This window comes from Capricornis sumatraensis, chromosome 20 (genome assembly GCF_032405125.1).
Source record: "Capricornis sumatraensis isolate serow.1 chromosome 20, serow.2, whole genome shotgun sequence".
NCBI classification, from domain to species: Eukaryota; Metazoa; Chordata; class Mammalia; order Artiodactyla; family Bovidae; genus Capricornis; species Capricornis sumatraensis.
The window spans coordinates 42,272,341-42,394,236 of record NC_091088.1 but is presented as its reverse complement, the minus strand read 5'-3'; the positions used below and the strand labels follow the sequence as shown (position 1 = coordinate 42,394,236).

Sequence of the window (121,896 nt, the reverse complement as noted above, 5' to 3'; positions counted from 1 at the left end):
CTAATGAATTCTTCACTTTAAGTCAATGATATGACCCTGTAAAGCCTAAGGCTTGTGGGAACCATCAGGTAAACGACCACTTCGAACTGTAAAGCACTGAGGTGACAAGTGCATCACACTTACTACAGCTCAGGCAGAAGCAATGTTTCAAGAAATTTTAGTTTCTCTCTCTTTTTTAAATTAACATTTACACTGCTTCCTATGAGAGGGAAAAATTTGAAGACTTCAGAACAGCACCGTTCATGGGGAAAAAATGCATTGTTTCTTATTTCTCAGGAGTCAGTTCCCCTCATTCCCAAAAGGGTACCCCCCTGCCTGTGCTGCAGGAGTTGTTGGGTAACCCTAGATCAACATGGTCTTTTTATTCAAGTTACTACAGGGTCACAAAGCTAGTAGCATATTACTAGTTGTCTGAAATAAAAGGAAGAGGGGAAGGATAACATAGATAAACATAAAAAGAGAATACCAGTCCAAGACTGGGATAAGAAGAAAACAGACTCAAATTACTGTCAGTTTTAACTACTGTAGGAGGCTATCAGAACATAATTTACCATATATCATCCCCTTCATTTTTTTAATATAGCAAGATATTTCTTTTTTATGCACAGTTATGGCTAAAACCCTTAACAGAAACATAGAGAATTGACGACTCTCTGAAAAATAAAATCAATAGCATTCCAGCTGTTCCATTTGTAAGTGTGTTGTCTGTGATAAATAGAGGCCTCTTATCCGTGCAGAGCTCTTAATACAGCCTACCTGTCAGAATGTTATCCCTTCAGTTTCTCCATAAAAACTGAGAAAAGATTCCTTCACTATAGCCAACAGCTGTGCTTTTTATACTGAAAAATCACAGCCTTAGTTATTATTTGAACTCTTTTTCATAAGCCACTACTTGACTAAACAATGCAGAAAAGAAAATACAAATGAACAAAAGTAAACATGAAACATGAATTATTTTCTAATAGCAATAATAACTGAGTGATCCAGCTTGTCAATTTAAACTGTACTTTTAAAGAAAGAGTGCCTACAAAAATAGCAATAATTAATTCTGTCAGCTGGAAACTCAAATAGATTCTCAGTCATCACTGTTATTAGGAACATAAAATATAAAGATGTTAACAATGGTGGTTAATCACTGCAATAGGTAGCCAAGGTGTGCTCTTTTGCAGCCAGAGTAAAATCTATCCATTTACTCAATCACAGTTTTTCATATTTTGTTTTCTTTTTAAAGTAACAGTTCGATAATCCTCATGGAATCACAAGATCTTAGGATATCTTGAAATCAGGATTTTCTTCATGGAATTTCTAAAAAAAAAAAAGACGTTTAATTTAACTCACTATGGAGGGAAAGCATTTACAAAGTTGCTGTTGCCCTGAATGATCCCAAAGTATATTACAGTACTACAAATGATACTTTACCACCTTTATACTGTCATATTTTTTCAGATTCAAGGTTTACTTCTTGAGGAAGTGAAATGAGATGTAATTATATCCAACATATAATAGAAGGAATGCCCAGTATTAACAATATGACTGTAAGTTACCATTCAGAGCAATCAATTCAGGGTAAAAAAGGTACCATTTTGTGAGAAAGCCATATTTTAAAAGATCAGAGTCTAAACAGTGTTATTACTTAACCCAAATATGCTAAGAATAATAAAATTTATTGATGCTTTTCAATAAGAAAGAAGCCAAAATGCATTACTTACATATCCAGTTAAAAGGAGCCAGTTAAGTTGTTCCCTTGGTTTTGCAATGAAACAAGCAAATCAATCTTTTCAATGTTCTGGTTGGTGTTTATAGAGGATGCCATTGGAGAATTCTCTGGCATTTGCTGAGAAAGAAGTGTTGTCACAGGTGGTTGGCCCTCGTTTTGTGGCTGGCCTGGTGGACTTATGGCCATCAACTGATCTGGCAATGTAGCTGGTCCAGAAGTTAAAAGCTGACTACAGTCTGCAGAGACATTGAAAACAGAGAAGCTACCTGATTAGTTATTTTCTGTTAAGATTCGTAAGAAGGTAATTACTAGGGGCTGGGGTATACAAATGCATTATTTTGTTCACTTGTTAGAGACTTAAAAGTGAGGAACCTGACAGCCTCCAAAAAGGTTTCCATCAAACAGTAGTAGAATTCATCCTCGGTTTTCTCTAAGCAGTATAAAAATACAACACTGCTTAGTTATCAACATAAATCCTATATAATTTCCTTGGTACATAAGCATTAAAGAAACATAGGTTTCTATCTCCTTGGAAACTACTTGCTTTAACAGGCTGAAAAATTTTCTGTCATTTGTATTTCATCTTCCTTTCAAAGTTATATCTCAAAATGGCAGACACATATATTTATATATATATCACCACCTTTAATTCTCCCAATATCCTTGTCAAGTTTGTAATACTGCCACCATTTTAGATGTGGAAATTGAGGCTCATGCATGTCAAATAACCTGTCCAAGGTCTCAGTCTATAAGTGGTACAGCTGGGACTCGAACTCAGTTCTGTCCAACTGCAATCTATGCTCTTAAAACCACTGTGTTGTGCTTTCTCTGGTAACAATAAAGTGACCATTTCAACCAATAACATTTAAGAAATGGGAAATTAGAAAGAGTTTCTTACTATTCTGAATGCCAAATAAGAACATTCCAGATGTCTGTTGAGAAGAGCCAGGAGAATTCTGTAGCTGGTTCATTGTACCTCCTGTAGTGTTGTGAAATAAAGTAGCCTGTGGTTGAGGTGAAGATGTGGCTCCCTGGATTCCAGGCATGTTGTTCTGAGGGGAATAAAGGGGAGACTGTTGCATGTCTTGTTGGTTTATACTGGTCTGCAATGCAGACATGGATGCTGGAGAGAGGAAGAGTGTTACTTGCTGCTCTTGAGAACTGGGTGACCCTTGGACCAACTGAATCTGAGGCGAGCTATGGAACAAGGAGGTCTGTGATGATTCGGGTTGGGCAGGGCCTGGGTTCTGAAGTGAGGAAACTGTGGTCTGGTTCTGAAATTGCATGGGCTGCTGCTCTTGATTCATTGTGGCCATATTACTTTGCTGATGGAAAATTGATTGGTTCTGCTGCTCCTGATTAGCTACTGGATTTTGACTTGGATTGAATATCATGTTTGGTGGTGGCTGCTTTTGAGATGCCATCGGTGCCATGGCGTTCTGGTTACTGAATAAAATGCTCTGTTGTTGCTGCTGCTGTTGCTGCTGCTGCTGCTCCTGGGATGGAGAGTTACCCTGGATGGCAACTATTGAGTGCTGTGACTGAAAGATTGTTCCTTGTTGGTTTTGAGGCATTGGGTTAGGAGGAAGGGAGCCCAAGGAAACCTGAGGCTGAAATAGACCTTGCTGGGAGGGTTGTGCCTGTTCCTGGGAAAGCATAGGGGTCTGAATGTGTGATATTGGAGCCTGCTGCTGGAAAGCAGCTTGCTGCTCAGTGTTTGATGTTGACTGAAGCGGAGAAATTGAATTCTGAGCTGCAAAAAATGAAATCTGTTCTTCTTGGGCCACTGTGTTAGTTTGGAGATTATTCATTGGACTTTGGGAAAGAAATATGTTGGCTGACTGTTGGTCTTGAGGAACAGAAGAGCCCTGCAGCACAGCCATGGTATTTTGAGAGTGAAACATTGGAGGCTGCATTTGTTCAGAAGAGGCTGTAGAAGTCTGACTGTGGACAATAGGACTTGGACTATGAAAAATAGAACCTTGAGTTTCCTGGGAAAGGTTCTGAGCATCAGCAATAGGATTCTGAGGATGAAAAAGCTGGGCCTGTGAATGAGAAGACTGCTGCAAAAAATTCCCTGATTGAAGTGACATCATCTCATTACCTTGCTGGAATAAACCATTGCCTTGCTGCTGGGTACCACTATTTTGAACACTTATCATACTTTTTGTAGATGAAAAAAGGCCAACTTGAGGCTGACTGTCCCCACTATGTTGCATTTGGACCATGGTCTGAAAGACACTGTTCTGAATCTGTTTTGCTTGTGCTCCAGTCTCTTCTCCATCTCCTGAATTTGATGTCTGAAACAGGGTAGTGCCAGAAGTTGCAACCTGCTGTGTGGTAGTTGTAGTAGTTTCATTTCCAGAAACTGCCGGAGGAGAAAACAATTCACATTGCATTTGCATGTCCTCATTGGCTGATAATGCGCTCATCATATGAGAAGTCTGCTGGTAAACTGAAGACTGTTGAAGGTTTCCATTTGCTGAAGCAGATGAAGGAAACAGCTCTGACTGAATCTGGGCAGCTGCCTGGCAGATACTCTGTTGCATCTCTATCACCATTGCAGCTGAGGATTCCATCACTTGCTGTTGCTGCTGTTGCTGTTGCTGATTAGACAAAGTGTTTTCATTCTGTGGGTGAACACTTTCAGCTCTTCCAGCTATTAAATTATCTGGCCTGGTATGGACTGCTGGTTCTGTTGAGGAAAACATTCCAGGGCTTACGCTATTTTGAATTTGACTGACTTGTTGAAAAATGCCTGCACTAAGCTGTTCTTCAACATTCTCGTTACCATCTGGAGCAGAAAATAAAACTGAAGATAACTGTTGTTGTGCCTCTAAAACTTGTTGGACCAAGTCAACATTTCCATTGCTGCCACTGGCAGTACTACCTGTAAAACTCCCTGCCTGCAAGTGTTGTATCGTATTTTGTAGTTGCTGACTCACACTATTTGGTGATGGGAAAATATTCGATGAAATCTGCTGCTGTAAAGTCTGTGCTTGTTCTTGCAGTGGAGACTGCTGCTGTTGCTGTGCTGTCTCAGTCAGGTGTGACAAGTTAACCACTGTACCATCTGACTGTAACACCTCTCTAGACTGAGTTTCTCTTGCTGGAAACTGTGTAGCCTGCTGTAGTAGTGCATCACTGCTGGGCAGCTGACTAGATGCAGAAACTGCTGGAAAAGTACCAGGCTGTGAAATGTCCTGTGTTTGGATAGTTGTCAGGGTCTCTGGGTTGTATGCCTTGGGCTGAATCTGTTGTTGCTTTTCATTTTCAGAAGTTAAGTGGGAAGATGATGATGAAAAAGACCCATTTCCTGCTATGTGAGAGATATTTTCTAACGTTTGTTGAGTTGATCCAACTGTCTTTGTAGTCTAAAAAATAAAAGCCAAATAATATGTATATGTATAAATGAGCTCATACGATTCTTCAAAAATTATTATAAAAACATACGCAGGACCAATTTCCCAGTCTATATTATTATTCAGAAAACAAGTGTAAGACTATGATTATCAGTGATAACATTATATCTTACCATCATCAGGATTTTTAAAGAAGCATATAAGCAAAGACAGTCAAACAACAGAAGTAGACACAGAAGAATAATCAGCTATTGATATGCTTAGGACAGTAAGTACACATTAATTTTATGGTTCACGAATTACTAGCAAATTTTAAAATATCTCCATTGGTGCATCACTTATAACATTATTGGGAAGGAGAAATAAGAGAAAAATGGAAAAGGAAAGAAGAATCTTTCTTGGAAAAAGGAAAAAAGAAATAAGAAAAAAAGGAAAAAAGGAAAGAAGAAAAAGGAAATAAAATGTCTCTAGTTTTGAAAATGTTAAACCTGTACTTTCATTATACCAAAAATCACAAAGGTCCAGCTAATGCATTAATTCTTCTCTTCAAAAATGTATATTGACACACACATACACACACACACACACACACAAAATGTATATTGGAAGTTCCTCTGAAGGCTATTTTATTTGAATATAAAATCATTTACTCTACAAAGCAAAATTCATTAAGTGCATCCAAAGAGAAACAGCTATAAAAACAGGAAGAGTAAAAAGCATAATCAGGGAAATCAAACTACTCAAAATATAACTATTTTTATATTTGAGGTTAAGATGTGACAGGGCACTCACTAGTCACTGTAGCTCACCTTAAAAATAGAAGGCGATCTTTTCTCTGCTGTTACTTCCATTGGAGTAATGTCTTCACTCTTAATCATAGTGCTTGATATGAGCGGAGTGATCAGAGCATTAGGAAGCATATTTACCTTATCTAAGTTACATCCAGTAGTTTTCATTGCTGCACACACACCAAAAAAAAAAAAAAAAAAAAGTTGAAACTCACTGAAATCAACTATATTATTCTACTGTGTGTTGATACCTTAGTCATGATTCAAAACATTAATTTTTTGATGCTCTGACAGTAGCATGAGATACAAAATGTGCCCAAAGTGTGTCCTCCCTCTTTTAAGTAGCAGTGCCTTGAGGACTCCTGGCAGTAGCCTGAGACTATGAGTTAAATATCAACAAGCTTGAGCACTCAGTTAGCAAGCTGTACCTCTCAGCACTCTTCAAAAGGCCCTGAATTACACTGCTTAACAGGACCATGCAGCCTGGTAATCTCCAGGAGGTTAAAACTGCTCAGTTACAACTGTAATATTCTCCTCTTAGTATCTGGCTGCTGGGAAATTACAAAGTCAAACTTTAAGGGGTTATAGGATTGCTCGAATATTTCTCTCCTCAACAAAACTCAAGCTTCTCATTATAATGCCATCAACTGATCAAATAGATTCACTTTTCTAAATTAATGTCTCAGAAAACTTGAATTTGCCTAGCTGACATATGAACACATTTTTCAAGACAGGACTTAATTTTTTTTCTTTTCAGAAATTTAAGTATGACTGATATTTTAGGTTTACCAATTAAATTTCCAAAGCAAAACCAGCAAGTATTTTTCTACTTCCACCTACTTCCATTTTCAGAAGTAGCTACAGATTAGAAACCAAGCAGAGGCAATATGTAGCAGATAGGTAGGTTCTACCACTTCATTCTATCTACTTTTCCCCCTTGATTCTCTTTCTCCTTTTTTGTCTGTTTAAGCCTGCCACTGGCACTTAGTGGAGCACACTGATGAAGCATCACTGATGGCAGGCTTCTGAATTGAACACATAGCCGAATTCTGAGCTAAGGTTTACCACTACTTTGAGACCCTGTGTAAAGAAATACAGATTCCTTAGAAAGCTTAGCTGTTAAACTTTTTTTTTAGTTGCAAAACTAACACAGTATTTTATTAGCTTCAGGTGTACAACAAGGTGATTCAATATTTTAATACACAGATTTCTTAGTTTGATATTGAAAAAGAAATCCTGGCTACAAAGAGGGTTTTAAAATAGAATATGGTATATAAGCAGGATAGTTATTTTTGTAAATATTTTGACTTAAAAATATTAGAAATCTTCTGGTCTTTATTCAACATTTCTCACAGCCAATTGGCTAGAAACAATCACTATGAAAAATGATTATACTGGGGGAGGAAAAAGTGCCCATTTTTTATATTCTCCTTTCATTACTCTAAGAAATCAATCATTTACACATGAGTTCTCTGGATCTATTTTCACCTAGATTCTATCAATACCAACACAATTCAACTTCAATTCTGTCTGAGTCAAAGCTTCAGATAATTTTAAAGACAATTAGTATTGTCTTACATTGATCCTGTAACATCAAGTGCTATTCTTGCTTTTGGATTCTATTAGAATGTGAGTTTCATGAAGACGAGAGATTTTGTTGTTGCCTGGCGCATACTAGGGAATAAATAAATATTGCTGAATGAATGAAGAAACGAATGCTTTCCATGTCTGTACGTAAGGTCACATTTGTATATCAAGTTCTAAATCTTATTGTAATTGATGGCTATTTTAAAGGATGTTATATGGAGGATTATGCCACAACACAAATTTAAGTCATTTATGTTGCTAAGACTTCATCATTAAAGCATAATTAATTAAATCTCTAAGAAGGACACCTGGGTGTTATACTAAAGCTCTGATTCCAAGGAATCACAAAAATAAGCCATTTGTCAAGGGAAATTCCCTCTTGAAAGTGACTGTCTTTTTAAAACTGATCAGGAATCTCCAATTAATGATGTTGTATTTAAAAATGACAAATGAAAAATTTAAACTGATAAATAGTTTGAAAGTGAAAGTCACTCAGTTGTGTCAGACTCTTTGTGACGCCACGGACTATACAGTCCATGGAATTCTCCAGGCCAGAATACTGGAGTGGGTAAGCCTTTCCCTTCTCCAGGGGATGGTCCCAACCCAGGGATCAAACCCAGGTCTCCGACATTGCAGGTGGATTCTTTACCAGCGGAGCCACCAGGGAAGCCCAAGAATACTGGTGTGGGTAGCCTACCCCTTCTCCAGCAGAATTTCCTGACTCAGTAATCGAACCGGGGCCTCCTGCAGTGCAGGCAGATTCTTTACCAACTGAGCTACCAGGGAAGCTTGATAAATAGTTTAGTATTCAATTTAATTTTATATCTTCATAAAATTATTTTACATGATTTCAGCTGATAAAATTGTCAAAATAAGGTCTGAATTGTGAAAAAGAATAATATGTGTCTGTTTCTTATTCATTTTTTAATCTTTAAGATTTTGATTAAATGACTATCATTTTATTACCAAAAATTAAACATAGTGTTTAACACCTTTTAACCTTCAATCTGTAATCCTGTATGAGAAATTTCACACTGGATGAGATTAGCCTCCCTGATACTCTAGGAAAAAAGCATCTAGGCATTTTTGGAGAAAAGCATGAACCCATCAAAGCTGCCAAAGGAAAGATCACAAATGTCCCTAACTTTCTTTAATGATTGATTAATTATGCTATTATTAACCTAATGAACATGGTTTGAATTATTATTGCTTAGATGTTACCTTACACACTAAAACTTGATCTATCTTTTAAAATCCTAGGTAAGTGACCTTCAGCAAATTATAGAACCTCTCAGGAATCTTGATTTCCTCATCTGTGAAATGAGAATCATAAATTATCCACCTCAGAGTTTGGCTAAACAAGATAATGCTGGTAAAGAGTGTGGCATGCTGACTAGCACTTAATATATGTTGAAGAAATGTTAGCCATGGTTATCCAAAGCAGAGACTTGTAAATTGTCCTGTAGTTAAATCAGATAATTATGCACTTCAGTTCAAGTCCAACTCTTTGCAACCTCATGAACCGCAGCACATCAGGCCTCCCTGTCCATCACCAACTCCCGGAGTTTACCCAAACTCATGTCCGTTGAGTTGGTGATGTCATCCAACCATCTCATCCTCTGTCATCCCCTTCTCCTCCTGCTCTCAATTTTTCCCAGCATCAGGGTCTTTTCAAATGAGTCAGTTCTTCGCATCAGGTGGCCAAAGTATTAGAGTTTCAGCTTCAACATCAGACCTTCCAAATGAACACCCGGACTGATCTCCTTTAGGATGGACTGGTTGGATCTTGTTGCAGTCCAAGGGACTCTCAAGAGTCTTCTCCAACGCCACAGTTCAAAAGCATCAATTTTTTGGCACTCAGCTTTCTGTATAGTCCAACTCTCACATCCATATATTACTACTGGAAAAACCCATAGCTTTGACTAGATGGACCTTTGTTGACAAAGTAATGTCTCTGCTTTTTAATATGCTGTCTAGGTTCATCATAACTTTTCTTCCAAGGAGTAAGCGTCTTTTAATTTCATGGCTGCAGTCACCATCTGCAGTGATTTTGGAGCCCAGAAAAATAAAGTCAGCCACTGTTTCCACATCTATTTGCCATGAAGTGATGGGACCGGATGCCACGATCTTAGTTTTCTGAATGTTGAGCTTTAAGCCAACTTTTTCACTCTCCTCTTTCATCAAGAGGCTCTTTAGTTCTTCTTCACTTTCTGTCATAAGGGTGGTGTCATCTGCATATCTGATATTTCTCCCAGCAATCTTGATTTCAGCTTGTGCTTCATCCAGCCCAGTGTGTCTCATGATGTACTCTACATATAAAATTAAATAACCAGGGTGACAACATACAGCCTTGACGTACTCCTTTTCCTATTTGGAACCAGTCTGTTGTTCCATGTCCCAGTTCTAACTGTTGCTTCCTGACCTGCATACAGGTTTCTCAAGAGGCAGGTCAGCTGGTCTGGTATTCCCATCTCTTGAAGAATTTTCCACAGTTTGTTGTGATTCACAGTCAAAGGCTTTGGCACAGTCAGTAAAACAGAAGTAGATGTTTTTCTGGAACTCTGTCACTTTTTCAATGATCCAGCGGATGTTGGCAATTTGATCTCTGGTTCCTCTGCCTTTTCTAAAACCAGGTTGAACATCTGGAAGTTCATGGTTTACATATTGCTGAAGCCTGGCTTGGAGAATTTTAAACATTACTTTGCTAGTGTGTGAGATGAGTGCAATTGTGTGGTAGTTTGAGCATTCTTTGGCATTGCCTCTCTCTGGGACTGGAATGAAAACTGACCTTTTCCAGTCCTGTGACCACTACTGAATTTTCCAAAGTTGCTGGCATATTAAGTGCAGCACTTTCACAGTATCATCTTTTAGGATTTGAAATAGCTCAACTTGAATTCTATCACCTCCACTAGCTTTGTTCATAGAGACGCTTCCTAAGGCCCACTTGACTTCACATTCCAGGATGTCTGGCTCTAGGTGAGTGATCACACCATCGTGATTATCTGGGTCGTGAAGATCTTTTTTGAACAGTTCTTCTGTGTATTCTTGCCACCTCTTCTTAATATCTTCTGCTTCTGTTAAGTCCATACCATTTCTGTCCTTTATTGAGCCCATCTTTGCATGAAATGGTCCCTTGGTATCTCTAATTTTCTTGAAGAAATCGCTAGTCTTTCCCATTCTATTGTTTTCCTCTATTTCTCTGCACTGATCACTGAGGAAAGCTCTCTTATCTCTCCTTGCTATTCTTTAGAACTCTGCATTCAAATGGGTATATCTTTCCTTTTCTCCTTTGCTTTTCACTTTTCTTCTTTTCACACTAGTGCATAATTCCTAATTAATCTATTTTGGAAGTGTTGATGGTCAGAAATTATAATGGCAAGCCATACTGAACTGTACATGTGAATGCTGAATTTTACTATGACACAGGGAAAAATTCCATGGAATTTGATAAAATGTATTAAGGATATTATGCCCCTTAAAAATGAAAGTATATAAAAATTTTTAACTCATGAATTTAATGGCAAAAGTGTAAGAAAAAGCTAGAATTATAGAGTAAATCAATGACCATTATGTAATTGACATCTTAACATATAATGGCACAAAAGCATCATAATTGAGCGTCACAGATGTGTTAGAAATCTGCTAAGAAAAGAGTCTACTCTAACACATTATAACAAACTGAAGATATTGTCATTGTCTGCTTGGAAATAATGATGTCAGAAGAAAGAATGGTACCTAAAGCAACTTTTTCAAATGCCAATAGTTCTTATTTTGGTTCTTCAGCCTCAATGTTAAGTCCTACTCACTGGCAGCAAGAAGCTTTATACAGCTATTTTTCATATCTTATCGTACTCTATTATACTTTTAAAATTTTTAATATTAGGGAATAAAAAACAAAACAAAAACTCCTTATCTGTAACATGTTTTTTAAAAAGTTGTTTATATGGCAAATGAAGGGAAATATCAAATTAGGAAGCAAGTCTCTGCATTCAGTGAAGTTAAACAAGTATTTATTTTACAATATCAAAGATAACCTGCTAACTGTTTCAAGTACACAACAGTAAATAAAATAGTAAGGTTTGTTAGTGAAAATATATAGCATCACTGATTTACAGTTTTTGAGAATAATTAACTTGGTACCTTTCATGGCTTCTTCGAAAGAGCAAGGTCTTGCCGGACTAGATATTTCCTTCTTTACATTCACATTCAAAGCAACAGCTGCTGTTATTAAAAAAGATTAATGTATTTATTTAAACTTATCCTGAAAAATACATATCTTAAAATTCTTTAACAGGAGTATTTTCTCACAAAGCATTATTAAATTATTTGTTCAGCAGAAATTCTAGGTTCAGATGAGTTTTTATAATCTATAACCACCAGTTTACCCTCTAAAATGTACCACTCTCCAAGTGGGCAGAAGCATATGCTGCTTATTAAAACAAAATAAAAATAACAGCAACTTTTAAAACTCTTTCTTGTAACAGTACAAATGAGTAGAAGACTGACATGAGATCTTTAAAAAGTATTAACACTAATAAATATACTGTAACACTAGCACGAAAAAAATTCACCATTCACCTATGTAAATGATTTAAAAATTCTGATTCAGAAACATAATTGAGAATTTTATTTAAAAAACTGTGCTGAATATACAAAATATATAGTATTACTTTTTTATAAAGCCTTAGAAATAATAATCTTTGCTGTTATTAATGAAGAATTGCTACATTATTATATCTACACATATCAAGTACACCTACTATGAAAATTTTAAATTTAATGAGCATTAAGAGTAGTGATCAGTTCTGAATGGTAAAGTTAAATTCCAACCAAAAAGGTTTTCTTAAAATGACTGTATAATAATTTTATTTAAATAGATACTAATTTCTATTTTTCAATATACTTATATTCCCTAACTTATTCAAAATAAGAACTGAGCCAATTTATTATCAATTTATTCTTGACATCATAATACAAAATGATGAGAATATTAAGGTAATTAACTGTGAACAAAGAGACAAAATGTACATGTCTCCTAAGAATGAGGTTAAAACATTTATCTAAGCATGCTGTATGTAAGGGCCAACAAATGATAATCTGAACAAACTGTTTAATTGAATGAAATTATCAAACTGAAAAGAACTGACTGGAAAAGAAATTCATAGACAATTTTAAAGCATAACATTTATTCTAACAATTACAGATTTAAGAACGGAAGCTAATCTTCAAAAATTTTTTAAATTTCTACTTTAAACACAAGTTTTAGTCATTTGTTTTTAAAGCAACAAAAAATTATGAATGAGTATTTTATCCTCCGTTTCTTATAGCAATTACCACTGCAGAGTCACTACAAAAAACAACTAATATGATTTCTGTGTCTTAAAAGATGGAAGTAAAACAAATTAATGGTCAAGCAATGGTTCAGTGACTAGCAATGAAACACAGGTTTTTTAAGTCTGCAAAGTAATGGTCTAAAAGGATGCACATGTAATGTATTTTTGGCAGTATAGACTCAGAGGGCTTTAGAGGGGCTTGTGTCTGGCAAAGCATGCAGAGCCAGTTTACATTCACTTGAGCCCTTGCTCCAATCCTTTTAGACTACGTACCCAAGTACATAAGATACCAAAATTTTCTGCACAGCTACTCTATAGACTATGTGTGCCATCTTAAGCCTATAGGCTAAACAGAGCTGGTGCATCAAGGCCCTCCAGGTGGAGGATGGAGCCAGGAGAGGGAAAAGAAGGGTGGCAGGCTGGGAAATCCTTTTTCTTCGTGTTGCCATATTCCAGTTTGGACCGCCAAGCAGTCTGAAAATCCTAAATTCAAAACTGGCCTTCCAGGTTATTATGAAGGTATCTAGGTCAAATTAGGATAAAATATATTTATTTGTTATTTTTTTGTCTGTAACTTAAATATTTAGACAAAATGCTGTAGCAGTCACCATTTCTACTCTTAACTCACAAAAATGAGGATGGGTCTTATTTTAGCTGTTATAATTACTATGTGCTAACTGCTAAATCTCATCAGTCACGTCCAACTCTGTGTGACCCCATGGACTGTAGCCCACAAGGTTCCTCTGTCCATGGAATTCTCCAGGCAAGAATCCTGGAGTGGATTCCCATTCCCTTCTCCAGAGGATCTTCCTGACCCAGGGATTGAACCCGCCATCTCTCACATTTCCTGCATTGGCAGGCGGGTTCTTTACCACTAGCGCCATCTGGGAAGCCCTATAATTATAATTATTATATACCACTGAATATGCAAATCTTTAACCACAGTCCCCAGCTGAGTCAAAACAGCAGTTTATCATAATGAGACAGTGCAAATTATCATAACCAAGTTTTCCTGAAATATTCTCTCATGTGCACACCTAAAAAGACATTCACATTTTATAAAATATAAAAAAGTGAAATTATGGGAGATTCTTTAATTAGCTATATCATAAAGGCAGAAACTGAAGCATTAGATCTCACTATAAAATCTGCACAAAATATATTTATTCAAATAAGAGTTTCTGAGAGCAACTGCTATCTAGTATATATAAAATACAAGGGGAAAAAAAATAAAATAAAATAAAATACAAGGGGGAAAAACATAAAAGAATAAACATATGTCATTGATGGTCTAAATGTGGCCAAATATAGCCAATTAGTGTAGGCTTTATATTTGGCAATTTATCAAAGGAAAAATTTTAATAATGAGCATTCATCACTAAGAAATGAAGATTCATAGTGCTGATGCTAAGCACTTCAAAGTCCTGAAGTTCTTTATTATTGATCAATAAAAAGAAATAAAGACAACAAAATCTCAGTATTTTAAGGATGGTAGAACTTTAAAGCTATTCCCCCTCCCCCCCCCACTTCCTTCTCCCCTTCCCATATGAATGTATTAATTACTGTATGCCATTTTTCTCCCTCTATGAGCAAGCTTCTCTTCACATAAAATGCTAAATATTCTAGCAATTACTAAAATGCTTTAACTACCATTAGTTTAAAATCAAGTTTTCTTGGATTTTTGAGACTTTCCTAAAAAGAAAACAATCAACTGTTTGATTTTTAAGTATAAACCAGTATCCTCTTGGAGAAGGCAACGGCGCCCCACTCTAGTACTCTTGCCTGGAAAATCCCATGGATGGAGGAGCCTGGTAGGCTGCAGTCCATGGGGTCGCTGAGAGTTGGACACAACTCAGTGACTTCACTTTCACTTTTCACTTTCATGCATTGGAGAAGGAAATGGCAACCCACTCCAGTGTTCTTGCCGGGAGAATCCCAGGGACAGCGGAGCCTGGTGGGCTGCCATTTATGGGGTCGCACAGAGTCGGACACAACTGACGCGACTTAGCAGCAGCAGCAGCAGCAGTATCCTCTTTCCTAGTTTTGTTGAAGCCAGTATATTATTTCCAAACTTTGTCTTCTTCTGTCTGAAATTTCTACATGTGATCTTTTATTCTGAGAGAAATACTAAATAATTTCATAAGGGCTATATTATGGCACACTTTTGTAACAAACTGGTGGGAAATAACCAACGTTGTGAAAGTTGGACATGATTTACAAAAGAAAAAGGGAACAGATAACATTAAGTGATAGAGAATAATTATCAAAACTAATTATAACTCTGTCATAGCTACTGTGTTCATCACTTCTGTTACCACGGCTTTCTTTCCTTGCTACCATTTTCCACTTTGCACCTCACTGGATTCTGAACAATTTGGGAAAAATTTTATCAGTAAACTTGGAGATATGGAAGAACTTCTAATTCTGGAGCATGCCTGAAATATGAATGGAGTAAATCAATGGCAGCATGGCAGCAGCCAAGTCTACATCAACAAAACATCTGAAGCGTTTCCATTTCCAAAATGTTTTCTCTACTTTTCCAGGAAAAGGCTTCTCCAGGCAATTAAATGAATGTAGGTAAAAATCTCTTAAGATACTTCTTACCCAGAGATATAAATTTTTAAACAACTGCTCTGGTTTCTAAAGCACCTGTTTCACCTAAATGCCAAAAATTATTTTTAAAATACTTATTCACCAGAAGTCTTTGATATTTTTGACTACACAAATTAGAAAATGTCACAGGCATATGACTCTATTTGTGATATTATCACTTATCTCTCTGAGATTCTCTTTCACCTCTCCCAAAATGCATCCTGTAAGACAGCCAGACTGAAAACTACTAGCAGTTTCCTAAAGTAGTCACTTTCACCTTTCTGTACATAAGAGGTATTCAATGAATGGTAATTCTTACCTTATCATACAAGGAGTACTTGTATGATAACTCTGGAGAGCCTGACTTCAGAGAATTCCTAACTTTTCTTTTATTACTAGAGCCTAAGGCAGAAACGGTTCCCTTAACTAACAGTAAAAGCAGAGTTTGGTGGCCATCTTCTTGGGAAATAATGACATCTCCAAAAAATACTGGTATCAATTTACCTTTGCACACTACTTCCTCTTTTAAGTTGGCTGATCTTCATATTCTTCTGAAGAAGCAGAAATGGATTACTCCTTTTGATTCAGAACTTTTTATTTTGACATACCTGGGTCTGGAGTGTAAGTGAATGGCTGAACATCATGAGATCTTCCAGCATTGGTTACTACATATATTCCCACTGCTACTGGCAAAGTTATATGTTGATCATGATATGGGGGAACCTTCACAATAAGATGATTCTAATTGAAAGAAAATTACAAGAGGCAGAAACAAAGCAATATGTAAATTAAAAATTTGAAATAAAATATAATTAAGTACTTTCCTGTTAGCTGTAAAGTTTAAAATGTTTGACTAGGGGGGAAAAGTATTATTTAAAAGTTCGGGTCCATGGGCATCATGACATTAATCTTAAAATTGCTTTTAAGGTAAAACACCAATATTTTGCAATGGCATAAAAGGTCCCTGTCCTATCAACTTTATCTCATTCCCAATCTCCTCTAGCTTGTTACACTCCAGTCACACTGACCTTCTTACACTAACACACTAAATTCATTTTTACCTCAGAGCCTTTACAATTTTGCTATTCTTTTTCACTGGAATACTATTCTCCTTTATCTCTTGAAATATCCAGTTCCTTACCCATTTCCAGGTCTCATTCAAATGTCATCTCCTCAGAGAAGCCTTCTCTGACCATCCTCTTTAAAGTGGCACCCCTCTCCAATCTGATCAGAGAATTCTGTTTATTTCTTACACCACCTAAAATTACTGTGATTATCTGCTTGTTTTTGGTCCCCTCTACAACCACAAGAAAGCAAGTTCCAAGAAAAGCTAGGATGTTCTGTTCTTCATCCTATCTCCACTATTCAGCACCTCACACAGAATATACTCAAATAGATTTCTTGAAAAAAAGAATGAATATATTTTCAAGAAAAAAAAAATGCCCACCAAGCACAATGTCAGTTACCATATGCTTTGTAAACCTTAACGGTGATATGTACTTTGCAGTGCAGTTCACTGCTTTCTAACCACTAACAACTAATTCTCATTTAGTCTATTTAAATTTAAAATATTTCAATTGTATTTAAAACTAGTAACTAATTCTCATTTAAAGTCTGTAACAGAGTTCAGTTTACCCAAAACCTAGTAAATCAAGGTCATTTTTTTGTGTGTGAAAATAGTGGTAGAAGCATCCTTTTAAAAGAAGGGAAGAATTTCATAACTGCTTCAGCAGCACTTATTTAAGGGGACTACATCTTCTTAGAAGATATCATGAACTGCATCTGACTTATTCTCTTCTTCTCTGCTACGTTATAGTACTGGAAAAGAACAGCAAAAGGTAGTGACTGTGCTTTTGTATTCAGTATGTGATATGCAGGAGGCCAATGGTGACAGCTGAGGATGAAATGAGTTTAATGTCATTTTTCACTTAGTCAGACTCTGGAAGTTGGCTGACTCACTTGAACAGAACATGACAAATGAAACCAAGATTTCGATTTTTGAGTACCTAATTTGTTTCTAAGCCATCTTAAAACATGCTCCGAAATAGTCACAAATTTTAAAATAGCTTTTTATTTATGGCAATAGTAGAATGCTTTCTGAGTCCAGTTAGCTATCTCAAAAAAATCACATTTCTAATTCAGGTGGAAAAACATATAAATGTATACATCCACAGGAATTAGGGGGCAAAAATCTGAAAGCACATACTCAATTGTATATGAAGTCATCAAAAAATGTATCTGCATTGACTCAAATTCTAAGAAATAAGAATTTAAAAATCTTGCCCACCTTCATTTTTCCTCCTTTGTTTAAACACTGCAACTACATCAAAAGCAGTTCTACCTACAGTTAAGGAGATGGCTGAATGGATGGACTTCTGAAGTATCTTCTCAGTCTTAAGATTACTTGACCAACTCAATAACTGAAATTATTCTTCCAAATAAAAATTTGTTCTTGGTAATTAGTAACAGAATTAGTATCTAAAAGTCAGATGAATATATATATATATATGTATTTTAATCTTTTACTCCACTTGTTTTAGAGAGTGTAGTTAAACTTAATTTGAAACTTCTTAAAAACCAAATGAACTTAAAAATCAAATGAACAAATTATTCACACATCCTCAATCTGAAATCATGAAATTCTACAAATGATTTGAATTAAAAACTAAGTAAACTGTGAATACTGACAGTAAATTAAAAAAAAAACTAATCTCAAAAATTAAGAGCAATTAACTACCACTGAACTAGGATTACAATACACACAAAACATACAAAGGGCTGGGAGGCCTGTGGAGCAGGTAGAATGTTTCCTGAGGTAAAAAGGGAAGAATATCTAAATTTTAATTTCTTAGAAAAATCTGGTTGGATTCAAAATAACAATTTTCTTTATCCCAGCATAAAATCTTTTTTCAGAATTTATAAGCAATGGTGCTAGATATTTTTCACTTTCCTAAGGAATTTATCATTGTCAAAATTGTCATTTTGCAGTTGGGGATATATACATAAAAATAACTGGAGACACAAAACAAATTCCTAAGAAAACCACTTTGAAAACATATAACTTCAAAACTCTCAAGTCTTTGTTTAGCCTAGTTGTTCCCCAAAATTTTGAGCATCTTTTGGGCATTTCTTCTAAGAATTTTCTTTACATATTTCTACTGAAAATTCCATCTTCTTCAAAGCTCCACCTTATTTTTTTTATTCTTACTCTCTAAAAAATACAATATAAAGAACCCAGAAGACTAGAAGTTGAGAAATTATAATCTATACATTTTTCTATTTTTAATAGGCTATTTCATGTTCTGTAAAACAAGTTATACTTACTCAAATTATAGACCTCTGATACAAATGAACTTATTCACAAAATATAAACAGATTCACAGACTTTGAAAATAAACTTATAAAAAAATAAATAAATAAACTTATGCTTACCAAAGGGGAAAGGTGGGAGGGAGGGATAAATTAGAAGTTTGGGAACTTACATATACGCATTACTATATATAAAATAGATAATCAACAAGAACCTACTGTACAGCACAGGAAACTCTACTCAATCTTCTGGAATAACATATACCCATGTAATTACCTATATGGGAAAAGAATCTGAAAAAAGAATGGATATATGTATACCTGAATCACTTTGCTGTACACTGGAAACTAACATAACATTGTAAATCAACTATACTCCAATATAAAGTAAATAATTAAATGAAAAAAACAAAAGAAGCTTAAAAAAAAAAATTGAGCTCTCCTAGGCTCTAAAATACTTGCTTCTAGTTTCCATTTAAAATCACCTCCACATTCAAGCTGCTAAACTCTCCTTCTTTTACAACCAACTTATCTTTCAAAATAATACATATATATATGTAGAGAAGAGATCTATCTTTAAGATATGTATCTTATAAATACATTTAATAGGCAATTAAGGCCCTACAGAATTCATCTGAAGTTGTTAAAATGGGAGTAGATATAATGACCATGTGCCTATTGCTCTTGGTATACATGAGTATGAGATATATTATGGCATTGACTAGAAGAGCCAAATATTAACAAAGAATTATTTTCCCAGACTTTCTTAGCCTCAATTTTCAAATAATAAAAAAGTTTAATACCTGATGAGTTGATTTTTGGAGTTTCAAATGAATAGCTATCACAATTATATTTGCAATTTGCAAAGCCATCATTAAATGGTTTTTTCTACTGTACCATCTTCTGGTCATTTTTTGTTATTGTAGAGGCTCTTTTAACTTTTCATTATATGCCTGTTATTTCTTTATTGACCACACTCAAAGTTTCTTACTTTTAATGTATTTTCTGATCATACTTTCTTCTAAATGTTTAATTATTGTTTTTTTCTTTAATATAATATAATCTTTAGGATTTATTTTGTATATCTCAGCTCTGATTCCACTCAAACACACTTCCTAGAAAGCCCTTTAGAAAGAAAGTAAAAAAGAATGTTTTCTCTGAAAAAGATCAAAAAATTTTAATAAATAGCAGAACCACAGAATTAATGAAAGATCATATTATGATTTAGCCTGTTTACATTCTTGCTTGCAAAAACCCCAGGGCCTCTATATACAGCCACCAAATGAGGATATAATTCCTTTCCATTCCACCAAATTTTTATGATTATTCTGCATTAATCCACTGTATAACTTGTTTTACAGAGCATGAAATAAACATTAGCCTATTAAAAATAGAAAATTCCATCTTCTTCAAAGCTCCATCTTATTTTGTTTTTATTCTCTCTAAAAAATACAATATAAAGAACCCAGAAGGCTAGAAGTTGAGAAATTATAATCTGATTTGTGTTCTTTTGCTATAATAAAACTGAAATTGTTAAGCACAGTGCTTTCCTGAGTTCTTGTGAGTTCTACTAGCATTTTTTGGGGGGTAGTGGAAATCCTTGAATTTGAAGCCAACTGTTCAGAAGTGAGACCTGTTCAGGGGACCCCTGAACTTGCAGCTGGTGTCTGAAGTGAGGGTACCCTTAGGCAGCACTGTACCTTTAGCTTTGAGTTTGGCAATATATTGGATATATAATGTTAAATTTCTTTATTTTTTCAGAACACAAAGGAATTTTTAAAAATTTTAAACCAAAAATGAATATACACCAAGGTCCTACAAATACAGACTCTAAGTGTAATAAGTAGTGCTTCTGAGTGCAAAAGGTAAGGAACAAATATAAAACACCTGGCACATAGCAGGTACTCAATAAATAAGTTTCTCTTATTAAAAAGTACGCGACGATAATCCAAAGATAATCCAAAGCAGGTAAAGATAGCAAATAAATATTAGGAAAGACATGTTTCGTTTATTAATAATGGTGATTTTCTCATGCTTTTAACTTTTCAAATACAGAACTGTCATTTCTAGCATCAGTGGAATAAATCTATTTCAGTTAAAGAAACTCAAGAAAGAAACTTTAAATGATTTACATCAATTCCATATAAATAAGAAATTTAATCTGTTGATTTAGGAAAATCTTGGAGCAAAACTCAGTTTCTCAAAGAATAAACAATCAAACTATAAAAAGTTTAAATTATACCTGATGAAATAATTCCATATCAATTTCAGCTTCTGATTTCCAAGAGTTTTCATCTGATTGAAATAAAAAACAGTGACTTACTAAAATTATGAAAAATTTTTTACTTTGTAGCTACAACTGTATCTTTATAACAAAATGAAACACCCAACAATTTCTAAGGCAGTGTTATGCCTACTTACCAGAAACATTTTCTTGGAAAATAACTTTAGTTCCTTTCAGAAAGTTCTTGCCAATTAAAAATACTTCTTCCTCTCCTTTCACTGAACAGCTATGCAAGCTCTTCTTTAAGATTTCTGGCACTCCTGCTGGTTGAGCTGTAGGTATATATAAGCATTCCATAAGAAGAACCACCAATACAGTTCTTACCTAAAATCAACTCTCAATTATTCAGTTCTGTAAGTTGTCTTTGTTGACCCTTGAATTTGCCTTCTTTTATTCTACAATGCAGGAGACCCCGGTTTGATTCCTGGGTTGGGATAGCCTACCCTCTCCAGTATTCTTGGGCATCCCTGGTGGGTCAGAGGGTTTAAGAACACACCTGCAACGCGGGAGACCTGGGTTCAATTCCTGGGTAAAGATCCCCTGGAGAAGAGAATGCCTACCCACTCCAATATTCTGGCCTGGAGAGTTCCATGGACAGAGGAGCCTGGCAGGCTATAGCTCTTGGGATTGCAAAGAGTTGGACACAACTGAGCAACTTTCACTTTCATTCTGCAAATTAAAATTTACCATAACAGAAAGCAAAGTTACATGTCATCTTTGTTTTCTCATTACATGAAAAAAAAAAGGTGTAAAATATGCACTTGGTCATGTTTTTGTTTTAACATTCAAAAAAAAAATCAATTTAATAATAGACATCTCACAATCCTAACCTTAAAAATGTTAGCTGTGCTACACCTTCACAAGACTTCTGAGGCAAAGTGAGCCTCTGGGTGGTATTAAGAGTATCTTTAAGGATCCAGATCTAGGACTTAGAGGCTCTAAATGAAAAGAACACCTGAAAACAGACTGAATCCATTTCAGAATAATTCTTTCTACCAGAGGATCTCCCTGAATTAGCATACCTTGAGGATAAAAATAAAACACACTAGTTTTTCAATTATAAAGACTAACTAACCACTAGTAAATTAACAAAGAGATGGAGAAGTACTGAAGAGGAGCCAGATCTAATAAACTATAACTGGCTTACTAATCTTCCTGATTTTCTTAAGAAAATTTAATATGTACTGTTTAGTAAAATAGGTTCCAAAATTTCCCCAAACATTTCACATTCTGATGTACACTATAAATATCCAAGAACTGGGTGTAGTACACAGTTTTCTCAATATTTCTGACCCCAGAAACATTCTTTCATACTGACACCCAAGGACTAGGTTTCTACCAGATTACTCCCTGGAATACTGGTTAATGCAAATACATACCTTTTAGGTACTCATAAAACTACTCCTTTAAGATTAAGCACTTTGGAACAGATTACACTATTTGTTGTTTTAGTAAATCCTAGTAACATACTAATTATATAATATATATATTATATATATAACATATAACAACATACCTAATAACATACTGCAGAAGTAATTTTAAACATGGCTGTATAACTCATCAACTTCTAAATTAATGAGATAGTCTAATACATGTTGAATGTTACAAACTTCTGTCCATAGTTCTTCAGGCATTCTGTCTACCAGATCTAATCCCTTGAATCTATTCATCACTTCCACTGTATAATCATAAGGGATTTGATTTAGGTCATACCTGAATGGCCTACTGGTTTTCCCTACTTTTTTCAATTTAAGCCTGAATTTTACAATAAGGAGCTCATGATCTGAGCCACAGTCAGCCCCAGGTCTTGTTTTTGCTCACTGTATAGAGCTTCCCCATCTTTGGCTGTAAGAATATCATCAATGTGATTTCGGTATTGACCATCTGGTGATGTCCATGTGTAGACTCATCTCTTGAGTTGCTGGAAGAAGGGTGTTTGTTATGACTAATGTGTTCTCTTGACAAAACGCTGTTAGCCTTTGCCCTGCTTCATTTTGTACTCCAAGGCCAAACCTGTCTGTTACTCCAGGTCTGACTTCTTACTTTTGCATTACAATCCCCTGTGATGCAAAATCTTTTTTAGGTGTTAGTTCTAGAAGTCTTGTAGGTTTACATAGAACTGGTCAACTTCAGCTTCTTTGGCATCAGTGGTTGGCGCACAGATTTGGATTACTGTGATGTTGAATGGTTTGCCTTGGAAACGAACTGAGATCATTCAGTTGTTTCTGAGATTGTACCCAAGTACTGCATTTCGGACTCTCTTGTTGATTATGAGGGCTATTCCATTTCTTGTAAGGGGTTCTTGCCCACAGTAATAGACATAATGGTCATGTGAATTAAATTCACCCATTCCCATTCATTTTAGCTCACTGATTCTTAAAACACCAATGTTCACTCTTGCCATCTCCTGCTTGATCTTATCCAATTTTCCTTGATTCATGGACCTAACATTCCAGGTTCCTTTACAGCATCAGATTTTACTTTCACCACCAGACACATCTACAACTCAGCAATGTTTCTGCTTTGGCCTAGCCTCTTCATTCTTTCTGGAGCTATTTTTCTGCTATTCCCCAGTAGCATGTCGGACAGCTACCGACCTGGGGGACTCATCTTCTGGTGTCATATCTTCTTGCCTTTTCATACTGTTCATGGGGTTCTTGAGCAAGAATACTGGAGGGGTCTGCCATTTCCTTCTCCAGTGGACCACATTTTGTCAGAACTCTCCACCATGACCCATCCATCTCGAGTGACCCTGTACAGCATAGCTCATAGCTTCGAGTTACACAAAGCTCTGATTCAGTGATGATTTTGGTTACCTTTCTGGGATTGTGGTTTTCATTCTGGAGGTTGTGGGACTGTAGCTCTTGCTTCTTCTGTTTGCCCTTTGATGGATGAGGCTAAGAGGCTAGTGCAAGCTTCCTGATGGGAGAGACTGGCTGTGGGGAAAGCTGGGTCTTGCTTTGGTGGGCAGGGCCATGCTCAGTAAATCAAATCACTTACAATTATACACTGGAGGTGACAAGTAGATTCAAGGGATTAGATCTGATAGAGTGCCTAAAGAACTATGGATGGAGTTTTTCTAACACTATAGAAAGCAGTGACTAAAACCATCCCAAAGAAAAAGAAATGCTAGAAGGCAAAGTGGTTGTCTGAGGAGGCCTTACACACTGAGAAAGAAAGAGAAGTTAAAGGTGAAAGGGAAAGATATAACCAACTGAATGTAGAGTTCCAGAGAATAGTGAGGAGAGATGAGAAAGCCTTCTTAAATGAACAATGCAAAGAAACAGAGGAAAAACAACAAAATGGGAAAGACTAAAGACCTCTTCAAAAAAACTGGAGATACCAAGGGAACATTTCATGCAAAGACGGGCACAATAAAGGACAGAAACAGCAAGCACCTAACAGAAGCAGAACAGTTTAAGAAGAATCGGCAAAAATACACAGAAGAGCTATACAAAAAAGGTCTTAATGATCCAGATAACCATGATGGTGTGGACACTCACCTAGAGGTGGACATTCTGAAGTGTGAAGTCAAGTGGCCTTTAGGAAGCATTACTATGAACAAAGCTAGTGGAGTTGATAGAATTCCAGCTGAGCTATTTAAAATTCTAAAAGATGATGCTGTTAAAGTGCTGTACTCAATATGTCAGCGTATTTGGAACACTCAGCAGTGGTCACAGTACTGGAAAAGGTCAGTTTTCATCCAATCTCAAATAAAGGCAATGCCAAAGACTGTTCAAACTACTATACAATTTCACAGGCTAGCAATACTCAAAATCCTTCAAGCTAGGCTTCAGTAGTATGTGAACTGAGAACTTCCAGATATACAAGCTGGACTTAGAAAAGGCAGAAGAACCAGAGATCAAATTGCCAACATCTGTCGGATCATAAAAAAAGCAAGAGAATTGCAGAAAAACATCTACTTCTGCTTCACTGACTATATACTAAAGCCTTTGACTGTGTGGATTACAACTGTGGAAAATTCTTAGAGAGATGGGAGGACCAGACTACTTTACTTTACCTGCCTTCTGAGAAACCTGCATGCGTGTCAAGAAGCAACAGGTAGAACCAGACATGGAACAATGGACTGGTTCAAATTAGCAAAGGAGTATGACAAGGCTGTATGTTGTTATCCTGCTTATTTAACTTCTATGCCGAGTACATCATGCGAAATGCCAGGCTGGATGAATCACAAGCTGGAATCAAGACTTCCAGGAGAATTAAACAACAACTTCAGATTTGCAGATGATACTATTTTAATGGAAGGAAACAAGAGGAACTAAAGAGCCTCTTGATGAAGGTAAAAGAAGAGAGTGAAAAAGCTGGCTTAAAACACAACATTCAAAAAACTAAGGTCATAGCATCTGGTCCCATCACTTCATGGCAAATAGAGGGGGAAAAAATGGAAACAGTGACAGACTGTATTTTCTTGGGCTCCAAAATCACTATGGACAGAGACTGCAGCCACAAAATTAAGACACTTTCTCCTTGGAAGAAAAGCTATGACAAACCTAGACAGCATTTTAAAAAGAAGGGATATCACTTTGCCAGCAAAGATCTGTATAGTCAAAGCTATAGTTTTTCCAGTAGTCATGTATGGATGTGAGAGTTGGACCATAAAGAAGGTTGAGCACCAAAGAATGGATGCTTTTGAAATGTTTTGCTGGAGAAGACTCCTGAGAATTCCCTGGACAGCAAGGTGATCAAATCAGTCAATCCTAAAGGAAATTAACCCTGAATATTCATTGGAAAGCCTGAGGCTGAAGCTGAAGCTCCAATACTGTGGCCACCTGATGCAAAGAGCCGACTCATTTAAAAAGACGCTGATGCTGGGAAAGACTGAAGGAAGGAGGAGAAGGGGGCGAAAGAGGATGAGATGGTTGGATGGCATCACTGACTAAATGGACAAGAGTTTGAGCAAACTTTGGGAGAAAGTTAAGGACAGAGAAGCCTGGCATGCTGCAGTCCTCAGGATCACAAACAGTCGGACACAACTTAGCAACTAAACAACAATAACTAAACTTTAACCAAAGTTTTAAAGTTTTTTCTCCTTAGGTACTTATATATTTGATAATCAATTTTATCTTTACAAGAAAGTAATGTGGGAAATTACTATTGTCAAAGTATCTATTGCCCTGTTTTCCCTAGGCCTGCTCTTTCTGTCAGAAGACTCTTGCTCCACACAAAGTCATTCTTGCTGCACTCATTTAAGGATTGGCCACATGACTTGTTTATATAATGAAATGTGAACCAAAGTAATGTGCCACTTCCAGGCTTTACCATTTCCACATGGTTGCACCACCTTTTTTTCCTCCACTAAAAAAATAGCAATATCCCAGAAAAAGGCAGCTTCTAAAGCCTGGTTCCCACAGTAAAGAAAGTGGAGCTGTTCCTCAACTGCAACCAATATTATCATAAAATGAGGGAAAAGTAAAACTGCATTGTATAAGCACTTAGATTTCTTTTGGTTGTTTATTTATTACTTTTAGCATCATTTATTTTCATTTATTGATACAAACAAGTATCTTATCCTAATTAAATGCCAAATAATATTTTCAGCAATGCCTAAGAGTTTAAAAAAATTGTGATTGTATATACATATATACTGTCTAGAAACACAGAGTTAATGTATGAACAGATGGAAACAGTTATCAGTCATACACTGGTAATCATATACCCTTTTAAAACAAAGAACTAACTGAATTAATTTATAACTTTTTGGAGTAACAATGGAACTAAATACTTGTTTTTAAATGACATTCAAGAAAAATATGATAAGTATTATTTTGATTAGAAAACAGTAAGAGGTGCAAAATTATATGAATATATTATAGTAACAAAATGAATGGAAAGTCTATAATCTCCCCTCTACCCACTTATAAAATACTATATGGAAACTCCACTTTGCTCATGATTATCAAAACTTTTTCCTATCTCCTTTTTCCCTTTTATGCATTAAAAGGCATAAGATGGCCAAATGAGGCCCCTCTGAAGGTACAATGTTTATTTTATATATTTGTATTTACATTACACAAAGAACTAGTCTCCTCAAGATAATTTAACTTTGACCTTAAAAAGTCTTATCTGTTAAAAAAATTTGGTGGTTACCTAATAGGACATACTCTACCAAATGGAACTGAAGTCAGAATCATTTAAGCATTAGCTGTTTTATTTTTACCTTTAAGAAATTAGTAAGCTGCCTCTTGAAAGGGATCACATTGCTTTAAAAAATTATAACAGAAAAAAGCAGCCACTTTTCTGGTATTATAAAAAACAATGTGCTTTTAGATGTTGTTCAAATAGGAGCCTCAAAAACAAAGCTAAACAAAATGAACATTTGAATACTGAAAAATAACAAAGCAAATATTTCAACCTGTCAAAAGAATTAGAAAGCCTTTTTAAAGTCTGTGAAGAAGAGCTGTATATTGTCACCCTGCTTATTTAACTTATATGCAGAGTACATCATGAGAAACGCTGGGCTGGAAGAAGCACAAGCATCAAAATTGCCGGGAGAAATATCAATAACCTCAGATATGCAGATGACACCACCCTTATGGCAGAAAGTGAAAAAGAACTAAAAAGCCTCTTGATGAAAGTGAAAGAGGAAGAGTGAAAAAGTTGGCTTAAAGCTCAACATTCAGAAAACGAAGATCATGGCATCTGGTCCCATCACTTCATGGGAAACAGATGGGGAAACAGTGGAAACAGTGTCAGACTTTATTTTTGGGGGCTCCAAAATCACTGCAGATGGTGACTACAGCCATGAAATTAAAAGACACATACTCCTTGGAAGAAAAGTTATGACCAACCTAGAGAGTATATTAAAAAGCAGAGACATTACTTTGCCGACTAAGGTCTGTCTAGTCAAGGCTATGGTTTTTCCTGTGGTCATGTATGGATGTGAGAGTTGGACTGTGAAGAAGGCTCTTGAGAGTCCCTTGGACTGCAAGGAGATCCAACCAGTCCATTCTAAAGGAGATCAATCCTGAGTGTTCTTTGGAAGGAATGATGCTAAAGCTGAAACTCCAGTACTTTGGCCACCTCATGCGAAGAGTTGACTCATTGGAAAAGACTCTGATGCTGGGAGGGATTGGGGGCAGGAGGAGAAGGGGATGACAGAGGATGAGATGGCTGGATGGCATCACCGACTCGATGCACATGAGTGAACTCCAGGAGCTGGTGATGGACAGGGAGGCCTGGCGTGCTGCAATTCATGGGGTCGCAAAGAGTCAGACACGACTGAGCAACTGAACTGAACTGAACTGAACTGAACTGAAGAGAACAAAAGTTTACTGAATGATATTAGTCGTTCCCTAAAGTTGTGGAAGAGCCAGCAATAAGTAAAGGAAGAACTTGTTAATTTTAGCAAGACTTAATACAGTAAGTATTAGTAAGATAAAACATTATATTGAAGAAAGCTATGATTAATTTTGCCACATTAAAAATTATTATAGAAGGGTAGATACTAAAAAAGTATGAAAATTGATATTTTTACTTTGATCTAGTATATATATATTTTCTGGAGAAATCTAAAGGTGTGAAAGGAGAGGATTCTTCTATCCCCTTAAAAATAAACGAACTAAAAGAAAATGGATCCAATGGCCACTGTTAAACCAACAAGTAGAAGCAGGATTGTTTTTCTAAGGTCACAAGGCACAGCATGAATTCTGGCATTAGGCCTTTCCACTGAGTGCCTCTAGAGGGAAGATCAATTATCTGTTTCCTCTCCTCTCTTTCACTTCTAGCACCTTCTGGCCCCTCTTCCTTTCTATTTACCTCTCATCTTCCTGTTTCCTTCTACCTCCCATTCCATTTCTAACGAATTATTATTGCAAAGTTTAAAAGGAAGTATTGCTCAAGTTTATCTAATTCAATTTCACCAAGCAGATGGCAATATAAATGCCAAATAGTCAACTAAAGGAGTAAAAATATATATCCTACACCTCCATAATAAATGACGTTTACAAAAGCAAATGGAAGGGATAATATAGGTATTCAAGCAAAATCCTCTAATATAAATTGAGATCTATTTTCTAAATTCATAAAAAATCTATAAATTACACAACACAAATCTCATAGGTAGAGTAAATAGTTTTCTAACTTAATTTCATACTGTAACTATAGTCCTAACCATCCAGAGGCTATAGCTGGGGTAAAATGAATCATTCAAATTTTGTTTTAGCACTGCTAAATTTTAAGTGACTGTGGTGGCAACACAGCACAATGGCTAAAAAGGAGGCTTTTAATCCTGATCTTACTATATACTAGCTATGTGACCTTGAGGAAGTTATTTAAGTCTCAGTTTCATCAACTGTAGAACAGAAACAATAAAAGGCAATGGTGAGGGTAAATGACATAATACTTATAAAATTGTTAATAAAATCTCTGGCATACTGTGAAGAGCTTAAAATATGGCAATTTTTATTATTAGCTCTATATGCCTTCCACTGTATGCTGCTGCTTCTTAGGACTATCATATTCACCCAGACACATCTTCCAAGGGAGATAACACTTTTTGCAACATGAACATATTAACATGTTACCATTAATGGTGATAATTAACAAATGAAAATTATAACTATAGATGAAAAATTTCAGAAAATCATGTTTTCTGTTTCTTTTATATTTTCTATCTTTGGCTGGATACATTTATATTTATATTTTAACAATACTTCAATTAAATAGGAAATAAAGAAATAAACTACTGAAAGAAGAAATAATTATTAATAAAATAAAGTTGAGGTGGGTTCGAGGTCGGGGGGAAACATGTACACCCGTGGCTGATTCATGTTGATGTACGGCACCATAGTATTGTAAAGTAATTAGCCTCCAATTAAAATAAATAATTTAAAAATAAAATAAAATAAAGTTGACAACCATCTCTCAGTTCCTGCTAAGGCAGTATGATCTGAATTATCTAGCATCTCCTGGATCTGGTCTTCAGAGAGTGGCTATGGTCATGCTCAAAGTATTAGATCACATGAAGGAAGAACTGCATGTACCCCACTAAAATTGAAATTCCATCCTTATAATATTCAAGTTGAGACATATTGTGATTTACAGTAAACTAGCACCCATATTAGAAAAACTTCAGAATTCAATAAACCATCTACAGATTATTTCTTCTGTCCCTATCTGAACACAACAGAATGGACATGGAATCTACAAACTTTAAAAGAAGCATATTTATAAGTGAACATTATCCAGAAATAGTCCAAGGAAACACTAATACCATAACAAAATTTTCATAATAATGAAAAACAGAAGTCTTCTGAGTTCTCCTGAGATCACAAATATATTTACTACTACTCTTTTAAAACAAGGGTGTTTGCCAAGCTAACGTATAGGCATTCACATCTGAAATGAATTAAAAGGAAGAGAAAAATAAGATTTACTGTAAGGGTGAATAAGCTGACAAAACTAAGCTACAATTAAATAACAAAGGCTTTGTCAGTGTCTGGGGGTACCAAGGTCATAATACTCATAACCATCCAATGGGAAATTCAAATAAATGGAATTCACTCAGTATCTTCTGCTCTTCTGAATTCAGAAGCAAGGCCAAAGAACATAATCCTTAATGAAAATCTTCTTAAGGGATGTACAAAGGAAAAAATTTTCCTATGTATTACTTGTACTTATACTCATTACAGGGAAACCAGACTATATGGTGAGGCACATACAACATGACTGAATTTAAATACACACATATACACATCATTTATTTTCTATGCCAAGGTCAGCAAAGTAAGAATTTAATTTCCCATTATACTACAGCACTTGAATTTGTAATCAGAACTCTCACTGCTATATATTTACAAAGTTCTGCTTACCTTTGTTTCCTTATGTTCTAACACAAAACACTTAGTATCACAGCAATTTACCACAAAATGAAGATGCTGTGAAAATCCTTCAGATTTGTAATTTACTTAGGCAAACTATTCAAATTACTTTTTATATCAGTATAAGATTAACAGGAAACTACAAAATGCTACATACTTCTGAATCTTATTAGAAATTACCCACCTTTAGTTTAGTCTAGAAAACTTGACTATAGCTTTTAAAACATTGCAAAGTTTTCATGACCATAAGCTAGAGTATGTAATACAACTGAAATTTAGAGATATCTGAACGATAAACAGAAAATGGAAAAAACCCCTCTATATATTTAATGTCTTCATATTTTCTTACTTACTACATAAAATTGGAGAAGAGGGTGTTTGCAGTGTCAAAGTGGAGCCATCTTTCCTTGTGATATTAACTCGAAAAACCAATCTGGCACGAGTGCTCTTTTTCTTGGAACCAGCAATTCCTATTCTGGCTTCAACATCAGCATTCCTCAATTTCAATATCCCTACGCAGTCAACCCTAATACAGAAAAAAATATATTAATTGATATTTTCTGCTGTATAAATAGTAATATATTCTTAAACATTTTCTTTTTAAGTATAATTTGCTTCTTTATTAATTTTTGAATATGTACTATAATTATTCCAAATTTTTTAAAATAGAGAAGTATAAATTCTAACTCTTCATAACTTCTCTGGTCAACTTTTTATTTATAATAGTAATGGGAAAAAATAGTACAGAAATCACTATTTTAAAATCTGAACATAAGTTATGGTTTATAAGAGACACTTTTGCTTTAAAAAATTAAATTTAATTTAATTTCCTCTTCCTTTTTGTACTTAATTCAGATATTAAAATAAGGAACAGATTTTACTTGGAAAAAAACTAGCAACTGTCTCCCCCCAAAATGAAACACTATACAGCCATTAAAATGTACACTTTAAATATTTAATGTTATGGAAAAATGCTCATAGTAAGTGAAGAGTAGGTTACAGAGCAGTGAGTAGATTATCATCTCATTTTATCAGAAAAAAGGATGAAAAAATAAATGTCAAATTGTATTTAGTTCTATTAAGTTGGAAGTTGGCATTTGAGGAGTATGTTTTTAGCTTTTTATTATTACTATTTTTACTAATTTTAAAAATTTATTGTTTTTAACTTATAAGGAATAAGTACTATTTTTATAATCAGTAACTATCTTCCACCATATACATTTACTTTTATAATCTCAAAAGTTAAAAAAAAAACTTTATTAAGTATGTTTCAAAATTTCCCTTTTCCAACTTATTATTTCCCTCTTACTTATTCAAAATAGCTTAAAAAAAAAAAACACCAAGTAAAGAAAAGTCTTTAGCTATCCAATACAAATAATTACAACAAGGTCTATCCCATATCAATATTTGCTGCTGTTAAGTTTATCTTTCAGATTAAAGGTTCTCAACAAAAGGGTTAAGGAAAAAATATTTTAAATCCTTAACACTTGTAATATATTTCAGGAAATGAAAATGCGTTAACATGAAAAATAGGTAATCGTAGGACATCATTTTTTTTTTAACATAGGAAAACAGAAGGTAAATTTAGACTAACAATATGCTTTTTCATTCCAAGACTGGTTAAAGATACCACGAATGATGTCTGTCAGTTTCTACTGCAACACTACAAAAGTGGAATTTAGGAAAGCAAATCAAATTGGTTGTAATTTTAGTTTTTAATGTTAATATTATAAAACCAACATATAAGTCTATATTATTTTGCAAAAAGCCAGCATTCCACCTTGCTTTTATATCCTTGCTTTTCACTACGGAATTCTCTAGCAAAGGGCAAGAATTCATTTCCCCCATTACAATTCTGCCATAATCTATTCTTTTTATTTGCAATGCTTAAAACTAAAAATCTTTTATATTTACATTACAAACTAAAAACTTTTCCTTCTATTGCACAAGTGTAATGAACTAACAAAAAAATTTTTAGTAAGTACTCACGCCAGTGTCATATTGTTGCTTGGATCAAGGCCAACTTCTATAACAGTAGTGCCTTCGATATCCACTTCTTTGCAGGGAGTTGTATTTCGCCCAGTTACCCTGCAGGCCTGATAAAATCCATGTGGTTTCACTCGACCAGAGTCATTGCCCACAAACACCTGCAACACCACTGGTTCATTATGGCCTTCCAGCTGGAATGAGATAACATGGAGCATAAATACTAATTAGCATTCCAAATAATCGAACTGTAAAAATCAAACACTTAAGGTCAAGTCTTATATCATTATATTTATAACTGGATTACAGTAAAGAAATAAGTCCTCCAGAAAAAGAGGAAAAATGTTTTCATAAAGGAGAATTAGCTATATTTTTCAAGAAAACTTTTAGTTCTGCAACAATCACATTTTAATTAAAATTTTAGATGTGTAATGAAAAATTATCATTTGTAATTAATTTTTACAACCAAATGAGAATGAATACACAATCCTTTGAAGTATTTATAAATTTGTGGACTGCCAAAGCCTGTGGGTTACTCAGGATTTACCACCACCACTAACAGAAAATTCACTGAGCTGTGTTAGTGGCATCATCATCAAGTAAGAGTACACCTATTAAATTTTTACTCTGTGAAAGTTATTGGGTAGGAAAGCATTTGACCTTCAGCTATATAAATAATAGAGGAACGGGGCTTATTTTCATAGACTAGATGCATATATGCAACATCATAAAATCATGGGCCAGAGCATTATGATACAAAAAACTGCTGGTTCAAACCAGGACCTATGGGTCATTTACAGGTCGCAATTAAATTACTGTTTGTATGCTGACAAATAAATAAATTGGGTTCTTGATAAGGTTTATAGTTAAACATTGAAGCTGCTAACAGAACATAGAAAATCACAAAATAACTTGTACAATGCACATCAAACTGCTTAAAAATAACTCATAAATGTTTTTTATTCAAGAATAGCTGTATCTCAGTATCTATGGTATCATAATGAGTCAAATAACCAGGCAAATAAGCAGTCTACCCAAGCTGTTAGTCAGCAGTACCACAGAACAGTGTCTGACACACAGAAGGGTACCATATCTGTTGAATGAGTGAATAAATAAACTTTTAATATCAGGCAATTCATCCCCTATTACAGGCAATTAATATAACAATACTTCTATAGACAAGTATTTAGATAAAACTTACTTAAAGCCAGAGCAGTTAGGTTAAAAATTTCAAACTATCAAAATGTCTGGCTAAACAAATATTTACATAAAGCGTAATTTAAATGTTTCACTTGCCTGTTACTTGTCCTAAGTTTGGGGGACTAAAGAAGGTCTGGTGTGGTGAGCAGTAGAGGGGTAGAAATGATACTGTACATGTAACTATTAACCAACCTTATAATGGTCATGAGTAAGTTTCTTGATTTCAAGTTTCTGCCATTATTTCTTTCATGTATAAAAAGAAAGGCAGTTCAATGAAATGATGTTCAACTAAAACATTTACACAAACTGTATTTACAAAAATCTACCCTGTGACTAGCCAAAATTCCTCCCTGTTTAGTATTTTGCAAGGGGTAGGAACACTTGTTAAATATTTCCTACCCACTTTTATTTTGGTTTGTCTTCAAAGAGAGAAAGTCTTTATAATAAGGTAAGCCAGGTGCTGAAATTTAACTGCTCCTTCTTTTTCCTTTTAGTCTAAGTTCTGAAAAGCTAAAGACTCAATTGATATAATGGTAACCCACTCCAGTATTCTTGCCTGGAGAATCCCATGGACAGAGGAGCCTGGGGGGCTACAGTCCACGGGGTCGCAAAGAGTCGGACACGACTGAGCGACTTCACTTCACTTCAAACTGAAAACTTAAGTTACCTATCAACCAACTCTTTTCAGAGCTGAGTAGACCTGATTGCTTTCGACACCTCAAAAACCTTATTTTCCAAGTCCACAATAATTTCTACAATATTTATTTGGATTTACTTTAAAATATTTTTAAAATATAGGTTTGGAAAGAATGTAAAAGAGTTGCTACCAATGTCAAACATAAAGGGAAGATAGTTCATGATAGCCATATATTTTACTTGTTAGAGCACATTCTGCTTCCATTTCAACTAAAATTCAAATGACATCAAAGTAATAATATTTGGCTTATGATTCAGACTTTTACTTTAATTTCTAATATATACAGTGATTAGTTTTATTTTAGACAGCTTTTATTGGTTAAAAACAAAATGACTAATGAATAAAAGTGGATACAATTCTTCATTTACTGCTACATAAAATAAGTACCTTCACTGTAGGAAAGCCTTGCTGTGTTCTGTCCTTTACTGAGCCACGACTACCCTCAGTCAGGTACCGAGCTCTGTGCTGGGTCTCAGGTTGTACAACTATCTTCAGCTCCTTTCCCTCACTTTTAACAGGATACTGTCCACATAACATAGGACTCTTCTTTACTCCAGTTCCTTTTTGGTTTTCCAATGTTCTGAGAAATCAAAGCACAAAGTGGAAAAAGTATCAAAAAGTTTTCTACAAAAGTCATCCAAGATAAAGGAAGAAAGAGAACAGGCAATAACATTAAAAGCAACTAATTACCTTACTGACAAAATGAATACAGCCTAAGGAATGATACATTCCATAAGCAAAGTATCTTTTAAAACTTTGTAATTAAAAAGAATATGTGTGTGTACATATATATATACACACACATTAAGTCACTTTGCTGTATAGCAGAGATTGGCACATTATAAATCAACTAAATACTTCAATTAAAAAAACTAAAAATTGAATGTTGTAATAAAGTTGGACAGGGAAGACAAAGAATGCATATGCGTGGCAAGAGGAAGGAAGACTGAATGCAATAAACCAAGCATAACAGGAAAGAGAATAGCTAATGTCACTGTAACCTTTCACATTGTACTTCAGTCAAAATAAAGTTTAAAAATTACATATATGTGTGAGTGTTATATAAAGTTACAAGATTATCATTATCTTCTAATAGGTCTTGCAATGCAAAAGTAGGGGTAGCAAAAAGAAAAAAAAAACATAAAAGGCCTTAATTTTTCAGAGTATTTTCATTTGTGATTAAATAAGTAAAGCCTTTAGCATATAAAAAATGTATAATCTGGGCTTTACAGATAGGCAATTTAACTTATTTTTTTAAGTTGGGTTTCCAGTGTTTACTGATGTATTGCAGAATGTATGGTCGAAGAAATATTTCAAGTGGTGGTTAGGACTTCAGGTCAATGCATTTAATCTGAAGTACTGTAAATATGTGATAAAAATAAACAGTAAACAATACTATAGTTTAAAAATTACCTATGTATATTTAAAAACAGAGTCAGGGCCTACAATGCTTTTGGCATGATTTTCCCAGTCCTAAAGTTTACACTCATATTGAAGATACAGGATCCAAGAGATGACTGTGGCCAAAATCCTGTCCAAAAGCAAACAGGTCCCAGGAGAAATATTATGACTTCAAACATAGGTGGCTAAGCAGCCTAAAACCTAGCTCCAATGTTTACCTCTCCATTTTCTTTCTTTTTTTTAATAAAATTTTTTAAATATGTGGACTATTTTTAAACTCTATTGAATTTGTTACAATATTGCTCTGTTTTATATTTTGGGTTTTTATTTTTTTGGCCTTGAGGCATGTGGGATCTTAGTTCCCTGACCAGGGATCAAACCTGTACTGCTTGCATTGTAAGGTGAAGTTTTAACCACTGGACTGTCAGGGAAGTCCCTACCTCTGTCATTTCTAATCAGATTGTTGCCTCAGTAGTCAATAATAAACAGGGAAATGCTACATTCTCAGTGGAATTTGGGACTGGGGTGAACGCACGGCTAGGAAAGGGATAGAAGAATGGAGGGAAGAAGGGATGCAAAGGAATGCAGTCAGACTGACTGAGAAAAAGGGTTCTGAGGGGGAAGTACTTTGCTCAGTCATCTTCATATTCCTTTAAACCTTGCACAGTTCCCAAAACAAAGGATGCTTAAAAAGTATTTGCTGATGAAGGCAAACTTGTTGATGGAAGTTTGACTTAATTAAGTCAAAGATTACCTGTATAAGTAATTTAAAAGGCCCTGGAAGAAAAAATTCTATGAACAAAAGTATGGATTCAAAGTCAAAACAAAGGGCAATAAATTCTATTTTTTCATTATTCTGGGTAGAAACTCAAATCTTTGCAGTGAATACAGTATTTTGCATATGAAATTCTATAGTGATACTATTTTTTAATCATTTGAAAAATCAAAGCAGGGACTCCTCTGGCAGTCCAGTGGTTAAGATTGTGCTCCCAGTGCAGGGGGTGAGGGTTTAATCCCTGGTTGGGGAACAAAGATCCCACAAGCTGCACAGTGTGGTCAAAAAAATTTTTTTTAATTTAAAAATCAAAGCAAAAATATTCACTCAAACCATATAAAAACATCCCCAAATATGCACTGAAAGGGACTAAAACAAATTAGTTGTATTGATTTACTAGATTATAGATTATTTCTTATCTATTTTTCTGCATTTTTCAAATGTTTGTACTAATATCTATTAACTTTACAATGAAAAGTAGAGACTTTTAGTCTGACATATAAGGAAACTGTAGCACATCATTAATTTGGCAAGATATGGCTTTTGTATTCACTTATGCTAGCCAAAGCAATATTTATGAGGATAAATAAGATACTAAGCTTATTTCACTAAAACATTTCATTTGGGATGAAAACTATTAAGTTAATGAAGTATACACATTATGGTTTAAAGAACAACACAGGTAATCCGTTTCTGAAATTATACTTTTAAAAGCCCTTAAAACTAACTTTATTCTCTAGGTTTAAATGTAAAAATGGAATGCACACATATTTAGATATCAAGCTGTGTAAAACAGAACATCAACTAATTATTAGAAAAGTATTCATTAAAATTACTAATTTTTACTGCATTATGGCTTAAGGAAAAAATAAGAAAATAGCAGCTATTTGTATGGGATTTTACTTTTAAATTAACTATCTAAAAAGAAAATCCACTATCTTGCCATATTCCATTCAGAAGTCTTAAAATGACACTTTAATTCCTTTGTGCTGCACATCGTTCTGGTTGCCTGTCACAAAAATAATTTTTACTACAAAATGCCTAAAACAGTTTCACATATATCATATCTTAATTTCTACGAATATCTAGAAGAGACCCTGGGCTACTGATTCTCAGGATATTTAGGTGAAGAATTTAAGGAAAATATGGAATGCTTAAATAACTGAGTAGTTTTTTAAAAATAGTTTTGTTTTCTTAGCAAATTCTTTCATTTAACATTTTAATTATACAAAATGCTATTTCTATCTTGAAGATAAATAAAAATTGCTGTACCAAAATATTTGAGAGTGTATTTTCTATAATGTAGCTTTATATAAATTGAAATTTTATGGCAAAATTTCTTTCATTTTCTAACATCTATGAACTTTTTTTGAGATTCTCTTAACAATTGTTTCCAAAGATCTAATTTTTTTATATTCACATATGGTTTTATCCTTTCCTCAATATAGTTCTTATAAATTCAAAGTTTAAACTTCTTCCATCATTTTCATAGGCTAGTGTCAAATGTTTTTCCATTACCTAAGAAGCTGGACATTTCTTCTGCTGCTTGATGAGTTTCTGTTCCATGAATTATTTCATGAGAGATTTTGTCTTGACAAATGTTATTATACTTTCCCTGGGTAACCTCAAATCATTTCTAAGATATATCTATCATACAAAAGCAGAAGCAGAAAAGATGTGTCAAGATATCTTTTTAACAGCAACTGCAAATCATGTGTGTTGACTAACTGTTAAGTCAAAATTTTATTTGTTCTTCATCTGAACTTTTAACATTTTTTCAGTATAAAAATGAAAATCTCTCTTATGGAACTTAAAAAAAAACCCCACTTCTCCACAGAAGCCCAAATAAACACATACCTGTATTTAACGATAGACACATATGTACCTTTTATATCTAAGCTACTATGTTTCAGAGCATTATTCTACAGGTAATAGTTCTACAAAATGTCCTACAATTGTTAGGACTCTGCTAACAGCAATACTTTTGGAAAGGGTATATAAACATTTTTTAGATAATTTCTTAACCTGAACTTTCTAAAAATGAAAAATATTTAAATGGGCATTTTTATTTAACTACGTCACCCCAAAGGAGTAATGGGCATTTTTTATTTAACTTCATCACCCCAAAGGAGTTTTAGATCAGAGAAGAGAAGAGAGTAGTATAGAATAAACATTGCTTAAATGGTAGGTATTACTTTTAAAATATACTGAGAAAATATTTAAGGACAAGTTTAAGAAACACTAAAGATATTCTCTGTAACTATCAATCAGATTTTTATCTAAAAATCCACCAATTATGTAATCAAATAATGAACCAATCAAAAGCATCTCCATCATATTCTGTGACAACCTAAACTTGTAGGAGATCCTGGTCAACTAAAAGACCATCCAAAAAAGTAATCTCTCAAGATCCAGTAAGTTAAACTTTATCAAACTACATTGAATATACTGTAGGAAAATGTAATCAGAAGTCTAGCAATTAAATGTTACAATGAAAGTATCAAAGGAATTAGAAAGTTAAGTCACAGGATTCTGTACTTTAAGAAGTGAACGTACTGTAATATAGCTACTGAAATATATTAAGTATGTGTTGTAAACTGGCAGAAATGAATGAAAACTCAAAATAGTTTTCTGATTCTGTTCTATTACCCTTTAAATACATAACCCAGAATCACAGAAAAAAAGTGATATATTTATTTATAAAGAAATCCTAAACTGGCAAAATATATTAAACAAAAAACTTAAAATAAATACATGAATCTAAATTGAGACTCAAACTATCAATTTAGTTTTTTGTTTTCATCAAATAAAAGGAAAATTATTTCATCAAATAAAAATGGAAATAAACTGAATTATATGGGGGAGACAATGTGAAAGATAAAACAAATTAGCCCTCTGTAAAAGTCTGTTTTAGCTAGGGCCATAACATTACTAGCTATCTCAATGAGTAAAAATATTTTAAAAATCTTTTAAAGTATAAATTCATCTGAAATTTAAGTTATTTCTTAAACAGATTATTTTCATTTTTTACTACTAATCATACCCTTACTAAGATACCTACTGGCAAAATCTGCTGGTATTTTATTATCTTCTTTTGTGAAACCTGATCATTTTAAGTTAAAATTTTCATGTTATATCAATGATAAAATTAGTATCTTTGCTTTAGATGCAAACTTGAGCTAAGCCTTTAAGAAAAATGAGGAATGACTTATTTTTTTGTTTTGCATAATGGTGAGAGAACTTTAAAAAAAATGTGAATACCAACCCATTTCCTGCTTTTGAGTTGCCTTTGTTGTCCGTGGTAAGCTGAGAAAGCACATAGTGAGGTGCTTTGGCACTGTCGGCATCAAATATATCCATATTAGATTCTTCACAATCTCGTCGTTTGACCCCCGGCCTCTGCTTTGGATTTCGTTTTCGTGATTTACGAGGTACCTCAGTGTTATCATTGTAGGAACTGGTGCTCATGTTACTGAAGTTGGAGGGGGAATCCTCCATCCACATACTGCAGCTCTGCTCAGATTCCAATCCACACCCCTCATCCTGGCAGGACATCCGACTGTTATCCAGCAAGTCCTCAGGTGGTGGTGAGATGTACAAGACTGTGTGCCTCTTCGGTGTTGATGGATGCTGCTGAACTGTGTTACTGGTTAACTGCTTTTCACTTACCCCTCGGTTACTTACCCCCAAGGCTGAGGAGCAGCTCTCGACTTGCATAGCCTTGCTGTCGGTGACTGAGGTAGAATAAATGGTAGGGCTGGAAGAGGTGGTAAAGGAGCTGCAAGCACCGCCCATGGAGGAAGAGGAGGGAGCTGAAGAAGCATCTGCAGTGTACAATTTAAGAGTAAATACACTATACATGTTTCAACCTACGCTGGCTAGCAGTCCCAATGAAAAGTGATTTGTGAACTGATTGTTTTCCCCACAATGAATAGTTGGAATTTGGTTAAGTTTTAGAATATAAATGCTTCAAGCAATACAAGGCCTAAAAAAGCACAATTTAAAAAAAATGCCAAAATAGCATTATTTTACTTGTTATAATTGATAGATTTTTAAAAATCTAATTTAATGTTTTAAGCTGTAAAGCAAGAATAAAGCTTTTATTGCCTCAGCTGGATATTTCTATTGAATTTTAATCATTTAAAATAATAAAAAAAAAAACCCCAATATGAAATATATGCTTGTGGTCCACATTCAATGCCAATTAAATAATTCATTATAGAATTTGAAAAGTGGGACTGTGCTTAGCCACAAAATATTAAAATAAGTTTCTAACCTATGAAGCAGAGAACTACAGGTCATTTTTAATGCAGACACTCCCTGCTTCAGAGGCAAATCCTGGAATAAAAATATGAGAAAATAAATGAGAAAAGAGCTGCTGATTATTCCAGATATCAATTATAAAATGAGAAATAAATAGAAAAAATATATAATCAACTGAATTGGAGGCAAAATGGAACTGGTACCGTAACTATGATTATTTTAAAATCTAGAAGAATAAAAATGAAAAAGGTTTGATTTGGAACAGGCTGGGCTGCAGAAGATAAGCAAGTTAACTACAGAGGGTCTCCAGAAGTTAGAAGTGGCAGTTCAAAACCATGATCTCTAATAATACCATCCTTTGTGGCAGAATGAAAAACAGAGGAAGGACTTATTTATGGATAGATTTTTCTTGTAAAGTACTTGATTAGACATTCAGCACTTGGTTACCACTGTCCATTTACTCTCTCTTTAAAAGGTCTACTTGATTTTAACTGCTAAGAGAATTTCTTCAAGTGAGTAAACAGTACATTTTATTGACTGAAGTCTAATGAAAAAGAGTTGAACAGAAAAAAAAAATCTCTGGAGAGAATCAGAATTATTAATAGTTCTTATAAGAAGGTTTTTCATAAAATCATTTCCCTTGCCTATGCCTAACCGAAAAAGTCGAAAGTAGATCTTTTCAAAATGTGTGGCCACTAGCACATCAGTTCATTGAAAAATACAACTACTAAACCCTTTAACAACATAATCTATGGAAGCACACTTATGTTACAGTTGGAAGTTATCAATCCTATACAATTTTATCTTGTATAAGATACAGAAGGGTTTATAATCATAAACATATACAAAAATGAAAATAGGCAACATGTGACAACTAAAAGTATTTAAATTGAAATTAATTTTTATCTATAGCATGTATGCTACTGTTTTAAAGTGGCATGATAAAATTTAAAACTGTGATGTGCAGTAGAATTGCAACATCCACATTAATTATGTAAAGAGTGAAATGTAAGAATGCCAATGTTTAGATAATCAAAAGCCAAGTGCCAAAGATCTACTTTTAAATTGAAAAAATGCACCAAAACACTAAAATCACTGAAAGAACTAAATTCACCCACAATTTTTCACTGCTGTCAAGGCTGAAGAATACTGTTACTAATATTAGCCATAAATAATGTAATCTACATAATGCCACATGGAAAGATTTTTCTCAACTACCATGAGTTAAGGCACTTAAAGCAATTAGATGATACCAGTTCCATTTTCCAGTTTGTATCCTTGTCAAATGCAGTAGTTGAAATTGGAAAAATTCAGTCACTTTAAACTGCATTCCAATTTAAAGAAAAAATTTATCAATTTTGTATCATGCATTAATGCAATGTTTTCTTAGTAAACAAATATTTTAAAAGATTTGTAAAAACTACAAAATTCTAGATACTAATGTCAGTGACAGTTTAGGAGCTGATTTGTAGCCACTTTGGGTTTAAATAACAAGGTTTTCCTTATTATTTTGAAAAATATGACAGAATTCATTTTAGAAAAGATAAAAAAAGGTATCATGTCTAACATTTCTCCATCTGTTCCAACTATTGGCAAAAAAGAAACTACATGTTGTATGTATGAGCCTGTGTTCATCATTTTCAGAGAAATACAAGTATGCAGCATGCAGTATTTGCAGCGGCACACACAAAGCACACAGCATGAATGCTGTGAACTTGTATTTCTAAGAAAATATTTTTTCCCACCCACTCTTTGAATCTAGGTACCACACAAATGAGAACGCAGAATATGAATATCTCAGGGATCCCTGTCCATGAAAGACGGAAAGTTAGGTAAAATGTAATCATGAACTCAAAAGTAAGTTATATGATATTTATGAATTTAATATGCAAGATATAATCTAGCATTGCTCTTTAAAAGCATGCGTGATTAAATCTTGTAAGTCTTATTTAAAAATCATGGTTATAAAACCCAATTGATATACCTGTACATAAATATCTGTTCTGGGACAGGTATGCCAAACTGTGATATCATACCCTACAGAAGTTAAAATATTCTCTATATTTTCCATGGACATCTAACACACATTTTGAATATTATACCTGCAGTTTGCTGGATATACTTATTAAATTAAAAAGTTCATGAGCACAATACTATTAAAGCTGAAAACATAAACTGTCAAAAGACAGTAGCAAGCATCCTTTAATTTTTTAAATTATTTTTTAAAGGTTACCTCAGTTCGATCCTAAATTACTAAAGTTCTACTTATTTTAAGAACATAATGAATATAAGACAATTTTTTGAACTATAAAACTCTTCACAATAGTATCATTGCTTCTCTGATGCTGATGAAGATGGTGTATAAAACCCTTCACAAAAGCATGTTACATTTTGGTTAGGAAAACATCATCTAAGTGCATTAATAATGCCAGGTGAGGTGGTAAAGTAAGGGATACGAACTGTGGGCCCCCAGAAAGCATGGACAACATCCTTCTCATCTTAGACTCCCCAGACACGTAACATACTATGACTTTCATGTAGTAAAAATTCTACTTTTTAATTAAATTGATTTATGGGAAGGTCAGTATTTCCTATGTACGCTGAGTTACATTAAACTGGTAAATAAATGTACTGATGTGTTAATAACAGACATATCAGGTTTAAAAAAAAAAGATTTAATACTCAAAATGCTTAGACTGTATCTTACTATAGCAACATTATCTGCTAGAGGGAAAGTTTGGAAGTAACTTAAAAGAGTTTAGAGGTAACTTACCTACTATTTCTACAAAAATGTGCTAAGAATCTTTTTTCTTAAAACTCAGATATAAGTCAAGTGACTTACTTCTGTGCATGCATGCTCAGTCATGTATGACTCTTTGCAACCCTATGGACTGTAGCCTGTCAGGGTCTCTGTCTATGGAATTTCTCAGGCAAGAATACTGGAGTGGGTTGCCATTTCCTCCTCCAGGGGCTCTTCCTGACCCAGGGAATGAACCCACATCTGCTGCAGGTGGATTCTTTACCACTGAGCCACCTGGGAAGCCCCTACATACTTGTGTATTAATCCATAAATTTACTAAAAAATTTAGCAAATTATTAATATTACCTATTAAAAATAAATGCATAAAATATAGCAAGAACATTTTAGATTTCAAATCTGTGGATGAAGAGCCAAGGATACAGAATGCCAACTGTAAAGTAACACATGGATTTTTGACTGTGCTAAGGGACAGCACCCCTACTCACTTCAACCCTCTGTCATTCAAGGGTCAACTGTATTATTAATTTGTTTGGAAAGATGAAAATGGAGTTTTAAATGATACTACATAGAGAAACCTATGTATATTTTACACAGTTTGCTTTAAATTACATTTTAAAATTGAGAACTATTAGTTCTAGATTTGTAAACAATAAATTAAATTATCACATCATTTCAGTGCTTTAAATACTATAAAAAAGAGATGATACTTTGTGGACCTAACTAAACTTTTTATAGAAAGCTATGAAACTAGAAACATTCTTTAAAGACCTCAAAAGAAATACCTTTCACTGATTTTAAAAAATATAACAGAAATGACATTTAACTAAGCTTCCAAGATAAAAATGTGGTCCCTAGGATTTAAATATGTACTTATATTTTATAACTTTTTAACATCAGTGCAAAATCAGTTGAGTTTCCTTAAAAAAAAAAAAAAGCCATAGAAATTTACAAGTGTGCTAAGTGAACCAATAGTGGAACGGGAAGGAGTAAACAAGACTCTTCAGAAAATAGTGATAAAAAACAACACAGGTTATCTGGAAACCACTTCTGGTCTAAAACACTTACTGTTCAGCCTAAGTTATTCTTTTTAAGTATTTCATTTTTCTTACTGGTAACAATGACTTCAAATCTAAACATTTTGTTTGATAAAAGTCACCAGATATAAGAACATATTTTCAGATCAAAGAAGAAAGATATTGACAGAAAAAATTTTATAAGGCCAACATTCATGTTGCCAAGGGACTGAAAAATCTAGAACACACAAAGTGGCTGCAAACCTGCTTTGTCAACACCTTACATGCCAACCTTCGTTTTCTACTTTTCTTCTTCTTCTTCTTAAAATATTAACGTAAAGTATAAAACTTTACATAAAGCTTTAGTTTCAATCAGTATCAATACACTATTTAGAAACAAAAAAAGAAAGGAAGGAAGGAAGAAAGAAAGAAAGAAAAAAAGGCTTATGAAGAAGTCTGAAAACGAGACCGACCTATACCCTGGGTGAGATTGGATGGGTTAAGTGTCTCTGGCACTATTTGTCTTCACTATTGACAGACACTGTCACACAACCCACCACACGATGCCTGTCTCTGAATGGCGAAGCTAGAATGCAAGTTAAGTGTATTAATAGAAAAAACAACTAGCATCCCAGCATATAAAATAAGCAATCCAGATTACTTTACCAAAAAACAAAAATAAAAACAAAACAGAAAAAAAAAACCAAAACCCCAAAATTGTAGTGTCTATCATTTAATTTACATGTTTAAAACAGTTTCAATTTCTCATTTGTACTTTTCCCACCCAACATAAATTTATATGTTACAATAAGCAATGTTTTAAAACAAACTTTAAAAATTTAAATTAACACCCAAATAAATGCATATGGGAAAATTTCTTATTCAAAATTTTTGTTAACTCATATTCACCAATTTGCTCTTGTTTACTAATGCAATCTAATCCATAAGCCAGAATGCTTTAAGTGTTTTTAAACAGTTCCCTTAACCAAATTTCCTTAAAGAGCAGAAAATGTTATGTTCTGACAAATACATAAAAGCAGAAAAAAAAAAAACTGCATTTTACAGCAAAAGAGTATTTTCATTACTCAGGCCAGCTTCCAAACACTTCTTCATACCCCTCCCCTACGAAGTTACTAATGTACATTAAAAAAAAATTTTTTTTTAATTAAAAAAAAATTTTGCTTGTGCCACACAGCATGTGGAATCTTAGTTCCAATCTAGGGATTGAACCCATGTCTCTGCATTGGAAGCTTGGCGTCTTACCACTGAACTGCCAGAGAAGTTCTAATTTATACTTTTAAATTAGATATGCTACTGTGCATAAAATGCTTTATCCCAGTGGCTCTATTTTTTAAAAAATTAGCTCTACTGCTGAAACTGAAAGGTTTGTTACTGATTTACTACAGATCATCCTTTTCTCCTCCAGTTCATCAAACTGCCAGTCAGAATTCTAATACTATACAATAACTACTCTCCCACTTTTAATCTAAATTCTCCTAAAATAATTATTTTTACCTTGTCTGAGTGCCATTAATAAATATATTCACATAATATTTATTAAATAATCTTTATTGAAAAATAAAATGCTTACAACATTTCCAAGTGTCCTGACACTTAGAGCAATGTTTTTAAAATATGTATTTTGTCCTATTCAATCCTAAGTATATAAGCACAGGGTAAAACAGGTACTAAGTACACATTATACAATTTGTTTTTTAAATCTTCTAGGAAGAGACAGATGCCTTCTGTCATCCAGTGATTTAAATACTACTAGGTTGGACACGACTGAGCGACTTCAGTTTCACTTTTCTCTTTCATGCATTGGAGAAGGCAATGGCACCCCACTCCAGTACTCTTGCCTGGAAAATCCCATGGACAGAGGAGCCTGGTGGGCTGCCGTCTCTGGGGTCGCACAGAGTCAGACACGACTGAAGTGACTTAGCAGTAGCAGGTAGCATCAATAGTTGATATTATCCTCACCCTCAAATAATTTAAACACAATAGGGAATAACTATACTAGCTGACAACTGTATTTGTTGTTGTCAAAGACCCCAGGAAGAATAGGTTTAAAAAAAATAGACAGCAATCATACTACCTGAAAGGTAATGTTTACTTGAAGACAAAAAGAGAGATTACCACCACATTAACTTAAGGACTGGAGAGAAAAAGCAGTTCTGAGGGATGCTATTTGAAGGTCACTTCAATGCTTTATCATATAATACATTTTAAAATAGTTTAGATTAAATAATAAAAGCACTCCTGCCAACACCAGTCCAATGTCTTTACACTTCTTTTTTTAGAAGTGACAAAAACAGGAAAAGAAACTCAAGTGTTTAGAATGGTTTTATACCTGGATCTGGATTAGAGTGTATATTAGATCCAACTGTAGATAAAACGTCTAGACAAAAACCAAAAGCAATAAATTGCTCTACTAAAAAGTTGTGGTAATCGATCACCCAACTTTATCATTTAATTTTTTAAAAAGTGGGAAAAGCATTCTAGGAAGAATATTTAATCAGTCAAATTTGCATAATCATCTCACTGGGAAATGTCTGTTCTCCCTATGATTCATCATCCTTCATCCATGTTTTTTGATTTACAAAGGTTCCTAGTGAGAGAGTGTCAACATTAAAGACTTGAGAGAGTGTCAACATTAAAGACTAACTCAGAGAGAAAATCCCACAGCCCATGTGTTGTCTGATACACAAAACTCCAAAATAATGTAAAAAACAGAGAATGGAAAGAAAGAAGCAAAATGCTTAAAAACTTCTTTTCATAAAAATAAGATCTATTTTTAAAAACCTTACTAACAAATGAAAGGAGAAATCCATGTGGGAGGGAAGTCAATGTTCATCTAAACATTATTAATCATCAAGCAACATTAAGTATCTATTTTCTTAATAGCCTTAAGAAAGTTGTCATTACTGTCCAGTTACAGGGGTAATATGAAAAATTTACTTAATTTCCACAAGATTCTGTCTATATGACAGAAATGATAAGATAGCAATCAGATTCATATTAGTTCTTTATGATTCCAAAGCTCAAGCTGATTTTACTGTACTTCACATATAGGAAAGAAAAATAATGTCACAAATAGGTGAAGTCTCTTGTTATCTTCTACCCTTATCAATTCCCCTCACTGTAGTACAGTTGGAGTGTCTTTATATAACTTAATTACTATTATTTATATAACTAATTATTATAAAACAGTTATGGTAATACCTTTTGCTTATTATCAATCTTATCGGTAACATAAAAAAGTAAGCTTACTTCTGTACATTAACTTATTAATGTGAAATTCTACAAAACACAGGGAAAAAAGAAACTGTGTCTATTTGATATATGTATTTTGTTTATGAATAGTTGAGGATCTGTGCAGTTTCAAAATGCTATTTCTAAAACTCGGATGACACAAAAATGTGCTTATTGTATCAGAAAATGAATAAATCACAATATTTATAAAAGCTGCTAAAAATTAAGAGGACAAAAAAGGTAAATATTTAGGGAATAAATCATTAATAAGCCATGTGTACTTTTTGTCAATGAAAATTTACAACATGGACAGTCTCCCAAATTGGTAATTGTTTCTGAATTAACCATTACGGTTCAAGTCTGCTGATGCTTTTTTCACTCTAATAATGCAGATGTTAGTAAACATCTAAACATAGGTCCATACACAGATATTTCTGTATGTATAAATGTATGTATTTATATGGAATTTTAAAAGACAGAATGAGGAGTAGTTTTAAAACCTACATGGCAACATGTTTGTAACTGACTTCCTTTTGGAAATGGCCCAGTTTTCTAAGAAAAGTAGGAATTGATCATATGGAATAACCAAGATCAATGCACCTTTCAGTTTACAACAATATCTAAATAAAGCTGTTATTTAAGAAAAATACCTGCCATATCTCTTTAAAACTCCTAAATTCTAATGTGACTGTTTTAGTTCTTCTTAGTAATTCTTACTAATATATTTTAGTGTCTTATAACCTACACTATGGGGAGCTTCCCTGGTGGCTCAGAGGTTAAAGCGTTTGCCTGCAATGCGGGAGACCAGGGTTCGATCCTTGGGTCGGGAAGATTCCCCTGGAGAAGGAAATGGAAACTCACTCCAGTATTCTTGCCTGGAGAATTCCATGGACGGAAGACTGTAGGCTACAGTCCATGGGGTCACAAAGAGTCGGACATGGCAAAGAAACAACAAAAAAAATCCTTTCACAACTTGCATTTTTTATCTACTCCTTGAACAACTCCTTATTTTGCCAAAATAATAATTTCATATGGATAACTTTCTGTTAGAAAAATGGCCTCTGTCTTAATTACCAAAAACCTACAATATCTTCAGGAAGTCTGTACTTTAAAACTTTTATATATTCACATATTGAATCTCAAACTACTAAGAAACTTTCTAGTGGGATAAAAACAGATGTTTTTAAAAAATGGTTTAAAATACAAATTCCAGACTGCTGATATTCAACTACACCTCCAGTCTGTGACACCTGGCCCTCTGGAGAGGGGAGACATTGTGAGGAAGGAAGCCCTCTTTCCCCTACTCCCAATCCAGGGTCTTACCAAACTAAAGATAATATAAATGACAGTATTAAAAGTGTGTATAGTGTAGAGACAGAAAAGGAGGTTTCAGAGACATTCTTTTCCCCAATATTCTGGATTGTGGATTAGCAGCATCATGTTTACTCAATCCTTCAGTAATACGTAAAGGGAAAAAATATAGCTTGGCGAATCTGAGAAACACATTTTTAATAATAATTTAAAATGTACATGAATATCTATATGCCCAGTCTCTAAATTTTAAAATTTAAATTGATTCAGAATTTGTGAAACACAAACCTTTATGGCAGAACTAGAAGTCTGTTCCCACCAGGCCCTCATATCTGATAGCAGCCAATCCAGCTCCTTCAAAACTCTGAAGAATTAACTACATCAAGAGTCATCATTTTTATGCATTTCATATTAAAACAGCAAATGCTATAGATTAAAAAATAAATCACAAAAGTCTAAATTAATGTTTCTTTCCCTAAATATCTAGTCTTTTGGCCAGGAAACACTGAGTAACTGGTTATTTACTCCAAAACTCTTTTTGACATTTATGTCGCTAAGGATATTAATATGCCAAATTTTTAAAAAGCAACTCTAAATATACATACTAACTGAACTCCCTATAATAATTATTCTGCAATTTAAACTCTCTTACCTATAATGTTATATGATGAGGGCTCTACCAATAAGACACTAAAATTCTAGAATGAGTCTATGTTGATTAAAAATAAATATGTGTAAAAAAAAAAACAAATGGGTTTTAAATCACAGAAACTTTCTGTGTGTGTGAATATATGAAAATTGTCAAGGTCACCTCCTTACTCTTCACAATCTTACAATGTCAATAACTGCTTGATCTAATAAAAGACTATTACTTCAGAATATTTCCTTTAGTTAATTCTTACTTTCATGATTTTTCAACTCAAAGTCTTCATTCTAATTTATCTGGAGAGGATTATGGAGGGAGAAAGGGAGAGAGGGAGGAAGGATCAACATTCCATTAGTGACTCAAATTCAAAAACTTTCAATATTTATATATAAAAACTTCTAAAACTGAGTTTGGTATTATTTAAAAGGAAGTGTTGTTCTTTTTCCAAATCTAGCTAACATTTTTCAGCTTTTAAAAGGAACTGGATCTACTGTCAACAGATGTTAAAAAGCACAGAAGAAACAGACTTTTAGTTCTATACAGATTCAAAATGGCTTAAAAAAAAATCTCAAAAGATACAAAAGAAATCAGTTAGTCAATTTCTACCTGTGGATTTAAAGTGAAATATTTCATTTAAATTTTTTAAAAATATTTTATTATCTGATACTATTTTAAAACTAAATACTTATATTCCAGAAAAAAATATTCAGTGCATATAAAATGAAACCAGGTCATCTTTACAATTCAATTACCAAAAAGTTCACAATTAAATCCACAGAATCTGTTAGAAAATGTCTGGCAACACATGAACAGTGAGCAGGGCTGGTATGTTTCTTGGCCATGGTTAAAGTTTTCCTGCCCTCAACCAGGAAGGCTGCAGATTACACTGTACGGCTCAGGGGAAATATTGGTACACAAAGTGACTGGACTTAGGTTAATGCAAATAAGAAAAATACCCAAAGTTCTACTTCAGTACCAATATCCTCATTTAAACCACAACCTTCCACTTCACTGTTCTCTTTGAAACAAAAATAATTTACTGAGAACAATCCTCTGATGGATTTTAAGTACCATTTTAAAAGATGAAAAGTATCATATTGGGCAAGAAACCTCTAATTAGTAAGAGACAGATAAAGCTTCAGAGTATGTACATATAATTTTCTAACTTCTTTTAAAAAGCCAAACACACTTAGTAATCTGCAAACCCAACTAAAAAAAGAATTACAGTTGGGCAATATAGTATTATTGAAAGCATTCTTATTATTTATCATAATCAAGACATTTTCCTATTAATTTATCTGTCAATCTTTTATTTTAATTCAGTAAAAATTTGAGCCAATTTTATATAAAGTGTATGATTTGAGAGCTGATTAAAAATAAACTTGATAAATTTCAAACACTACTTTCCATACTTTTTCACTGATATAAAAAAGTATCTTTATATAAACATTACATTCAAATCTTCCATTACTTTTGATTAAATTTAAAATAAGTGTAGGGTCACACATGTTTTTAAATGTAGGGAAAAGATTATAGTAACACGCAACAAACCAAAAAAACACTTGGTGCTTGAGTCCTTTTTCAGATTACACGAAATAAACATTTTCCCTTTGGAGCAAACTTTCAAAAATAACTCTTTTATAGACTCAAATGTAATTTTCTATCCACAGCTTGCTATTCAATAACTTTATTATGTGCAGTCAACCAAAGAGCTTTAAACTCACTCCCATAGTTGAAGATAAGATCCATTCTGGGAGATGGCACTAACAGATGTGCCAATGTGAAATTTTAAGAAATAATAAATGTATAAGAGTATTTTATAGAAAATTTTTAATGTTAGAAGTATGTATTTTAAAACCTCCTGGAACAAACCCTCAAATCACACTCTTTAATACAAATTTTGCCAGCACTGTTCATGTTGACCAGATAATGCTTTAGTTTTCTTTAAAAAGTAAAATGAAATGCATACCAGCAGCAACTACAGCTGGAGGAGGCGAGCCTGCCTCACCACCACTTGTCTGACTCATTGATGCTACAGATGTTTCTCTAGATGGAGGTAACTGTAACTCCTTTGGGAGAAGATCATAGACAGATTCTGTTGGGAGAAAGAGAAAAAATTTTTATGAGCACAAAATTAATGTCTTTCCACTCACAAGAATTATATCATTCATATACACACACTAAATTTCATGTAATTACTGATGTAAAAATTCTTAGCAAACATTTTTCTTTTATTATAATTTTAGTGAACTGCACAATGAACTTTCCATTCATTCTGAGTCCCATTTTCTTCTTGGCTTTTCCTTTCATGCTGATGATATACAGAAAAAGTTACCAAACTTTTTAAACCATATAAAACTAGGCAGTAGAGATGTCAAATAACTCAAGATGCTCCAGTATCTTTCTTTGTTTAAAAAAAAAAGTATTCTTTATCATCCTTTACATGTAAGATGGCATGTACTAGTGTATATCAGCTATAAATTGGCTTCTTCAGACCATTAGTCTACTCCTGCTTTTTTATCCAGCACTTTCATCAAATATTTTAATTTGCTTTCATATTGAATTTTTCCCTCCTAAAGACACTAAAAAGAGGAATGTTATGACTCAAGGAACTACTTCGTACTCTGAGGTATCTCCAACTCAAGAAAGGCACAAGCATAGGATTCTCTGAAATGAAAAAGCATAAATGCCTTTATTAGACTATGATTAGTTTTGTATCCCAGATTAAAGAATACTGTATATCTTTTAAATATATTTAATAATAATTGTCCATAAAATCAAATTTATATCTACTATTCAAAAATTATTTTATAATTATTGTTACACGCATTTAGGACAGAAATAATAATCAAAATATCCTCTAAAGATAGTAGAATCAATGTTGGAAAAATCTTCAGAAGACCAATTAGAATCCTATGTTCATTTTCTGAAGAATCAAGGCACAGGGTTTAAGGGATTTGCCTAGTATTCCAAGAAAAGCAACATTCCAACAATTTAGGAAGATTATTATTTGCACTAAGTGAATTAAAAAAAATAAAAGTAGCACTAGAAGACATTTTATCCTCAGTAGCAAACAATATTGCTAGTTAATTGTTTACTGAATTCAAAAATATTTTGATCCTCCCAGTTAAAATATGTAGCCTGAATTTCACACAGATATGAGTAAGAAAGACTATCATGAAGCTAAAATTAGAAGTTGTAGTATTAAATGATCTTTGTTCACAATGAAGAATCAACTGAAAATTTTCTTTTGAAAAACTATTACCTAACACTTGAAATTTTCATCTTCAAAGCATTTGACAAATTTTACATCTTTCTGAATATAATAAAAATTTTCAGCTTGTTAAACCATTGCTAAAAGCCTTAAGTATTAGTTCTAGAAGGTCTTGTAGGTCTTCACAGAACTGTTCAACTTCAGCTTCTTCAGCATTACTGGTCGGGGCATAGACTTGGATTACTGTGATACTGAATGGTTTGCCTTGGAAACGAACAGAGATCATTCTTTTTTGAGATTGCACCCAAGTACTGCATTTTGGACTATGATGGCTACTCCATTTCTTCTAAAAGATTCTTGCCCACAGTAGTAGATATAATGATCATCTGATGTCCAAAAAAAGATGTCCTTTTCATTATAGGGGACCAGAATGCAAAAATTGGAGGTCAAGAAATACCTGGAATAACAGGCAAATTTGGTCTTGGCATACAGAATGAAGCAGAGCAATGGCTAATAGAGTTTTGCCAAGAGAATGCACTGGTCACAGCAAACACCCTCTTCCAACAACACAAGAGAAGACTCTACACACGGACATCACCAGATGGTCAATACCGAAATCAGACTGATTATATTTGCAGCCAAAGATGGAGAAGCTCTACACAGTCAGCAAAAACAAAACCGGGAGCTGACTGTGGCTCAGATCATGAACTCCTTTATTGCCAAATTCAGACTTAAATTGAAGAAAGTAGGGAAACCCCTAGATCATTCAAGTATGACCTAAATAAAATCCCTTACGATTATACAGTGGAAGTGAAAAAAAGATTCAAGGGATTAGATCTGATAGACAGAGTGCCTGAGGAACTATGGATGGAGGTTTGTGACACTGTACAGGAGGCAATGATCAAGACCATCCCCAAGAAAAAGTAATGCAAAAAGGCAAAATGGTTGTCTGAGTTGGCCTTACAAACAGCTGTGAAGACAAGAGAAGCAAATGGCAAAGGAAAGATATACCCATTTGAATGCAGAGTTCTAAAGAATACTAAGGAGAGATAAGAAAGCCTTCCTCAGTGATCAATGCAAAGACATAGAGGAAAACAATAGGATGGGAAAGACTAGAGATCTCGTCAAGAAAATCAGAGATAATAAGGGTACATTCCATGCAAAGATGGGCACAATAAAGGACAGAAATGGTATGGACCTAACAGAAGCAGAAGAGAGTAAGAGGAGGTGGCAAGAATACACAGAAGAACTATTAAAAAAAAGATCTTCATGACCCAGATAATCATGATGGTATGATTACTCACCTAGAGCCAGACATCCTGGAATGCGAAGTCAAGTGGGCCTTAGGAAGCATCACTACAAACAAAGCTAGCGGAGGTGATGGAATTCCAGTTGAGCTATATTTCAAATCCTAAAAGATGATGCTGTGAAAGTGCTGCACTCAAGATGCCAGCAAATTTGGAAAACTCAGCAGTGGCCACAGGACTGGAAAAGGTCAGTTTTCATTTCAATCCTAGAGAAAGGCAATGCCAAAGAATGCTCAAACTACCACACAATTGCACTCATCTCACACGCTAGCAAAGTGATGCTCAAAATTCTCCAAGCCAGGCTTCAGCAATACATGAACCGTGAACTTCCAGATGTTCAAGCTGGTTTTAGAAAAGGCAGAGGAACCAGAGATCAAATTGCCAACATCCACTGGATCATTGAAAAAGTGACAGAGTTCCAGAAAAACATCTACTTCTGTTTCACTGACTGTGCCAAAGCCTTTGACTGTGTGAATCACAACAAACTGTGGAAAACTCTGAAAGAGATGGGAATACCAGACCAGCTGACCTGCCTCTTGAGAAACCTGTATGCAGGTCAGGAAGCAACGTTAGAACTGGGACATGGAACAACAGACTGGTTCCAAATAGGAAAAGGAGTACGTCAAGGCTGTGTATTGTCACCCTGCTTAAATTTAACTTATATGCAGAGTATATCGCGAGAAACTCTGGGCTGGATGAAGCACAAGCTGGAATCAAGATTTCTGGGAGAAATATCAAAAACCTCAGATATGCAGATGACACCACCCTTATGGCAGAAAGTGAAGAACAACTAAAGAGCCTCTTGATGAAAGTGAATGAGGAGAGTGAAAAAGTTGGCTTAAAACTCAACATTTAGAAAACTAACATCATGGCATCTGGTTCCGTCACTTCATGGCTAATAGATGGGGAAGCAATGTAAACAGTGACTTTGGGCTCCAAAATCAGTGACTGGGCTCCAGTGATTTTGGGCTCCAAAATCACTGCAGATGGTGACTGCAGCCATGAAATTAAAAGACGCTTACTCCTTGGAAGAAAAGTTATGACCAACCTAGATAGCATACTCAAAAGCAGAGGCATTAATTTGCCAACAAAAGTCCATCTACTCAAAGCTTTGGTTTTCCCAATAGTCATGTATGGATATGAGAGTTGGACTATAAAAAAAGCTAAGCTCCGAAGAATTGATGCTTTTAAACTGTGGTGTTGGAGAAGACTCTTAAAGAGTCCCTTGGACTGCAAGGAGATCCAATTAGTCAATCCTGAAGGAAATCAGTCCTGAATATTCATTGAAAGGACTGATGCTGAAGCTGAAACTCCAATCCTTTGGCCACCCGATGCGAAGAACTGACTCATTTGAAAAGACCCTGATGCTAGGAAAGATTGAAGGTGGGAGGAGAAGGGGATGACAGAGGATGAGATGGTTGGACGGCAGCACTAACTCAATGGACATGAGTTTGAGTAAACTCCAGGAGTTGGTGATAGACAGCGAGGCCTGGTGTGCTGCAGTCCATGCGGTTGCAGAGTCAGACACAACTAAGGGACTGAATTGAACTGAACTGATAGGGCTTACATAAATTATTTCCATCTTTCAAATAATATAGAGAAAGAATAGGGAAGAACTAATTAAAACAGAAATGCCCATCATCAAATATTGATTTTAATACAATTATTTTTCTCAATCCATGCTGAAAACAAGAGCTTCTTATATATAAAAGAAAAGCATACTCAAGACCTTTTTTGGGGGAAGGAGATAAACAGAAAGAAATACGAAAGTAAAATTCACTTAGATAAAAAGAGAAAGGATCTGCCGAAATGCATTTATGTTAAGGGGGAAAAAAAAACCCTAGAAACAGCCCAATAACTAACCACATTTCGGTTTCCCAAAGAGGAATACAAAGTTGAATCTAAATTAGAAGTATAAAAGCAGTGTTAGTAAAAATACACTGGAAAGTAACTAAATATAGAACTTCTTATATCTCAGTCTTCCCCACAGCCTACCCTTCAAACCAAATAAGTCAAGTGGAAGGTGTAGGACGCATGGATTCATTCCTTCACCAAAGGTATTTCTGATTAACTGACTCAAGTGTTTGAAAATTAGAGAATTCAGAAGTTTTATCCTATCTTTCCAAGGAAAACAGCAGTTAATAAGTCCATACCATCACAGGCTCTGACTTTAGACAGAACTCTGTTGGCTCCACTACTTCAAGCGACTTAAATCCTCAATGAAACTTTTATTTTAGCCCATTACCTCAAACAGACTCCCTCCAAGATAAAACTATACAACCTGACCACATACACTGGTCTTACTCTCAGGCCTGCGTGTGTGCTAAGTTGCTTCAGTTATGTCCTACTCTTTGCAACCCTATGGACTGGGGCCCACCTGGTTCCTCTGTCCATAGGGATTCTCAAGGCAAGAATACTGGAGTGGGTTGCCATGCCCTCTTCCAGAGGCTCTTTCCAACCGAGGGATCGAACCCAGGTCTCCCACAATGCAGGAGGATTCTATATTGTCTGAGTCATCAGGGAAACCCAAAGAAGAGCATAGGCCCTTTAAATACATGAAAACAACAAACAATCCTGCCTCATGTTAAGCAGCCATATTTATTTTCCTTGCATTATCTGTTAAATCGGCTAAATAAATATGGGAGGAATGAAATTCTAGATTTATAAGCATAGGATATGAAGAAAGAGAATGGGAAACTTATAATGGAAAAGCAGTTTGCCGAGAAAAGACTTCCTTAGAAAACAAAAGTATAATCTGTACTACATTTTTTTTTAAAGAACCTACTAGATTTTAAAAGAATTTTCAAGATTTTTCTTTTAGAGAGAGAAAATGGTTACAAGGTTTCTTTTTGGGGTAGTAAGAATTCTAAAATTAGATTATGGCAATGGCTACACAATTCTATAAAATATACCAACCACAACTGACTCTGTACACTTTAAATAAGTGAATCTCATGATATGCAAATAATACATGGGTAAAAGCTGTTTTTAAAAAAGAGAGAAACAGGAATAGAATAAAGACAACTGAGAACTGCATAAGAGTGAGCTAGGTCTCTCTATGTTCCTAATAAACTTTATGGACAAAATACCTCTTCACAAAGTTTCTGTTTGTAAAAAGTGAAACTGTGAAGGCTAAACTGCAAACTAATTTAATTAGCTTTTTAAGGCTCTTCTATTAGATCAGGAAAATATGACAGCTATAGGTATCCTACATTCAGTAAAATAACCTGATGAAAATCTTTTAAAGTTCTTATGAATAAGATTAATGTAGACTTCATAAAACAGACGCCTCTAAGCAACAGCACTTGAAAATTTTATGGGTTCCCCACCTTGAGAAACGCAGTTACATCAACAACTTCATCACAGATAATGAAAAGCTGGAATATCTGCCCAAAAGAATGAAGTGAACTTTGATACAGATCAGTGTAACAGCTAGTAAAAAACTACTCTTGTGCAGTGTACTCAAATGTACTCACTTTCTTTCTCATTCTTTTTTTCAAAATCTAGAAATGATTTTATTTTTGCTTCTTAAAGAATTCTTTCCTTGGTCTGTCAGAATTGGGGTGATCATATTTTTCCATTAATGTGCTAATAATTTGTGCAATAATAATGTTAATCAACTCATTTAATGGTTCATTATAAATTTTAGTTGGCCAAAATCCCAATATAAGTGGGATTAAGTATCCACGTAACAGACTTAGATCAAGTACAATAGAATAGTTACCATAAATTATTAACATAAGTGTATGAAAAAAAAGAAATTAGGCAGAAAAGGGAACAAGCTCAGAAGATCAAGAATTTGTTTTGTTAGTGCAACAGTGCAGAGCCTACAGCGATTAGAGGAATGAAATCATTTTCAGATAGTAAAAACAAACTAAATGCTTCCTAGTGTTTGGTGGGAAGGTAAACAATGCAAATATTGGCTGACTGGTTGGTGTGTGTGTTCAGTCATTCAATAAATTCTAATTGATCCTTTTGTATCACCTGTTATTTCTGGGCAATTTGGTCTTTAACTCTGCAACACTGGCTATAGGGGGAATCCCATCACACTGCATCAAACTCAAGGAGATAGAAATCCTATCCTGAGGGCACAAGGCAGTGAAAAAGAAGAAAAAACTGTTAACTTAATAGTGAAGCATTTTTTTTATTCTTCTCAATTAGAAAATCTGTTTCCTAACTGCGGATCAACCAAATCCCATTGTACAATTTTATATGTTGCCCAGTTTCAAAAAGATGAAAGACTTCAAACACTTATACTCCTCACTTTCCCACAGAAAAGCCCAGGGAGACAAAAACAAATGAAACAGCTGAGAAAAGACATCCTTTTCTAGTTTTTCCCCTTTGCAAAATAACAGCATTAATAATGCAAATTCAGCTACCATTTATTGAGCACTTGATTGTTGGCACAGGCACTGTTCAAAAGTCTTCTACATACATACTCACTTAATTTCAAAATAATTATGTGAGGTCAGTTTTACCAATAAAGAATGTGAAACTTTATAGTTTTAAAAAAAGGAAAAGAAAAATACATATGATAAAACAACAAAAGAAGGGAATGATAAAGTTTAGGACAGCAATTTCCTTTGATGGGGAGACAAGGATATAGGACAAAGGAGTAGCAGAAAAGTTGGTCTGGACAGCAGGCTCAAGAATGTTCTTTTTACTAAAATATATAATCTAATCAATAAATACAATAAAAGGCTACGCATGGACAGTGCATACCCTTCAGAGTTGCTATAAGGCTTAACTAAGATGATCTGTTAAAAAGAACTCTGTAAATTATTCTTGGGGCTTCCCTGGTGGCTCAGTGGTTAAGAATCTGCCTGCCAATGCAGGAAACAAGGGTTCAATCCCTGGGTTGGGAAGAACTCCTGGAGAAGAAAATGGCGACTCAGTGTAGTATTCTTGCTTGGTAAATCCCACGAATGGAGGAACCTGGCGGGCTACAGTTCATGGGGTTGAACATGACTTAGGGACCAAACAACAACAACAACAACATTGCCATTTTGCCTTTGTTGACCTGATAACTAGCATTCAATATTCAGCTGCTTCAGAGTCAGAAAGTAAAGATCAGAATTTTCAGAGTCCACCTATCTTGAACTTTTCTGAAGACACTTATTAACTTTCAGGTAACCAAACAAATCACAGTTGTACACAACCAATACCAAAGACTTATCTTCATGCAGAGATAAACAATATAAAAGGTGGTAGTAGTGGAGTAAATAAATGAATGTTTCTATTCAACTGTCAAGAAATCAGCTAAATGGAAGTATTTGTGGTAAAAAAAAAAAAATGATACTTTGTGTTGGAAATGCTTTAAAAAATTAATGAAAAGTAAATTAATGCTCAGCATAGGTATTAGTTATTCATATAATGAGTGCTCCCTGATACTAGATGCAAACACTCTAATAATACTGGAAATGTAGTTATAAATGTTTGTATCTTGTTTCTAAAATGGGATTTCACTTTTTTTAAAATTCTATATACAAAGCTACTTTAGCATCCAGAAGAGTTAAAAAAGACTTACGAAGAGCTCTTGCAAATGGTTTGGCAAACTAATTGCCTTACTCTTCCATATCTTTATTAACTACCTCAATAAGCTGGTGAATCCCAAGGCTATGGTTTCACATCAGACATTCTAAAACAAAATGCCTGGCACCTCCACTGTGCCAACATACTTCTGCATTGAAGAGAGACAGCATTCATTCTGTTAAAAACACTTTGGGCTTGACAGTCATCATACTTGGCATCTCCACTGGAAAATGTACTGGCTGCAGGTCTACTGGATATTTGGTTTCTAAAAGATTATTAAGTCCAAGAATAACTTGTATGTGATCTCTGTTTTAATAAAATTTTCTCATTTAAGTTTAAATCCATTTACTAGTTTGCTGTTATTTATTTAATCATATCACTTCTTTTTGAATATATTTTATTACCATTTTCCTCAAGCTAGTGGTCTACAATAATTTTAAACAATATGCAGCAGCACAGATTGCAACAATTTGGGAAATAAGAAGAATAACTTGAGATCTATTTTTTCTAATAGGTATTATTTTTCACTTTAAAATTTCACAATTATTTTCTACATAACTTAATAACATTTATGAGATACAGAATGGATTATTCTATTTAACCATTTTTGTTATATATTATACTTTCTTAATTTATTTATACTATTTTCAGAAGAAGCTATTTAAGTCCGTTCTAGAATAAACACTTTCAAAGTCTTACCTATGACCTGACTACTGAGTAAAACCTTTATCGATTTATAATTTCCAGACATCTTATAGGACTATTTATTCAAATCAGCTTTAAAGAACTGTAGCGTTCAGAGTTCAAGAAGGGTAAGGAGGACTAGGGCTGAGTGTCAGAAGTAAAGAATGAGAAGGGAATCCAAGGTGCAGGTGGAGGCCTGGCAAATGGTTTCAGAGCCCAAGCAGGGTGAGGAAAGTATTAATGGGGAGACAGAGGGTGAGGAAAAGATGACCAGGGGCAGAGTCCAAGCAATGCAAATAAAATACCTGCAGCCTAGTATGTGGTGTCAGAACCCAAGCATAATGAATAACTTATCTGGGGGTGGGGGTGGGGAAAGGTGGGAGAGAGTGGAAGGGTGGGGTGGAACCCAAGAAAGCAGGATGAGAAGAGGAATTTTGCTTGACACACAGAAGGACAACCTACTGGGTTAGAGTCCAAGCAAAGTCAAAGTCTCCAGTGATGGGTAGCCCAAACAGAATGAGGACGGTATGTAGAGCAGGGAAGGCAGAGAGTCTAGCATAAGGTATCAGAGTCAGAGCATGGTGAGAAATGTAGCCTTAAGGGGATGGCACAGGATATCACAGCTGAAGCCAGTGAGGTGACAGAGGATAGCCAACACACGGAAACAAAGCTTGAGCAGGGTATAAAGGGTATTCATGCAAGGGCAGCCTGCTCTAGGTTTAAGAACCCAAGCAGTAAGAAGGATGTCCATATAATAGGGCTGCCTGAGCTGGGTATCAAAGATTAAGCAGGAAGTAGAGTGCGCCCATGAAGGGAGTGTGGAAGACCAACATGGGAATTAGAAATTTAAGCAGGGTGAGGAGGGCATTCATGTGAAGCCTTCAAGCCTGAGCAGGATGAAGAGCACATTCCCATGGATGGGCAGCCCAGCATAAGATGTTGGAGTCCCAGTGGGGTAAACAAGATATTCATGAGGTTGAGGGAGCAGGAGCATAGGGCATCTTTTAGGTAGAATATAAAAATCTTAGTAACATGAAGGCTATCTGCCTAGCAGCGCTACCCAAAATGGGGAGTCAGAACCTAAGGAGGGCAAGGAGGGTGTCAACAGATAAGCAGGAGGGCAGCTCTGGGTGTCACAGCATACATAGGATGGAGGAGGAAAGCAGTCACAGTCTAGAGGCAAGTTATGTATGTCCAAGTTGGATAATCAGGTATCAGTGTGTAGGGAAGGGGGAAGCAATGGCAAAAGCAGCTCAATTATACAAAGGGAGATTGCTCAAATAAGTAAATATATTAAAATTGAAGGGAATAAAGTTTTGCAGTGTTGAACTAAAGGAGTTACAAACAGAGGGAGAAAAACAAGGAGGAACCGTGTGTTACTAAACTGCAACTGGAGGTATCAGCATGAACTCACAAGAGAAAGAAGAATAAAAATATAAATGTATATAGGGATGTAAGGACTTGCCTCATACCTCAGTTGGTAAAGCATCTTTCTGCAATGCAGGAGACCGGGGTTCAATTCCTGGCTCGGGAAGACCCTCTGGAGATGGAAATAGCAACCCACTCCAGTATTCTCGCCTGGAGAATCCCATGGACAGAGAAGCCTGGCAGGCAACAGTTCATGAGATCGCAAGAGTTGGACACAACAGCAACTAAATCACCAGTGTAACTTCCTCAGTTGGGAGACTGACACTGGTGGATGACCAATGACCAATATACAAATATAGTTCAGTTCAGTTACTCAGCTGTGTCAGACTCTTTGTGACCCCAGAGACTGCAATACAACAGGCCTCCCTGTCCATCACCAACTCCCAGAGTTTACTCAAACTCATGTCCATTGAGTCAGTGATGCCATCCAACCATCTCATCCTCTGTCATCCCCTTCTCCTCCCACTTTCAATCTTTTCCAGCATCAGGGTCTATACTGCTGCTGTTGCTGCTAAGTCACTTCAGTCATGTCCGATTCTGTGCAACCCCTTCGACAGCAGCCCACCAGGCTCCCCCATCCCTGGGATTCTCCAGACAAGAACACTGGATGGGTTGCCATTTCCTTCTCCAATGCATGAAAGTGAAAAGTGAAAGTGAAGTCGTTCAGTCGTGTCCGACTCCTAGCGACACCATGGACTGCAGCCTACCAGGTCCCTCCGTCCATGCGATTTTCCAGGCAAGAGTACTGGAGTGGGGTGCCATCACCTTTTCCAATCAGAGTCTATAAGTATACATATATTCCCAAGCTCTGTCTTCTGAAAGATTCTGTAAGAAGCACGATCCCAAAAGCATACTCATGGAAAACAAGCATACCTAGTATCCAGATCCTGGTTTCTAAATATTCTTTTCTACTGAAAAGTAGTTTGGGCTTCTTTGAGAAATAGTTGTTATCAGGACCTGGATACGAAAAGTACAAGATTAGCCTGATATATATATATATTGTTTTGCTAAAGTAAGGAAGTACTCAAAGAATTAAGGAGACCTGTCAAAAGGATACAGAAACTATCTTGACCAGGCTCTCACTAACAAACATGAGCATGAAAATAAGCAATGGAAGTTCCCTGGCAGTCCAATGGTTAGTACTCAGTGTTTTCACTGCCATGTCCTCGGTTCAATTCCTGGTTGGGGAACTAATCCTGTAAGCCATACAGCATGGCCAGAAAGGAGGGTAATAATGGTAACAGATTAAAATCAAATGAAAACATAAAAGTCCATACTGACATAAAACAGTAACGAATAAACCAGAAGTATGATGAGGAATGAGATATTCATACAGTTTCAAAGTACAACTTCACAAAACATTTACTGATTACAAAGGAGAAATATGGTAACTTTAGAGAAGTCTGACAGATACCATCTTAATCAAGTGATCAAAGTGAGTATCATCAGAAATGATACAAATCAAAATTGTATGCCACTCTAGGATGCAGAAAGAATATATCATTATTTCTGTGGTATTTGTGCCAAAGATGCATAATTTGAATGCAATCATCAGGAATATTCCACAAATAAGTGACTTGTAATCTTCAAAAGTATCAGAACTGTGAAAAGTCCAGGAAAGACCAACGAACTTGTTTGACACCTTATATTTCACACTCATTGGCTCAGTATTTTTAGCTAGGCTATCTCAGCTTTACTAACACCTTCAACCTGACAGAACAATTAATTTAAACATGCATTCATCACATATTTTGCTCCTGTACTGGACTAAGGACACAACATAAGAGGAAATCACTCAAGAAATTCACAGTTGAAAGAAAATAAAATTAGTCAAGTTTAAAATAATGCAATATGTTACAAATGGGAGAAAATATTTGCAAATGATGTGACAGACAAGGGCTTACCCTCCAAAATATAAAAACAACCCATACAACTTAACAACAAAAAACAAACAACCCAACTGAAAAATGGGCAGAAGACTTTAACAGACATTTCTCCAAAGAAGACATACAGATGGCAGTGGGCACATGAAAAGATGCTCAACATCACTAATTATTACGTAAGTGTAAATCAAAACCAAAATGAGGTACAACCTCACACTGGTCATAATGGCCATCATTAAAAAGTCTACAAATAACAAATGTTGGAGAAACTGTGGAGAAAAGGGAACCCTCTGACACTGTTGGTGGGAATGTAAGTTGGTATAGTGGCTATGGAAAACAGTATGGAGGTGTCTCAGAAAACTAAAATCAGAATTACCATATGATCTAGCAATTCTACTCCTTGGACAAAACTGTAATTCAAAAAGACAGATGCCAGAGCAGCACTATTCACAACAGTCAAAACAGGGAAACAACCTAAATGTTCATCAACAGACAAATGGATAAAAAAAGATGTAGTCCATATATACAATGGAATACTATTGAGTAATAAAAAAAGAATGGAATAATGCCCTTTGCAGCAACATGAATGCAACTAGAGATTATCATACTAAGTGAAGTTAAAATGAGAAAGTCAAATACCATACGGTATCACTTATATGTGGAATCTAAAACATGCAACAAATGAAACTATCTATAAAAGAGAAACAGACTTATAGAGAACAGATTTGTGTTTCCCAAGTTAGGGGGAGGGAGAGGAACGGACAGGGAGTTTGGGGTTGGTTGATGCAAAACTATTATATTCAGAATGGCTAAACAACAAGGCCCTAAAGTATAGCAGAGTGAACTATATTCAGCAAGTATTAGTGCTGGTCGCTCAGTCGTGTGCAACTCTTTGCCACCCCATGAAATGTAGCCCTAAAGGCTTCTCTGTCTATGGGATTCTCCAAGCAAGAGTACCCGAGAGGACTGCCATTCCCTACTATATTCAATATCCTGCAATAAACCATAATGGAAAAGAATATACAAAATAATGTATATATGTGCATGACTGAGTCACTTCGCTACACAGCACAGATTGGCACAACACTATAAATCAACTACACTTCAATAAAAAATACAATATGTGCTTTAATAGAAATATGGACTGTTATGCAACTGGAGAAGAGGGAATCCTAAACACTGTCTATAAAGGTCAGAGAAGGGTGCATGGGGTATGTGATACCTGAGGTCAACCTTGAACAATCAATTGGGTATCTGACAAACAAATTTGTGGAAGAGGAGGAGAAACTGTAAAAGAAAACCCAAACAAGGAGAGTGTTTGCATTTTGCTTATTTCAGTTTTTCAAGTAATTCAGTTAAGTTAGAATACAGGAGTTACATGGAAAAATACCAAGAGATGAGTCTACTGAAGACATGCAGGGGTAAGATCACTGAAGGCCCTGTATAATCATTCTAAGCAATAAAGACTTTATCCCTCAGCACACAGGGAGCTTTTGAGTGTTTCAAGAAAAGACATGATAAGCTCAGATTCATATTTGAGAATGATCACCTCCCCAGGTATATGCAAAATAGACTACATCCTAGAGGTGGCGAAGAGCTAAGTTTTTTACAATCTTCTAAGTAAGAAATAATGAGGTCCTGAACCAAGGCAGTGAGAATGGCAAATAGAACACAAATTTAAACATGTTCAGGAAACTGATGAACTAACTGAATTGGATGACTGGAGAGGGAGAGACAGAAATAGTTCCAGGCAGCCCATAGAAATTCTGGCACAAAAATTAATGTAAGGTGGTACAGTGTCCCATGATACAGAGTTTAGGAGTAAGAGTAAAACTGGCAAGTCAACAAATTTAGTTTTAAATGATGAGGCTGAGTATCTAGTGAGTGTATAAACAGGAGAGGGATCTACAATTGATGATACTGGGTACATGACTGCTGTATTTTTCACTTTAATACAAATCTTGTGCTAGAATTGGGGCAGAAAATTTTTAATTTAAAGTTATTGCTTGCTTTTGAAAATACAGATGTGTATGAAAAAAGGAAGAAATGGAGTAGCCATCATGGTCAACAAAAGAGTCCAAAATGCAGTACTTGGATGCAATCTCAAAAACGACAGAATGATCTCTGTTCGTCTCCAAGGCAAACCATTCAATATCACAGTTATCCAAGTCTATGCCCCAACCAGTAATGCTGAAGAAGCTGAAGTTGAACGGTTTTATGAAGACCTACAAGACCTTTTAGAAGTAACACCCAAAGAAGATGTCCCTTTCATTATAGGGGACTGGAATGCAAAAGTAGAAGTCAAGAAACACCTGGAGTAACAGGCAAATTTGGTCTTGGAATGCAGAATGAAGCAGGGCAGAGACTAATAGAGTTTTGCCAAGAAAATGCACTGGTCACAGCAAACACCCTCTTCCAACAACACAAGAAAAGACTCTACACATGGACATCACCAGATGGTCAACATCAAAACCAGATTTGATTATATTCTTTGCAGCCAAAGATGGAGAAGCTCCATACAGTCAACAAAAACGAGGCCAGGAGCTGACTGTGGCTCAGATCATGAACTCCTTATTACCAAATTCAGACTCAAATTGAAGAAAGTAGGGAACATTGCTAGACCATTCAGGTATGACCTAAATAAAATCCCTTATGATTATACAGTGGAAGTGAGAAATAGATTTAAGGGCCTAGATCTGATAGATAGAGTGCCTGATGAACTATGGATGGAGGTTCGTGACACTGTACAGGAGACAGGGATCAAAACCACCCCCATGGAAAAGAAATGCAAAAAAGCAAAATGGCTGTCTGGGGAGGCCTTACAAATAGCTGTGAAAAGAAGAGAGGTGAAAAGCAAAGGAGAAAAGGAAAGATATAAGCATCTGAAGGCAGAGTTCCAGAGAACAGCAAGGAGATAAGAAAGCCTTCTTCAGCGATCAATGCAAAAAAATAGAGGAAAAGAACAGAATGGGAAAGACTAGAGATCTCTTCAAGAAAATTACAGATACCAAGGGAACATTTCATGCAAAGATGGGCTCAATAAAGGACAGAAATGGTATGGACCTAACAGAAGCAGAAGATATTAAGAAGAGGTGGCAAGAATACACAGAAGAACTATACAAAAAAGATCTTCACGACCCAGATAATCATGATGGTGTGATCACTAATCTAGAGCCACACATCCTGGAATGTGAAGTCAAGTGGGCCTTGGAAAGCATCGCTACGAACAAAGCTAGTGGAGGTGATGGAATTCCAGTTGAGCTGTTTCAAATCCTGAAAGATGATGCTGTGAAAGTGCTGCACTCAATATGCCAGCAAATTTGGAAAACTCAGCAGTGGCCACAGGACTGGAAAAGGTCAGTTTTCCTCTAATTCCAAAGAAAGGCAATGCCAAAGAATGCTCAAACTACCGCACAATTGCACTCATCTCACATGCTAGTAAAGTAATGCTCAAAATTCTCCAAGCCAGGCTTTAGCAATACGTGAACCGTGAACTTCCTGATGTTCAAGCTGGTTTTAGAAAAGGCAGAGGAACCAGAGATCAAATTGCCAACATCCACTGGATCATGGAAAAAGCAAGACAGTTCCAGAAAAACATCTATTTCTGCTTTATTGACTATGCCAAAGCCTTTGACTGTGTGGATCACAATAAACTGTGGAAAATTCTGAAAGAGATGGGAATACCAGACCACCTGACCTGCCTCTTGAGAAATCTGTATGCAGGTCAGGAAGCAGCAGTTAGAACGGGACATGGAACAACAGACTGGTTCCAAATAGGAAAAGGAGTACGTCAAGGCTGTATATTGTCACCCTGCTTATTTAACTTATATGCAGAATACATCATGAGAAACGCTGGACTGGAAGAAACACAAGCTGGAATCAAGATTGCCGGGAGAAATATCAATAACCTCAGATATGCAGATGACACCACCCTTATGGCAGAAAGCGAAGAGGAACTAAAAAGCCTCTTGATGAAAGTGAAAGAGGAGAGTGAAAAAGTTGGCCTAAAGCTCAACATTCAGAAAACAAAGATCATGGCATCTGGTCCCATCACTTCATGGCAAATAGATGGGGAAACAGTGGGAACAGTGTCAGACTTTATTTTTGGAGGCTCTAAAATCACTGCAGATGGTGACTGCAGCCATGAAATTAAAAGACGTGTACTCCTTGGAAGAAAAGTGATGACCAACCTAGATAGTATATTCAAAAGCAGAGACATTACTTTGCCGACTAAGGTCCGTCTAGTCAAGGCTATGGTTTTTCCAGTGGTCACGTATGGATGTGAGAGTTGGACTGTGAAGAAGGCTGAGCGCCGAAGAATTGATGCTTTTGAACTGTGGTGTTGGAGAAGACTCTTGAGAGTCCCTTGGACTGTAAGGAGATGCAACCAGTCCATTCTGAAGGAGATCAGCCCTGGGATTTCTTTGGAAGGAATGATGCTAAAGCTGAAGCTCCAGTACTTTGGCCACCTCATGCGAAGAGTTGACTCATTGGAAAAGACTCTGATGCTGGGAGGGATTGGGGGCAGGAGGAGAAGGGGACGACAGAGGATGAGATGGCTGGATGGCATCACTGACTCGATGGATGTGAGTCTGAGTGAACTCCGGGAGTTGGTGATAGACAGGGAGGCCTGGCGTGCTGCGATTCATGGGGTCGCAAAGAGTCGGACACGACTGAGCGACTGAATTGAAATGATGAAAGAAAAGTAAATTTGCCCATGATCTCACCATTCAAAACATAATATATTTATGTTTTCTTTCCCTATTTTCCTATACATATTTTTAAAAAGTTGAATAATGTACATAAACTTAGTATCAAACTTTTCATTGAACATAAAATTTATTTCTCATGTGTACTGTAACTCTGGCACCCTCATATTGTTATAGATCATCCTTATGCCTATTTTCTCTCTCTCCAACTACTTGAAAACTCTTCAAGGGCAGAAACTATGATATGTCTTCTTTGAATGACTATAAGTTTAGTGGTACTATACTCACAATGGGAGTTCAATGTTTGCTGATGAGGTTATCAAAATACTAAAGAAAGCTACTGGGTATTAATTTTTAGTTATGAAATAAACTTCATGAAAATTTCTAATTTTCATATTATTTCAGAAACATTGCTAATATATAATAAATAATAAATGACATATCAGCAGTGACAACACTGTATCTGCTACAGAATGAAGCACAGCTGAATAAATATTCTCATTCACTTATTCATTCACTCAACAAATATCTACTAAATGCCTAATGTAAGCCAAGCACTCTCTTGGTTCCTGGAGATACATCAGCTACAAAACAGACAATCTGTGTCACGGACCTTTCACTCAAGTTTAAATTTTGGTGATGGCTTGCTTGCTAAAAAGAGGAGGCTCCAGTGTTTCGTAATTTTCTGTCCTTACTAAACTCACATTGACTGTGTGTGAAAGTTGCTCAGTTGTGTCCGACTCTTTGCGAACCCATGGACTATACAGTCCATGGACTTCTCCAGACCAGAATACTGGAGTAGGTAGCCTATTCTTTCTCCAGGGGATCTTCCCAACCCAGGAACTGAACCAGGGTCTCCTGTACTGCAGGCGGATTCTTCACCAGCTGAGCTACCAGGGAAGCAAAATAAGTTCATTTCTGGAATATAAGCAGTAGAAGCATCTCAACCAAAAGAGTCAGACACGACTGAGTGACTAAACATAGTGCATATAATATGTATACACACTTGCAATTTAGCTTACTATTTCCAAAACCAACACTAAATAGAAACCTGTTCCACTGCTTAACAGTTAACCATCTTAAATAGCCATATATTTAATAAACTAAAATAACCATGTACTTATCAATGTATATAATAATCAATGAAAATGAAATAAAGACCATTATTTTATGCATATTTGGTTTTGAACTTAAAAGACAGTTAATAAATGATAATCTGCTCATTCATTCATAAAGCACATTATTTAACATCCATTATGTGCTAGGCACAGTAATAAAATAAATAAAATAGAGTTCTTAAATTCAGTGTTATTTCTAATTGCATGGACTTTGGATTACAAGGTACCTCAGGAGTTTATTTTCTAAAAGAAGGAAAATATATCACCACTAATTTATTTTGTGTATGTAAGTGTAGACACTAAAGTGACCTGTATCTGTTTTCAAACATTTACAATCCAGTGAGGTAAACTGCACGGAATCATCAATAATTAAATCCATTCTGCTGTTAAATAATTAATGTTTATAGTTTTTACCTTTTACAAAAATAATGCCATAAACATTTTTCTATGTGCATATATATACTTCCATTGGATATATATATAGGTTGAAATCGCTGAGTCACAAGGTATGGTTCATCAAGTCTTTTACCCATTTTTATATTTGGTTGCTATTTTTTAAAAAATATTAATTTGTAGGAGTTCACTGTATATTCTAGATGCAAATCCTATGTTAATGTACATACTGTAAATATCTTCTTCCACATATGGTTTGCCTTTCCACCTCCATAAAGTTACCTTTAATAAACTAGAGTTCTTAATTTTAATCAAGTTCAATATATGAATCTTTTCCTTTATGATTAGTGATTTTTACATACTGTTTAAGAAATATTTGCATACCCCAAGAACATGAAGATATTCTGTTTTCTTCTGGAAGTCTTTGTGCCCTATCTGCCATATTTATGTCTATGATCCATCTGGAATTGGTTTTATTATATTATTGAACTCAAAGTTCATTGTTTTTCATGTTAATATTCAAATGATTCATCAAAGAACATTTGTTTATACTTCAGAAATAAATATCTTGGAGGCATCCATTTTCAGAAAGATGGAGTAGACACACTTTTCACTATTTCCTCCAAAAAGTTCAGCTAAAAATCTTGAACACTACATACATTTAAAAGAAAAGAAAAAAAAAAAAAAACTAAGAAGATTGAAAGGTGAGATAAAAAGAAAGTAGGCCAGCCAGGGATGGTGGGACCCACAAATTTTCTTTTTGCCTCATACATACCAGACTGAGTATCGGGGAGGCCAATAATCTGGTAACGCCAATGGGCACAGGCTAAAAAAGCCACAAGTTATTTTAAAAGCAGTTTCAATTTATTGATATTTGTTACATTTTGTAATTTTCTGCCTCTTTCCATGACCGGTAGTTTTTGATAAAAAATAAAACAAACTTTTAGAACCATGGTAATGATTTTTGACTTGATGCCAAACATTGAGAATTTCACTTTGTGTCCTTATATTTTCATATTCCTATAAATATTCTTGAGCTTTACTTTGGGTTATGGTTAAGTTACTAGTGAACAGTTTGATCCTTTTAGTTCTTGCTCTTAAAGCTTTGTTAGCCGTGACCAGAGCATGTTTGGTCCAGTATTACTACCGAGGCAAGATCCTTCTTAACACTACTCATGTGTAAAACAGTATTCTACGGATTCCCTGCTCCTCTTGTTGGTTAAGAATCCACCTGCCAATGCTGGAGACACGGATTCGATCTCTGATCAGGAAAGATTCCAAACGCCGAGGGACAACTAAGCCCTTGCACAGCAACTACTGAGCCTTCACGCTGCAATTAATGCAGCTCATGCACTTAGAGCCCATGATCTGCAGCAAGAGAAGCCACTGCAATGAGAAGTGCCCGTGTACCACAACTAGAGAGAAGGCCCTGCCTGCTGCAACTGGAAAAAACCCTCATGCAGCAATGAAGACCCAGTGCAGCCATAAATAAATAAATAAAACCTAAAGAAAGTATTCCACTCTTGCTGCTGCAAACACGCATCATATCCAGCCCTTAGTGAGATCTGAGCACTGTTTCCTTTCATCCTTTTAGGCAGTTCTTTCCTCAGTCGTGGGAGGTTTTCCACCTACATGTAATGATCACCACTTAGCTGAATAGTCAAAGGACATCCTCTGCAGATTTCTAAAATCCTCTGGCTCCATCTCCCTCCTTTCTAATATTCTGCCCCTGAGAACTCTAGCTACCTTGGCTTTCCCAGACTCCTAGTTCTACCTCCTCAACTCAGAGACTTTACTTGTACTTCCCCTTTCACACCAAAGCCTGGAACTTTCTCCAGGGAGTAAAGAACTTGCAGGGCTCTTCTTGTTTGTGTTTTTTTTCTTCAAGGATCACTTTCCTTCACTGCCTGATGTTAAATGTGAAGAGAACCATTGTCTCATATATTTATCTGGCTTTTTAGTTGCTTCAGAAAAGAGCGTAAGTAAATCTGGTCCCTGTGTTTAGCCTCATCTTGGCTAAACACAGAAGTCATTGTAATTTTAACCCATGACAGACTGGTTTCAAATAGGAAAAGGAGTACATCAAGGCTGTATATTGTCACCCTGCTTAGTTAACTTCTATGCAGAGTACATCATGAAAAACACTGGGCTGGAACAAGCACAAGCTGGAATCAAGATTGCCAGGAGAAATATCAATAAACTCAGATATGCAGATGACACCACTCTTATGGCAGAAAGTGAAGAGAAACTAAAAAGCCTCATGATGAAAGTGAAAGAGGAGAGCGAAAAAGTTGGCTTAAAGCTCAACACTCAGAAAACGAAGATCATGGCATCTAGTCCCATCACTTCATGGGAAATAGGGAAACAGTGAAAACAGTGACTGACTCTGTTTTTTTGGGCTCCAAAATCACTGCAGATGGTGACTGCAGCCATGAAATTAAAAGACGCTTATTCCTTGGAAGGAAAGTTATGACCAACCTAGATAGCATATTCAAAACCAGAGACATTACTTTGCCAACAAAGGTCTGTCTAGTCAAGGCTATGGTTTTTCCAGTAGTCATGTATGGATGTGAAAGTTGGTCTGTGAAGAAAGCTGAGCACCGAGGAATTGATGCTTTTGAACTGTGGTGCTGGAGAAGACTCTTTGAGAGTCCCTTGGATTGCAAGGAGATCCAACCAGTCCATCCTAAAGGAGATCAGTCTTGGGTGTTCATTGGAAGGACTAATGCTGAAGCTGAAACTCCAGTACTTTGGCCACCTCATGCGAAGAGTTGACTCATTGGAAAAGACTCTGATGCTGGGAGGGATTGGGGACAGGAGGAGAAGGGGACAACAGAGGATGAGATGGCTGGATAGCATCACCGACTCGATGGACATGAGTTTGAGTAAACTCCAGGAATTGGTGATGGACAGGGAGGCCTGGCGTGCTGCGATTCATGGGGTCACAAAGAGTCAGACACAACTGAGCGACTGAACTGAACTGAGTATGTTTACTCAGAAAGAACTTAGAGTATCATCATGTTCTACTTGTGACAGTCAAGTGAAAGTGACAGTCGCTCAGTCGTGTCCGACTCTTTGCGACCCCATGGACTGAATTCTCCAGGCCAGAATACTGGACTAGGTAGCCTTTCCCTTCTCCAGAGGATCTTCCCAATCCAGGGATCAAACCCAGGTCTGCCGCATTGCAGGCAGATTCTTTACCAGCTGAACCACCAGGGATTTAAAGAACTTTTTTAGGTTATTCAGTTAAATATCTGATAAATACTATAATGTGCCACATGTAAAAAATACTGGGTTAAGTCCAAGGTTTTAAAAAAATGAGAATCTTGTAAAATTAAAAAAATACTCTGTACATAAAGACCCATACAAACATACTCTTTGTATTCTATGCAAAAAGGAATATGTAAAAGAAAATAAAGACACAGTAGGCTATGCCCCCCAAAAAACTGAATATCTAGACTTCTCTGGTGGTCCAGTGGTTAAGAATCCACCTGCCAATGCAGGGGACATGGTTCAATTCCTGGTCGGGAAGATTCCACATCCCATGGGGCAACTAAGCCCGTGCACCACAACTACTAAGGTCCAAGCACCCTAGAGCCCATGCTCCACAAGAGAAGCCACTGCAATGAGAAGCCCAAGCACAAGTAGAGAATAGCCCCCACTCACTGCAACTAGAGAAGGCCTGCACACAGCAACTAAGACCCTGAGAAGCCATAAATAGATCACAGGACAAGATCTTGAATAATCAATAACATAGACTTTCAAGTCAGATCTAGTAAAATAGGCAGCACAAACCTATCATAAGACCAGTCTATAGCAATAAGCAATGATCAGACTCAGATATCTTCTAAAACCTAGCTGTGATTGTTCACAGCAGAGTGAAAACTAGGCTATTAAAATGTATAATTATGTGACACTATAATTATTAAAGAATAGCACCAATACTTGTTGAATGAATATTTATATGAGTGCCTAATCTATGACCATGCACCATTATCCCTCCTCCATTCTCTTTCCCTCCACACTCTCAAGATACAATGATTTTCAATACTTTAGCCATGCACTCCCTTATTTTATTTCTTTGCAAATGTTATTGTTTCTCCCTGAAATACTGACTTTCCCACAGCCCCTTTTTACTGTTATTTCTTCCCCAAAAGCTTTTCCTAACCACTCTAGTCTTAGTTACATATCCTTTCTCTGTATTTCCTCTACCAGAACACTTACCACCCACTGTTTCACAATTACCAGTTTACCTCTGTGTACTTCTTATTGAACTACATCGTGTCATGAGGACAGTGGACATGACCATTTCATTCATACTGTCTTCTCAGCAATAGCACAGTGCCTGGCACAAACAGGCTTTTATTTGATGAATGAACAAGAAAACAGAAGCTGTGGAAATACATAAGAATGCTGACAAACCATATAATGAATGAAGAGGCAGAAGGGTCAGAATGAGGGGAAAAAAAGCTAGGAAAAAAACTAGAGAAAGAGTCAGAGGATAGCTTGGAAAAAGTGTCAAAAAGAACAGTCTTGGAACTGGATGCCCCAAACTGAAAATGCCTCATTTAGTTCGAATAAGAAAAACTGGAAAAAATGTATTTATTTGATGTGACAAAAGATATTTCTTGATACCTTTACCAAGGAAGTATCAAGGGAGTGATGGGGACAGAAGCCAGAAGGAAAAGAGTTGACGACCAAATGGAAGTGAGGAAATAAATGCAGTGTAAGCAGAAATGTAGACTACTATTTCACAAAGTCCTTGCAAGGAGAAAAAAAGAATACTTAAGGAGACAGGGCCAAATAATGGGTTTATGTTATTTTATTGTGTGGAAGAAGAAATATGTAGGCTTGACAGTATAAGGAAAACAGCCAGTAACAAGGAAAAGTTTAAAGATCCAAGAGAAAACATACAGAAGAGATTGAATTAAGACACGACCACCATATCTGACAACTGCAAAGTCACAACTGAATTTCCAAAAGAATGCTTGCGTGCTGATAGCAGGTTATGGGACAATCAGATGGTAAAGTTGAAATTAGTGTTTCAGTGAATATAATAAAACAGTTTTCTGGGGCATTATTACAGAATTATACTACTATAAGGAGTTTGCTTTCTAACTTTCTTTTTAAATATTATTTCTTTTAGAATTGTATTATCATGTGCCACAGCAACTCCAGAGAAATTGTAGTTAAACAGTTTGACAACTACTACTATGAAGAAACAAAAAACATAATTAAAAATAATGAAAAACAAGAGATTGCCATGCCCTCCTCCAGAGGACCTTCCCAACCCAGGGATCAAACCCAGGTCTCCCACATTGCAGGCGATTCTTTACCATCTCAGTCACCAGGGAAGCCCATGAATATTGGAGTGGGTAGCCTATCCCTTCTCCAGGGCCTCTTCCTACTCAGGAATCAAACCAGGGCCTCCTCATTGCAGGTGGATTCTTTACCAGCTGAGCTACTAGGGAAGACCATGAAGAAAAAAAAATGTAATAGTAAATAATGAAAAACAAGAGTTGAAAACTATTAAAGCAAAGTAGTACGTCACAGAGTCAAGTCCTGGAGATTTGAGGGTGCCTTAGCATTTCTTCTACTAACCTGAAAGAAAAAGAAAATAGAAAAATAAGAAGACCCAAACAAATTTTTGAGATAAAGAAGCAAAAAGTTGCTTTTTCATGAAGATGGCACCGAAAGTGAATAAGGAAGCCTTTGCCCCTCCCTGCCAAATGGCAACCCACTCTAGTACTCTTGCTTGGAAAATCCCATGGATGTAGGGGCCTGGTAGGCTGCAGTGCATGGGGTCACTAAAGAGTCGGACACGACTGAGCGACTTCACTTTCACTTTTCACTTTCATGCATTGGAGAAGGAAATGGCAACCCACTCCAGTGTTCTTGCCTGGAGAATCCCAGGGATGGGGGACCCTGGTGGGCTGCCATCTATGGGGTCACACAGAGTCGGACACGACTGACGCGACTTAGCAGCAGCAGCAGCCAAAGCAAATGCTTTGAAGGCAAAGAAAGCAATGGTGAAAGGCATCCACAGCCATTGCTGCTGCTGCTGCTGCTGCGTCGCCTCAGTTGTGTCCAACTCTGTGCGACCCCAGAGACGGTAGCTCACCAGGCTCCCCCATCCCTGGGATTCTCCAGGCAAGAACACTGGAGTGGGTTGCCATTTCCTTCTCCAATGCATGAAAGTGAAAAGTGAAAGTGAAGTCGCTCAGTCGTGTCTGACTCTTACTGCAGCCTACCAGGCTCCTCCATCCATGGGATTTTCCAGGCAAGAGTACTGGAGTGGGGTGATCCACAGCCACACACACATACAAAGATCCAGATGTCACCCACCTTCCAGCAACCCAAAACACTGTGGCTCAGGAGGCACCCCAAATATCCTCAGAAGAGCGACCCTAGGAGAAACAAACTTGACCACTAGGCTATCATCAAATTCCCCCTCCTCGTTGAGTCAGCTATGAAGAAAACAGAAGACAACACAATGGTACTCATCTTGGATTTCAAGGCCAAAAAGCACCAAACTAAACAGGCTGTGAAGAAGCTCTATGACACTGTTGTAGCTAAGGTCAACACCTTGATTCAGGTTGATGGAGAGAAGAAGGCCTATGTTTGAATGGCTCCTGAATATGATGCTTTGGGTGTTGCCAACAAAACTGAGATCATTTAAACTGAGTCCGGCTGATTAATTCCAAATATAAAAGTTTTCACTATTAAAAAAAAAAAAAGAGAGAGAGATAAAAAGCTGACAGACTTTGAAAGGAGCACTTCAAAGTGCTCAAAGATAGTTCAATTATTTCTTTTAGGCAGTGGCTGTATGGAGAAAGAAATGGCAATTCACTCCAGTATTCTTGCCTGGAGAATCCCAGAGAGAGAGGAGCCTGGTGGGCTGCTGTCTATGGGGTCGCATAGGGTTGGACACGACTGAAGCGACTTAGCAGCAGCAGCAGCAGTGGCTGTGCTCTAGAAGTAAATGCTTAAGAGGCATGTAAGAAATCCCTCTATATCTATTAATGTTTAAGGGGCCAATTACATACAGGAATTAGGGATTAAAACTCCAGATACGAAACTTCTAATACTAGAGGTTGTCAGTATTACTATTAAAAATACATGAATTTTCATTTGACTTTGATCAGAAAGTCAGTATCAACAGACACTATGGTTATTAGGTATTTCCAATATTATTATAATCATTTTTGCATGAAGTGGGGTAGGGAGGAAGGAGAAAACCACAAGGTAACACAGAGATATATAAAAGCAGTATGATCCTTGTGTCAGGATACCAATATTGTTTACAATAAAGAGGTAAGTAGCATGTCATAATGAAAGAGCAAAGGTAGTGAGAACTGGGCTTTCATTACAACTCTATCTACTTTCTGACTTTAGGCAAGTTACTCATCATAGTAAGCCTTGACTGCCTCATTTACAATATGACAGTAAGCTTATAATATGACATCTATTTATCTTGCAGAGTTGTGAGCACTAGCAATAATGTATCAGTTCAGTTCAGTTCAGTCGCTCAGTCGTGTCTGACTCTTTGCGACCCCATGAATTGCAGCACACCAGACCTCCCTGTCTATCACCAACTCCTGGAGTTCACTCAGATTCACGTCCATCGAGTCAGTGATGCCATCCAGCCATCTCATCCTCTGTCGTCCCCTTCTCCTTCTGCCCCCAATCCGTCCCAGCATCAAAGTCTTTTCCAATGAGTCAACTCTTCGAATGAGGTGGACAAAGTACTGGAGTTTCAGCTTTAGCATCATTCCTTCCAAAGAAATCCCAGGGCTGATCTCCTTCAGAATGGACTGGTTGCATCTCCTTGCAATCAATAATGTATACAACACACCTAAAACAAACTGTCCAGCATAATGTAGGCATACAATGATTATTATGCTGACAAATAATTAACTCAACCAGAAGTAATTTACTGTGGGCCAAGGATACAAAAATTAGATAAGACAAAAAGGTCCCTGTCTTTAAGGGATTGTTCTGTAATGAGAGAAACAGGAAAACAAGAAATCATTTTTAACAATTCAAAGCGGGACGAATGCTATGAAAAAGTCAAATAAGAATCTGTAATAAAGAACAAAGTGGAAACTACTATAAGAGAAGATAGTCAGGGAAGGCCTCTCTGAAAGGTTCCTGGGTATAAGTGAATCAGCAACTCAAAAAGAGCAGAAAGAGAAGTAAAATCGTCTGAGGAAACAACATGTACGGAAGTCCACAGGCAGGAAAAGACGTGGCTTGTTTGAGTAACCAAAAGGTGCACAGTGTGGCAAAAGCAGAGTAATCAAGAGAATGTGCTTCCCAGATGAGATAAGGTAGGGATGGTAGAGGGCAGCTCTTGCAGGACCTTGGCATCCTTGATAAGGTCAATACAGTGTTTGTTAAATGGATGGAAAAATGAACAGAAGTATGAAACAGAATTCAAACTTCATACAAACGACACAAGGCAAAATACCTAATGATGTGGCCAGTGCCTTTAAAAAAAACAAAAATAAAAACAAGGAAGTACTACTTATTCAAATCAGTTCATTTTTTAGAGAAGCGAAACAAAGTAAAAATACAGAAATAATTACTATCATCCTAGTAAAGCTAAAAATACAAATGTGAGGGTAAACAAGAGCTAAACACACACTAACACCACAGTACTACAGCTGTTTCCTCAACCTAAAATCTCCCAAACTAAAATGTGCCAGAAGTTTACATGTGAACTGGTTATAATCTATGGCTATCTCTACCCTAAGTCTACAAACTTTGTTATAAAGGGAGCCACAGCTGCTAAAATTACATGTATTCATTGAGGGATTACCAGGAACCACTGAGTTATGGAGATACTAATTGGAGCTCATAACACAAATAAAAGTCCTAATTTCTGGCCTCAAATGGGTATGTAATGAGGAAGTTGTTATGGATATGAGACATTCCCCGAGCATTATTTTTTTCATTCCAAAGGCAATCAAGTGAATATTCATGACCATTTTAAAATTACTAATTTCACTTTGAAATGCACATCTTTTCTTTCTGCAGGTCTTGCACTTTCTACAGCACATATCTGGAGGGCAAAAGTGTTCTGTCTAACCTGCACAGTGTTCTAAAACATTCTGAATTAGTAGTCAACATTTAATAATGGGATTTTACATAATCCAGATTTCTGGCTTCTCTTGACAAATCACAAGACCTGGCAACATTAAGTATATATTCCCACAAGGAAAACTTTTAGTGTGACTTCCAGTTACTCAAAGTACCACCCAGCCAATTTCACTGTTTTACATTACATCAAGTCCTGTAGGCATCTGAGTTTTCAATCTCTACACTAGGAGTTTTATGACTGAGATTTTCTTGTGAAACGAAAGGAGGAAAAAACAAAAGATGAATCTTTCCTGAAGAAACTTTTCAAGAGCTTAAAGACTAAAATGCTGATCTCAACTTTCTTGATCATATGGATGATCTTGATCCCTCCCCAGAGGCAAATTTAACAAGAAGGAAACTGTATATGATAGTCAAGGGCTGGGAAGTACCTGATCTTCCAGAGTGTGAAATAAAGATGCAGTACCAAAACACTTCATATTTTTTTTAAAAGGTATAGACTTTTACAGAACTTAATAATCTGATTTTTAGAGTTTATTTAGTCTACTTTCTTATTTTATAGATATAGAAACTGTATCTACATAGGTCATAGATACCTAAACTTCATCTATATAGGGCCAAAGGTTAAGAATTTGCCCCAAATCAGATAGCTGACAGCTAAATCAGAATTAGAAAGCAGTCTCAAAACCAATAGTTCATTTTTAACATTTACCAAACATCTAATATTTATAAGGCTCCATGCAAGATAATAAAGACATAAACATGTACAATAGTACTTTTAATATATTGCTTTTTCACTTTCTTTTTTGTCAATATTTTTATAGAATTTTAAAGAACCTCTAAAGGCTACTTTCAAAGAAAAAAAACAACCTACTTCTATACCCTGAAGAATAGAAAGCTGGTACTCAAACAAATACATGTGCATATTCATAGCATGTGACTAGCAGCACTACTCACAAGAGATAAAAGGTAGAAACAACCTACACGTCCATCAGAAAATAAATGGATAGGACTTCCCTGATGACTCAGTGCTAAAGAATCCACCTGCCAATGCAGGAGGAGACAAGGCTTCAATCCCTGATCCCGGAAGATCTCACATGCCACAGAGGAACTAAGCCCACAGACCACAACTATTTTGAGTCTGTGCTCTAGAGCCCAGAAGCTGCAACTACTGAGCCTACTTGCTGCAACTGCTGAAGTCCACCTGCACTAGAGCCCATGCTCTGCAACAAGAGAAGCCACTGACATGAGAAGCCCATGTACTGCGACTAGAGTAGCCCTTATTCGCCACAACTAGAGAAAAGTCTGCTCAGCAACGAAGACCCAGCCCAGCCAAAAATAAATAAATAAACAAAAATTTTTAAAAAATATATGAATGGACAAAATACACTGTGGTATCCATACAACGGAATAGTATTCACCCATAAAAGAGAATTAATAAGTACTAATAGATGCTACAAGGTGGATATATCTTGAAAACACACTAAGTGAAAGAAGGTCAGACACAGAAGGTCACATGTTGTATGCTTCCACTTATGTAAAGTAACCAGAAGGACAAATCCATAGAGAAAGAATATAGACTGGTGGTTACCAGCAGCTAGGGAGAGGGAGAGGTAGGGAACAACAGTTTAATGAGTATAAGGTTTCCTCTGGGGGTGGTAAAAATATTTTTGAGCTAGATACAGAGAGAGGTTGCCTAATACTGTGAACTGCTCACTTTAAAATGGTTAATTCATGTGAATTTCATATCAATAAAGACATTTTAAAGAACAATTCCTTATCTGACCACCTAATACAAAGTAACTGCTCTTCCTATTAGGACAAAACAAAAACAAAACAGAAAGTCCCACGTCCATGTAACCACCTATTAGGTACCCAAATGCAGTGCTAAATGTTTTAAATATAAATTATCCCAGCAAATCTCACACAACAACCAGGACAGATAAATCTACCATAGGGGAAGGAAGAGGCAGTTTTATTACCAAATGAGTACCGCTTGAATGCCAGTTATACTGCTTGCTACAGGTAGCACTGAACAAGTTACTTTTAGCCTGTTTTCTGAACTGTAAAATAGATGAGTTACGATGTTACCTATCCTTCAGAGGGTCATTCTAAGGACTAAATGAGATAATTCAAGAATTTAATGACCCAGCTTCTTTGAAAGAATTAATTTTAGCCATTGTTATTATATAATTAAATAATCATTAATATAATATAGCTTAATTTCATTAATTACTATTAATATTATTGGAAATCTATAACTGGTAGGTCTCTCAATCATCAAAAACTGCTTGTATATAATAGTACTGACAAGTAAACTGTTCAAATCTCAAGTTGATTTAGAATGTATGTGCAAGAACAGACAATCCTGAAATTATACACATCACAGAAGCAGACCTTAATAGAGAATTATGTTCTAAGCTCTGCATAAATGAAAAACATGAAGAGGACCTAGAGGGCTGAAATAAATGCAAACACTGAAAATTAAAATCTGTGAGGAAAAATTTAAAAGATGGTATCATAAAAGTTTCATTTAGTTACAACATTCTAATACATGAAGCTTCCTATTTTAACATTTTGTTAAATTATAAAATTGATAAAATATATATAAAAGATACATCATTATAGAAAATTGGGATTATTTTTTAAGTATAAAGGAGAAAATAAAGCCACTTCAAATCCCAGTTCTCAGAGATAACCATTCTAACGTTTTAATCTATTTCCTACTAGACTTTCTTTAATAAAATTGGGATCATAATTTTATATTTTCCTTAACATTCATCATTGACATTTTCTTTGATCAATAAGTATTCTTTGAATACATGATTTATAGTAATAGATTTAGTTTCATGAACATTTACTAGACAAAAGATAATGAAGATTTCTTTACCTTTCCTAACATAGAAAAGGAAATTCTAACATTAAATTGCATCCAGAAGGATTTTAATTAGCTAAATTAAAAAAATTATTCTTAGTTATAAAATTTTCACAAGAAAAAAAGGCTTTATGCTTTAAATGCCTTTCATTCAACAAACTGGAAAGCTAAAGTTTAGACTTCTACAACTACAATTAGTAGCAGAATAAGGATTTGAATCGAAAGCCTAATAAGCATTTAACCAAAACATTACAGGATGACCTGGGTGTGGTTTTATCTAATTACAAGTGGGTAGTCTCCTTTAGTTGCTCCATTCTCAAGATAAAGCTAAGAGATGCACCGCTGAAGGAAACCCCTTGAAATTTAACAATAACAAATTTTAAAATAAAAGACAAATTTAAGTGGGTAGACTAGAGCTCACCATAGAGAAAACACTACATAAGTATTAGCTATTATCACTCACAGAAAATAATCATACTAGTGCAGAAAAAAAAAATTGCATGGTGTGTTTAAAACAGTTAAAAAAATAAAACAGTGATGTTTGTAACAGTTAAAAAATAAAATAAAAAAATAAATAAATAAAATAAAAGCCCATCAAAGATTAGTTGATTTAAGTATATTATGGAATACAGTCAGCCTTCTGTATCCCCAGGTTCTAAATCCTTGGATTCAACCAACAGCCACAGGCTGACAACTATTTACATAGCACTTACATTGTATTAGATATTATTAAATAAACCTAGAGATGATTTCAAGTATACAGGAGGATGTGCATAAGCTATATGCAAACACTAGCCATTTTACACAAGGGCTACAAATTTTGGTATCCCCAGAGGTCCAATCCAGGACTGAACCAATCCCTGGTGGATATTAAGGGACTAGTATTGAAGTTATTGTAATAGTAGATCAATACATAATAATATCAGGAAGCAGATAAGAAAACAGGATGTACTATATCTCATTTACGCAGAAATGTACAATAAGAACAAATAATGTAAAGTAGATGGGGCTTCTCTGGTAGCTCAGTGATATTAAAGAATCCACCTGCCAATGCAGGAGGTGGGTTCAATCCCTGGTTCGGGAAGATCCCCTGGAGAAGGAAAGGGCAACTCACTTCAGTATTCTTGCCTGAAATATCCCATGAAGAGAGGAGCCTGACAGGCTACAGTCCATGAGATCACAGAGTCAGGCACAACTTAGCAACTAAACAACAATACATACATAGAGTACAGAGAGAGATGTCTGAAACAATAATTAACATATTAATGGTGGTCATATAGAGATACAACAGACTTTCATGTAATTTGTTGTTTTATATCTTTCTGTATTTTAAAAATTCAAGATAAATATGTAAATATTCATTATATAGATTAAATATTAGGCAGTATCACCAGGGAAAAGAAACACAAAATGAAAAAGACCAATGGAGAATAACTTCAAGGAATAGATGGTTGTAGGTTGTGTCTTGAGAATTTCTTTATTCACCCCTTACTGCTTTTCTAACATATTCATTCTATTAACCTTGTACAATCCTCAATAACCCTAACCACTCATCTTCAATAACACTAACCATTCATCTCCCTGAACCACAGCATCTAAGTTTCAATGGAGAAAATAAAAACAAACAGATTAGTACCACTATGAATTCATTATCTTCAAAGTAGCTCAGGAAGTCTTTTTGTTTTTTGTTTTATTTTTTGGCCAAGCCACACGACTTGCAGGATCTTAGTTCCCCAACTAAGGATTAAAGCTACACCTCAGCAGTGAAAGCATGGAGTTTTAACCACTGAACCACCAGAGGGTTCCCTCAGCTCTCCCATCTTAAAGCCACCAACTCATATCTATCATTCTTGGTAAATGAGTGTTCATTGCTCCACAAAGAAAACAGGCGGGCTATAAGACACGAGTTACCCACATTCTTCCTTTCCCAGATACAAACTATCCTTACCTTTGTCCCTTTAGGTCCAAGAGAAGACGCAATCCTGTGTACTAGATTCCTTTTTCCTTCCTTAGTCCTTCAAAAGTTTCTTCTATTAATAAATCTTCTATTCTTTATCTTCAACCCCCTCATTCCACAAAATTCCTATTCCTATTGTATCTCTTTCTAAATTCCAACTTCGCTTCCCTTCACAACCACGCTTAGTACAACAGTGGTCTTCACTAGCTGCCTCCACTTCCTCCACTTACATTTATTACTCAACCTACTACTACTTGGCTTCTGTTCCCACTAGTCCATCAAAATTTCTGTCACCAATAAACTCCAATAAAACTGACTTATTTGCAACTTCTGATTCTATTACCAGTAACGCCTCTCTCCATTATCTTTTGTTTCTCTTCTTCCCTCTTTGATTCTTCTTTAGTCCACCAGTTTTTCCATTCCTCTTAAATATTTTGAGTGTTTTGCCCTGGGAAATCAATTTTCAACCTTCTTCTTTCTTATTTTCCTTTCTTGATTATTAATTTCAACTTCAACCATAACTTCAATGATATTCATAAATTGATGACTATCAATGTTTACCTCCAGTTCCAGATTGTTAGATATACATACTAACTACTATCTTCATTTAGATACTTATATAGACATTTCATCATTAGTATGTCTAAACCCAATCTGTTTATTTACTTCACCCTCCCATCAATCTTTTACCCTCTTGTTAAAAGAGAACTCCATTTTTCCAGTTTGCTAAGTTCAAAAAATGTGGTCATGATCTTTCAACTTACCTTCTTCTCTCACACCCTACACCTCATCTTTAAGCAATTCTTGTCCACTTTTCCTACAAAATATACTGAGAACTCTTACATTCCTTGCCACATCCACTACTACCATCCTGATTTAACTGTCTCACCTGGACTGTTGTCTACATTGTACACTGAATAATCCATTTAAAACAATCCACTTAATTCAAAGAAATAACTGGAAAATAAAAACACACACAAAACCTAATTCACATCACTCCTTAGCTCCCATGTGAAAGTAAAACCTAAAGTCCTTATGTGATCTCAGCACCTTAACATCTCTCTCACTTTATCTCCTGCAACTCTTCTCCTTATCCACTGTGCTCCAGCACACTAGCCTTCTAACTAGAGCTTCTTGAACATGCCAAGCACCTTCCCAATCTCAAATCCTCTGAACTTAACCATTCCTCCATCTGGAAAATTCTTTCCCTAGATATTACCATAGCTGTACTCCCTCAGTTCCTTCAGGTCCATGTACAAATGAAGCCCAACTTCTTTGAGGCACTCCTACCACCTTATATAAAATAGCACCCACTAGCATTTTATTTGGAGAAGGCAATGGCACCCCACTCCAGTACTCTTGCCTGGAAAATCCCATGGATGGAGGAGCCTGGTGGGCTGCAGTCCATGGGGTCACTAAAGAGTCGGACACGACTGAGCAACCTCACTTTCACTTTTCACTTTCATGCATTGGAGAAGGAAATGGCAACCCACTCCAGTGTTCTTGCCTGGAGAATCCCAGGGACGGGGGAGCCTGGTGGGCTGCCATCTATGGGGTCACACAGAGTCGGACACGACTGACGCGACTTAGCAGCAGCAGCAGCATTTTATTGGCTTCCCTGGTGGCTCAGACAGTAAAGCGTCTGCCTGCAATGAGAGAGACCATCTTTCCTAATGCTACTTAAGTTTTTTCACTCCCCGTCATTTTTTAATCAATGTAATTTACACAACAAAAGTGTTCCCTTTTAAACTATGCAGTTCAGTGGTTTGAGTTATATTCACAAAGTTTTAAAGTCATCAGTTCAGTTCAGTTGCTCAGTTGTGTCCGACTCTGCGACACCATGAATCGCAGCACGCCAGGCCTCCCTGTCCATCACCAATACCCGGAGTTCACTCAGACTCACGTCCATCGAGTCTGTGATGCCATCCAGCCATCTCATCCTCTGTCGTCCCCTTCTCCTCCTGCCCTCAATCCCTCCCAGCATCAGAGTCTTTTCCAATGAGTCAACTCTTCGCATGAGGTAGACAAAGTACTGGAGCTTCAGCTTTAGCATCATTCCTTCCAAAGAAATCCCCGGGCTGATTTTCTTTAGAATGGACTGGTTGGATCTCCTTGCAGTCCAAGGGACTCTCAAGAGTCTTCTCCAACACCACAGTTCAAAAGCATCAATTCTTCGGCGCTCAGCCTTCTTCATAGTCCAACTCTCACATCCATACATGACCACTGGAAAAAACATAGCCTTGACTAGATGGACCTTAGTCGGCCAAGTAATGTCTCTGCTTTTGAATATGCTATCTAGGTTGGTCATAACTTTCCCTCCAAGGAGTAAGCGTCTTTTAATTTCATGGCTGCAATCACCATCTGCAGTGATTTTGGAGCCCCAAAAAACAAAGTCTGACACTGTTTCCACTGTTTCCCCATTTATTTCCCATGAAGTGATGGGACCAGATGCCATAATCTTCGTTTTCTGAATGTTGAGGTTTAAGCCAACTTTTTCACTCTCCTCTTTCACTTTCATCAAGAGGCTTTTTAGTTTCTCTTCACTTTCTGCCATAAGAGTGGTGTCATCTGCATAGCTGAGGTTATTGATATTTCTCCCGGCAATCTTGATTCCAGCTTGTGCTTCTTCCAGCCCAGCGTTTCTCATGATGTACTCTGCATATAAGTTAAATAAGCAGGGTGACAATATACAGCCTCGACATACTCCTTTTCCTATTTGGAACCAGTCTGTTGTTCCATGTCTAGTTCTAACTGTTGCTTCCTGACCTGCATATAGGCTGCTGCTGCTGCTAAGTCACTTCAGTCATGTCCGACTCTGTGTGACCCCACAGATGGCAGCCCACCAGGCTCCTCCGTCCCTGGGATTCTCCAGGCAAGAACACTGGAGTGGGTTGCCATTTCCTTCTCCAATGCATGGAAGTGAAAAGTGAAAGTGAAGTCGCTCAGTCGTTTCCAACTCTTCGCGACCCAGGCACCACTAATTCCAAAACACATTCATAACATGAAATGTCATATCCATTAGCAAGTCATTCCCCACTCCCTCATGCCGCAAATCTCTGGCAACCACTAATTTACTTTCTGTCTCTATGGATTTGTCTGATTTTACCCTCTAACATTTGATAATCATTTGTTCACTGTCTCTTTCCAGCTACCAAAATATAAACTGGTGAGGGCAGGAACTTTGTTTTCTTTAATTCTGTGGCCCCAGCATCTAGATTAGTGCTTGGTAAACAGAAGGTGCTCAATATCCCACAACCATCTTATTTCAACATACTCAAAATGAAACTCATCATCTTCTGCTTGGCTTTCCAGGTCATACTAGTGGTAAAGAATCCACCTGCCAATGCAGGAGATGTAAGAGATCCCTGAGTTTGATCCTTGGGTCAGGAAGATCCCCTGGAGGAGGGCATGGCAACCCACTCCAGTATTCTCACCTGAAGAATCCCATGGATAGAGAAGCCTGCCAGGCTACAGTCCATAGGGTCACAAGGAATAGGACACAACTGATGGGACTTAGCCTTACTTTTGGCATGAAATAGTAATATATAAGCAGCACTTATCAAACGATGCTAAAATTGTGTCTACTCTATTATTAACAATGGTGAGTCTCTTTAAAGCACTCAGCACAAAATACATTAAATAAACGAATAAATGGCCACTTTCCCAAATACCTCAATATTCAGTGTATTAAAGACTAAAATTTGCTTAAAAATTAATAACTATCTGTTATGGCAACAAATCATAATTTCCACTCCTCCATTTCTACTTTCTCCCTAACATCTTCTCCAGACAACAAAGACTATTAATGTCTATCAAGGGTAACACTCACTTACCTATTGATCCTCAATTAACTTTGGGTCTAAAAGCTAGTTTAGAACACACTAGAGGAAGATTAACCTATACATGCCAGAGTAGGGAAGCGAAAGTAGAAATGGCTGTAGCCAGAGCTCATCTCCAAGATTCACCATGGTGAACAGTGCAGTTACCTGTTTTCAACTATCAGGATACTGTGACTTTTACTGTACAAAAAAACCAAGACATATGTAATAACTGTATAAAATGTCACTAGTTGACTATGATACTTCTATCACATTTATTAGGCTTTCTGTGATACCTGAGGGTCTCTTCACTTCATCTGTGCTGTACTATTTCAGGTTCTTAGCATATCCGGCCTTGGTTTACCAGATCTTTCACTGTTATACCTTTTCTCTAGCTTATTCGCCCCTTTCCCAATCTCTAGCTCTATGATCCAGCTGTACTGAATTTCTTTCAATTCTCCAACATACTCATCTCAATATTTTCCAATATGATATTCTCCCCTTCACCTAAAACATTCTTCCTCCAACAAAGTCCCTTCACCTTTACCTGATGAATTTTTATCATTTCAGAACTGAGTCTGGATTTCACCTTTTATCAAAAGCCCCTCTCAGATTCCCTAGCACACTGGCACCTTCTCATGTCCTACCTCATCAATCTGTATTTATTTCCCTTTTCAGAGCACTTAAACATACTATTTTCAATGGATTATTTGTTAGTCTGTTTCCCCAACCAGAAGGCAAGCTAAGTTAGGGTAGGAATCACATTTTTTTCTTTTACTATTACATCTGCAGTCAGTTGGTAAATACATGTTATTAGCCAAGATTACAGGGGAAAAAAAAGAACCAATCAGAAGTCAGAATACGTTTCAAAACCTAGCTCTTTGACTGATTAACAGCGCAATCTTAGGCAAGTCTCTCAATCATTTGGGGCTTTTGTTTTATTATCTATAAGATGCAGATGATAACTATACCTCCCAGGTGCAAAAAGATTAAATGAAGTAATGTATATCAAAGTGATCTACAAAGCTGTGGGCCAAGTGTAACACGAGTGTAAGCTGTCTACTTGTCCATTCTCCAACAATAGAAATAATCCTACTTGTTTATCATTACATTTTACATCGGCCTATTAAAGTTAAAAGGAACTTTTCTTTAAAAGAAACCAGATTTGGAAGATATACTAGAAGCAAAATGGTTCCTATTCCACCTCTTAGCAGTTTCAACTAACAAGCAGTAGATTTTTCTGAACCTGTTAGTCAAGTGCTAAAAGGTTAATGAACAACTAGGTAGAAAAGGATAAATTCAGCCCTCTAACAGCTACAGCTGAAAATAGCACCTGGGGGGAAAAGTTCTAACATAAAAACAGGTTAAAATACAAGTTTTTTTAATTAAAAATGCTGATAATCTTATATTCTTACACTGTACCAAAAATGGCATAGTTTCATATAATAATAATAAACTCAATTTAATTCATTTCCTCCTGTTTCCTTTTTCTCATCCTATTCTACACACCTACCAGTTTTAGAATTACATTTATATCTGTATTCTCAAAATTACTTTGTTAAAAATGTAACTGTGCTGAAATATTAGAGGTGAATTAAAGTTTTTCTGATGGCAAATGCCATTTCAGTCTCCTCCATAGGTATTTCACTATAACATCTTCTAGAGAGACAGATAGATACAGAAACTTAGTAAAAAAATTTTCAAAATCATATTTTGAAAAAATTGACCAATTAAAATAAAATTCTGACTATGATTTGTTGTTTAAGGACTTCCTTGGCAGTCCAGTGGTTAAGACTCCACACTTTCACTGCAGGTGGCATGAGTTGGATCCCTGGTCAGGGAACTAAGATATTGCACACTGCAGAAAGATTTGTTCAGTGCATTTGTTCATATTTAGTAAAGGTATACACATAATCTATAATATTCAAAACACACTGGTAATCTAAAACTAGTTTATTCATTTTGGACACTAATATAACTAAAAAATGTAGTTAAACCTGGCATTTTCTCAACTCTCCACAAAAAAATAAAATAATAATTTTTAATTTTAAAAATGTCTGCTAAATGCTGATTTCAGTGTTCAAGACTGACATCTGGAGGCACATATCCTGTGCAGCCTTCGCTGATCCTTTACAGTGTTAAGGACTCCCTCTTCTCTACTTGCATAACACCCCTTATTTCTAAGAAAGCACATAGTGCATTATTTTAAAGTTTGCTGATTTTATTTTCTCTCAACTGTGAACTCTGTAAGAGTGATTCTCTCTTATATTGTGTCCTTAGTCCAATACAAGAGCTATAGATGGCAAATATATGGGGAAAAAATGGAAACAGTGACTTTATTTTCTCGGGCTCCAAAATCACTGCAGAGAGTGACTGCAGCCACACTTGCTCCCTGAAAGGAAAGCTATGACAAATCTAGACAAGAGTATTAAAAAGCAGAGACATCACTTTGCTGACAAAGGCCTGTATAGTCACATACTGTGTTTCCAGTAGTCATGTATGGATGTGAGAATTGGACCATAAAGAAGTCTGAGCGCCAAAGAACTGATGCATTTGAATTGTGGTGCTGGACAAGACTCTTGAGAGTCCCTTGGATTGCAAGGACATCAAAAGAAAATCCATCCAGTCTATCCTAAAGGAGATCAACCCTGAATATTCATTGGAAGGACTGATGGTGAAGCTGAAGCTCCAATACTTTGGCCACCTGATTAGAAGAGCCAACTCTTTGGAAAAGACCTTGACGCTTGGAGAGATTGAAGGCAAAAGGAGAAAGAGGTCAGAGAATGAGATGGTTAGATAACATCACTGACTCAATGGACATAAATTTGAGCAAACTCCAGATGGTGAAGGACAGGGGAGCATGCTACATACAGTCCATGAGGTCACAGAGAGTCAGATACAACTGAGCACTGGAACAAAAACTAAGGGGAGGAAAGGCCAGAAAAAGATAGAGAACACAACCTGAAATTTATAAATATTAAACTTAAAATATGACTATCTAAACCACTTTATAAGTTATTTTCTCCATATAACCTGAGACAAAGTAACTGTAAACAACAATTTTCTAATATTTACAAGCTGAAATTCAGCTGAGTTTTATTTTAATGATACAAAGAAGAAATAATACTGTTCTGAATTATGAAACACCTCTCCTGAAAAACCCTGAGTTTCAGCTAATACGGCTTTTGTTTTTAAATAAATGCTCAAACCTAAAATTACTAGGAACGATTTTGTTATATATCATTGCCAATCATCTAAAACAAGATTTGTCAATTTATTGGTTCATTCAGAATTATTTCTTAATTAATACTTAATCAGTATTAAGTCAGTTGGTATTTAGCACTCATTTAAATCTGTACTGAGAAGACTTACAAATGTCAAAATAAGGAAGGCTCTTTAGATACCTGGGGTGTCAAAGAATCACCTATGATGATAGATAAAATATACGGAAAAAGAATAGTGAAAAATAAAGTAACAAAGTATCAAAAAAAAAAAAGAAGAAGACTTCCTGCTGAAGAAAAGAAAGATTTGGAATTCAAGAGCCTTAACCTGAAGACACAAAGGAGTTATCTAAATCATCCTGAAGTTTCTATTCAATCATACTTGAATACTAAAATTAGAGATACTGCTTTATATTGTCTATTCCTAGCTATTTTAAGTCAAAAAACTTCTTTACTCTCTTATCTTTACCAAATATTATCTTTTGAATTTCCACGTTGAAGTTTTTATCTACATTTAAGGATTTTTAGCCATCCAAATGTGGATTTGCTTATCTGTCCTAATATAGCACATCCACATTTGAATTGCTTAAATGGTACTTTTCTCACAGTATACCCCGACCTTTATGAAGAGCTATGTTCACTACAATCCATGATCTCTTCCCTATGCAATTAACACACAAGCAGATGAACAATGTCCTACTAAAAAGGAAGCAGGAAACCAGAGATGGAGCAGAGCATTACAGGAGGGCCCTTCAGTGCTCTGGGAAGGACCCTCCCTGTAATGCTCTGCTCCATCTTGGATTCCAGAACTAGACAATGGTGAATATTCAAACAGTTCTTAACGGAAGACCTAGAACCTTGCTTTCCACCAAAATACCTCTAATTTGACCTATCCAACAAATGGTTTCTCTCTCCTGGGCAATATTACAGGTTCCAATTTACAGTGATTTTTTTCCCCCAAACACCTTACTTTTCATAGTTCACTTTTTCTGTTTTATTCATATAATAAAGGTTTGCTAAATTTCACTTTTAAATTTCACTATTTGACTTGGGAAATTCCAACATACAGTTTATTTCTATATTGGCTGATAATTGATGTTCTGAAAAGGCCTAACAGTTAGTTCAAGAAATACTAGTATAAATGTATAGAACAAAGCACATCTAAATTTAAGAGAAAATGCACTTTGGATTTAGACATAAATAAGCAAGTAAGTGTGGTGAGAACACAATTACTCACTAGCTATTTTTCAGCTTTAGGTTACCTTCCTATTTTTAGAATTAGTGGCCATCTCCCTTCTGAAGTTTGCCATCTCAAGCAGCCCATCATAATTTCACCAAATGAGTAAAGCCAAGCTTGATTACAGACCTAATCTTACATATTCTTAGGAGTAGGCTGGTTTCTGTAATTAGGGGCAATATGAAGCTATAGGGTAGTTGAGGGATCTGTGATGAAATCAGTACTCAGTAAAAGTACTAGTTATTCTACAAAAATTACTGTAAATTATTTACACCTAAAACATTATTTATTCATAAACCCTACTTGTACACAGATGTAAGCATTTACCAGTAAAATTACAAGTACTAGTCAATGGCATGCCACTCCAGTACTCTTGCCTGGAAAATCCCATGGATGGAGGAGCCTGGTAAGCTGCAGCCCACGGGGTCGCTAACAGTCGGACACGGACACAACTGAGCAACTTCACTTTCACTTTTCACTTTCATGCACTGGAGAAGGAAATGTCAACCCACTCCAGTGTTCTTGCCTGGAGAATCCCAGGGACGGCGGAGCCTGTTGGGCTGCCGTCTATGGGGTCGCACAGAGTCGGACACGACTGAAGCGACGAAGCAGCAGCAGTCAAGATAAATTTAATTTCATTAAACTGAATCATATTTAAGTTCTCCCATTTATTCTCAAACCTAAACTTGAGCTGTAGTAATAATTTAAGAGAATGTCCTTTTAAATAGAGAATATTTTAGTAGTCTGAGGACCAAAAGAAAATAAGCACTTTAATGCTTACACAAAACAAATTCTGAACTACCCAACAATGCATTTTACCCAGGTCCTCTGATGAACACAGTTACACCTTTATTACTATAGCAGTATTTGAAAAAGAATAGGTACATGCATATGAATAACTGAGTCACTTTGCTGCACATCTGAAACTAACACATTGTTAATCAACTATACTTCAATATAAAGTAAAAATTAAAAAATAATAAAAAGATAAAAGATATCATTAAGAAAATGAACAAAAACTAATAATAATCTAGCAGTTATCCAGGGTCCTCATTATCCTCTACTAATTATTAATATAAATACAAAAAGAACATCTTTACAAGACTTAATAGGGTTTATAGTTTCCATAAACAGTATGAAAAGGCCAGAAGATGAGCCCTCGACACCCAGGTCAGAAGGTGTCCAATATGCTACTGGGGAAGAGGGGAAGGCAATTACTAATAGCTCCAGAATTACTAATAGCTCAAAGAATGAAGCGGCTGGGCCAAAGTGGATATGACCCTCAGCTGTGGATGTGTCTGGTGGTTAAAGTCAAGTCCGGCGCTGTAAAGAACAATTTTGCATAGGAACTTGGAATGTTAGGTACATGAACCAAGACAGTGTAAAGTCAAGTGGGCCTTAGGAGGCATTACTACAAACAAAGCTAATGGAGGTGATGGAATTCCAGCTGAGCTATTTCAAATCCTAAAAGATGATGCTATTAAAGTGCCGCACTCAGTATGTCAGCAAATTTGAAAAACTCAGCCGTGGCTGCAGGACTAGAAAAGGTCAGTTTTCACTCTAATTCTAAAGAAAGGTAGTGCCAAAGAAAGTTCAAACAACAGGACAATTGTGCTCACTCGCTCACTCTTCATGCTAGCAAGGTTATGCTCAAAATCCTTTAAACAAGGCTTCAGCAGCATGTGAACCAAGAACTTCCAGATGTACAAGCTGAGTTTAGAAAAAAGCAGAGGAAACACATCAAATTGCCAACATTCATTTGTTGGATCACAGAGAAAGTAGGGAATTCCAGAAAAACATCTACTTCTGCTTCATTTTCTATGTGAAAGACTTTGGCTGTGTGGATCACAACAAACTGTGGAAAATTCTTCAAGAGATGGGAATACCAGACCATCTTACCTGTCTCCTGAGAAATCTGTATGCAGGTCAAGAAGCAATAGTTAGAACCAGATATGGAACCACTGAATGACTCAAACCTGGGAAGGAATACAACAAGGCTGTATATTATCACTCTGCTTATTTAACTTATATGCAGAGTTTATCATGCAAAATGTGGGATGGATGATCACAAGCTGGAATCAAGGATGCTGGGAGAAATATCAACAACCTCAGATGTGCAGATGATACCACTCTAGTGGCAGAAAATGAAGAGGAACTGAAGAGCCTTTTGAGAAGGGTGAAAGAGGAAAGTGAAAAAGCTGGCTTAAAACTCAATATTCAAAAACTTAGGATGATGGCATCTGGTCCCATCACTTAATGACAAATACATGCGGAAAAAGTGGAAACAGTGACAGACTTTATTTTCTTGGGCTCCAAAATCACCGTTTGGCGATTAAAAGAAAAATTAAAAGATACTTGCTCCTTGGAAGGAAAGCTATGACAAATCTAGACAGTCTTAAAAAGCAGAGACATCACTTTGCCGACAAAGGTCTGTAAAGTCAAAGCTATGGTATTTCCAGTAGTCATGTACAGATGTGAGAACTGGACCATAAAGGAGGCTGAGCACCAAAGAACTGATGCATTTGAAATGTGGTGCTGGACAAAACTCTTGAGAGTCCCTTGGACTTCAAGGAGATTAAACCAATCCATCCTAAAGGAAATCAACCCTGAATATTCACTGGAAGGACTGATGCTGAAGCTCCAATACTTTGGCCACCTGATGCAAAGAGCCAACTTTAGAAAAGACCTTGACACTGGGAAAGATTGAAGGCAAAAGGAGAAGAGGGCAGCAGAGGATGAGATGGTTAGATAGTATCACTGGCTCAATGGACATGAATTTGAGCAAACTTCAGGAGATGGAGGACATGGAAGCCTGGGGAGCTGCAGTCCATGGGGGTCACAAAGAGTAGGACACAACTTAGCGACTGAACAACAACAAAATAGCTTCCATAGCTACAGGAGCATATCTCACTTCATTTATGCAGTTCTTTTTCCTCGTAGCTCACTGTCATTATTGTGTGACATTTATTGGAAAACTGCAATCCTCATGTTACTATTAAATATAAACATTTGGTTTCAAAAAATTAGCAAAATGAATCAATCATGCATATTAATACTCAAAAAATATTTCCAATCTAAATGAGGTTAATCTACTTCATGAATTTTTCACAAATTCATCTGTAGTCTAATCGTGCTCATCAAAATTTTGTTTTTGATTATTTAAAATGTAGCACACTTGGTATTGAGATGATGCCATTTACATTTAAAGCACATTTAAATTATTCAGACAGCTAAAGTACACTGTGTTAAATGGGAAAATGAAACAGTCTCCCTTCCATGTGCCACAACACAATTACCTGTTTCATTAACTTTACCAAAAAAAAAAAGTTACTATATCTCAGTCTTAAAATTACTTTTTTAAACATTTCATGTGTGGGGTAAAACCATACATAAAATGTACCATTGTAACCATTTTTTCAGTCAACAATTCAATGGCGTTAAGTTCATTCACAATGCTGTACAATAATCATCACTACTATTCATTTCTAGGACTTATCATCCCAAACATAAACTCTATATATACCCATTAAAAAATAACCCCTCATTGCCCTCTCCCCATAGTCCCTGGTGATAACTATTCTACCTTTTGTCTTTATTCTAGATACTCCAAGGAAACTGACAATATTTGTCCTTCTGTGTCTGGCTTATTTCACTTAGCATATGTTTTCAAGGTTAATCCATGCTGTAAGATGATATCAGAATTTCATTCCTTTGTAACAATGAATAATATTCCACTGTATTTATATACATTTTAGTTATCCTTTCATCTTTTAATGGAAACTTAGCTTTCAGTACAGAGTTGTGCATCCATCATCACAATAAATTTTAGAATAGTTTTATCATTCTCCAAAGAAACTCCAAATGGTTTAACTATGATTCTCCATACCACTGTCCATCCCTAGGAACTACTAACCTACTTTCTGCCTCTCCAGATTTGTCTAGTCTATAGATTTTATATAAATGGAATCATGCAATATGTGGTCCTTTATGACTGACTTCTTCCACTGAGCATATTTTCAAGACTCATCCATGTTGCAGAATGTATCAGTAATTGATTCCTTTGGCCAAATACTATTCCATTACATGGACATACTACATTTTGTTTATCCATCCATTCATTAGTTAATGGACATTTGGGTTGTTTCCATACTTTGTCTATTATTAACAATGCTGCTAAGAGCATATATATACACAAGATTTTATGTGTACATATGTTTTCATTTCTCTTGGGTATGTATCTAGAAATGAGATTGCTGGATATGGTAACTCTGTGTTTAACTTTTTGAGGAACTATCAGATTATTTTCCAAAGTGGCTGTACTGTTTTATACTCCACCAGCAATGTGTGAGCTTATTTCTCTACATCCTTATCAACACTAATTTTACCTGTCTTTCTGATTATAGCCATCTTAGTAGATCTGAAGTGGTATCTTACTGTGGTTTTGTTCTGCATTTCCGTAATGACTAATGATGTTGAAAATTTTTTCATGTGCTTATCAATTTAATGTATTTTTATTAAATCAGTGCCTTCATTTTAAAACATTTGTTTATCAATACTTATGAAAAACATATTAAAGCCAATATGCTCTTAAATATAACTTAAATAAATATGTTTAATAGCACAAGCAGTATTTTGCTATTAAACTAAATACACAGGAACAGTTAACCTGATCAATAAAATGAAGTACAGTTAGATTCTTCACACTGTTTATAGCCAATCACCTATGTATTTCTTTCATTTAACTAAGATGTGTTTATTTAAATACCATCAATTCCTGTCCTCAAGAATGTCAGTCAGGTGCAGCCACTAGGAAAACAGTACAAAGGTTCCCCCCAAAATTAAAAGTAGAATCATATGATCCAACAGTTCTACTTCTGGGTATTTACCTGAAAAAAACTAAACAACTATCTTGAAAAGGTATCTGCACCCTCATTTTCACAGCAGCATTATTTACAACAGTCAAGGCAAGGAAACAACCAAAGGGTCCATCGATAAATGAATGGATAAACAAGATGTGATATATATACACACATACACAGAGAAATATTATTCAGCCATAAAAGAAGGAGATCTTGCCATTTACCAACACGAATGGAACTTGAGGCATTATGCTAAGTGAAATAAGTCAGAAAGAGAAAGACAAGTATTGTATGATCTCACTTATATGAGCAATCAAAATTGTTTCTTAAAAACTGATCTCAAAGATATAGACTGGTGGTTCTGCGAGTGGGGGAGGGTGGGTGTTGTAAATGAAATGGGTGAAGGTGGTCAAGCTTCAAGAGAACCTTCTTATTTGAGTATCCTAGATTTAGTGATCAAATCTACCTCCATTTTCATCTTAATTACTTAAACCTTTGTCTTAACAGATTAAATAGCTCTGATTCTTTAAAGGCCTAGGCATCCTTCCACCTGTAATAATTTTAATTTGATTATTATTCCAATCAATGCTTTCTACATGGTTTATATAACTAGAGCAATCCTCAGACTTCCAAGACCATTCCTTCCTTCTTTTTTCGATGTGGTATTTATTCATTCACTCATTCATTCAAGCACCTTTCAGATATAAGGCACTTGTGCCACATAAGAGAATGTGAGGTATAGTCCTGTCCTTGAGAAACAAGAAATCAGTATAACTTTTTAAACAAAACTGGACTTTACTAAATGCTCTTTATGGTTTATTGCACCTTTAATTTCCATGCTTGATTCTAATATTGTTCAGTCAGTTACCTTATTGGGGTTTGGGTTTCATTTTCTGATCACATGCATAAGCTATTATTTTAATACTAAAGCTCTCCTATGTTTTGAGAGATCTTTCTTCAAATTATTTCCATAATTTTATTAAAAACAATGATCAAAAAGAATAAAATACTTAAAAATAGATGTTTAAAAGATGTAAAACTTATATTCTGAAAACTATAAAACATTGCTGAAAGAAATGAAAGAAAACACATCCCATGTTCATAAAGACTGAATAGTGCTAAGATGGTAATGCGCCTCAAACTGGCCTACAGATTCAATGCAACCCCTATTAATATCACAGCTCACTTTTTTGCATAAATTGAGAAGTTGATTCTAAAATTCAAATGGAAATTCATCGGACCCTGAATAGCCAAAACAATTTCATAAAGGAACAAAATTTAAAGATTCATTCTTCCTAATCTCAAAGCTACAGTAATCAAGACAGTGTGGTACTGACATAAGAATAAACATATAGTTGAACAGAAAAGAACTGAGGATCCATATGCCTATAGTAACTGATTTTCAACAAGGGTGGCAAGGCCATTCAATGGGAAACAGCAGCCTTTTCAACAAATAGTACTGGGGGCAACTGGATATCCACATGCAAAAGCACGAAGCTGGACCCCTACTTCACACCATAGACAAAAACTAACTCAAAATGGATTGAAGACCTAAATGTAAGAGCCTAAACTACAGAATTCTCAGAAGAAAACACAGGTGTACATCTTTCTGACCTCGTATTAGGCAACAGTTTCGTAAATATGACACAAAGCATAAGCAACAACAGCAAAAACAGATAAAGTAGATGTCAACAAAATTAAAAAGATTTGTGCATCATAAGACTCTACCGAGAAAGTAAAAACACAATTCACAGAACAGGAGAAAATTTTGGTAAATCATATATCTAATAAGGGACTTGTAAAAAAATATAATAAGAGCTCCTACAATTAAGCGACAAAAAGACAAATAGTTCAGTTTTAAATGAGCAAAGCCTTGAATTGATATTTCTCCAAAGATATTAATGGCAAATAAACACATGAAAAGATATTCAACATCATTAGTCATCAGGTAAATATAAATCAAAACCCCAGGAGACTGCTTCATACTCACTAGAGATAGCTATAATCAAAAAGACAGATAATAGTAAGAATGACAACGATGTGGAGAAATCAGAACCCTTCTATACTGCTGCTGAAAATGTAAAAAGGTGCAGTTATTGTAGAAAGCAGTTTGGCAGTTCCTCAAGAAGATAATTATAGAGTTACCATATGACCCACCATTTGCACTCACAGGTATATACCCAAGAGAGATGAAAGCATCCATACACACAAAAACTTGTACATAAACATTCATAATAGCCGAAACAACCTAAATGTCCATCAACTAATAAATGAATGGATAAACAAAAGTATGTATCCATTTAATGGAATATTATCCATCCATAAAAAGAAATTAATTACTGATACATGCTACAACATGAATAAACCTTGAAAACATTATAAGTGAAACAAGGAAGTCACAAAAGGCCACATATTATTATTTCTTTTATACGAAATGTCGAGAATAGGCAAATTCATAAAGACAAAAAGCAAATGAGTGGCTACCAGGGGCTGGGGGTGGGGAAGGGAATGGTGAATGACTGCTAAATGAGTAAGGGGTTTCTGCTTGGGGTGATGAAAATGTTCTGGAATTATATAATGGTGCTGGTTGCACAACACTATGAATGGACTAAAACTCACTGAATTATACATTTTAAAACTATTAAAATGATAAACTTTATGCTCTATGAATTTCATCACAATTAAAACAAAAAGATAATCTGGAACCAGGTAGGTCTTTTAAGAATTTGGATTTCATCCTAAAGCCCATGGGCACTGTTATAGGATTTTTTTAAGCAAGCAATATGATTAGATTTGTATTTTAGGAACATAAATCCTGCAAGACATACTGCTGTGAATATCTAAGCTTTAGCACATAAATTTAACATCTGATTTGGGTGTTTAGAAGCTTATGCATAATAATAAAACCCTGTTTCCTTACTGTATCTTGAGTAAGTATTTTTGCCAAATAACTTACCTCTACATATGAATTTTATTTAACAAATATTTATATAGTGCTATGTAGCAAGCTCTTTAGAAATATTAACAAATATCCAATCCAATCCTCATAACAAAATATGAATCTATTAGCTCCACTTCATAGAAAAACAAATAGAAAGGTTAAATAACTTGCCTAAAATTACACAGCTATTAAGTAATATATGTTTTTGAAACTGTGTTTTTATTCACAATTCAGATAAGTATGTGGGACTTTGATTTACTTATCATCTCTGCTGCTGCTAAGTTGCTTCAGTCGTGTCAGACTCTGTGCGACCCCATAGACAGCAGCCCACCAGGCTCCCCCGTCCCTGGGATTCTCCAGACAAGAACACTGGAGTGGTTTGCCATTTCCCTCTCCAATTAGCATCTCTACCACTTTTAATTTATTATGAATTTATTAGAAAATCACTTCATATTTTTTTATTTCAACTCTTCTTTTTATTTGTTCTCAATTCAGGATGCACTAATTATTTTTTCCTATGCAGAATTTACAGTGTTATCCACTCTTGTGAAGTTTGGGAAACAGTCTCAAAAAAGTCATTTTTTAGTTTTTATTTACTATATTTTACACTATAAACATGTTATTTATGCTTACTATAACACAGCAGTAATTTGGTTAACTAATGACTTTCTGTTCTTCAATAACTTCATTATCCCAGTTTCTTTTTTAAGCAATAAAGAGTTTTTAAAGGAATTAAGTGGTGATTTTATCCAAGGCATATTATCCAACTAGTATATATAAATGTTCACTCTATACTCAATATCATAGGCAAAAGGAAACTAAGAAAATGAAAAGTTCTTCAAAAATAATTATAAAATTACAAAATTCAAGCTGTATGTTTATAATTCCCATTCATTTACTTTACCTAAAAGTCTAGACTAGAATATAACCTAACAATAAAAATGAAAAAGAACATATGAAACAGTTTTGGAGTTCACAATACAATTTTATAAAACCTTATTCAAGTAAATTTTTAATTTACTTGGTTTCTCAGGTACTTATAACTGCCCATCATCTAGGTACTTATAAATTGAGCATTTACACTGTGAACACTCACTTATTATCATTAATTACAATTTACAGTAGTATTTTTTTAAGTAGAAATCTTCCTTTCAGAATTTAAACCCAACAAGCAAGCTGTTACTTAAAAACTGGAAAAAAACAGTAACAGTAACAAACTCTCTTAAGACTTTTAACTACAAATCTATTCTGAAGGATAGCTGCTTGTTAAGACTATGTTTGGATTTTTTACTGCTATCAGACACTTTTAAATACAAGGTTTTAATTGACTCCCCTAGAAAACTGTAATGAAAACTTTATTTTTATTTTTCTACTTTATTTTTAATTGAAGGATAACTGCTTTACAGTATTGCTGTAATGAAAACTTTAATTCAAGCAAATAGTTAAGGTTAATCACACCTTCATCAATATACATTTAATTGTTCTGTTACACTGTTTTACAAAAGTATTTTAATGTCTAATGTTCAAATTAGTAGTATAGTATAATATGATTACTGGGCAAACATGAATTTTACTCGAAATTAGTATTTATAAATTCACCATCAAGCACAAGATGGTACTCACATGGGACAAAAAGCTCACATTGTTTTTACCTTTATGATCAGTATAAATAAGTACATACCCTCCACGTAGTCTTTAACTCTATAACCTTCTGAAGACCTAAACAGTTTCAAAAAGAAAGTTTAAAGTTTTAAACCTCAATTTACAGTTATTAAGTAGGGGGACAAATAATACTCTGATACACTCTGCACAAAAGTATTTTCCTATTAACAAACAGGAACTTCATATTAACTTCATCCTCCATTCTAAAGTGAACTATAAAACCCTTTAAAACTCTGTACTATCACTGTTTATTTACATACAATCTCTGTTACTAAACTATAAGCAATATGTGGCCAGGATACATGGGAATAAATTCACTTTGAGTGAATGAATAATAATAATATAACAATAATATGACTATGTAACCTATAACCCTGCACATAGGCATAAAAAATTATCTCTAAAATAAACTACACTTGGCTACATTCAGAATACAGAAATAAAAAATGCCTTACTAACTTTATGTCCTTTAAAAAACTAGTTTTCCTTTTTAGAAGGTTATGGTGGTTGAACAACAAAATTAAAGAGAAGAGTACACAATGCATACTGTAAATAGTGTATTCTGTATAAATCCATTTATACGAAATTCTAAAAAAGGCAAAACTAATCTATGGTAAGGAAAAACAGATCAGTAGTTGCCTGAGGGGCTGGAGTGGGCAGAATTGACTACAAAAGAGTAGAGTAGCTTCATGGGATGACTAAAACGTTCTATAGCTTGTCTGTAGTGGTTACACAATGTATACACTTGTTAAAAACTCAAGGAACACTTAAAATGGGTGTACCTGTAAAACTCAAGGAACACTTAAAATGGGTATACCTGTGTACCTGTATAAAGATGGTTTGTTTTTGTTAAAAGAGAGGAAAGAAAGGATACAAAAAGTAACAACAGAACCAACAAGCAAAATGTACAGAGAACCATGAGAAAATGGAGACATAGGTAAAATGGGAAGACTGGGTAAAAAAAGAGAGCGAGACAGTGGAAAGAAGAACCAAAGTAAATGTAACAGGGCCTTTTGCAAAATATCACTATTTTTTTCAAAATCCTGTAACATTATTTCAGTTATTCTTCCTCACAACTCTTAGGTAAGCAAGTCTGATGAAAATATCCCTGCTGAAGAAAAGGACCACTTATATGATTTTCCACGTGGTCTAAAGGCTTAATCAAAATTAATATCCAGATTTTCTACTGCTTAACAATTTTCAGCAAGCTCAGAAACTAACACCAACCACAGCAAGAAACAGAACTCCCAATATTCTATGAGTACTGCTTTTTCTATTGCTTATTTCTTTTTGGCTTTAGTTAGGCTCTGAAACATACCAGCAGAAATAGGGTGCAGTGACTTCTCTGCTTCTATAAAACTACTGCCAAAGAAATGAAGAGACCATCGGCATCCTCCATTTCTAAAGCTGTTCTCCTTAGGTGGTGGCTTGCTTACCCCTCCCTTTTCTTTTCACTTTTGAGCACCAATATCAGTCAAAACAGAGGTTCAAACAGCAGTGTGCTTCAGATAAATCTTAATGACACCCACCAAAGTGAAGCATTGATTTGCTAATTTTGAGTGTTAAAATATTCCTCAAAAGGGTCATCATCATAATCTTTACTGATTTTTATGTGTGGCTTAGAGAATTTCTCTCATTATTTTATAGGAACTGTTAAGCTAAAGAAATCTACACAAAGTATTCTTTTTACACCACTTGAATAGCAGTATAACCTTATTAGGGCCTGAAGTATAAATGCCAATTACCAAATATTTGTACTGTTAAAAGAGAGTAAGTAAAAACTCAAAACTCTGGAGTAAAATAGTCAAGTTTCAAATTCCAGCCTCCTCCAATAGCTAGCTATGTGACCTTAGAAAATCACTGAATCCCTCTATACTTCAGTTTCCTCATTGATGAAACAGGGATACTCACAGGATTTTTCTGAGGATTAAATGTGAAAAATATCTGTAAAAGCTGATAAACACAAATTGCTCAAAAAATGTTTTCAATTATTACTAACATTGAATTGATTACTCTTTCTTCTCTTTACCAAGATTGTTTCTTCTAACATGTCCTACAAAGATGGCTTTACGTAGATTTTTTTTTTAACTAAAACTAAATTTGTAAAGAATAATCAACAACTCGGCTCACTATTTATTAGTAACTTTTCTGTTCTTGTCTCATTTTAAAAACCAAGTACCAAATTTACTAAAGGACTGATAACATTTCTGAATGGGAAAGACAGGATAAGGATTCATGGCTGGCCTGCAGTAATAATCATAACCGACTTTAGCAACTAAACAACAACTTATCAAGTAAATATTAAAAACAAAAGAGGAAAAAAATCTATTTTAATAGTTATTAAGAATAAATAAAAGTAACTGAAAAATCTCATGCATCGCATCTTGAGTTTAAACCAAAAATATAGATTCTTCATCACAACATCAGCTTTTATTTATACCTGGAAGCTGAAATCATTATCTATAGTTAATCCATAAAGATGATTTCTACCTTTTCATTCAAGTACATGTTTAAAATTAGTGTATTATACTTCAATAGTTTTTTTAACCTTGATTTTTATTAAAACAGGAAATGACACATCAATCTCTCTCACACAACTTGAAATAAAATCTTAATAACAAGAAAAGAGTATAATAAGCAACATTACTATTGAAGAACATCTTTTACCTCTCTAAAGTTAACAGAATTATCCTCTGTCACTATATAATCAGGTCCAACTGATGGTTCAGATTAATTTGATCTTTATTTTTTCTGATTACATGTTATCCTTAATAGAAAACCATCTAATGAGTCAACTTTTTCTAGTAAAAAGTGGCTATTTATATAGGTATTGATCACAATAAGAAATGTCTTTCTGTACTTTTATTTTCAAGTTTTAGGGGACTCCTGGAATGAATACAGTAGAGTCAAGAGTGAATTAAGAACAGACCAAGAACCATCTGATTAAATATGCATTTCTATCCTTTCGCTGTAATAAGCAACTGAATTCTAGTACTGAATAAAAATTAAAATTAAAAAAAAAGAGAAACAGAGTTTAGGAAGAGACAAAATAACAAATGAAAGGAAATTAGAGCGATGGATCCTAGAAACAAAAAGTTGGCATGAACTAGGTATAAATTTCTTACGTTTAAAATTCATTTCTATAATTATTTCCATAATAATATTTTTAGTTTGTTAGGTATAGACGAATAGAGATTAATAGATTCTAAACCAGAAAAGGATTCAATAGAGTACTTTCAACATTAAATATCTCCAAAAAGTCCTTTCCAGTAAGTTATCTTAATACATATCATCGTGTATGCCCTAACTATCTTAGGAACACAAGCCCTAGGAAAAAAATAAATCAAACTTAAAGGTAATTAAATATCCAAGTAATATCCCAATAAAATCTGATTAAAAAAAAACCTGCTACTATTTTTAGGATTTTCAATTTTGAACTATAAAGTAAAATTACTGCATGATATAATATCTAATAGATTTAGTTGTGGGTTTTTTTTTTAAGTAGTTTATTTTTCCCTAACTCATTACAATATTTCATCTTTCCTTTCAAAAATCTTCCAGTCTTAAATGTTTAAGTCATATCAGGATTACATCATATTGGTGTTTAGCTCTTATCTAACCATTCTTTTAATTTGATCCATATGTAATTACTTGACTCATACTTTTAAAAGTATTTTAATGTAATCTCTTAACTCATACTTTTTGAAGCGTTTTAAAATTTTAATCCCGTTTTTATTACTCTATTTTTTTCTAATTTGCCTATATTATTTTCCCTGTTTTATCTGATTTTCTACCATCTTATATTACATCTCTATGGGTATTTCAAGAATGACTTCTTATTGCTTATTTAACTTTGTATGTCAGTTTTTACATAGCAAACTATATATGTCAAAATCAACATTTTTTTAATATAGAAAGTGTAAGAAATGGTACCTTTTTTTGTAGCTGAACATTTTTTTCCAGGCAAAACAAAGAAAAATCCTAGCCTTAAAGTCTGAACACCATTAAGTATAAAACACTTTATTTTTTAAAACATATATACAAACTACCTTCTTTTAAGAAAGTAGGAAAAATGCAAAAACAGAATCAAAAGGTAAAAATCTGCAGAATATACTTTTGTCCAGGACTTTTTCTATGCAAGCTATTTTTACTATAATTACAACAATGTCTTTTATTTACTTATTTTATTAGGAGTTTCAAATATAACTATGGGGTCATCAGAAACATTATTTTAATGGCTATGAATCATTATATTAACTAGCTAGACCGTTTTCCTACTGTTGGGCAACCACTACATTAAAACAGCAGTAGCAGAGCTATGTAGGGTGACAGATGCTAACTAGACTTATGGTGATCACTTCCCAATATATATAAATATCAAATCTTTGTTGTCAACTTGAAACTAATATATGTCAATTATATCTCAATTAAAATGAGCAAAACCTAATTTCCTGTTCTTAAAAAGGAGACAGAGTAGAAAGGTCCATCACTGATATGTAAGATAAATACAAACAAACTGAATAGTAAAAAGATTTTGAAACTAAAGCTAAAAACTCAACTGTAGGTTTCCAACTTTTGTTTCAAACCCCCCCACACACAAAAAAACTTTAATTTGTAAAATCTATGTTCTTTAAAAAGCTTAACAAATTGTATGATAACAACTAAATTCCCTCACTCTGGGCTATGCACACGTGTTTAGTTGCTAAGCCATGTCAAGATTCTTGAGACCCAGTGGACTGTAGCCCACCAGGTTCCTCTATCCATGGGATTTCCCAGGCAAGAACACTGGAATGGTTGCCATCTCCTCCTCCAGGGGATCTTTCTGCATCTCCTATGTCTCCTGCACTGGCAAGTGGATTCTTTACCACTGAGCCACCTGGGAAACCCCACTCAAGACTGATTTTTTAGTTATCAGATGGAAATCTGGACTACTGATGTAAGCATACAATAAATATTACTAGACAATACTTCATATTATATATCATAGCAAGTCAGTACAGTTTAGTACTTAAGAGCACAGACTCTAAAGTGAGACTACTTGGGTTGGAATCTTGTCTCTACAACTTATCAGCTGTGTGATTCTCTAAGTTACTGAAACTCCCTGTGCCTCCTTAGCTTCCTCATCTGTGAAATGGTGTAATAATAATGATCTCAAATAGCTGTTATGAGAATTGAGTTATTTGTAAAGTTCCTGGCACACAGTAAAAACTATGTAGATGACTGTTTAAATTTTTTAAATTTAGGTAACATTTACTGTATCTTGGGCTTCCCTGGTGGCTCAGAGGTTAAAGCGTCTGCCTGCAATGCAGGAGACCTGGGTTCGATCCCTGGGTCAGGAAGATCCCCTGGAGAAGGAAATCGCAACCCACTCCGGTATTCTTGCCTGGAGAATCCCATGGACAGAGGAGCCTGGTGGGCTACAGTCCGCGGGGTCACAAAGAGTCGGACACGACTGAGCGACTTCACTTCACTCACTCACTGTGTTTACTATGTGCCAGGCTAAATGCTTTACATGAATTTGCCTCAAATAATCTTAACAACACCTACGAAGATACTATTATTGTCCCCATTTAAAAAACGGAGAAAACCAAAGGACAGAAAGACTAAATGACTAAGCTGAGGTCATACACAAATGTCGAACAAGGATCTGAACCTAAGTCTGACCACATAATCTACAAATCTAGCATAGATTTTCTTATACACTTGAAGCAATAGCCTCCTGCTATATCTTGTTGAAATAAATTAGAATATGTATTTCCTGGAGTAACAGAGTACTTTAAGAAGCAATATAAGAAATACCACTCTAATACAGAGGTATTTATACATGAAATGATTATGATGTCTGATATTTAATACAGCTTGAGGGAGGAGAGAGGATTAAGAAGAGTAGACATACTTTGATAATTGTTAAAGTCTGGTCATGGGTCTATGTGGATTCATCATTTTATTCTCTCCACTTTTGTATATTCTTTAAAACTTCCACAATAAAAGGTTGAAAATAGAATAGGGTATATAGATTAAACTCTTTTATCACACAAGCAAACAACTTTCTTTTGATACTTTGTATCAAAGATATAAAAGGACATGACAAACTTGATACTTATACCTTTTACAATTTATATATAATCTGTAAAGGGTGATCTTACTTGAAATAAGTGAATATCCTCTCAACCAAAATGAAAAATTAGTAAAAGCATTTTGGTTAAACATACATATTAAATTGCTGTTTGCATTTCAAAACATTTGCTTAAGTAATTTTTTCTTTCCTTTCTCCACCCTGATATCTCTGCAATTATAACACTCTAATTTGTTGCCCATATTTATACAGACAAATATGACTTTACAACATGGTCATAAATTGAACATTACAAATAACAACAGCAAATATGCTTCACTAAGAGACACTTCAGAAATTCCTTGCCTCAAATTGTAGTTGATTTCTATACTAATATATATCTATGAACTTTTATAAGTGTAAATATAATAAATAATTTATTTGAGAACATTTTATATGTTTTAAATTACAGTTAAGACAACTTGGCTGATACTAAAGGAACAAATACACAACATTTATTAAGCCAGACACTATACTAAGTACTTTCATACACATTAGCTCACTAAATTTAAGAGATTATATACATTTTAATAAAAGAATATTAAGACTTAGAGAGATAAAATCACTTGCCCAAGGTCACAGAGCTAATTAAGTAGCTAAATGGTATTCAAATTTAAGCTTACATACAAAACCCACTTTTTCCCTTGCTATTATTACCAGGCTACCATATGGGAGGCAAAAACCTACACTCAAGTCAAATTTAAATATTTAGGGCCTTTTTTAAGTGGACCATAAAATGCTTAAGTTACGGGTTACATATATATTACAGCGGCAGCTTGGTTTCGGGTAAAAAGTACCAACTACAACACAGAAGCACTGTTTACTTTGCTACTGTATGACTCTCCCCTCTCCCCAAGTCTCTTAATTTCAACCTCAGGTTACTCATCATAAGAAAGTGAACATCTTTGCAGTCCAATTCCCAGGGTTATAAGATTCAAAAATGACATATGTGAAATCACTTCAAAAACAAAACAAGTAGTCCCCCTTTTTTTGTCTTAAAATGCTGAAGGCAACACAGAATAAAGTTTTCTAAAGTAATTGTCAGCTGTTTGTTCTACAGTCTATTAACATTTCCAGAACTTTCTAAAACCTTTTTTTCTAAGCATAACTCAATCATTAGCTCTATTACTTGGCTTTCCTCATCCTTCAAAATGATGCAACAGTAATGACATCAGTGCTTTTGTAATAAATAATATGCCATCCTGAAATGCTCAGCCTATAGAAGTTCTAACTTTTGACTTCAAACTTAACATGTGTTTGGTGTCACTCTTAGTTATATTCATTACCTTACTTAATGTTAGAGCCTTTTTACTTTCAGTTTGCAAAAAACCTGAATCAAGATACGGAATTCTAAAGTAGAACACCCAACACATAATTTTTAAGTTTTGTGGGGTTTTTTTCCCAAAGCTTCTCAAAACAGATACAATAGCTAACAAGGACATCAAACACAGCAATAAAATCCACTAAAAACATTCAGCTGCTCTAAAAGAAGGATCAGGCTCTTCAGGAGAAAACTACATTGTATGAGTTTGCAAAGTTTCTCATTTAAACTCCATTTTAGAGAAAGCCTTTGCATACTCACACAATATGCTTTAAAATGGCACTTTGCTGACCTTCCAATAGTCCAGCTCTATGAAAATTCTGTGATGGGTGTAACTTCAGAGAATCTGAAAAACACAAAAAGCATTAAGTACTTTTTATGCTGAATGACTAAAAAAAAAGCCAAGGATAGCATACATCTCTTATATAATTGTCACGTATTTTTAAGAGCTAAAGTCCGTATTTGTGAATATATTCTCTGCAAAGGAAGGCTGAATTGCCTCTACACTGGTCTTCATGCTAAACTCAGATTTTCATAAAGCATTTGTTTCACGGAAAATTATCTGATGATTACTGCACAAATGGTGTTAATGTCTTGACTATTTTTAACACCCAATTGTATCACATTAGCCCTCCTCTAAGGATCACCTCTAGATACCGTCTCTTCCTTCTGACACTCAAAATTACAATATTTTCAAGCTACTTCAGGTAATGTTGCCCAAAAAATATCCTACAGGATGGTGACTGCCAACTAAAGTCATCACAGCAACAACAAGACAATGGCTACAGTCACTAAGCAGGACTCTACAAACGTCAGTCTATAAAGCCCAGTACCTTCCAGAGTAAACCATCGCACTCGGATTCACTTAAGCGATTTAGATACAAGAAGGTGAGGCTGAAGCCGCCCTTTTTGGAGAAGGTGGGATCAGCGGGTGGCTACATCAAACCCAAAACCGAAGAAACCCTGAATTTCTCAGTAAACAGGGTTCACATTGGAATGCATTTTTTTTAATACGTCAAAATAAATAGCTAATAGCCCGGTAATATCTTTTAGCCCCTCTCAATGGTTTAAAAAGTGGTGAAGAGTGCAGTGAGAGAATTTTGGCTTGATGGCCCTTGCACACATTCTAACACATTCTTGTGTCCAGTATAGGAATTTAACCCCAGTAGAGATCAGCTCAAATGTTAATATTTTATATCCCGGGAATCCCCTCCAAGCCTTAGCCAACAGAGTTTTAAAACTGGAAACTCTGTCCAATGCCCCCTCCCTGCAACAAGCCCCAGAACGGCAACGAAAGAGAAAATTCTCAAAGGACAGCGTTTGTGCCCTGAGCTGGTACCCCTGGGACAGGAGAGGAATAAAACTAATGCAGAGAGAGCACCCCTCTCTTTGTAAAACACAGAGAGAAGTAATTAGAATGTCACAGAGGTGGAAAGAGAGAAAAAAGAAAAGAAAATTCGGGCTCTTTCCAGCAATAAGATGACGAGGAAAGAAGGACGCCTGGTCGAGGGGGGCCGTCCCAACAAGGGGAGGGAGTGGACTAGGCCGGAGAGAGAAGGGGGAGAACCACGGCGCACAAACAACCTGGAGGGGGAGAAAAATGGTGATCCTGCACCCAGAACCAGCTCCAGGATACACTGCCCCTTTGGGGGCAACTTTGCTGGGGAGGGTGGTCCTGGTAAGAAGAGCCACGGCGCCCGGATCGCGGCAGCTCCAGCGCGGGGCCCAGTCCTGGGTGATCCCCAAGCAGGGGAGGCCGGGGCCGGCCGCCCGGGGAGAGGGGAGAGGCCCGCCACCGAGGGGCGCTCAGAGCTACCGGGGGCCGCAGACCCGGGGGCCGACGGCATCTGGGCCCCGGGTGGCAGGCGGCTCCGCGGGGGAGGGGCCACCGCTCCTCTCGGGCCCCTTCCACCACCGCCCCCAGCCCCTCGGCCTCTCCTTACCACCCCCCAAGACAGGCCGTTCCGGCGGAGGCTCGGCCGCCCCCCGACGGGGACCCCTCCGGTTCCTCCTAGGTCGGGCCTCCCCGCTCCCCCTCCACACACCCCAGCCCCCAGCCTGACTCACCTCGTGAGTACAGGGACTTGGGCGACTCCAGGTCTAGGTCCGCGCTGAGCAATGAGATGAAGTCCGAGGGCATCGCAACTCGACCCAGCCCGGCCCGAGGGCAGCGGGAGGGGGGGAGCGGCGGTGGCGGCGGCACCTCCTCTCCGGGACCGCGGGCACCGAACCGGGGGCGGCAGGCGAGGGCGGCTGCCGCTGCCTCCTCCTCGAGGGCAGTGACTTCCACCGAGCCGACGAACCGAGGAAACAGCGGCGGGGTGGAGGGAGAACTCCACGGGGACGAATTCCCGGCGAGCCAGGAGGGGGGTTCAGGTCGGGGGAAAGGGAGGGGGAGAGCCAACGGGTCCGTTTCGTGCTTCTCCTCTGCGAAAACTGACGGTCGCCGCCACCGCCGCCGCCGCTGACAGGAATCTGAGCCCCGCCTCCCGCGAGGCACTGCGCAGGCGCGGAGGGGGGCGGCCCAGAGCAGGGAATAGCCCAGGCGACTGCCGGAGGGCGGGGAGGCGCGCCACGGAACAGCATCAACAAGGGCTCAGCTTCCTGCTGCCGCGGCCCCGGGCTGCTGTTCGAGCTGGGAAACGGCCCCGCCTGCCGAGAGGGAGGGAGGCTGGGAGGTGTCCGCGCCTGGGGCCCCGGGGAGGGAAAAGGTATTTGCACCGACCTGGTGGCGGCAAGCCGGAGGCGGCCGGCCCAGCTCCAAGCTGAGCTCAGGAGGACACAAACCTAGGGGAACCGAGGTGTCTCCGGGAAGAGGGGAGAGACGCCCCCTCCCCCAAAGCCGGGACATCCCAAGCAGGCAGGCGTGGGGTCTCAGAGGGGAATAGAGTTTCGTCCCTTGGAGTTACCACTCCTTTGGGGTTTTCATAGCAATGTCTGAATTGAGTTGGCCAAAGGACTATCAAACTCATTTCTTAATTAGGAAATGGAACCTCGAGTTATTGGTTGTTTTTAAATTAAAGTACCTTCTCTCCCATCTTTACCCTTCCCCTTCTTTCTCTCCCCGCCCCCCCGCACCCCCAACTATTAGAGGGTGAAAAAAAAAAAAAGAAAGATTTAAGTCTCTCATTGTGCTGGGATGGCCGGGTGTTTTCAGAGTGGGAGATAAAAGTTAATTTAAAAACTGAGTCCTATGAATCCACCTGACTGTTGTAGAGTGAAAAAAGCAAACTTAAAAACCATTCTTACAGTTTTTCATTTTCTTTTTTTTAACCTGTGGACTAGACAAGAATGGAGAAGGGACACTTAATTGAGGTTTTGCTGTTCTATTCATGAGACCAAAAGTTTCCGTTGCAAAAACTGAAAATTCTCACATACCCCACAGACCGTTTCCTGACTAATAGACTTCTGAGAAATTTTTAATCCAGTTATTAAAAATCAATCATATCAATTGGAGTGCAGGGTATGCTACATAGGAAATAATTTTACTCTTGTGTGGAATAGTAATGCCAGCAGCCACTGGGGCAATATTTTTAAGGTATTTCAATTGGTTTAGTTTCTATTATTCACAAAGATAGTTACAAATCATTAAAAAAAATTGGTCTTTTATATATATATATACATATATGTGTGTATACACATACACGCACACAGGATTTGTAGAACCTTTCCCCCAAGAATTAGAGCAATTCATCTGGACTTGGAGTGGTGGGGATAAGGGAGAAGCCCTAAGCAAAGGAGACCCTGTGCAAGTGTCTTTGGGGTGGGGCCCTCTGCAAAGCTTTACCTGCAGACCAGGAATTTAACTTGTGTCACCAGAGTCTACCTATCTTTCCATCTTTACATCTGAGTCAGGTTGCCCAAGTCTCTTCACTGCCTTCTGTGTAGTAATCAACCCTGTGAACATTGTCTTCCTGTCAGAGGTAAGAAAGCTTTTCAGAGCCACCCCAAGATGGCAAAGCAGAACCAGAAATTATTCTCAAACATACATCACTGCTGTACACTGTTGTAACAAGTCCCAACAGAAGTCCCTTCAAAATGGGCCAAAGTCCCATTCATTTGAGAGAAGATTCAGACCCCACATTGCCCAACAGGCCAAGGCTTAGGCCAAAGCTTTTGAATCTAAGTGGGTGTGAACACCTATTGGAGACCTCCCCACTCCATTAGTCCATACGTAATGTGAGAAGAGGAAATTCTGCAAGGTACCAGGCAGAACCCCAATACAAAAAAAAAAAAAAAGTTGAGTGAGTCATTCTGAGTTTATCCCTCTACCCCAGACCTATGTAATCATTCAACAAACTTAGGGTATAGGAAATCCCCATTGCTGTCCTGACCCTAGTTAACAAGTCAAGAATTGGCAAGGCCTCTTCCTTCCCCTTTCCCTTAACATATCTCTGCCCTTTTATGACTTTTTTCCTAGTACTGTGCTAAGCTTTGTTGTTTATGTTAATCAGATTTTCCCTGATTGAGTAAAAGCAAAGTGGATAAGGGTCCCCCAAAAAGTAACTTGACCTCAACTGACTTCCAGGGATTCTTTGGGCTCAGGACCCACTCCATCAAGCCCTGCATCAAGCAGTGATTATATCTAAACAAACATTTGAAAACTCAGCGGTTAACTCCACCTCCCATCCTTTTACAGAGACACTTAAAAAACAAAAACGCTTAAATGGATAGTTTTCATGGTCATGCTTTGCAATACCATAGAGACGCAGATTTTCAATAACTAAAAGTACAGATTTACTAGTGAACAGTGTTTGCTCTGCTCTGATCACAAAAATACAGTATGACCTTCCGAAAATTCAGGGTTACCAAAAATAATTATCTGATCATTGTGTTTTTAGTAAATTACACGCACCGTCAAGTTCCAATGGTATTTCCTTTTCTGGTCATTAATATCTCATTTGCTTTCCCTTTTATATGATATTTGAAATAGTCTTATTTTATATTTTAAAACCCACTCTATTACTAGAACATATTAGCACCCCCTTGGTGGTTCAGACTATAAAGAATATGCCTGCAATGCAGGAGACCCGGCTTCAATCCCTGGGTCGGGAAGATCCCCTGGAGAAGGAAATGGCAACCCACTCCAGTATTCTTGCCTGGAGAATTCCATGGACAGTGGAGCCTGGTGGCCTACAGTCTATGGGGTCGCAAAGAATTGGACACAACTGAGTGACTAACGCTTTCACCAGAACAAACTTCTTCATAAAACCTTTTCTATGCACAATATGAAGTAAACTTTAAGCATGTAAAATTTGGAAATTTCCTTTCACTGGAAATTACAATAGAGTCATGGGACAAAACATAAAGAAGACTTAATAGTTTGTAGAATTTCTTTACATTACTTCCCAACTGTTATATCATATTCCCTAGTTATTTGATTAAGATGTTCCCAGAAGCCCAGATTCAACCAGAAGGTTGTGTAGATTATGCAACAGAGTGGCAGGTCTTACACTGACGGTGTGTTCTTTAACCCCTCCTGGATCTGTTTAGGCACCTTAGTGAATAGCTGGATCTGCTCTCACTGAAAGAGGTTCAAATATCAACCACTGAAAAGGAATTAAATAAACTCATACAGAATAGAGGCATGTGTTGTCACAAGATCTTCAGAATTTTCGTCATCCTAATACAATTAAGGCTTTTAAAATAATTTTAGTCACATGTATATTGTAGTGAACCTGCTAAACAAACACAAAACCTGAAAGGAAAATTTCCAGAGCAATTCAAGAAACAGACAAAAAAAAGTTTAGACCGCAAATTATCTTTGCCCCACCTTGGGAGCACTCCTTCATAATAATGGAGAATTGATAGTGGTGGGAAATAGCAGTGACAGCATTTGTGCTGAAACTGTAACCAAATTCTTATTTGATGATGTTTATGCATCAATTTTCACCCCTAGAACATGTTCTAGCAAATATTTCTTAAGGCGAAATTTGTTTTGCCATGGAGTTTAGAATATTTTCGCTTCTGACGTCTTTCAGAGTGCACCTAAATCTGATAATCAGGCATCTCATTCACTTTGATGAAGTACTTTGGCATTTTATGAGCTGCTTGGTCTGGGTCAGAGTTTTCATTTGAAGACCAATGGAGACAAAAGTCTCTCAAGATTTAGAATGGTTGCAAGTCCTGAGATATAGTGCAATCAGTTTGAATCCAGAGGATTTAGCAGTGAGGAAAGAGGTAAATGCCAGAGGAATTCAAAGGGTAGATCAGGGAGGAGTAACTTAAGTGGGAAAATAGAAATTCTTGAGCCGCATCCCAAGAGTAGGCAGGTTAGACTTGGGCAAACTGCTCAAGTCCTTATTCACATTGGCCTTGATACGACCACCAATCTTTGCCATGGTGCTCTTTCCACATCTAATTATAATATATATTGAGTCTAGCAGCCCCACCTTGGCTGTGACATTAGTTTGACCAAAAGTACAAATTAGAAGTGGTTTTACAATCTCCTATTTCCCTCTCTCAGTTCATGGAGTTTTAACCTGAGGTCCCTTGGTTTTCTTCAAGACATCTCCTTAAACTTGTACACAAATTTTTCTAAGGGTGTACCTACATATCTCTCTTTCTTTAGGATGAAAGTCTTTAACTTTCTATGTTTTTGGAAAAAGAAATATACTTAACCTGGAGAAAATGAAAATGAAAAACCATTCTTCCATATGAATACTATCTATTCTTATGTATTTCCAGAAATGGGCTCTGGGAACTATGCTAAGAACAAGAAACATGAAGATTTTTACAAAGATGAATATGAGAAATGTGTGCATGTGTGTGTGCACGTGCTTAGTGGCTCACTCATGTCTGACTCTTTGCAACCCCATGGACTGTAGCCCACCAGGCTCCTCTGTCCATGGGGATTCTCCGGGCAAGAATACTGGAGTGGGTTGCCCTCCTCCAGGGGATCTTCCCAATTTGGGGATCGAACCCAGGTCTCCCTCATTGCAGGTGGATTCTTTACTGTCTGAGCCACCAGGGAAGCCCTATGAGAAATTCTGTCTAATGGAGGAGCTGACCTGCAAACAAGCTCACACTGTGACAGGTGCTAAGCTAGAATTCTGTACAGGTACCTAGAAATGATTTATCCTTTTACTTTCTTAGCTGATAGAGGGGAAGAAGAAGGAATACCACCTGCCATTCTTTCTCTTCCCCCTACTATCCTCCACAGCTGATATCTCTTCACTCCAACCCTAATTTTGTAAAGTGGTTAAAAGAGGCTAGATCATTGCTGAGCAAAGTTCTAACATACCAATGTTTATATTGTGATGCATCACAGCTATTTTGTGTTGATACAAGTATTCCAAGAAATGCCTGGGCTTCACTGGACTTTATCAGTAGATGGTCAAAGAAGCAGAGTATCTTTTTCTCAGCTTTGCTGAGGATTGTGACTAAATACTTAGGTTAAGGATGCACTGACAAAATAGTTTAATTGGTTATCCACATCTAAGCTCCAGAATTGAAGGGCTAAGCTGAAGTTATAAGATAAACAAGACTGCTTTGGAAATAACATATTCCACCTGAGAAAAATGCCTTTCAGCTGAATAAAGAAATGTGGACTGCTCCAGACATGGGGAAGTTACACAAAGGGGTCTACCAACAGGTGTTAGGATCTAATTATAAATATGAGGCTTAGAGAGAATATTCATTTATTCAGTTTCTCTACCTGCACAAATTCTACTTATCCTTCAAAGTCCAGCTCAGACATTAGTTCATCTATGAATCCATCCTGAGCCATTTCAAGCAATATTAATTTTTCTCCCCTCTGGGTTCCCATAGCATTTTGTTCAAACTGTAGTACAGCAATTAACACAGTGAATTACATTTCATGGGTTTCTCTCTAGTATGTTGTGAACACTGCTTGTACAGTCTCTAAGATCAAAATAGATAAAACACATCCTTGCCTTAAATAACTTATAATTGACTGTGAACGCATAATTTAGTACCAAGACAAAATGAAACAAACTCTCTAATAAGCCATTTATAGATATTTTAATAGGAATGTGATGCTGAGTACAGAGATGGATAGACTGAAAGGAGAAACAAAAGAAGAAAGAAAAGGACAGAGGTGAAAGGCCTTACACGTTATGCCAAATATTTTGTTCTTTATCCTATAGGTACTGGGGAACCACTGAAGGCTTTTTGAGGGGGGAGATGACCTGCCCAGAGTTGTATTTTAAGAACGTAACAGAGGCAGCAGTGTAGAGAGTAAATTGGCAGCTGAAAGGCTGGAAAGAGAACCCAGCCAAGATGAATAAGGCCTGAAAAAGAAGAGCCTGAAAAAAATGGAAGGAAGGCTTTGTGTACAAAGTATGAAAGTAGAATCAGAAAAACTCAAAAATGCTTAAAGGATGAGTGAGGGAGACAGAAAAGTCTGAGGATATTCAAGAAAAGAAGATAATGGGACAAAGGTTTGAAATATCCACCAAGAGTTTCATTGTTGCAGCCCAAGAGCTTAACCTATCAAAAAAATAATATTTAATGGAGATACAAACACCACCAAATGTGGACTACCCTCAAGAGACTTTACACTTTGTTATCCAGAGCAGCAAAAACTCTAACCAGAAAAGAAACTATCCTATATTTACTTCTTACTAATAGGAAATCCAAGTAAACACAATTTGCTGAAACTCAGTAAAGGAGTGAACTGGTAAGAAACAATATCTATATGAACTTGCATTCCCGATTTTCACTCTAAACATACATCAGCATTAACACAGAAGCCTTTAAATGCTCACCTTCAGAGTAGCTATGTTTGGAAGAATTTCAAGAATCCTAGGGCTTCCCTAGTGGCTTAGTGGTAAAGAATCCACCTGCCAGTGTGGAAGATCCGGGTTCGATTTCTGATCTGGGAGGATCCCACCTGCCGTGGAGCAACTAAGCCCTTGCGCCACAACCACTGAAGCCTGTGCTCCACAAGAAAAGCCGCTGCAATGAGAAGCCCTTGCACCACAACTAGAGAGCAGAGAAAAAGAAGACCCAGCACAGTCATAAAGAAATAAATAAAATTATTACTTAGAAAAAGAATACTAAAGGCCAACAATTTGGAAAAAAAAAAAAGGAAATAAACAAAAAGGCTTGTAGAAATAAAAAGCAACCACGATGTTTTTAAAGATCAGTTTGTAAACATTCCATTCATGGAAGAGTTGGGTAATAATGGACTTAAGGTTTACTCTGTAAGGTCTGGACCAAGACAAAAGCATTTAAAAGTCAGGTACAAAAGAAGGTGCGGGAACTCTGAACCTAGCCCTGCCTGCCTGAACTGGAGCCCTAAGGGACAAACAGATCGTCTGCCCTTCATAGTTATCAAGTAAGTATCCTTTTGAGGGTGCAGGAGGGGGAAATTCAGAAAGAGAAAAACATGAGAGAAAAACCCATGGAGAGGTGATCCCTCCAGAATGAAAAAGGAAGATGTAATTTTTATTACTGCTCTTGAGCAGATTCACCCTAAGGTCCAAATCTGACTTTGTCTTCAGAGTTGGGGGCAATCTTTTGAGTTCTAATTGCTTCTAGATAGACTCGGTATCTTCCTCTTCAGGGTTCACATATATATCAGTGGCCAAAAACTGCCTAAGCAGCATGTGATCACATGATCCAAGGGCACATGGCACAGATCTGTATTTCTCATGGATGTCACATATGCCTATTTAAGTCTAGCAGAAGGTATTTGAAGAAGTGGCAAGTAAACTGAATTGGAACCAGGGGTCCTCTAAGTTCTAGTTCTCAGCACATACTAAGCAGAAGATGTGCCCTTTTGGAATGCCTAGCAGGCAGTCACACTTCTCCTGAGTGGGGTGACTTTCCTCCGTGGAGGAGTTTTGGCTTGCCCGCTTGACTTAATCGTGGGTGGGGTCAGGCTGGAGCAGCTGGCATCACCTTGCCACACAGAGGAAAAGAGCCTGTCTGAGGTGGAGGGAACAGAGAAAGGGTTGCCAAGAAGTGGAGAGAGGGGGAACAAAACACAACCCAAAAAAGTCATTTGAGTTTCTGGAGGAAGCCACGCCTGACCTCAATGATTTGAATTGATGAATCTGTTTTTAAAGGGTTTTTTCCATGGGAGATATGGCACTGGGTATTCAGTCACTTCAAAGACAGAAAGTCTTAACTTGATACACTCTGTCCAGGGTTATGGAACTTTCTTGGGCCTTTGTCTCCTCTCTCTGAAATAAGTGGGTCAGATGATTTATCAGGCAGGCATTGTGTTTAGATGCTAGAACCATGCTGTACAGGGCCACTCAAGACAGATGGGTCATGGTGGAGAGTTCTGACAAAACATGGTCCACTGGAGAAGGGAATGGCAAACCACTCCAGTATCCTTGCCTCCAGAATCCCATGAACAGTGTGAAGAGGCAAAAAGAGAGGATACTGGAAGATGAGCCCCCCTGGTCAAAAAGTGTCCAATATGCTTCTGGGGAAGAGCAGAGAAATTGCTCCACAAAGAATGAAGAGACTGGGCCAAAGCGGAAACAACATTCAGTTGTGGGTGTGTCTGGTGGTGAAAGTAAAGTCTGATGCTGTAAAGAACAATATTGCATAGGAACCTGGTATGTCAGGTCCATGAATCAAGGTAAATTGGACATGGTCAAGTAGGAGATGGCAAGAGTGAACATTGACCTCTTAGGAATTAATGAACTAAAATGGATGGGAACAGAAAAAGTTAATTCAGATGACCATTATATCTACTTCTGTGGGCAAGGATACCTTAGAAGAAATGGAGTAGCCCTTACAGGCAACAAAAGAGTCTAAAATGCAGTATCTAGATGCAATCTCGAAAATGACAGAATTATCTTGGTTCACTTCGAAGGCAAACCATTCAATATCACAGTAATCCAAGTCTATGCCCCAAGCACTGATGCCGAAGAAGCTGAAGTTGAACAGTTCTATGAAGACCTACAAGACCTCTAGAACTAACACCCCCAAAAGATGTCCTTTTCATCACAGGGGGCTGGAATGCGAAAGGAAGTCAAGAGATACCTGGAGTGACAGGCAGGTTTGGCCCTGGAGTATAAAAGGAAGCAGGGCAAAGGTTAACAGTTTTTCCAAGGGAACTCACTGATCATAGCAAACACTCTCTTCCAAAAACACAAGAGATGACTTCTACACATGGACATCACAAAGTGGTCAACTCTGAAATCAGACTGAATATACTTTTTGTAGCCAAAGATGGAGAAGTTCTATACAGACAGCAAAAACAAGACCTAGAGCTGACTGTGTCTCAGATCATGAGCTCCTCATTGCAAAATTCAGACCAACACAGAAGAAAGTAGGGAAAACCACTAGGTCATTCAGGTATGACTTATATCACATCCCTTATGATTATACAGTGGAAGTGACAAATAGATTCAAGGGATCAGATCTGGTAGACAGAGTCCCTGAAGAACTAGGGATGGAGGTTCATAACACTGTACAGGAGGCAGTGACTAAAACCATCCCAAAGAAACAGAAATGCAAGAAGGCAAAGTGGTGTCTGAAGAGGCCTTACAGATAGCTGAGAAGAGAAGTAAAAGGCAAAGGAGAAAAGATAAGATATACCCACCTGAATGCAGCGCTGCAGAGAATAGCAAGGAGGTAAGAAAGCCTTCTTAAGCGAACAATGCAAAGAAAGAGAGGAAAACAATTGAATGGGAAAGTCTAGAGGTCTCTTCAACAAAATTGGAGATACCAAGGGAACATTTCATGCAAAGATGGGCACAATAAAGAAAAGAAATATCAAGAACCTAACAGAAGCAGAAGAGATTAAGAAGAGGTGACATGAATACACAGAAGAACTATATAAAAAAGGCCTTAATGGCCTGGATAACCATCACAGTGTGGCCACTCACCTAGAGCCAGACATCCTGGAGTGTGAAGTCAAGTGGGCCTTAGGAAACATTACTACAAAGTTAGTGGAGGTGATGGAATTCCAGCTGAGCTATTTCAAATCCTAAAAGATGATTCTGTTAAAGCACTGCACTCTATGTGCCAGCAAATTTGGAAAACTCAGCAGTGGCCACTAGACTGGAAAAGGTCAGTTTTCATTCCAATTCCAAAGAAAGGCAATGACAAAGAATATTCAGACTACCATACAATTGTGCTCATTTCACATGCTATCAAGGTAATGCTCAAAATCTTTCAAACTAGGCTTCAGTAGAACGTGAACCGAGAACTTCCAAATACAAAAGCTGGATTTAGAAAAGGCAGAGGAAACAGAGATCAAATTGCCAACATTCACTGGATCATGGAGAAAGCAAGGCCGTTCCAGAAAAACATCTATTTCTGGTTCATTGACTATGCAAAAGCCTTTGACTGTGTGTATGGAAAATTCTTCAAGAGAATTTGGTTCTCCAAACCACCTTACCTTTCTCCTGAGAAACCTGTATGCAGGTCAAGAAGCTAAAGGCAGAACCCGATATGGAACAATGGACTGGTTCAAA

The 121,896-nt window shown here is 36.2% G+C and overlaps 1 protein-coding gene and 1 pseudogene across 2 annotated transcripts; one reads left to right on the top strand and one right to left on the bottom strand.

Annotated features, from left to right (window-relative positions):
- Window positions 1–1,717: 1,717 nt before the first annotated feature.
- NFAT5 (nuclear factor of activated T cells 5) lies at window positions 1,718–111,632 on the bottom strand. 2 transcript variants are annotated; one of them, XM_068991946.1, is made up of 14 exons: window positions 111,560–111,632; window positions 109,785–109,838; window positions 52,089–52,214; window positions 40,139–40,697; window positions 35,085–35,277; window positions 32,804–32,994; window positions 31,168–31,340; window positions 21,110–21,244; window positions 20,931–20,983; window positions 15,988–16,120; window positions 11,595–11,675; window positions 5,889–6,037; window positions 2,616–5,091; window positions 1,718–1,953 (listed from the first exon to the last, which is right to left on the bottom strand). In XM_068991946.1, exons 1-14 carry the CDS (start codon window positions 111,630–111,632, stop codon window positions 1,718–1,720), a joined length of 4,632 nt encoding a protein of 1,543 aa, XP_068848047.1. The 2 variants fall into 2 exon arrangements, with proteins under 2 accessions (XP_068848047.1, XP_068848048.1); XM_068991947.1 differs by lacking the exon at window positions 109,785–109,838.
- On the top strand, window positions 76,066–77,066 carry LOC138097041 (large ribosomal subunit protein uL23-like; annotated as a pseudogene).
- Window positions 111,633–121,896: the final 10,264 nt, after the last annotated feature.

Coding starts and splice junctions, on each gene's coding strand:
- NFAT5 (XM_068991946.1), bottom strand. CDS start 111,632: ATGCCCTCGGACTTCATCTCATTGCTCAGCGCGGACCTAGACCTGGAG. Junction 31,341..32,803: donor AGCAACAATATGACACTGGC/GTGAGTACTTAC, acceptor TTTCTGTATTAG/GGTTGACTGCGTAGGGATAT. Junction 6,038..11,594: donor TTTCGAAGAAGCCATGAAAG/GTACCAAGTTAA, acceptor GTGTGTGTGCAG/CAATGAAAACTACTGGATGT.